The 144,179-nt window shown below is 40.6% G+C and overlaps 1 protein-coding gene and 1 pseudogene across 1 annotated transcript; both read left to right on the plus strand.

Moving 5' to 3' along the window:
• Positions 1-15,701: 15,701 nt before the first annotated feature.
• LOC142845108 (cystatin-D-like) lies at positions 15,702-66,719 on the plus strand (annotated as a pseudogene).
• LOC142845109 (cystatin-D-like) lies at positions 15,731-21,017 on the plus strand. Its single transcript, XM_075963863.1, has 4 exons — positions 15,731-15,766; positions 15,897-16,162; positions 19,611-19,727; positions 20,694-21,017. The coding sequence occupies exons 2-4, from the start codon at positions 15,914-15,916 to the stop codon at positions 20,775-20,777; spliced, it is 450 nt and encodes a 149-aa protein (XP_075819978.1). The 5' UTR covers positions 15,731-15,766; positions 15,897-15,913; the 3' UTR covers positions 20,778-21,017.
• Positions 66,720-144,179: the final 77,460 nt, after the last annotated feature.

Below are 144,179 nucleotides of genomic sequence, written 5' to 3' on the forward strand. Positions count from 1 at the left end.
CATAAGAAGGGATGGACATTGACCCATGATGCCTTGACCTCTCAGTCATGATGCTATTGACCTTCCAGTATCCCTACAAGAAAGAGTTGTGAAAACAGTAAGAGTTCAGTTTGGAGGTTATAGGAGTTTGACTTCCAAAGCTCTTCAACCTGGGAGATCTCAGACATAGTCGAATGGGGTCTATGTAACAAACTACAATGAAAGAATAGCCTGAATATGTAAGAGAGTGAAAATTAGAGACACAGAAGTGATGAAGAACTAAGAGGAAGATGCTCCTGGTATGGTAGAGTAAGGGACAGAGGATGACTCAGTTCTGGCCACAAGGAAGAGCAGAGTGAGGAGACAGGAACCATATATCGGTAAAAGACTAAGAAGAGACAAGGAAGTAGTAAGTGGGAGGCTATAAATCACCTTAGACAAGCTAAGAGAGAAAGATAAAAACACCATAATTTCCGGTTGTTCTCATAGCCTAACCCAGGGTCACTTTTGCTCCATATCCAGCCTTGGATCCAAGTCTGTCTAAGAAGGCCATGGCTTGCATGCTTCAGGCCCAACTGCTGTTGCTGAAAACCCTCATTCTGTCTCTGAACCTGAACCTAAGACTGGTGCTCAGTGACACTGAGATGAAAGAGGCGGGACTTGCTGCTATAGTAAAAGTCAGTATTCAAGAGGAGGAGTGTCAGGAAATGGTGAACTCTGTTGTGACTGAGTACACCGAAATGAGGAATGACATGTCCCAAAGCATTGTTGTGTGCAAACTGTGGTTCCAAAATAAAAAGAGGTATATGGCCTGAGAATTGAATAACTTACTTTGTCACCAGGAGGAACTTACACATGTACTTATTCTTGCCTTCACATGTCCTTGCTGCTAGGCTCCAGGCTGTAACTCATGGTGATTTGCTAACAATACAAAAGCTAAAGAGTTTCTATAATCATTGGGTCCACTCTAGATGAGCCTTGTATTTAGAGATATCTGTTCGCTGGCAGCCCTTCAAGTTGGGATCTTACCCCCATCATAGCACAATATTGGCAGTTTGATACCGGGGACAAGGACCAACTACAGGTAGGTTCATATCTGTTCCTCGGTAAAATTCCCAGCCAATCCCTGACAGAGAATCCACATTGCAGTCTTCTAACAAGGGCTCTGCATTATCTTCCTCCTGGAGCTTGCCATCAGTGTAAAGTGCCCACTAAGAGATAATTTATTAGCACAACCCTACTCCAAGGAGCATTTAGCATAAAGTCTTAGAGACATATTTCTCAGAACAGATCTGAGAACAGCAGAACAAAGTAGAATAGTGTTTGGCTGATCGCCATGATGTTCATTCAGTACTGGATCCTCTTTTCCAGCTATGTTTGACATATATCCTCTTTCATTGGCATTACAAAGCTGTCTGAGAAGCCTTGATTCTGTTTGCATGCTGATTTTGGAGTGTCTCTGGAAGTAGCTTTAAGGAGATGGTAGCTCTTCCTCCCAAACGTTAGCTCTGGTATTTGTCTAGGAACTCTTTGATGAAACTGAGAAAGCTGAACTCTAAAGTGTGGTGATCACTCTCAGCAGCTATAAGTATTAGCAGCAAGGAGAAGAAGTGGCAAAGAGAAACCACCAATGGCTACTGCTCCCAGCGTCAATCCTAGAAGAAGGATTTAGACTACTGGGCCTTCATCCAACATCAGAGACTCCTTTCTAGTCATCTCTGAAAAAGTCATCACACATAAGAGTGGTGGGTACTAAGACTGACATAGATACAAATGTGCCCATTTGTGTCTTGAGTGCAGAGATCTTTACTACTTTTAACACAAGGTACAATTATTTAAGACCAGCCCAGTTCCTCCTGCTGCATCAGTTTTTCATTGGCTTAACCTGCTTCCAAGGTTCCATTATCCTTGCTGCCCCATGGTACTGTTCAAACTTGCTAATAACTCAAAGGAAAAACACTGGGGTTCATCTAGATATTCACCAATGTTTGACTAAGGAATAAATGGTGTGTTTTTAAATCAAAACCTATATGTATCCCTCTGTGGTGTATTTTCCAAAGCTAATTGAATGGTGGTTATCATTAGAGTACTTTGAGAAAATTAAGAGAACACTTATATAGGTTATGCCATTGATGTAATTTAGAGGTGGGTGGTGGAGATTGTTGAATAACTATGTCACTTGGCACCTCTGTTTTTTTCTGCAATATAGTACCCTGGATGTTCTTTCTATGTCTGGTCTCTTCTTCCTGACCACAATGCTGAGATTTCTGTGCTCTCCCACACCTTCCTGCCAATGATGACTCTCACTCATGAAATCCATACCAATATATAAAACAAATCCTTCCTAAATTTCATCATTCTGGCAGTAATGTGAAATATATGACAGAATTTTCAAGCATTATTCACCTCTGATTAGGGGTGTTTCATCTTCAGATGTGAAGCCAGACCTGATAGGATTCATTGACTCCTGAATCCACAGGGAAAACACAGACTCCATCAATCCTGGTTATTCATCTAATGCTTCACCATAATTATAACAGATTGTGGTTGGGTTTTTTTTTTCTTATTTGAAATGTGACATATTTGTATAAGTGACACATCGAACAGGTAATCTCCTGAACATTCAGACTTAGTGGGCAGTCCTTGCAGGGTTTTCTTCTTTGTTGTTTGAAAAATCTCTATGTTTTAAGTACCTAACATCTCTTCATATTATGTGGGAAGAATTCTGAACATATTGAAGCAATGGATTCTCTGTGGTTGTGGACTGTATCTGGGATTCATCTAAATGTCAATGATGACCCTGGATACTTCACAGAGTGGACATGTATCCTGTCCTCCTGAGCTGCTGGCAGCAGGCTTCAGTTAGTCCACTGCTGCGGCTCAGATTCTTCACCTCTGCTCAGAAAAGCTTTTTAATTTTGGGCACAAAACTGATCTTTGCCAACAACCTGGTTGGTTCTACAGAGCTGCCTGCTCTTCCTGGGACTTAGGAGAATTCTGCCTACTTTACTCTAGCTCACATAGTCACAAGATGAGATTTATTGCAAGAATTGTGCAGAAGAAAGCATGTTTTCACTGAATTTGCAACACCCCACTCTAAGAACTTGTTTGTGTGTGTGTGTGTGTGTGTTTATTTGTTCATTATGTTTGATCTGGAAGAATGCTAAATTCTTTCCAAAGACATTGAGTCTGTATTATAAAGTAGATGTGTGCATGTGAACTTTACTGAAGAAGTTAAGTGAAACTGTTTTCTCCACAGGTTATTGTAGAAAATAAATACTCCATTGATGTAGACATAGATGTTATTCAAGAAACATAGTTGAAAATCCTATCAAACCTGAACAACAATTTCTTAAATGAGCATCAATATAAGAATGAAGTATGCACATGATCACATAAATCATGGAATTTCCATAAGTAAAGATGCCTGTCCAAGATTTTGCTTTTGTCAAGGAACACATGGAATAAAATCCAGGAATATGAGACAATTTATGAATAAATATATTGTATATATCTAAAAGCGTGTATGGGAGAGTGAGCAGGGCTCTATTGGAGTAAATGTTTTAATGATTATATGTGAATCATGAGTATAGGAGGAGGTGAACATGTGTATATGTTAAGAAGTGTGTACTTTTCAGGAATACATATACCTTGATTTGGTCTGTTTGTGGATAAACACAGTCACTTGGAGAAGAGTTTATATACACACACATACATAGTTTAACTTGCTGAGTAGGTTGAAGTGAGTAACAGCGCGGGCAAGGATCATGCATTAGTGAACTTGTGCATGTTGCCAGCTAGACAAGAGGAAAAAACTATAGGGTTATTTGCCAGGAAGAAGTTTAGAAGCTCTTTTTAATTGTAATCTGAGTGTCTGACTGATAATGCGGATTGCTATTGAGTCCAACAATGCTTCTCCATAACCCCAGTGTCAGTTTTCCCAAGATGGACCTAGCTTCACATACAAGGGCTCTTGACATAGCTGCAACAGCTTATCAATCCTTTCTGATTCATGCCACATTTGAGGGATATGTCTCAGCACTGTTTCATCTGTCTAGGCCCAGATGACTGCTTGGATGGGATGGAGGATAGTGAATTTGTTTCCCTGCCATTATTCTGGTACCCTTCCATGGTGTGTTGTCTCCTCCTTAGAGGGCCATGTTTTGGCCAGGAGATGAGAAACACCGTGTGCCAAAGAGAAAAACAGATGCCATCTCGTGTGTTGACAACAATGTGTAGGAGACATGCTGAAACTGCGAAGTTAAGCTGAGTTTTAGAATAATTGTCAGCAGCTTTGCATGTGTGTCTTACCCGTGAGATTCTGACCCTGACTCTGAGATATCTTGGAAACTTCATTTTAAAACTATAACCAGCACAGAGTAACCATCTCTCTTTATTTTTCAGATGTATGTATAATGCTTTGAGGTCTAGACTGTGATCTGAATGAACCTCATATCTCTGAGGAACTTCAGCTTTCCAGAGTCTAGGTTTCTAGCAAGTTGTGTTCTGGGCACTTGCACCTGTTCCTACAGCGCCTCATGACACAGAGTGAATGCCCCTACCCTGAGGATTCATGCCAGTTTACTAACAAAGGAAGCCTAATAGAGTCGGCTGCTAATAGTGGACTTTCACACGTTAGAGGCTGTTGTTTTGTCAGGTTCTGATTTTCAACTCTCACGTGTATTTCTCACATAAACTGCTCATTCTTGCTTAACAAAAACATCACCAGGTCATTCGTTGATTAGTTCTTTCTCAGGATGTGTGAAGCAAAGTGTTAATACTGAGGCACTGGTGTAGTGGGGCTTCCATTGATATGTGAGCTCCATGGAAAGCTTTGCTGCATATTTGATGTCCAGGAGTCATCTTTGAGGAAGAGCAGCAGTGGGTTTGGAAGTTTCTCCTGGTACTAACTTCGGATGACTGTAGGTTGTCAACTTGAGAGAGCTAATTAGTACAGTCATTTTCACAATATTAAATTCAACAATCACTTATCACAAGAGTTCCTTCTATCTGTCGGACCTTCTTTGAATTCATCCTAAAATGTTTTGGTGTTTTTAATTCAGAAATCCTTTCCTCCTTGTTGAGGTTCATTTTGAGAGCTATTTCCTAATGAGAACTTGTGCCATGTTTCTCTGATTTCCTTCTCATTTGCTGTATAGTAAGTCTGTGAATTTTCTATTTTAATTTTGTGCTTTAACATTTGTTGAAAGTGTCTTTTAGGTCTAGGATTTTTTTATTTTTTATTTTTTAATCTTTTTTTAATTTTATTTTTTATTTAAAAAAATTTCTGCCTCCTCCCAGTGGGAGGGGGAGGGAAATAGGATTTTTTTATTTCAAATCATTATGGGCTTTTATGGGGTGCAACATGACATTCGAATAGATACAACCAATGGTACAACTTTGAATTACTCACTTCTATTTCTTTTGTAGTATTCTGTAATCTCCATTTTGTTATAGCTAAGAGGCTGAGTATTACATTGGACTACATTATACTACTTCATGGCTTTATTGTGATTGCTTGCAATTTTTCACTTTTGTTTTAGGTTCCCTATGACTTTTTTATTCACAGTCTGTATTATAGTGATATGTGGGCCCTCCTGTGCTACTTTCTTGAGAACCATTATTGGAAAGGGTTCTTGTATATGGATCTGCAGAACACTATTTTTGAAATTAGAAATTTGAGGATCTAAGAAACATTTACAAGGCTGAACAACAACAGCAACCAGGAAAATGAAATTTAAACTAATATTGAGATGAGAGTTCACTTCAGTCAGAATCACTATCATTAATCAAACAGTCCACAGAAAATGAGAAGAAAGAAGAACACTTATCATTGTTTATGCAAATGTAACTGGTGCAGTATAGAGACTACTCAGAAATGTCAAAAGAAATTGCTTCATAACCTAAATATTCCACTTAAGATTACCCACCAAAAGCCGAGCGGTGGTGGCACACGCCTTTAATCCCAGCACTCAGGAGGCAGAGACAGACGGATCTCTGTGAGTTCGAGGCCAGCCTGGTCTACAAGAGCTAGTTCCAGGACAGGAACCAAAAAGCTACGGAAAAACCCTGTCTCAAAAAAAAAAAAAAAGATTACCCACCAAAGACCTCTATATCTGATCACAGGGGCTTATTATATTTATAGCTACTCATTTCTGCTCTATTCATGAAAGGTAGGAAGAGTGAGCTTATTAGAATGTACAACCCTTGAGTAGTTGATGATAATGGTGTGGCATAAAACTTAATGGAATTGTATTATGATTTAAGAAACATGAGATTATATAATTTAAAGGAAATGGATGAAACTTCAGTGTAATATAATATAAAGGTACTCAAGCCTGAGAATATAAAATACTGCATATTATCCCTTATATTGGATCTCTATGTTTCTATTTTCCATATGAACTATAAGAAAAAAGCCATAATAGTAGAAAGCACAATTTGAGGGGTCATCAGTAAAGGGTTGGAAGAGAGTACAGTAGAACTAATATGAAGATATGGAGGGGAGTTAAGGGACTAGAAAGTGTTAAGTGGGGGCTGGAGAGATGGCTCAGAGGTTAAGAGCACTGACTGCTCTTCCAGAGGTCCTGAGTTCAATTCCCAGCAACCACATGGTGGCTCACAACCATCTGTAATGATATCTGGTGCCCTCTTCTGGCATGCGAGCATACATAGAAGGAATGTTGTATACATAATAAATAAATAAATCTTTTTTAAAAAAAAGAAAGTGTTAAGTGGGGAGTTCAGCCTAGGGATTAGGGATATGAAAAACATGAAAATCACGTAACTTACAATTATGTGTGTATATGTATTTATGTATGCATGCATGCATGTAGGAATTAATAAAGAGTGTAAAATGAGAAAAAGTTCACGAATAAAAAATTTTGTTAATTGGAGCACTGCATAATTAAACAAATATCATAATGCATGGTATTGAAGCCTTCTAATAATATGTTGGCCGTTGAGGCCATAGAAACTCGCAAAACACAATATAGTCACTGGCTATTCTGAATAATAGGCAATGGTTTGCTTACATATACAGAGAAACAATTATGTAAACTATATGAAAGTCCCCTTTTATCCATCCAGTATTCACTAATTAAAAAATGTCCTGTTTGTGCTTCAAGTTAGCATTTACATGGATCACCTGAAATACCATTCTTCTGTGGGGAAATCATCGCCTTGATCCTGGATTATTCTGAAGTGTCAGGACCTCAATGAAAAAACTGTTGTGGCAACAAGAGTTGATTTTGGACGTTATAGGTATTTGAAGGCCAGAAAACAGTGACATCGTGTGTATATGTGTTGATCAACCAAGGAGAGGTCAGAACTGGAAGGAGGTGATCTGTGGAGAAATCTGGGATCAGGGGATAGCATGGAGTTGTGAGACAGTGAGAAAGAGGAGAGACACAGAATAGATGCCAAGAGTAGGGGGGAAGAGCTCCAGGTGTGGAGCAGAAAGGGACCAAAGAGGAATCAGGTCTGGGAACTCGTAAGAGAAGTGTGCAAAGAGAGAAACTCTAGAGGGGAGGAACAGGAAAAGGAGTTCCAAGGGCAAGAGCATGGGACCCTGGCGAGGAGCGCAGGAGTAAAGGGAGGCTGATTTCAAGTCTATAATCATTTCCTCATCCATGCTCACTGCAGCTCTACATCCAGCCAGAGATCCAATCCAAGCCAAAGAAGTCCAGGGCTTGCTTGCTTCATGCTCCGCTACATCTGCTATCCACACAAATGGTGGCTCTGAACCATATGCTGGCCCCAAACCTTGTATTGGGCCACTTACTGCTGAGCAACACAGAGAATTCAGTATCCAGAAGGAGTCCCAGAATCACTGAACATGTTATAAACAAGAATGATGAAGACAGCATTAACTTCCCCTGAGCAGTGCAGAGGAAATGCAAAATGTCCAAAACTAGGTATATCACCCTTGAAGGGAGGAAGCCTAAATTTGACACTTAGAGGGAAAAAACATGTTTCCTTAGTCCAGCAGTCACTTCTCCCTGCTGCTTAGCTCTAAACTGTAGTTCAGTGTGCTTCGTAACCAGTGAACTCAGGTGGACATAAAAACATAATCAGCATGCCCTTGCCTCTAATTAAGCCTTGACCTCAAAGATTTGCTGTAATCTGGAAGCCTGTGTAGATTGGATTCTCCAACCACAAACAGCTTTATTAGGCTATATTGAAAATTAAATGCCACTCTGTAGGTGGGTGCAAGTCTATTGTTTGCTAAACTTTCCAGCAACACACTGAGTTTCAACTCAGAGTCTTTCAAATGAACGTAGGATCCTCTGCCTTCTGGAGTCTGGGGTATTGTCAGCAAATAATTATGTGACCATGAAAATGAACAAATCACCATCAAAGTTGCCTTAAATGCATGATCGTTGAAATTTTTTTCATTTAATTATTATCCTGGCTATGGTCAAAAGTTATGAGCAACCACAACTATAGTACAGAAGTTCCCTGATAAACCTTTTTGTATCCAATCACTATTACAATGTACTGAGTTCACACCAGCATCCTCCATTTCCAGGGCCATGTGTATATATATGGATAAGTAGTTTCCTAAATGTTTGGATATCATACTGTTTAGTGTATATTTCTTACTGGACTTTATACAGAAGTAAGGTTTTATAAGGTAAGTCAGAAATCAAAAATAACACTTACTTTGTTGAGGTTCAATAATAACTTCTTTCAGAATGTCTTTCTTTTATATTGGCCAACTGTTTCCTGATCTGTTTCTGCTAAGATTTACAAACCTTATTTCTGTCAAAGTTCTAGCAAGATATAGCTATGAGCCTGTGTTTTTCAGTGCCATGAACATAATGGTCCCCCTTAATTGGTACAACCTAGTTATTCTCTAGCTACTTGATACATGAATAACATGTAATGATGCTCCCAGTGAAATTCCGTAGATACATTTTTCAAAACGTGATCTCATCAATCATAACAAAGGACTATGTAAACTAAATATTATTCTGTTTGAGCCTGTGCTTACTCAAGTTTAAATAGAAATGACTGTTTATGTTCCCATCAGAGTCTTCCTAAAAAAGGTTACCAACTATCGTGAGAAGCTTAGCTTCTTTTACATGGTGATTCTATAGTTTCTCTGGAATGAACTTTAAGAAACTGCTGCTACTTCTTCTAAATGTAATCCTTGGGTGATAGTCTGGGTGATCCTTCTAAACTTAATAGAGAGGACTACCCTCACCTCCACCTGGACACAGCAGCATGGAGTTTGCCCTCAAAAGATAAGGGAGCCTGCTTAAAGAAGAATGAGAAGCCAACAGCTGGGCTGATAGGCCACAAGGTCAAACTTTATGTAATTTGGAAGTTAGATTAATAGTGCTTCATGCTATTGAAAAATATTCCAAACCAGGCAGTGTTCATATATGCCTTGAATCATATGCACTTAGGAGGCAGAGGCAAGCCAATCTCTACTAGTTCAAAGGCAGCCTGGTCTACAGAGTGAGATCCAGGAATTTCTTCATAGCTACTTCAAAACCCTGTCTGGGAAAAAAAATGCCTTCCAACTCTAATGATATCCACAGAAAACGTCTCATAATCCCACATGTGGGTGTTACTAAGCACATAAGGGACACATCAGTGCTTCATGATGACCCAGTGTACAGAGATCGTTCCTGGATTTCCTGAATATCAAAGGAGTCAAAAAAAAAGAAAAAAGCCTAGTTCCTCCTGCTACAAGATTTTCTCTTGGACACACTGAAAGCCTCCCAGGTTTCATGGACCTTGTTGGCCAATGGACTTCCCATGTATCATACTTGAGATAATGAAAGGTAAACTTTAATGTGTCCTGTGTATTTTCAACATCTTTGACTGAGAAATGGATAAATGATTATTTTAAAAAGCTTCCTATAGGTTTGTGTGATGGCTTTTCCAGAGTTGATTGGATCATAAGGATCAGGAATGTAACATGACTTAAACAATGGATTGTTGTTACACATGATGTCATAAAAGAATGGTAAGGAAGTGTAAATAGAGTGCCTACTTAAAGAAAAAAAGGCTGGCTGTGAGGTTCTTGGCCAAGCAAGAGGCCCTGCTCCGGTACTGAGGAGATCCAATCAGAGGGGTAAGTGGGTGCACACCAGGCTGGATCGTCCCCAGAACGGAGTACAGGCTACCTCCAATTACTAAATGATTTCTGGCCATTCGGGGGGGGCATCTCCTCAACTACTGGCTTTTTCTATTTACCCAATTCCATCTTGCCCCCAAGCACTCCTTTCCATCTGCGGGGTCCTAGGGTCCCCCAACTCAGCCTTCTTCGGGGCTGATGGTCCGGGGAGCCAGTGGTAAGTGCTCCAGCCACAGCCAAGAGAGAGAATTACAGACCAATCTCACTCATGGACATCGATGCAAAAATTCTCAATGAAATACTGGTAAACCGAATACAAGAACACATCAAAAAAATTATCCATTATGATCAAGAAGGCTTTATCCCAGAGATGCAGGGCTGGTTCAACATACAAAAATCTATCAATGTAATTCATCATATAAATAAACTGAAAAGAAAAAAACAACATATGATCACTTCATTAGATGCTGAAAAAGCATTTGACAAAATTCAACACCCCTTTATGAGGAAGGTCTTGGAGAGATGAGGGATACAAGGATCATACCTAAATATAATAAGAGCAATCTATAGCAAGCTGACAGCTAACACAAAATTAAACAGAGAGAAACTCAATGCCATTCCACTAAAATCAGGAACAAGACAAGGCTGTCCACTTTCTCCATATCTCTTCAATATAGTGCTTGAAGTTCTAGCAATAGCAATAAGACAACATAAGGAGATCAAGGGGATTCAAATTGGAAAGGAAGAAGTCAAACTTTCATTATTTGCAGATGATGTGATAGTGTACATAAGTGGCCCCAAAAACTCTACCAAAGAACTTCTACAGCTGATAAATACCTTCTGTAATGTGTCAGTATAAAAGATCAACTCAAAAAAAAATCAGTAGCGCTTCTATACACAAAGAATAAAGAAGCAGAGAGGGAAATGAGAGAAACATCACCTTTCACGATAGCCGCAAATAGCATAAAGTATCGTGGGGTAACACTAACTAAGGAAGTGAAAGATCTACTTGACAAGAACTTTAAGGCTTTGAGAAAGAAATCCAAAAGGACTGTCTGAATGTGGCTGACAATGGGGGCTGACTGAGAAGCCAATAAAAATGGCAATGGGATTTGATTCTACTGCATGTATTGGCTTTTTGGGTTCCTAGTCTGTATGGATGCACACCTTCCTAGCCTTTATGGAGGTGGGAGGGACATGAACTTCTCACAGGGCAGTGGGAGGGGGTAAAGGGAGGAGGGGAGAAAAAGGAAATTTTGAATGGTATTATTTATAAAGCAATAAAAAAGACAAATCTAGGTTAGAAAAATTAAGAAAAATCTGTGTGGGGAGATGGTGTTTGATAACATTTTATAAGCTGCTATCTTATTATTAATATAATGTATCTACAGCACCTGTAATAGTCAAGAAACCAAATTTGAGGAATGAAGAACATAAAGTCTTACTAGTCCATCAGAGCAAAATTCATATTCCTGCAGCTGAAACCTATCTTGCTATTTTGATCACTTCTGATGAACCTCAGGTATCAATATCAGAGAGTCAATGTTGATCATGGTTACTGCCTTACAAATAGATTAATTAAATAGTAAGGTTTGGATGTCTAAAAGACACTCTGATGCATGGGCTGTAGAACAGATGTTGCCAGTGGCTTAGTAATTGCAATACTTTAATCCACTTCTGTCAGAGCCCTTTGATGACAAAGTACAATGCCCATGACCACTGATATTTTGAAAGGAATGTTTTGGAACAGTAGGACTCAATATGGGCTTCAAATACTCACTGAACCATGTTGTAAATGGGTATCCTGCCATCCTGGAAGGATGATACTTTAGTGTAATCTTAACGAATATAGGACTTTTCAACACAACAAACAACAGTGACCTCCACTGTTTAGTCATTTTAGTCACTAACTACATTGACTCTTAATAAAAAAAAAATCAATTCGTTCTTTGAAGCTTTTTTTTTCTTATTGAGTTGTTTTCTCACTTTCAGATGATTCTGAAAGTTGATACAAAACCAGTCAGCACACCAGGCACACACTCTGCCAATGCCCTGAGCTACATCTCAGGACTGTCAAACTCTTTAAAATACAAATAAAGAAAAAATATTATATGAGCTCATTAAAACAAAACAAAATACAACTACATGAAAGCCAAAAGTACATCTTTATGTGCATGTGTGCACGCCAATATAAATGCATAGAGAAGACCTTAAGAATGCCCAAGGCAGCACAGTAGCCACACTTGAAAAAGAAACCAGGATTTGATTAGGATTAATTAAATTAAGCTATATGCAATATTCATATTCTTTGTGAATAAGAAGATATCCACATATTGTTCTGTGATTTAAAATAAATTAAGGGTATAATTTTTCTAAACCTGAAATTCTTGTATGAAATTCTTTTTTTAATTAATTAATTTATTTATTAAAGATTCCTGCCTCCTCCCCGCCACCGCCTCCCATTTCCCTCCCCTTCCCCCGATCAAGTACCCCTCCCTCATCAGCCCAAAAAGCAATCACGGTTCCCTGCCCTGTGGGAAGTCCAAGGACCACCCACCTCCATCCAGGTCTAGTAAGGTGAGCATCCAAACTGCCTAGGCTCCCCCAAAGCCAGTAAGTGCAGTAGGATCAAAAACCCACTGCGATTGTTCTTGAGTTCTCAGTATTCCTCATTGTCCACTATGTTCAGCTAGTCCGGATTTATCCATGCTTTTTCAGACCCAGGTCAGCTGGCCTTAGTGGGTTCCCGATAGAACATCCCCATTGTCTCAGTGTGTGTGTGCACCCCTCGCGGTCCTGAGTTCCTTGCTTGTGCTCTCTTTCCTTCTGCTCCTGATTTGGACCTTGAGATTTCAGTCCGGTGCTCCAATGTGGGTCTCTGTCTCTGTCTCCTTTCATCACCTGATGAAGGTTAATATTCAGGAGGATGCGTATATGATTGTCTTTGGATTCACCTTCTTATTTAGTAAAGCTTTGAAATTAGACCTTGAGTACTCCATACATGTTGCACAAGTCCTAGGCATCTTCCTCTAATCTAAAGCAGTCTAACCCACATTGACTGTACTACACTAAAACAACATTTTCTGATTGTTATAGCTTCTACTTTAGCATCTGCTGATTCATCTGTATCTAAATACACAGGGCTGTTAGAATCTTCCTCTTGCATTGCTGCTGGCCTGCTCTGTCTTAATACCAGCCCAAGGACAGAGCAGGGCTGAACAGATGCCAGTTGACCACCACTCCTCCACTTCAAAGACTTTTCCTGGTGCCATTTGATCAACTAAGCACGTCCTAGTGTTTCTAGCAACACGGGATGTCTTCTTTCTAAGGTCATTTGTAACAGCATCATTTTTCTAACAAAGGACAAGATCAAAAGAATAATTGAACCACCTCTGTATTCAGAATATCCTATACCAATTTCAGTCTCAGGGGCACATGTCAGACCAGGCCATCTCTGTTATAACCTGAGTTTGGATCAGCCCACAGAGTAGCAAGCTTAAAATGTTTATACACATGGAGAGACCAAGTGTAGAGAACAGTTGAAACTCCGAGTGAATGAAGTCTGAGTTAATGTGTGTTTTGACATGAACACAACTATTTTCTGGTTTCCCAGGCTTTGGACCTATAGGATAATACAGAAAGTTTTACCCATAGGGGACAACTCATGAAAATGGCAAAGTTTATTTGGGAGTCCATTTAAGTGTGCTAGTTAGCAATTTATAAGTGTGCAAAGACTCGCAACGACAGCTTGCATCTCTCTGATGTTTACAGCCTGAGATTGCTCTCCCACAGAAACTTCCTTCCCATTCTATTTGACCCCAAACCTTCTGCTGTACCCAACAAACACACTGAAGGGTAGTGGTTAGAAGCTGCACCTGATCCCAGGTTCACTCTACATGTGTTTATGTATTTGTCTTTTCCTCATTCCCTTGTTGCCCATAGCCAGGGTCCCAGCACCAAGACCTGTGGATCATGGCAAGAGAGAACTGACAATTTGGGTTAAGGAAAAAGAGCCCCGAGGTATTGTCACCTAAACATACTTGTGAAAATCTGTCTCCTAGAAGTCAAGAGGTAGAAGTAATGGCAAGTCTTCAGGCACAGACACCTTCAGGCCCACCACTGGGTGTGATCAGGTAGCAGAGAGCTTTCTGAGCATATTACCTAGCTTTGTTGGAGGGGTGTCATAGATGTAAGCACTCACTAAAATTCCTCCATGCAAAATGGAACATTCATCCTATGTTAACCTTGTCTTCCTCCTAGTGAGTTCAGGAACACCAGGTAAGTGCTCCTAACAGAGGGAAGAATGCAGTGATCACACTGAGACTCTCTGAGTGAAGAAGCAAGAACAGACCATACACTAGCATCCATGTATCTGCCCTCTCCTCAGCCTGATCCCACATCCCACATACATTGTGCTTACACCTGCCAGGCTGAAAGCCCCTATAGTACCCCTTTATTACTCAGACGTCCTCCAGTGCTGCTTGTTTCTAGAAGAGGCAAGGGCTCTTATGTCTCAGGGTTGTAATCTCTGTCTGCAGTTCTGGTTCAGTGCCTTAGACAGAAGCTCCTATCCTTTTAAGATCTCAAAAGCCACTCCCTCACAAGTGTCCAGTGGCACCTCTTTCCCTCTGGCTTCCCTTCTCTCTCATTTACTGCAAGTAGTGCATTTATAATTTCCTGAACTCAATTGATTCTCCCTAGAACACAGCCTACTATTTGATTGTATTATTATGTACACACAGTCATGAGCTGATAGAAATAAGTCCAGGTTGAAATACTATCTGCCATAATAGTACAAACACAGAATCCAGAGATTTAATGCACATGTGCACCAAGGAATGTAAGCTACTTGATGCTTGTATATCATGTTTTTTTACACATTGTCATGAATTTCTAGATGTAGGTCCAGTCTGAAGGACTATATGCTGTAGCAAACAAACACATAATCCAAAGATTTAATGCATATGTGCACCAAGAATCATAAGATATCTGTGAAAAATTATTTCTACATGGTGAAATAACATTTGATATGTTAAGTCATAAAAATATATTGAAAATTACACCCACTTCTTCATGCATTTCTAGTGTATACTAGAAAATTTAAAACTATATATAGGTTCATGTCCTTTCTGTATCAATCTGCCCTCTGTAATGTCATATGTAAGGCTTAGTCACCAGAATCTTTTTCTAAGTTCTAGAGATCCAGGCCCAGGGATAAGTTCTAGAAAGTTCATTTACTGAGTGCTCACTGATACCTGTTAGTTGTGTAGAGGAAATAATTTATTCTTTTCCAAATAAAGGTTAATTCCATGCATTTGGCAAAGAAGTTACCCAGGAAAGGGCACTAGTTGTCTCTGGAACCTTCGAAATAACATTCTTGAACTGGGGTTTTCCAGGTATTGGTATTATGTCTGCTCATCACCTGCAAAGACCTCAGGGAGCATAGATGACATTTTAATCACTTTAGAAGAACTTAAACTCAAAACCACATGCTTTTCAAAGCCGGAAGGGTAAGGACTTATTTGTGGAGACAAAGGTGACATGGATATAGGAGATCTTAGCTGGAAGACTCATAGGGAGGAAGATTAGGGATAAGATATAAATGGCAGTGGAAAGAGAAAAGACACAAGACAAGGTGTCGAGACTAGGGGGAAAAGATCCCAAAGGTGGAAGAAGAGGAGAAACAAAGAGGGGTTGGTAAGTCTGGGGAAAGGAGGATCTGGGGTGGGGCCAGTCAGGGTTGACTGAGGAGGACCTGAGCATTTGACTCTGAAGGTTAAAAAGCCAGCACACCAAGAGCATTTATTATTCCTCTTTTCCACTGCAGCTCCACTCCAATCAAGCATGGCCAACAACCAGAGCCTCTCATTGTCCCAGTGGGCTGCTCTAGCCCTGACACTGGTCACAGCTGCTTGTTCTGTAATCAGGACTAATCCTGAGGCCAACGAGAAGGCAGTGGGAGGTGTGGAGCCTGCTGACCCGAAAGATGAGGAGGTGCAGAAAGCGGTGGACTTTGCTGTTGAAACCTACAATGATTTGACCAATGACGCGTACGTTAGCAAGCCAATACAAGTGATTAGCGCCAGACAGCAGGTGGGTCCCTGGGCAAGGGTAGTGGGATGAGTCTGTCCATTACAGTGTTTGCTGGTATCCCCTCTCACTCCCTTATTCTTCTAAATTGCCTTAACTTCTTCTGTGTCTCTCCAAGAGACAATAATCATCATTGTAGGTGGTACAAAATGAACCATAGCATGAATATATTTTTGCTTGCTGCTCAAACCATATTCTAAGCAAGTATCTGCAGTCCCATAACCTTCCATGATTGAGTTTAGAATTGTCCCTCTTCATTAGCTAGAAATCCATCTAGAGATTTGTGCTTAATTACCTATTATGCTTCCAAGTTCCACCTAGCCAGAAGCACAATGGCTATCAGAGGCAGGATCAGAATCTGCCATACTATTACCACCTATTCTTTGTGGTCAGTGTAAAATACTATCTAAATGACTACAGGAAAAGAAAAATAGATCTCAGTGAAAGCTCTCAATGAATGATTTTTAAATACTTTGTCTCTCCTTAAATAATATTAAAAGAAAGTTTAAAATTTTAAATTATTTGTGTATATGTATGTGTATGACCTGTGTGTGCCAAAGAGACAGAGAGAAAGAGAGTGAAAGAGAGGAGAGAAGGAGTAAAAGAGAGAGAGAAACAGAGAGTGTGAAAGAGAGAGTACCTATGATGCAGAAAAGAACAGAATTACAAACAGTTAGGAGCTGCTTTATTGGTACCAATAATCGTACTTAGGTCCTCTATATGTTCTCCTGAATTCTCTCCAGCCTTGTTCCCTTTCTTCTTCATTACTGCACAACACACACACACACACACACACACACACACACACACACACACTTTGTTTTGATACAGGGGTAAATTTTCAGAGAAGCCAAAGTGTAGCACACAGTTTTAATGCAGTTCCTTCACCTCTATGTTACATTCAGCCCTATTTGGTCCGTTCTTCACATTGTCTCATGGTTGTGTGTACTGGAGTGTGGGATTATAAGGATTTAGCTTTTGAATGCATTGATAGTAAATACTCCCTTCAGTGAACAGTTGTTGAAAGTAAGGGCATCCTGTACAAGTGCAAGATTCCATTTACAAAATCAGGAATCAACAAACACATTCAGTTACCTCACTTACAGATTCATTCTGTTACTGGTGTGATGATTGACACCCCCAGTTTAGGCTGATATCCTCATTCAATTTTCTAAGTATCTTTCTTTCCTGTGACAGCCTCTACTCAGCTTCCCTGACCTTGAAATATGGAAAAATGCATTCAGCTATAGCAAACATTCATGTTTTACTCAAGGAGAGCTTGCTCATTCTTGTGCTCTGTATACAATGCTATGGCCCAGGAGCACTCTAGCCATTTTAGCTTGTGTACATCTTTAGGATGCTCCACGGTATAATCCTATGAGGACACACATCTCAAGAGTTCCTGTCTCTAAGGAATACATGATGCTGTTGACTGGTGCTCAGTCTGGATGCTCTAATGTTTCCTCAAAGTTAATATCAGTCACCAGGCGGGAACCCTCCTAAGTCTACTAGGCAAATACCTTCAAACTGTCATAATAAGTCTTGTTGCTGTGTACATGATAGTCCTAAGTATCTTGGGGAGGAACACTGGAGTTAGTGCCATTATCTCAATATGGGAATATTACCAATACCCCAGACATTGTCTTTCTCTATATAAACACTACCTTCGTAGATTCTGCCTCTACAGCCTGGAATGATCCCTCATCAAGTAAAGCAGTTACCAACATAAGAAGGGATTAGAGCCAGCAATAAAGCCTATTTTTAAGGTCAACTTCAAAGGATGGCTGGGGATTATGGGGGATATATTGTATCTAATCTCAGTGAGCCCATAGCAATGTAGCCATAACACGATCCACACACATATGTGTAAATCTCATTTTTCTTCCTGATGTGGGAGTGTCATATATCAATCTGTTGATTTTATTGGTTGAAGCAATAAAGAAACTGCTTGGCCCTCATAGGTTAAAACATAGGTGGGAGGAGTAAACAGAACAGAATGCTGGGAGAAAGAAGCTGAGTCAAGGAGTCGCCATGATTCTCCCACTCCAGGCAGACGCAGGTTAAGATCATTCCTGGTAAGCCAGCTCGTGGGCTACACAGATTATTAGAAATGGGCTAGTCCAGGTGCGAGAGTTAGCCAAGAAAAGGCTAGATATAATGGGCCAAGCAATGTTTAAAAGAATACAGTTTCCGTGTAATTATTTCAGCGCATAAGCTAGAGCTAGCCATGTGGGCTGCCGGGTGCCGGGGACGCAGCCCCGCCGCTCATATTACAACATCTTCCTTTTTGAACATACAGGTGAACAAAATCAGCCCTACTTCACTTCCATCAACCAGTTAGTGTCAGAAACTGAACATATTATATCCTTCCCATGTTTTACAGTCCCTGTTGGATCATTCCATTGTATAATGCCATTGGGGGAAATGTAGGAGAGGAATAGACCATAGACTCTGTGGATCTAGCTTCACAAGAGAGGAATACAGTAAGAGAAACATTGAGAACCTTGCTCTTGGTTCTTCAAGGCAAGAACTAGAGCTCTGTTTCCAGGTACCTAACCTCTTGGTTCTGGTATGCCTACTGTAAGGAATGGGTAAAACACATCTCTAGGGGGCTGGAGAGATGGCTCAGAGGTTAAGAGCATTGCCTGCTCTTCCAAAGGTCCTGAGTTCAATTCCCAGCAACCACATGGTGGCTCACAACCATCTGTAATGGGGCCTGGTGCCCTCTTCTCGTCTGCTAGCATACACACAAACAGAATATTGTATTCATAATAAATAAATAAATATTTTAAAAAAAACACATCTCTAATTACACACAAATGGAAGATTCTCCAAGATGTCATTTGAGCACATCATCATAGACAATCTTTGGCTTAAACCATCTTCATGTGCAAACATCCCACATTTCCCTACCCTGTAAAGGAACAAGTCTTGATAACTACTTGTAAATGGAGGGAATAGGCATCTTATGGGATGTGCGCTGTGGTGAGGATGCAATTGAAGGTGAGTCATGAACTTGAAGTCTTCCTAGAGTTTAACACTCTCATTGCCTTCATAGTCACGGTCAGCAGGGTTGAGTTGGTCTTGTGTGCAACCCAGAGCTTTTGCATGTTCTAAGAGCAACCTTGGGATGTGGTTATCACCCCTCACTGTCTGCCCTAGAACTTGTCTTCACTCCTTGTGCCCACTGAAGCAATGCTCATTCCCTGGCCTCTGCTTTCCGTGTTCTGATACTGCTTTCTCAGAAGCACAAGGTAACCTCTAACACTTGATCAGAAGAACAAGAGATGCAATTCAGGCCTGTGCTGCTCTATTGAAAGGTAGCTAGTGTGTGATAGTTCTGGGAGTTCATGGATGAAGCGATGCACACATTTACTCTGTAATCTAAGCTGAATGCATGCCTATGAACTTGACTAGTGAAACGTATGTAATCCTGCTCTTTTCACTATAGGTCGTATATGGAAAGGACTTCTACTTGAAAATAAAGTTAGGACGAACCACATGTCCCAAAGGCCAGTCTGTTGATTTGGATGATTGCCCCTTCAATGAACTGCCAGATCAGCAGGAGGTATGTACATGGACTAAAACCTGCAGGAGTTATTCTGCAGGCAGGGGTGTGTGCAAATCTGTAGGTTTATGAGTGCACATGCATCTGGGATGGCTTTTGTGCAGTCCTGAAGTATATGAGGAAATAATTGTGTGTGTGTGTGTGTGTGTGTGTGTGTGTGTTTCTGTAAGCATGCATTTGCGATGGGGTATGATGGTTCATGAATAGGTTTGTTTGGATGATATGATGTCAGTTTATGATGATACAAATACGTGCTGATGTCCATTGGTAGAGGAGTGGGTATATTTGGCCATAATGTTAATTCCATTGCTCAGTGAATTTTCCCTGGGAATTGGAGTGTTACCTCTTTTAGGAATGATGCCTGCCAAAATGGAGGAGTCAGATTCAGGGATAGTTTCCAGACAGGAAGAACTTTGCTCAGTCCAAGCCTAAGCTCCCTTGCCCAGATGATACCACAGGGACTATGGCCCTCTAGGTGAAATGCTCCAATGCTGCCCCTTATGTTCCTTGTCTCCCTAGGGATGAAGCTCATTTTTAAAGTATTATGGTTCTGGAGATAGCTACATGCCTCTTGTCACCCCTCCCTTCACTCTTTCATTTTCAGAAGTGTTCTTCATACCCCTCATTCTTCTATTCATGATCCTCTTAGTGCTGGTCCAGTTTCAGGAGCTGAAGAAACCCAGAGACCCTGAGTCTTATTCTCTGGCCTGACTCTGAGGATTCTGTGACTCATCTTCAAGCTCTTACTTCCCAAGTTATGCTAAGGAAGGAGAATCCCATGAGCCACTAGAGTGAAGGACATATGTATCTGAAGGACTGGAGGCAATGAGAGAAAGAATGAATGGACTCTGCAGATTCAGTTTGAGTACAATGGGACTTAAGAGGATTCCCACTCCACCCTGACATTACACCCTTCCCTTTTCACTGTAACCTAAACTGATTGTTCCTCACTCTCCCCTTTTGTAGAAAACTATCTGCAATTTCAAGATCAACACTGTGCCCTGGGAGAAAAAGATATCCATGACAAACTTCAGCTGTCAGAGTCCCTGAGGATCTATGCTGGTCTGCACTGTGCTGATTTCCCCCTACTCTAGCTTCTCCTTTAGTTCCCCTTTCCTCAGACAGGGATTTGAGCCCTGAGTGATGTCTCTTCAGAATGCAAAGATAAATAGAGAAGGATGCTGCAGACAGACCCTGCACACCTAAGTGGTTAATTCCTTGTTGATTTCTCCTTCTGCTTTCCAAATGCACCACTGTGCAGCATTGCTTACACTTTTCTCAATAAAAGACTACCCCAGCTTCTTCTGAGTTGTTGCTGTCCCAAGGCATGTGAGCAAGGAGAATGGAGCACTGAGGATATGGAGTTTCACACTCACATGTGCATATCACAAGTAACATGACCTTAGGGGACACACAGTTCTTGGAGTGCATACAGCAGAGCTGAGCTTGCATTCTACTGTCCACCTGTTTATGGTTCCCAAGAGATGCAGATGGGGCTGGGAGAGGGGCAATGAGCTGCTGTCATGCAACTTAGGAACCAGTCTTGGAAAGGAATCAGGGAGGCAAATGGTGGTGCCACGGCTACAGCCACCCTCATATATGTGTGGATGACCCAATGGCAAAGATCATGGTCACATCTAAAATCTCCAGAGACTCTAAACACAATGATTCCCATCCATTGTTGTCTATGATAGACTTGAGAATTTACATCAAGGAGAACTGGGAAGTGTGTGTGTGTGTGTGTGTGTGTGTGTGTGTGTGTGTGTGTGTGCCTGATTTTAAAAAAATCAGCTTGTTAATTGGACTGACATAATCCCAAAGGCAGAACCCCACACACTTTATATTACATGCTGCTGTGACCTGTGAGGGTGTTAGGATGCTCTCAGGCCCTTTTCTTTCCTGGTTTATAAAAAAGGAAGAAACCCAAGCATAAACCAGAGAATGAAAAGAAAATTGAAGTCAAAAAGTAATGAAATATATAAATCAGGTTATTTCTTCAAAAAGATAAACAAGATTTGCAAATTCTTAGCCAAATTTTAAAAAAAGAGATAGAATATAGAAACAGATGAACACAGAAACAAACACACACACACACACACACACACACACACACGGACACACACACAAATGAGGCATTACAACAGCTACCAACAGAATTTAGAAGATCATAAGGACATACCTTTAACATATATGGTCCAGTGAGTTGGATAATCCAAATGGAAAGATATATGCATATATACATAAGAACTGTCAAAATTAAAGGCAGAGTATATAGACAACTTAAAAACATTTCCAACAATCAGACAAATTTAAAAAGCAATTCAAAAACATCCCTAACAAACAAGCAGACAAACCCAGGCCTACATGGATTTTACTACTAAATTCTCCCAGAACGTTAAATAAGAACTAACATGATTTTTCTCAAATTATTTAATGAAATATAAAGGGATGGATTTGACAAATTTGCTTTATGAATCTAGTATTTTACAAAATAAAACTAGACAAACATTTGCCACCATCCAAAGAATATAGGCTAATCTTTCTGATGAACACTGAAGGAAAATTTTTCATAAAACACAGGTAATACAAATTTAAAAAACACATCAAAAATTATTCATTACCTGCCACTCATTCCAGGGTCCCCCTTTGCTGCATTCACTCTCTTTGCTCATCTATATTTCCCACATCCTTCTCCAGGTTCTAGAATTTAGAGTCTTCCTGACATTTATATTCACACTTTCTCACAATCAACCATATCTAACCTGGGTTCCACACCAAGTATCCCTGCCTAGACTAACTTCTCCTGACTGTGCCACAAATGATCGCTCAGCTCCTGTCAGGATGCTATCTACCAACTCACATACTTCTCCCATGCTATATCCATCCTTTCCCCATATCCAGGTTTGGATGAACATCTACTTTGGACCAGGAAGCACATGTGTACACCAGGCAAGCTTTTTCTGCCTACCTAAGTTTATTACACTAAAATCATTTCCAATCTCCATGGGCAGTGATAGTTTCAAAAATGCTTTTAAATAGTAAGAGTATTAGCCTAAACTTCAAAAAGAGAACTAAGACAATCTTTTATCCTAAACTGTGTGGAATATACACGTAGACATTATAGGACTGAGAGCGACAGATAAAGGGAACACCAGTAAGGATGCAGGCTCCGGAGATGTCAGTAAATGGCAGAAAGTACTTCAAGGATGAACATGAACAATAAAGCAACTGTGAATATCAAGTATCTTCTAGCATCTTAGTAGGTTCTCAGCCTATCACCAAAGATAACACTGAGTAGTACTTGATATTTGCACGGATGTCTCAAAATGCTACCAATCATTGATTTTGCTAAGAAAATTTTAAAACAATAAGGATATTATGTATTTTAAATTTTTTAAAAGTTAATACAGCAAATATCCTTCTCAATGGTAAGGATGAATTCCAGAGCATTGTACAAGTTAGACAAGTGCTTCTTTCCTTCTAAGATGAAAGCCCAGCTCTTGTCATTTTGAGGCATGATCTCTGCTTTTGTAGCCCACTGGTTTGAACTGTTGATCTTCCTGCCTCTACTCCCTGAATTTTGGGATTACAAGTGTGACCACACCTGGTGTTACATACAGTTGTGATGTTAAAAATACATTTGTATCATCTAGAGAATGTACTCGTGTGCAGATATTTAATGAGATTTGTAGCAAGGCATGAGGTAAGCCCATGGTGCCTGATCTCCAAACCAGTCACTGTAACTGTGTGGGCTCTGTGGAAATGACATGGAAAAGCCAGATCAGATTGGGAATAGGGATGCTCTGGCAGCAACAGTGATATAGCCAAGTCTCAGTTTATATAGCAAGTGATTAAATGTGCCAAGTCCCACTGTGTCTTTTGGCACAGCTCTACCCTGCATGTCTCTATCTTGCTTTGCTCTGACAGCTTCTCTCAGTTCCCTGCAAGGTTTGCCATCAGGCCGCTGAATCCCAGAGGCTCAGAGCCCACATCAGCAGGAGTGGCCGGTAGCCCTGCCTGAGGGTACAGAAGTAGGAAGGCACTCCTCTGACGGGCATTGCCTGAGGCCTGAGGATGCAGCCAAACTCCTTAACAACCAGGCTGTGGCTACAAGGCTGCCCAATGTCATCAGACATTGTTCATTGTTCATTCTTCTGCTCATACATCCTGCTTTCTCATCACCTCTTCCCAAATTCTCATGGGACTTTTCTGAAGTCAATGGCTTGAGAGTAGAGGCAGTATCCACTATAGATCCTCCCAAGGAACCTGATCTCAAACTGGAAGGATAGACAGGATTAACAGCCAGAGAATAATTCACATTTCTACTCAAAAGTCTCCACTATACGTTCTGCTCTATTTTAGCTAATCCAAACTCTCTAGGGATAAGTCTGAAGCCCAGTGTCTTATTCTTTTCTTGGAATCAAACAAGAGGGTGGGGAAGACCTCTGATGGAGATGACTTGGGCACATAGCCTAGTGGGACACTGTGTCTTAAGCTCAGCTGAACAGAGGCAGACTCCCATATAGGCACAGGAAGGACAGCCATACAGGGCCTGACCACAGAATCTACACTTCTAATCTGCAACGTGAGAGTTCTAGTATTTCTGACCTTTGTGATCATTAGTCCTGAAGATAAAAGTTATAAATATATTCATACATGATTATATGTCTTGTGAACATGCACATCTTTAGTAGTAGCTTATCTGTATCTTAACAGATCCAGGGTTAGGCAAAGAAGACTGTATGAGGACATTACAAACATTTGATTTGCAAACACTATAAAACCTTTCAGCATTGATAACATTTTCATGGTAGAAATAACAAACAAATGATCTTTAAAAATTTGAAATCTGTTTTTTTAATATTTTGCAATATTAAAATTGAGAGTATATTTTACATTGATATTGTTGGAGTTTCAAGGGCTTGCATGAGACACAAGACACATATTTTATTGCAAATGTTATTTGCAAAACTGTACCGATGATCAATATTAATCTTTTTTTTGTGGTTTTTCGAGACAGGGTTTCTCTGTGGTTTTGGAGCCTGTCCTGTAACTAGCTCTTGTAGACCATGCTGGTCTCGAACTCACAGAGATCTGCCTGCCTCTGCCTCCCGAGTGCTGGGACTAAAGGCGTGCTCCACCACCGCCCGGCTATTAATCTTACAATATTTATACCAAATTGCCAGCTATATAAAGATCATTATTACTTGATAAATTTAACCTTTCACTTTATAAAAAGATGTGATTAATTTGAGAGGAAATAAAAAGAGGCACGGGAAGAGTTTGTGGGAAAAAAAAGTGGGATGAAACTTTTTAAAGTATGTTATCCATATATGAACTTTTACAAAATGTTAAATAACAAAAATTAGCAAAATAAAGTGTGCCAGTCTGTGTATATAGATTATATTCAGATGCTCCACTCTCAACACAGTGGCTTGAGCATGGGGTCTGTGGCCAGTGGAGGCAAGGATGGGAGCAGGGTTGGTCTTGTGCCTACCCTTTGTGCAAGTCAAGTAATATCTGTATTCTGTTCACAGTAGTGAGCATTGTGTTTCTCTTCCACATCTGGGGGGCGGAGAGCTTAATCTTTCTGCCACCGTTGTCCTTTATCACAATACTATCATGGTTTTGATGAATTCAGTTTGAACACTAAATTCTAACAGCTGCGGTTCTGGGTAGTCAGGGATATTCTTAGTCCTGTGGAAGATTCTAGCTATGGCTCATATTATATGATCACACACCCTATCTTATCATATCATCATATTAGTCTGCTGACAGAGACTACAGCTGCCTTTTGCCCTTTGCTTCATTGGCACCAAAACTCCTAAGACCCTTCTTCCCTTGAGTTCACCTGGCACCTTATATTCAAGTTCTTAAAAATTCGCCTATATGGAATACATTGTGCAAACAAGTCCATGACCTGCTTAAGTCCTTCCATTTACATGCAAAATTAAAAATGTCATTTTTTTACCACCAAGTAATAATCTAATAATCTAATGTGTAAATGTGCCACATTATCCAGTCTTCAGATGAGAAGCAACTAGGTTGTTTCCAGGTTCTGGCTAATACAAATAACGCTGCTATGAACATAGTTGAACAAATGCCTTTGTAGTATGATTGAGCATCCTCTTTGTAGATGCCTAAGAGTGGTATTGCTGGATCCTGAGGTAGGTGTATTCCCAATTCTCTGAGAAACCGCCATATGCATTTCCAAAGCAGCAATGGATGAGTGTTCTCCTTACTCCACATCATCTCCAGCATAGGCTATCATTGGTGTTTTTGAACTTGGCCATTCTGGCAGGTATAAGATGCTATCTCAGAGTTGTTTTGATTTGTATTTCCCTGATGACTAAGGTTGTTGAACATTTTCTGAAGTGTTTTTGGCCATTTCAGATTCTTCACTTGAGAATTATGTATATTTCTGTACCCCATTTTGTAATTGTGTTATTTAAAATTTTGATATCTAATTTAAATATTTTGGAAATCTGTCTTCTGTCTGATTGGGTTTGGTGAAGATCTTTTCCCATTCACTAGGCTGCCTTTTTTTCTTATTGACTGTGTCCTTTGCTATACAGAAGCTTCTCAGTTTTAGGAAGTCCTATTTATTTATTGTTGTTCTCAGTGTCTGTGCTAATTGGATTATATTTAGGAAGTGGTCTCCTGTGTCCATTCATTGAAGACTACTTTCCACTTTCTCTTCTATCAGGTTCAGTGTGGTTGCATTTACTTTGAGGTCTTTAGTCCATTTGGACTTGAGTTTTGTGCATGGTGATAGATAAGGATCTATTTTCATTCTTCTACACGTTGACATCCAGTTATGCCAGCACCATTTGTTGAAGATACATTCATTTCCATGTTGTATAATTTTAGCTTCTTTATCAAAATCAGGTGTTCATAGGTGTGTGGATTAATATCTGGGGCTTCTATTCGATTCCATTGGTCAACCTCTCTTTTTATGCCAGTACCAGACTGTTTTCATTATTGTAGCTCTGCAATAGAGCTTGATGTCAGGGATGGTGATGCCTCCAGAAGTTCATTCATTGTACAGGGCTGTTTTGGCTATCCTGGGAGGTTTTTTAAATATGAAGTTGATTATTGTTCTTTCAAGGTCTATGAAGAATTGTGTTTGTATTTTAATGGGGATTGCATTAAATTTATAAATAGCTTTTGGTAGGGTTTCATTTTTTATATGTTGATCCAACCTTTCCAAGATCATGAGTGGTCTTTGCATTTTCTGGCATCTTCTTCAATTTCTTTCTTCAAAGACTTAAAATTTTTGTCTAATAAGTCTTTCACAATTTTGGTTAGTGTCACTGCGAGATATTGTATGTTATTTGTGGTTATTGTGAAAGGTGATGCTTCTATAATTTCCCTCTCAGTTTCTTTATCATCTGTATATAAGATTGCTATTGATTTTTTTTAATTGATCTTGTACCCTGCCACATCACTGAAGGTATTTATCAGCTGTAGGAGTTCTCTGGTAGAGTTTTTTGGGTCACTTATATATACTATTATATCATCAGAAAATAATGAAAGTTTGACTTCTTCCCTTCCAATTGGAATGCCCTTGATCTCCTTTTGTTGTCTTATTGGTATAGCCAAAACTTCAAGAACTATATTGAAGAGATATGGAGAGAGTGGGCAGCCTTGTCTTGTTCTTGATTTTCGTGCAATTGCTTTGAGTTTCTAGCCATTTAATTTGATGTTGGCTATAGGCTTGTTGTATATTTCTTTTATTATATTTAAGTATGTTACTTAAATCCCTGATCTCTCCAAGACCTCTATCATGAAGGTGTGTTGGATTTTGTTGAATTTTTTTCATCATCTAATTATCATATGGTTTTTTCTTTAAGTTTATTTATATGATAGATTATATTGATAGGTTTTCATATTTTGAACCAGCCCTGCATCTCTGGGATGAAGCTGATTGATCATGGTGGGTGATTTTGTTGATGTGTTCTTGGATTTAGTTTGCCAGTATTTTATTGAGTACTTTTGCATCCATGTTCATGAATGAGATTGGTCTATAATTTTTGCTTGGGTCTTTGTGTGGTTTTAGTATCAGCGTAACTGTAGCCTCATAAAAAGTTTTTGTTAATGTTTCTTCTGTTTCTATTATGTGAAACATTTTGAAGGTTATACATATTAGTTTTTCTAGGATGTTCTGAACGCATTCTGCACTAAAACCATCTTGCCCTGGGCTTTTTTTGTTTGTTTGTTTGTTTGTCTTTTGCAAGGTTTTTGATTACAACTTCTATATCATTGCAGTTTATAGATTTATTTAAATTGCTCACCTGGTCTTGATGTAATTTAGTGTATAGTATCTGTCTAGAAAATTGTCCATTTCCTTTAAGTTTTCCAATTATGTAGAGTAGAGTGTTCGGTAATATGACCTAATGATTCTCTATTTCCTCAGTGTCTGTTGTTATATGCCCTTTTCATTTCTGATTTTGTTAATTTGCCTGTTCTCTCTCTGTCTTTTGTTTAGTTTGGATAAGTGTTTTTCTGTCTTGTTAATTTTCTCCAAGAACCAGATCTCTGTTTCATTGATTCTTTGTATTGTTTTCTTTGTTTCTATTTTGTTGATTTCAGCCCTCAATTTGATTATTTCCTGACTTCTCCTCCTGGGTGAGTCTGCTTCTTTTTCTTCTAGAGCTTTCAGGTGTGTTGTTAAGTCATTAATGTAAGCTTTCTAAGTTTTCTTTTGTGGACACCTGGTGCTATGACCTTTCCTGATAGCACTGCTTTCATAATGTTCCATAGGTCTGGAAACATTTCTTCATTTTTGTTGAATTCTAGGAAGTCTTTATTTTTTTTCTATATTTCTTCCTTGACCCAAGGGTGGTTCAGTAGTTCACTGCTCAATATCCATGTGTTTGTATGCTTTCTGAGAGTACTGTTATTGTTAAATTCTAAATTTAATCCATGATGATCTGATAAGACACAGGGGATTACTCCAAATATTTGTATCTGTGGATTATTCTTTTTTACTGAATATGTGATCAAGATTAGAGAAGGTTCCATGAGGTGTGGAGAAGAAGGTATAATTTTTGTGTTTGGGTGGAATGTTCTATAGATGTGTGATGATTCCATTTGATTCATGACATCGATTAGTTCTCTTAGCTCTTGGTTAAGTTTCTGTCTGTTTGACCTCTTAAAGCCCCTCAGTATTGGAGCAAGGTGTGTTTTAGAGTTCCACTGAAGTTTCAGGAGATTAGGTGAGTTAGGGCAGAAGCTGCTATCTATGAGGGCAGGATCCATAGTTGGCTCTCTTGTTGGGCTAGCTTCCTTGGTTATATGATTTCTCTCCTCCATGGTGAAGAGCACCTGGAGTAACTGCCTGCAGTCATCCCAGGAGAAGCGTAGGTAAAAAGAACAGTTTCCAAAAAGTTAATCAAGTCTCACGGGTGTTTTGCGTATGCCAGTTGTATAGGGCACTGTTGGCAAAAGGCCAGTAGTGCTGTGGTTGATTCCCTTCCCCACCTGGTGGCCCAACAGGCCTCAGGGGCAAGATCACCTCTGACTGGGGAGTGTTCCCTCACCTGCTGTTGGTTGTATGGGCAGGGCACATTTCCCCCTCCTGGGATGGGTCTTCTACAAGCAGCCCTGGTTGTAACCCTAAGCTCAGGAGAAGTATAGTGTGGAGAAAAATATCTTCCTCTTGTGAAACCCATTACAGTATTAGAGCTCAGGGGATTCTCCAAGGGGGCTCATTTGGGCCACTAACACCTTAAACTGTCAAGGCAAGACATGTTTAAGCCAAGATGGGAGGCTTTCTATCAGCCCCCACCAGGTGACAAAGTATGGGATCTGGTCTGGATGTCCCTTCCTAGGACTAAACACAGTGTTTTCCACAGCACTTATGAGGCTAGCATCAAAGGATCCTTCTAAAGGCCATCCCACATTAAAGGATGGCCATTCGGAGCTTCAAAACATGTTAGACATCCCTTCTTTAACCTCAGCACTGCTTTTGTGAGCTGTTGCCTTAACATCTTCCCAGGGTCCTAGACAGAAGAACTCCAAGGGGTAAAAGGCATCTGTCCCATTTTCCCAGGCCTCATCAGTCCAGTCTCAAAAACGAGAAACAAAGAGACAACAATCAGACAACCAATTAAAGCTACAGAAAGAAAACAGCGAGGCCTCAAAAACTCAATTAAAGGTTTAAAACTGTCGTTACATCCCCTGGCTTCAGGTACATCCACGATTCCAAAAACTATGTGAAACCCTGGCTTCCATTGGGAGCTCTGGGTTACTGAGGACTTAATATTCTCCAGATGGGACTCCAAGTCCTGTAAAATTGAAAGCTGATCAGAACCTGCTTCCATCTCTGTATACACTCCAGGCTCCTTGTGAAGACTCTGAACAATGAGGAGGACCCAAATTTCTCCACACTGGTGCCTGCTCCCCTTCTAGGCTCCAGAAACTGTTCTTGGATGTCCACGACCTGGGTCCTACAAACATGACTGCCAGCTCTCTCAAACATTTACCATTATGGGCCACCTGACAGGCTCAGTCAAAGCATGCCAAGACAACTTCATCTACAAACAAGGGCATGAGCTGCTTTGAAAAGCAAAAAGAATTTTCCTCCCACAAGGCAAGGGGAACCCCTGCTGGACAAAAAGAGGAACTGCCACCTTGTAGGCTGTCATTCCCACGGAGCAGAGATTAAACAAAAATCACAACTACAAATATCTGACAGACAACATCACTCACTGGTGGTCCAGAAAATTCCAGGGTGGGGGTCCGGGGTTTTGAGCACACTAGATGAGCACCCAAATGTTGCCTGAAACCCCTCCAAGAAGTTCACCACGGAGCCACACTTCCGAATGCAAAAGCAAAATTTCATTTATTAAATTTGGGCTAGCACAGAAACTCTGCCTCACAGTCTTACACAGCAGATGGAGGGAGGGGACCCTGTCTATTTCTTAAGAGGCTTATAAAGGCAAAAGAAACAAAGCAGTCACAAGGTTATAGATTCAAAGGACAAAATTACTTAGCTGATATCATAATTGGCTAAAGGTTAGGTAAAGCTTAGCTGTTGTTCTCTGATAAGCTGTTGCGGCTTGGGGGAGGTTTCCTTGCCCCTGGTCTAGTACTCAGGACATCGGCTAACTCCTTGCAGACATAGCGTCATCCTGGAGACTTATCTGATTAGGCCATAATTACTCAAGCTGCAGGGGAAATTAGATGATCAACCTTCTAGGTATAACTATGGGTGTGGGTATGGGCTGCATTCAGCAACTTTGTGTAACTTAGGTTTTCCTTTAGCTAATACTACCCCTAAAGGAGGGGCCCATGGCCTTCCACTCATCCCGGGGGATAGGATGCAGTTTCAAATCCCCAAAGGATTCAGCACAGAGATGGAATCTTTCCCGGCCTTTCTAGCCATTCAATGCCAGGCCACTTAGGCTTGGTCTCTTATACTATTTGGCTGACGTAAAGCTATCACTTCTGGCTACTGGATTCAGTTCCTGTTCCTCATCCATGCAGAGGACGGTGATCTGTGAGTCTATCCCTAAATAAATAACCCTTTATTATATGCAACGCGTGAATGTTTTTACAGGGGGAAACTGTTTTCACACGAAATTAGGGTAATGCAATTAGAAAGGCTGAGAAGACATAGCAGACAGTTGTGAAGTGTGGGAATTAATTCTCAAATATTTAAAAGAAGGGGGTTAGCTACAAATAAAATCTACAGCAAAAGCTGTCTCACTATTCACACAGCAGTAACACTAAAATTTCCTTGAATTGTGGTTTAACCTTTACAGGGACTTCTGGCTCTGATGTGTCGCTTGTAAAAGAAGGCTGAGAAATTACTGTATAATGGTGCTTAATTGGGGTATCTTTGATTGAACCCTGAGAGGATTTCTTAGAATCTGGACACTTATGTACCCCTTTACTTGTGACTGTACAAAATATGGAAGGAAATGTACATTAAACAGTCTGTTCTCAAAACATTTAAAAATGCAGTGTGCCTTTAATGTTCAATCGAGCATAATAGGTCTTAGAGTCGGGAGAATGGAATCTTCAAGGGCTTCCAGGTGACAGCAAATCTCTGCGGACTAGCAAATCTCCATGAGAGATGGGAGTATGTAGATACTATCATTCTGTCTGCCTCAGTACACAGGTTACAAACACACTGAACCACAGCGAAAAGCAGAACAGCAAGAAGAGTGAATGCTAGAAGAAATAGACATGTTTGCACTCCTTTAAGTGAGAAATCCAGGCTCCCTTACTTCAGGGGTCATATAACTACCTTTGAACATGTTGAATATCCTCCACACAGATCAAGTGCAATTCATTGTTGTTTTCATTATATTTGTTCACAGTAAAGCCCAGGGCTTCTGGGGGTCTCCATATAGAGGCTGGAATTCTCTGTGCTGCCCAGAAGTACGTGGCCCAGAACAGGGTTCTGGATCAAGTTCAGAGCAACAATGAGAGTTGTCAACAGATATAGTGACGTATGGAGCACTCAAGCCATGGATATGTGTGACTCGGGAAAGATTGCTGGCTGGAGGTGGGGCTGCAGTGAACTTGGATGAGGAAATGTGTACAGACTGGAAATCAGCTTCCCTTTTTTCCTGAACTCCTTCCAGGACCCCAGGCTCTTTTGCCCTTGAAACTCCTCTTCCTGTTCTTCACCTCTATAGTTCCTGTCTTTTCACATCACTTCTACAAGTCCCCAGATCTGAATCTTCTTTTGTCCCTTTCTGGTCCACACTAGGGGCTTTCTACTCCTATGATTCACCCCTGTAACTTCATATTACATATATTGCACTTTTCCCCATCCTTTTATTGATGCCCCTTTAAACTGCTCTTTCTACTTTCATAGTTTCTACTCACAGTTCCTGTGGAAAACAGAAACTTAGAGATCTGACCATAAGGAATAATATGCGGCATTTTGTGTTCTCGGGCCGGCGTGACTTTACCATAATATTACATTACAGTTGGATCTATTTACCTTAAAGTTTATAATTTTATCATTCTTTAAATAATAATAAAATTCCATTGAATGTTTTGGCCACATCATTATCATCAATTAACCAAAGGTAGGTATTCTAATTCCTAGCTTTCACGGATAAAGCAAAAATGAATACTTATGAATGCAAACATCTCTGGTCAGATATAGAGTTCTTTGGTGTTTGAACTCAAGTGGATAATTTTGGTCATGAAGTAACTATATTTCAAAATTTCTGAGCAATCTCCATACTACACCAGTTATGCTTTAACAAACATTGAATGTGCTCATATTTTTCCTCATTATCTACTCAGAATTTGATTAATGATAGTGATTCTGACTTAGGTGAACTCTCAGAAATAATATGGCTTCAACTGTTATTGCCCTGAGTATGGAAATTGTGCTTTTTAATTTTTCTTACATACTCATATCTCTGAAGAAAATCTGAAATGTGATAAAAAATGCCTGAGCAGGAAATAATCCTCAAAATGAATCTGGTCAAGGAGGAAAAGGCTTCAAAAATGAAAACATCAAGTACTTCAGAATGAATTTTAGGAAGGTACTACAGATGGGAGGATCACCTGTGATAAAGGGTTGGTGGAATTAATATTGTGAAAATGGCTTTACTAATTAGCTTTCTCAACTTGACAACTTAGGCTCATATTTAAGGAAGCTGTAAAAGATAAAAATGAGTAGAAAAATGGCCTGTGTGGACACTGGGGACGACAGTCTCATTTTTAAATGATGTAGGAATGTCCAGCATACTTCTAAGTTAGATAGTCCTGGGCTGTATTTTAGAACACTATACAAGTCAGAGAATAAGCCACAAAAAGCACTCAGGATGGTTCCTTTAATTTTTGTAACGATTGGAGCTAATGAGTCGTGAAACAAAAACAGCTTGACATTTGCACTATTAAAGGTTATTTTGGTAGGTTTTACAGGACGTTCTTCCAGAAAGGTCTGGGTTAAATCTTCTTGGATCCCTTGAAATACCCTCCATCCACAAGAAATGACGGACACTGACCCATGATGCCTTGACCTCTCAGTCATGACACTACTGACCTTTCAATATCCCTATGAGAAAGAGTTGTAGGAACAGTAAGAGTTCAGTTTGAAGGTTATAGGAGTTTGACTGCCAAAGCTATTCAACCTGGGTGATCTCAGATATAGTCTAATGGGATCTATGTAGCAAACTACAATGAAAGAATAGCCTGAATATGTAAGAGAGTGAAAATTAGAGACACAGAAGTGATGAAGAACTAAGAGGAAGATGCTCCTGGTATGGTAGAGTAAGGGACAGAGGATGACTCAGTTCTGACTGCAAGGAAGAGCAGTGTGAGGAGACGGGAAGCATACATCAGTAAAAGACGAAGAGGAGAGCCAAGGAATTACTGGGTGAGAGGATATCAAACACTCTAGACAAGCTAAGAGAGAAAGATAAAGGCACCATAATTTCAAGTTGTTCTCATAGCCTAACCCAGGGTCACTTTTGCTCCATATCCAGCCTTGGATCCAAGTCTGTCTAAGAAGGCCGTGGCTTGCATGCTTCAGGCCCAACTGCTGTTGCTGAAAACCCTCATTCTGTCTCTGAACCTGAACCTAAGACTGGTGCTCAGTGACACTGAGATGAAACAGGCAGGGCTTGCTGCTATAGTAAAAGTCAGTATTCAAGAGGAGGAGTGTCAGGAAATGGTGAACTCTGTTGTGAGTGAATACACTGAGATGACGAATGACATGTCCCAAAATGTTGTTGTGTGCATACTGTGAATAAAAAAAAAACCAACAACAACAAACTGGTATATGACCTGAGAATTGAATAGCTTATTTTGTCACTAGAAGGAACATACATATGTACTTATTCTAGCCTTCACATGTCTTTGCTGCTAGGCTCCAGGCTGTAACTCACTGTAACTTGCTAACAATAGCTCAAGTAATTGTGTAGGCCCTGGACCCACCTAATTTTGTCTCTAGATGAGCCTTGTATTTAGAGATATCTTGTTCGCTGGCAGCCCTTCAAGATGGAATTTTACCCCCATCATAGCACAATATTGGCAGTTTTGATACTGGGGACATTACAAGTGACCAACTACAGGTAGGTTCATGTCTGTTCCTCGATAAACTTCCCAGCCAATTCCTGACAGAGAACCCGCATTGCAGTCTTTTAACAAGGGCTCTGTATTATCTCCCACCTGGTGCTTGCAATCAGTGTGCATTGCCCACGAAGAGATACTTTGACAGCACAATCCTACTCCAAGGAGCATTGAGTGTATGATCTTTTAAGTGGGCTTCGCTTAGTTCTACTATGGACTGTAGGTTTACTACAGAAGAAGCTGGAGCAGTAGCACAGAGCCTCCCTCTCGGGTTCACTCCTTCTTTCAGTAGAACCTGTGGCCATTATGGTTCAACATCCTCTTCCTGAAGGACTATATATTTCATCTTTCTCCTAAAAATTTTGATAGTAAACATATTAGCGTACATTTCCAGAATCCTAACAAAAATATTTTAAAACTCCTTTTCTACATACCCAGGATTCTGTTTGAAAATCAATTATCAATTGTCAAAACAGATTATTTCATGTACAGATTCATTCAAGTTGCTGAAATTTCCCAGTCACCACTCAGAACTGACTTTTGTCCCAATTATCTCTTTTTCTCTGGTCAGCCTTTGGTTAACTTTGTAGAACTTTGTTTTGAATAAGGATCCAGCAAACTGTGGCCATAAGCCAGGGTTTCACTATGTTATTGACCTGGAGTATTAATTGTTTTCCTGGGATAATAAGATCCCTTGATGTTCCATGCATCTTGTGTGTAAATATTTTTGTCAAAGTTCAGCAGTAAAATCTCTTAGGGACATATTTCTTAGAACAAAGCCAAAAATGGCAGAACAAATTAGCATAGTGTTTGGCTGATTGCCATGATGTTCATTCAATGATGGATCCTCTTTTCCAGCTATGTTTGACATATATCCACTTTCATTGACATTACAAAGCAGCCTGAAACACCTTGATTCTGTTTGCATGTTGATTCTGGAGTGTCTCTGGAAGTAGCTTTAAGGAGATGGTAGCTCTTCTCCCCAAAAGTGAGCTCTGGCATTTGTCTAGGTACTCTTTGATGAAACTGAGAAAGCTGAACTCTAAAGTGTGGTGATCAGTCTTGGCAGCTAAAAGCACTATGTTGAGCAGCCTCTGTTGAAGACCAGCTTCAACAAAACTCATACATTCCAGGGTAGAAGCATGAGGATTATAATTATTAAGCAAAAGAACAGAAGTATAAAAGAAATAAAAGACAGAAACACAGGACAGAATCAGGAAGAACATTCAGTGAATATTGACTTCCCCTCATTTATTTTCCACATGCTTATACACTTCACTCCAAAACGAGAAGGGGGAATGCAACAGACTTAATTAATATAATATAAAGAATAGGCTTGAGTTCTCCAACCTTTGACTCAGGTGTAGTAGAACCACCTCTATACCCAAAATACTAGTTAATCACACCTTATGTCAGAATCTCTTATTTGTAGCCACACCTGTTGTCAACAACTTTGAGAGAACAAAAATAAGCTCAAGCTCTCTGACTTCTGTCAAGATAGAAGAGACTCATATCTGTTGGTCCTCACATAATCCTTCCTTTTGATATTTTTAATAAAGCCTGTGCTTCTGATACAGGACAGATGACTGTGCCTGTCTTGGGAATCATTTTCACATTTTCTAGAATTACCCATCATTGATACATGTTGGGCCTCATGAGGACTGCCTAACTTGAGTTTGGTGAGGCCAAATGTAACTACCTGAGCCTAGCTCAAGTTTGGAGACCTGTCTCTAGCTATAACTTCCACACAGAAAGTGATTCTGCACAACCCAACCTAGGTCCACCTCTGCCCAGCCACTGCTAATATGTTAGAATATTACTGACCTTTGTTCCTTGTTCTGCCTTGGCCCATCCCAGGCTTTCCACATCCTATCTAAGCCTATATAAGTTCCTGCCTGATGCAATTAAACAAGATTCTGCTTTGACAGACTCCTGACTCAGTGGGTGTATTTCTCTATTTCTCAGGTGGCCAGGGTAGAGGTCTGGGTCATTGGCATTCACCATCCTGCTCAGCCCCAGGGAAAGTCCAGCAGGTCTGGCTTTACCCTCGCCCTTTCTGCCAGAGAACCTGGCAGGTACATACATTCTGTCATGTATGTCCTATCTTTAAAAGCCTGGGAGGGAGATCTTACCCATCTCGACTACAAGCCTCTGTTAAGGAAGAATGCATCTCAAGGTGCTGTGTACCTTTGAGCAAATTTTCTGTCTGGAGAGTTAATTATATGCAAACAGATAATGCTTTGTGATACATATACTCCCATGGCTCCGGGATCTTCTAATAAAGGAATGGAGAATGACCAGGGATGGAATTGTCTTTTAAAATTGGTCTAGAATATCTTTAATAGTTTTAAGCAATAATCAAAATCCAAATATATCCTTTGGATATAGCAAACATAGCAAATCATGTCAAATTTTTCTTAGATCAGCTCTAATCTTCATCTAATCAGAAGCACCTTCATAATGAACTAAAAACATGAATAGGTCAATACCATAATTCTAGCATAAACATACAGTTTTATAAAATCATAATTCTCTTAAATGCATTCTAATCAAAAGATAAGAAAAGGTTTCTGTGGTGGGTGAGCTGAGTCTTTTTTTCTCTGCTGCAATCCAACTGCATTGCTGCTTCTAAGTTTCAAAGATAAGTGTGAACTGTCCCAGTCTGTGAACAGCAGCAAAAACCTTTAGGATATTCCTCCTTATTTTCTGAAGAGGAGTTTCAGTACTCATTGCCTCCATAATAGCGTTCCATTGCTTTTACAAGTCTGTTTCTCCCAGAGGGAAAAATTTCTGAGGTCTCAGTTCTCAAGTCCTTTATTTCAACAGCAGATTGAACACCATACTGGCAAAAATGAACTCTGTGTCCCAAGGTATAGTATGGACACACTGTCAATCAATCAGTCAGTGTTCTTGGACTAGCTCCAAGGTAAATAGGACTCAATAGGTCTGGAAGTTTGCGCAGTAGGGCCCACCAAGAAGCCAGGAACCACCAATCATCACTATAGTCTTACCTCCTCAGACTGCAGCACGATGGCATTAAGGAAAACAGGAACACAGATTCAGGAACCTCACTCTGATTCCTCTGTGGGGGCATCAGCAGCTATAATCTATCTCATCATGGCTGGCACTCCTGTGTTTAACATGCACCCATCTCATCAAGCTTTCTTTTCTTCCTGTGAACAAAGCACAAACATGCCCTCAGCCCCGTATTAACACCAGGATCGGGTCATTTCAAACATAAAATGAGGGTATAAGTCCCCCATTTTAAAATTCTATGTGCACATTAATTGTATACTTTTTAAGAGCCAGTAATTTGTTTAGCAACTTCCACGAGCTGCTTGGGGAATTACTATCATTACTCCCCTTTAAGAATTTCACTGAGGGGCTCCTGATCCCCTGTGAAATGCAAGCTAACTCTAGCTGACAAGTTTCCACAGACACCTGGCTTAAGGGGCATTTGCGTTTCAGTAGACATATGACACACAGATAAAGACGTCTTCACCCCATTAGGACACAAATGACTTAAAAAGACACTTCAACCCAAAAGGGGATTTGCCATCCATAATGTCATCTGAGTTCTATTAGGACATCTTTAACCAAGGATGTCTTCCTCTCATGAGAACTCACTTGTTCCCAAAGGAAATTTTCATCCTATAATGTGATATCCTAGTTTTATATTATGTGTCCATCTTTCACTGTGATGGGCTTATGCACACATTATAGAGAATGAGAGAAGCACAGGATGGTCCTCAAGGGGCTTAGTAACAAGTTATGCCTTATAGAGAAAGAAGCATCAGGGGCTATCAATGTGTGATGGGGAGACACCTGAGCTAATCACTGAGTAAAAAGTAGAAAACAGCTATGATAACCCAAGGAGGGGATATTTGAAGCAAATATCAGCTAAGTAAAAACCCTCAGGAGGAAATATACTTTACATGTTGGAATTCCTGAATGGGGTGTCAGGGGTGGATTGGTTGGAGTTGTCAGGAAGACTGAGCTGGGATAATGAAAAATTCTTAGTTCACTCAAAATAATGCATGTTCTGATAAGGATTTTGTATCATTTGCAATGCAACATTAGGCCTTTGGAAGGCTTTACAAGAAGTAAGTATGTTGGTATGCATATTACTAAAAATTAAAAATGTCTGTGGTGGAAAGAACATTCACTAAGCATGAAGAGAACCATGGAAAACAGTGGAAGCTGCCGCAGCTTTCCAGGTGAGAGTGCCCAGTGACCTGAACCCAGTAAGACAGTGGGACAGGGCAGAGGGAAAATCCCCGGATATGTGATGAAGAAATCTCAGGCTTTCCCAAGAGTTCAGGTGTGGTTGTAGAAAGGAGTAAAGAACAAAAACGTCCCACCTGGTGCCATTTAAGATGATAACTACTAAGCAAGAGCCCATTTAAGAAGGAGCACAGGGTTACAGCTGGGGTGTAGGGAATGACTGAAGGATCTGCTAAGAATTCCAAGCTGTCATGGATAAAGGATTTGGAACTCCAGTCTAGGGGTCAATTTTACATGTCAGGAAGAACCAGACTGTACTTCCACTATGAAATGAGACCATAGATGTTATCTCTGACATTAAAAAGAAAGAGAGAGAAATGCAAACAGCACTAACATTTTAATGCTCCAGGTACAGGAAATTGATTTGCAGTTCTTAGCCTGAAAGGAGTTTCAGTGGATCTCAGGACTGTGCTCAAGTTAGCAGGAGTGCCTTAGGATCAGAAGAGATAACTTTGAAGGGGCAAGAAAGCCCATCACTTCTTTCTGCAGCAAAGGATATACTCATACTTCAAATATGAAGCACAGAGTGCTCCTGACAGCAAATCACTGAAATTTTTTAAAATAATTGTTAGTGATATTTTACAGTTTTGCATATGTAGAAGATAGGTACTGACCACTTCACTCTCTACCTCTCTGCCACTCCTGTCTTCTCCCGCTTCTCCCCCAAACCCCCTCTCCTATGCTCACGTCTGCTCCTTTTGTTTGGGGCCAACAGGTTCTGCTCATTCAGTAGTGGGTGCGCAACGAAGAACACTGATTCTCCCTCACTAAAAATCTGCCAGGAGCTAGTTGTTCAGAGGTAATACAGGGGGTCTCCTACTGCCCTCTCCTTACTTGACTGGTTGTTTTAAGGGTTTTAAGGGGCAGGTCTCATGTGGGGGCTCTGGGTAAATAACTACAGTTGTCCTTTCTTAAGGAATGCAATTTGCAGCCCTTCAGTGCATTTTCCTGCTCTCTCACACATCCAGCTACCTATTTCTCCATGTCCAATGAGCCTTAGAAGGGTGGTAACTCACCATTCTGAAGGGCACGTTCTGCATCCACAGCCACCTGATCAGTAAGTGCCTCAAGTTCAGCTGATTCTGCGTTCCTGGGGAGGGGCAGGAGGAAGGGAGATGAGGGGAGGGAGTGAAAACTGGGCTAGGTATGGAAAATGAGAAAAGACTGTTTAGAAAAGATTTTTTTTTTTAAAAAAAGAATGTTCTTAAACTGAGCTGCCCCCGGAATTTTACTGTTGTGACCACCAGATGGCAGCCCTGGCCCTCTGATGATCCTGCAGTCTCAGTGAGCTTCCATCTCACCCTGAGCACAAGTGCTGCTGACTTTTGAGAACAGTACAGGGTTTATGGAATGTTGATTATTATTATTTTTTTACAGAACAGTAATTATTTATTTATTTTTAGTTTCTTGAGTTTATTTATTTATTAAAGATTTCTGCCTCCTCCCCGCCACTGCCTCCCATTTCCCTCCCCCTCCCCCAACCAAGTCCCCCTCCCTCGGCAGCCCAAAGAGCAATCAGGGTTCCCTGCCCTGTGGGAATGTTGATACCTCTTACTCTGAGTGACTTCTCAGGGCCACAGGACATCTAAGTATCTGTCCTTGCTTCTCTGGGGTAACTGGTGATACAAGGCTTCAATAAACAGAGCATGTGGTTGCAGATGACAAGGCCCACACTTAACACAACCCGTATCCCTTCTTTTGCCATATCCATCAGGAAGTCCTGAATGAAACACCCAGTAAAGCAAAGGAGTGTAGAATTAATCACAGTGAAAAACAGGAACTCTTCAGTGGAGAACACAAAGGGAATAATAGTCCACATTTGTCCAAGCTCCCCTCTTCCCTTGATGGAGAAGCTGCTTATGGAAAGTGTTTTGTGTGCTTAGAGACCTTTCTGAAGGAGGTGTGTAACAAACCTGTTTTCTAGTGCTTTTCCAGAGCACTGGGTGATTCTGCTAATGAATTTCAAGTGTTCCCAGTTGTCCTCAGTATGTTTACGTGTGCCCTTTTGCGGGACCAGAGTGCAGACTTTTCTGTTTGCTATGATATTTATTTTCTCTCTTGGGCCATGAGTTACTTTTATGTACATTGCGATCATTGTTCATTTTCAGATGATCTAAACATGACAGGTATGGTGTTTGCAGTTATTACAGGAAGCCAACTGTTATTTCAAAGTTAGCATTCTGGGCACATGGTGCTTCTATGTAACCATAAAGAGGAAGAGTCAGAATAAGAAAGAAGAGACATTGTTCCAAAGATAGACAAAGTGAAAAGGCAACAGAAATCCATAAACATGTGACCAGGATGACTACACATCATAAAGAAAGGAGAGTAAAGCAGTAAAATAACCAAGCCACAGTTCTCGTGAAAGGTATCAGGAGCAGCCTCATAAAGCATCTGGTCTCTCTGTTACATGTGCAGAACTGAGTTCACTGAGATTTGCAGGTTATTATGCCTGGAAATTTGGACTGTGGCACATGGATAATAACAGAAAAGGAGGATGTTTTTTTAAGAAGAGAAACAATTCCCACTTTGTACTTCACCAGGACTGGAAGAATGCCAGTGCACATAAATGATTAATAAAAACAGAATTTCTGACTTCCTTTTTCTTAGTTTGCTCATGTTCCATGTAGGGATAAGATTCCACACTCTTATTCTCTTCATCTTGACTAACTGTAGGGCTCTGCATTGATTGCCATCCACTGAATAAAGAATCTTCTCTGATGAGGACTGAGAAATGCACTAACCTTTATGTTTAATAAGTCATTAGAAGTCAGAATAATACTATACTAATTTAATAGAAAATAGTAGTAGCTTCTCCTCTAGGAACTATGAGCTGTGTGTCTATGGATTCTTAGTATCGATAATGGCACCAGGTAAGGTATTAATCCAAGCACTTCCATGGGGTCTAGGAATTGGACTCATGTCTTCATAAATTTAAAGCAAGAATTTCATTAACTAAGTCATCTTTCCAGACTTTTACGTTTTCATTTTAAAAGCAAAGTAAATGCCTGGGAGCTTAAGATAGAATGGTGTCTATCATTTGTTAGCTGAAACTAACTGGTCTATCCTGTTTTGGTTTTTTTGTTTTGTTTTGTTTTTTGTAGATCTCTGAAATTACTGTCTCTAACATTGTATTTTCAGTATTTCCACTTAATTGCCCAGCTTCTCAGAGAAGAGTCTTCTAGAATATTACCTCTAGGGGACTATTAGGTGATAGATGGGAAGAAAAAGTTAGGAGTCCACAATAATTCTGTGCTCATTCTAATTCTTCATATTCCAGTGACCAAATCCATACCCCTTGACCTTATTGCCCCCACACCACAGTTCTAGGCTGCAATCTGATGTGGGAATCCCCTCTGTGTGCTGTCATTACCACTAATGAATAAAGAAACTGCCTTGGCCTGTTGATAGGGCAGAACTTAGGTAGGCAGGGAAGGCAGAACTGAATGCTGGGACAAAGAAGGGCAGAGCCAGAGAGAGATGCCACAGAGCCACCAGAAACAGACACTGAGAATTTTACCTGGTAAGCCACTGTCACATGGCGATATACAGATTAATAGAAATGAATTAAATTAATATAAGAATTAGTCAAAGGCTGGGCGGTGGTGGCGCACGCCTTTAATCCCGGCACTCACGAGGCAGAGGCAGGCAGATCTCTGTGAGTTCAAGGCCAGACTGGTCTACAAGAGGTAGTTCCAGGACAGGAACCAAAAAAAGCTACAGAGAAATCCTGTCTCAAAAAATCCAAAAAAAAAAAAAAAAAAAGAATTAGTCAATAAGAAGCTAGAACTAATGGGCCAAGCAGTAGTTTAATGAATACAGTTTCTGTGTGGTTATTTCGGGGCTAAGCTAGTTAGGTGGCAGGGAAGAATAAGTGGGCCCTCTACCTACAGCAAACTACTAATTTCTTTCCTCTCCAAGTTTCAACCATGTTTTACTTTTCTTTGATAATTTACTTTCTTCAGAAGTTTAAAGTACACTTGAAGAAACTTTTTGATGTTCTATGTTCTCCCACTTTGACCAAGATGCAGTTCTATAGACAGAGTGGACTATTTTCACCCACCTTCCTCCAAGTTTACAAAATCTCCTCCTGCCCATTGTGGATTTATTTCTGAGAATTTGGAAAATAAAATTAAAGTGAAAGATATTTATTCACTCTCAGTCAATAGATTAAGGAAGAAATATGATTAGGTCTATGTTTTTGAGTATCATTTATATCCCCCCAATTAGTTCAACTTTATGTACTCACTGGAGATCAGTGCCTTAAAGGTATAACAATTAATTATCTGTTGCATGAAAAGTTAAGAGTGGATGTTATAGTGGTTTAAATGAGAAATGTCTCCATTAAGATGTCACATCTGAATACTTGGACCCCAATTTTTGGCACTGTTTGGGAGGTGGTATAGCATTGATGGAAGAAGTGTGTTCCATTTAGAGTGGAGATTGAAAACTCATAGCTTGTCTGTTTTTAGTTCCCTCTTTCTGCTTCACTTTGCAGTAGAAGGTGTGATCTCTGTTTCTAACTCTTGTTGTCCTGCCTGCTGTTTGCAGCCATTTGTTCCTTCCACAGTAGACTTAACCTCTCTGGGGCTCTAAGCCAGTGGGGGCCCTCTTTCCCTCTTTACCTGTTGGTCACTAGGGCAAGAGGATAACGAGGCAGAAGGGATGACAGAAAACATTTTAAGCTTTTAAGAAGTCCATGAACATGAATGCAGACATCCCTGTGGGAGAGAGATTTCAGTGAATCAGTTCAATTTTACTTTAGAGTATAAAGAATATAGAGGATTGCAGAGACTGGGGACAAACCCTAATTTGCATTTAGTGGCACACTCCTATGACAAGGTTTCGTATGTGGCAGAAGGTTCCTATAGGAGAACTCCCAGCATAGGTCTTCTTATCAGGTATCTGTGCCGAGGGGACAAGCTAAAGATGAATCGGTACCTGGTTTAGAGATAGCTTTTAGATAAGGCTAGTCCTCCAGGCCCAGACACATTTTCAAGATAAGGCAGGTAGAGAGCAGAAAGCTTTTCTGGTGAAGGAGAAAACTTCTAGGCTTATGGCAGACTGAAACCTCTAAGCAGCCAGCAATGTAGTCCAACATAAGCCCAAACAAAAAATTTCTTCTATGAGTCAATTTATGTCACAGTGTTTTATCACAGCAACAGAAAAGTTACCAGTAGAGAATTTAGTACCAGGGCTAATGTATTGCTGTAAGGGCCTGACCCTATTAAAACTTTATACTAGAAAAGTGATTGGATATTTTAAGGAGAGCTTACCAGGCCATACATGTTAAACCTCTTGATCCAAAATAATATCACTATCATAATTTGAGAGCCAAATTTGAAGCAAACTTTAGTTAAATACTGGCTACAATAATAGACTCTGACAAAGTCCATTCTAGAGTTTCCAGACAATGAAAACTCACATATTAAGGAAGCTTATAAAGGCAAACCTGTAAGACTTCTTTGTTTCCTGTCAAGTCCAATCAGGAGCAAGTATATATCATGACACACTTCTTGCTTGCCTATGTACCTCGTGCCTACATCCAGTCAGTGGCAAACATCTGTTCTGATATATTTTCTGCCTACATACCTTCTACCTACATGTGATCAAGTGCATTCAGTACAGTTGGATCAAGCAAACTTGTTTAGGCCACTGATAACACATGGCTTGTTATCTCAAGAATCACAGCCTCCAGCATTCCAGGAAGTGGGGTTTACAGGTTATTTTTAGACATTACAAAAATGGGAGCATTGTAGTGTTTAGGGCAATGTCAACTGAAGAGTCCCAGCTCAAGAGGTTTTAGAGTTTAGTAATATTAACAGTAGGACTAGCAGTCATTCCTGTGGTGTTTTGACAAAAATCTGACTGCCTTCTGACCTTGTCCTAAAAATTTGGCTGAGGCTAAATTAAGAGGTAGTAGACTAAATTTTTTTTGGCAGAGAAAAAAATATGACAGCAAACTGTTGAGTCTGTGGCATGGTTATTACTAATCAGTCTATGCAGGTTTATACTAAAATAAGAACAAACCATGCAAAAGTAAATACAAAATTACAGTTTGAAGTTAAGAACAAAATGAAAGAACACTAGAAAGCTAAATGGTATAGTCAAGGCCTCTGCTGAAGGGAGACTTTAATTATTGAGGAGATTAACGGCATTAAGGAGATGCTGTTTGCTTGGCATTGGAACAGTGGGAAAAGTGCCCCGATGGAAAGACTCCCACTCGGCTAAGCTTCCAATTTGCAAAAGGAGAAGATCTAGTGAGTTTTCTACTCCTAGAAAGCAACTGAATACAAAAAGGTTACTGCTAAAGTGATTCAAGAGAAGCGGGAGTCAGCTCAAGCTGCCAGATGAGCTTGGCAGTGTCATCCACGTGGCATTGGCTTTGGAGGCACAAAAAAGTAAAAATGCCCGGGTCATTAATTCTTATGCTGAAGTTTTAGAGAGCTGCTGAGACCAGGCAAAGTACTGCAGTGCTGGAATTGATAGGAGCAGAAGGCCCCGTGAGACCAGGGATCCATGAGAAGCCAAAACATGATCTGTGAAACTGAAATCAAAGTTTCAGTGGAGATAACAACATGTTCTAGATACCAGAGGGAAGAGACATCTGCCAACAAGAGTTGCATATATAGGAACCAACCCAAGAGAGAAATGTATGGAATAGGAAACAAAACTGAAGGGGCTGAGCCTTCTAAGGCCTTTGGAATTTATGTGTCAAATGTGGGAAATGGATCTACAGGATTTGGTATTTGCTTAATTGAGTTTTGGCCTTGCTTTGCTTTGGTATTTCTTCATTATGCCTTCCATTCATCCTAAGAATGTAATGTAAATTCTGCATCATTTAATATTGGAAGTATGTTATTTGTTTTTTAACTTTATATGAAGATATAGCTAAAAGTTTGTTTTAAGTCTCAAAATAGAGATGTGTTCTCAAAGTCTTAGAGAGATTGCATCTCCTCTTCTCCACATGGAAGGTATATATCACCTCACTTGACCTTTACCAATATGTTCCCATTTTTTCAAGTGCTTTACTCTCTGTAGACATTGAACTTAATCAGGAAGCTTCTGCACCCAAGATCATGTTCCAAGCCTGGTACTGCCTTTGTTCATGAGATAATCTATATTTGGTACATAGAACTTCACATATGGCAATTCTGAAGTGCCATCACAATTCCAGAGCTCAGCACAGATTCCACTGAGCTATAGCCCAGCTAGGCTTTCCCTCTTGATTACCAAAGATCCTATCATGAGCCTCTTCCACAAAAATATGTCCATATCAGAGTCCATTTACACAAAATAAACATAACAATGGTAGAATCAAGTTATAAACCTCAGAATAGGTTACCATTTTGTCTACTGAGATTTTTGTCTGTGAATTATTTTTTATATTGGCAGTCATTGGGTAGGAAATTTAGTCCACTTACTTCTTGCCCTGGTAAGTGTACAAAAAGTGATTTAACACCTGTAAAGGTACCTGTTTTCAGAAACCCTTGACTAAGCTCCAAGTATTGTTTATTGCCTTCAATGGTCAGTGAAATAATAACCAAGGTTTCTTCTGTATTGAAGAAATAATAATATTATAAGTGAACAATAGTATTCACTTATTGGATTTCCTTTCAAATGAACATAAATCCTTGGTGGGTGGGTGATAGAATACTTTTTTCCTTATGAGAACATTATAAAGGGGGAGTTTCGAATCAAGAAGGTAGGTATTGGAGAGGGAGGGGGAAAGGAGTGGGGTAGGCCTAGAAGGGTGGGAGGAGGGGGCGAAGGGTGGGAGGAGGGGGCGAAGGGTGGGAGGAGGGGGAGGGAAATGGGAGGCTGGGAGGAGGTGGAAAATTGTTTTTTTTTCTTTCTCCTTTTCTCAATAAAAAAATAAAATAAAAGAGTTAAAAAAGCTAAAAAAAAAAGAAGGTAGGTATTGAAAGTTTGGCACAATTTTTTTCTTCCACATGTAATAAGCTTTATTTGAGACCCAGACATTGAGGCAGAAAATTAGAGTATGCCACCTTTATCCCCTTATGTAAGTCCTGAATGGTTATACAGGAACCCTGGCTTCATCTTTTGTAAATATAGCAACCAGGGGAGGAGGTATTTATAACACTAAGAGGGTGGCATGAAGAATTTCAGGTGCTTCTCCTTATCATCTTCATAACATCCCCTAAATGTTTTTCTCTTGGACATAACACAATGCTTGGAATTAAAAGTTGGAATCACAGCTCTAGACACCACATCCCACATGAGAGCTTCTACAAACTGAAGATAGGGAGGAGAAAGTAAATGAAAAGGTGGGTGGAGATAAAAATTGGAAAAGAGATGGAAAGGGAGAAGGAGTATGTAAGAAAGACAGACAGAGACACACACAGAGACAGAGAAACAGCTGAAAACAGATATTGAAACTGAGAGCTAAAAAAATGACAAAGATTAAAACAGGGCTATATAGGTAAAGGTATAGATATAAAAAGACAAAGAAAGGCAGAGACTATGAGGTAGAAACAAAGAAAGATTTAGAGACAGACCCAAAGAAAAGAAGCAGAAATATATGTAGAAAAACAGAAAGAAAGACTTTCCCTGGTACCACTTTTTCACCCAGGATAGACACTTTCCTAAAAATTCCCCAAGATAAAACATAAATGTGTATTACCAGGAAATGGATTGTCAGGTGTTTTTAACCTTTAGCTTGAAGGCAGGTGGAAGCAGTTTTGGAATTACTAGTCAGGTTTCTGCTCTACACTGAGATTTGTCTTACATTAGTCAACAGAAACCTCTCATTCCCTCGTTGGCTATCTGAAGCTTATAGGTTGATTATTTGTCCCACTTTCTCTGGGTCTAAATGGCATTAGTGACTATGGACTATCTTAGTTTTTAAATATAGTGCTGAGGTATAAATACTATATTACAAGCAAGCTGGCACTGAAATCAAATGAAGGCCAACATATTAAGTTGTATTCATTTTTTGCATACAATGCAATCCTCAACAAACTAGTTCCTCTTTATATGACACAGGAGAGAAGCAAGGAGGATGCAGAATAACAAGGTGAAATATCTGCATCTAGAAGGAGTTCCCATCAGTTAGTTCAAGTCGGTTAGTAGCACTGAGCTCTTAAGTGGTTTTTAAACATAAAGCAAAGAAAACCAGCCCACAAATCACAATCCCAGAGAACCTAGACAACAATTTAAAAAAGACAAGATCTCCTGAATAAATTGGAAGCATGGGGACCTTAGGAGAGGATCCAAAGGGAGCGGAGAGGTAGGGAGGAGAGCAGAGGAAAATGTAGAGCTCGATAAAAATAAGAAGAAGAAAAAGAAGCATTTAAGCAAAAATGAATACAATTCCTTTGGAGAGTGGGAGCTCTCTAGAGACCTGCAGTTGTTGGTAGAATTTGGCATGTACCAGGCTGGACGTTCACAGGCACTCGTGCATACACCATCACAGTATTAGTGTTGGCACAGCCCATCGCAGCTTCACTAATTAAAGGTGGGCTGTCAAGACAACTAGAACCATGCCCACAGGCACTTAAAATTTCTAAGACTCTGAAAGGGTAGCATTAAACTATCATTTTCAGAATCCCCTGTACTATTTTATTTATTTCTTTATTTACATATTTTTATTGTTATGTTTTTACCAAAAAGAAATTGATTTCAAAAGCATAACGGAACCTTCAAATAAAGGGAAAACAGGTGACTAGCAGAAATAAAATCAGATTCACAGCATGAAGCTTTTCATTTAGATTTCTGAAGCAAAAAGAACCCTAAGTTATACGCGATTGCCTTGGCAAAGACGGGGAGCAATGGGGCCAGGCAAGAAGGGCAGTAGCTTCAGATTCAACAGGAAGTCAAGTCACCTCTGCTCAGCTTTGAGCTTACAAATACAGACAGACAAGAGAGAGGAAAAATTACGCTTAATGTACTTGGTGCTCAGACATATATGAAGACAAAACACCTAAACTTGTAAAAGTAAATAAACATTTAGAGAAAAAAAATTCATGTAGTTTAGGAAGGAGGCAGTAGTTAGCGATGAAACAATTACAACAGTCAGTGTCACACCTTTAAAATGTGATGGCAATGGCACTGGACCCTCAGGCTAACCTGTTTGGAGTAGTTGCAGATCGTTTAGGATATGTAGCATAACCAGCCAAAATGGGTGCTTAGAGGCAGACCTTGAAGTCTATATCTGGCTCTGGTTCCTGTCTGAGCAATGTTTCCTGGTCCGCCAAAATATGAACATGTAGTTCTGCTCCATGGCATTGCCATGGCCTTAGCTATCCTGACACCATATTGTCACCACCATGCTGGGCTGCACCTTTCAAACTGTGAGTCAAAATATGCCCTTTCTCTCCTAAATTCCTCCTGTCAGATTTGTTAAAATTTGACAAAAAAATTATCCAGCACAGGCTATAATATTTTCCAAAGTTAGAACAAATAGCCTCCTTCCATCTTACAGAAGTATAATCAGCAAAACTACTGCTAGCAAAGGAAAGGCAATTACATAGAGGTATTTTGACCTCATTTCTTCCCAGATGCCATGTGGTTTTCTGTATTCGAAGATTTCTATTCTAGAAGCCTAGTTCTTTATGTGAGGAAAGTGAACAACATAGTCAGACATTACTCTCTTTATGTGCCGGGGGAATATTGAAGCAAATCCTGGATTGGGTTCCTTAGATCTCTAAATTGCCTTGTTTTCTCTAAACTCCTTTCCCACGTTTAGGCTTTTCTTGTTTACACACAGCTAGATGTCTGCTATTTCTAAGTCATATTCTACTGAAATGGACTTCCTTTCTCATAGCAGACTAAAGTTATTCCACAATGCCAGTGGCTCCTGCAGAGAGAACAGCAGAATTCCCCAACCACCGCTTTGGTGACTCTGCGCTAATGATTCCGATTGAAGCTCAAGGGTGGACGGTTCAAGCCTTTAGTTTGAGTGAGCGTGCTATGCACTGACGTCAGCGAGTCCAGCTCCAGATGACTTGCTAGTTTGGAAGTGAGAGAGAGAACATATTTACAATGGCGATAGCTTGGCGTCACTCACACTAGTCCGGAGAGCAAGCAGGACGCTATGGATAATATTAGCAACCTCGCGGTGTGCAGGAAATGTACAGCGTCACCGGGGATGCCTTTTACGCAGAATGTTTAATCTGAATCTAATCAAGCCTCAAGACTCAGCAATTAATTTGCAAGAAATAGAGCGTGAAAAAGAGCTCCTTATGGAAAAAATCTATATTATGTTTTTTTTTAAAGCAGAAGTGTATTTGTCTATTTAAAAAAGCTCTAGAAGAACATAAAAAACAAATCCAGTGTTTAAACCATGAGTGTTGTAACATCACCAAGAACTGTTAAAAGGTGTCAGGTTCAAATGAAGATATTCAAATGTGGTTGGATATTATATAAGATTATGATTATGTAGTGAAACATCTTTATCCTTTTGTGGAAGAAAGCTGAGGTGTTTGGGATGAAGTGGCATATTTACTCCGACTTAGTTTTATATAATAAATGGAAAAATGGCTGGGTAGATGAATGGAGGCAGGGATTGATGGAGAGTATCAGAAAATATTTCAGTTGTTAGAAAGGCTATAGATGTCTGTTGGCTATTCTTTCAACTTAATGTTTGAAGATTTTTGTATGAAATTGTGGGAACCATACCTTCCCTTTTACGGAAATGACAGAATTATAGTTGAGTGAGGATCCTCAGCTATGCAAAAAGTCTTTTCCTGCCAAGACATTTGTCTCTTTCTGTGATGGGTGGTGCTTGTCCACCACCAGTTTTTGCCCTTTTTTCCGGGTATGAGTTCGAGTTCCAGCCACAGCGCTCTACTCCAGCACTTTGCACGTCTGTTAACACCCAGCAAATGTTTGATTATTCAATTGAAACGTATGCCCCAACATGTAATCATACAGACTGGCATTTAAATTAGAAGATGTTGTTTCTTGTTGTCTGTTTTTGTTTTTTTTTATGTTTTTTTACATATAAGGATGGAGGCTACATTAAAAATATAGTGTTGAGGAGAGACAGTGATCAATAATAGAGAAAAAATAAATAAATTTTTTTTAACCATCTAGCATTAGAATTCTACCAGAAGGAGTTAATGAGTCTTCGTTGACAGACATTGTCTCTTAAATAGTTACATATAGAAAGGAAAAACAGCCAACAGGCTACAGAATAATGCCCTATTTTCCAAGGATCCCTTCCAAGTTCCCTAGAGCCCTTAGTCAAATTTTTTTCTGGAAAATTCTCTAGTTTATCAGAGTAACAATGGTTAATAATTCTACACAGCATGAAAACAGCTTAAATATAAGATAACACTTATATCCTCTTCCTTTCAAATCATTTGCTCAAGACAGGAATGTACCATATCAACCAAGTCCCCAGTTCCAATATCCTGACAACTGTAAGTTAATAACAAGACTTTCAAAACAAATTGAAATATGTAGAGAAAGAATCTTTTCAGAAAATTGAGCGAACATTGAAATGTTCACCAATCACTCAGAAGCCAAACAACCAGCATTGGCCTAGCATGCAGTTATTTTGTCTTTCCAGTCTCAAATCTTTGTATTCTGGCAAAGACAAAGACTCTGGGCTAACTTTAGCTAGTACCAGCGACAATTCCTTTCCATCACAAAACTCAGCTGTATGATGCCATGAACACAGTACCCACCAGATCATCTAGGGTTGTGGCATTACACTTGGAAATGTAACTTACGATAGTTTACAACACAGACCCTGAGAACTTTCCTCCTAAGCATTCTTTACTGACTGCTCTGCCTTGTGGCCTTTCAGCCCCTCCAATTAAAGGTTGCATTTGCTTTCCCATATGATGACTTTGGGTTCGACCCTAAGATTTGTTTTGCTCAGTGTTAGCATATCAAAAATAATACAAATAACAGTCAAATACATGCTTGTGTTGTGTTGCTCTTGTGTGCTCCTGCTATCACAGAAGAGAGCTCATCCTAGCTGCCAGGTGCTCCTCATTCTGTGGTGCCAGGAAAACATAATGAGAATCAAACCTGCATGAACTCACCCTGTAAGGTTAAGCCCTGCTGGTCATAATTTAAGGCAGAACTATGGCTATAAGTCCAGCCCAGAATAGTCAACCTAGCTACAGTTGTAAGAATGAAGAATTGGGGTCCTAACCCATTTGGCCTATGACAGGGCAGAACAGAGTTAGATGGGAAAAACTAAACTGAATGCTAGGAGAAAAGAGGCAGAGTCAAGAAGATGCCACATAGCCCCTGGAGAAGACAGATGCCCCAAAACTTTACCCAGTAAGCCACTGCCACGTAGTGATACATAGATTTAAAAAAATGTATTAATTCAAGTTGTAAGAACTAGCTAGAAATATGCTAAAACTATTGGTCAAACAGTATTACAAATAATATAGTTTCTGTGTGGTTATTTAGAGTCTGGGTGTCTGGGAAACAAACAAGTAGCCTCCATCAACACAGATCCGCCAGCTGGCAACAGCAATGTCTGTTAACACGTGGACTGATGAGCAATAGTAAGCACTTACTCTGTTAAACTGTTAAAAGCCTTGTTTGCTACATCTCAGAAACTTTGGGGGCCTGGGAAACCTGGAAAGCAAACAGAAGCTGGCCAGGAGGCCTCCACTCAGAGCCAAATAATTACCAGCCTCTTTTCTCCAACTCTCCTGGTACTGCTTCCCATGTAGATTGTCAAGGGATCATTCTCTTGGGGCTCACGGAAGAATTCAAAGTGGGAGAGACTGGCTCTTCCTCCTCACTATCACTTTCAGGTAGTTCTTCCAGGCAGTTCTTAGAGACTTCTCCAAGGTCAAAAAATAAACTAAAAATTTAAATTTAAAAAATGCTCATCATGTGATATTTATGTCCACTTGCTTCAGCCTCTAAGACTATATATGCGCCCAAGACTGCCATTAATCATATGTAGAAACTTTTAATACATGGACTCAGAAATGTATATTTTAATACTTTCAGATAATACCTCCACATCACAGCATTTTTTAAATTTAAATATCTAGGAAATGTTAGATTGACTAATTAGAAACCTAAACAGCATACATCACAGTAAACCAAACTTGTACTGGTGGAAATTCTTAGTTTAGAGCAAATCAAGAATTCTTCTATAGCTTCTCCAAGGAAATACTGTTTAAAAGTAACATGACCATTGTCCAGTGAGATTCTAAGGACTCACTTATCCCCAAGAATGTTGGAAGTGAAGGCTTGATCCCTACCTGACAACTGGGTACCACATGAACTGATTAGAATTATCCTAGATGAGAGAGGTTTCAGGAGAAAATGCTGGTCCTAAAAGAATTTTCTTGTAGTGTTCAAAAAATGTAGTCTCAGATTCAATTGATTTCTCACTATAAATTTAAATGTCTGGCATGTTTTCAGGTAAATTTGCTGATTTGGCTTGTTTTCCATTGCCACCTGGCGGCTTCTTTGGTCAAGGAAAGCCTCTCCAAGCACTTCATCCTAACGTGTTCCCCTCTTACCATAATTCAGCCAAGAATTCAGATTCTTCATTCAGCCAAACTACTATTTTCAGAATTTCCATTTATAGCAGCCCCAATGCACAGTGCAAGGACCAGTTCCCACGTTCACCTTACTTGAGCATCCTGCCAATTGTTTTCTGTAATGGCGCCAATTGTCAATTACTTTACACAAATGCTGCCTGGGATGAAGACGTAAATGGCAGAGAGGTTTCCAAGGAAACTAAATATCAGTTGTTTCTTACTAAACATGTATTTATTTCATTTAACGAGTTAATTAAGCAACTAACAGATAAAGCAATCAAACTTAATTAAGCAGCCAGCCTTCTTGTGAGCTCACTAGGCAGAGAGGATGAAGCTGCCATGTCCTGGATCTGGTCAGTTGGTCTGATCCTCCAATACCTCTTTCTGAATGGGTACCACAGACAATATTTCTATATGGCTTCTTCCTCAAAGGAACATGGTGGGAGAGGTAGCAGTGTAGACATCTCTGGTCTCCAATGAAAAGTTGAGACTAAAGTTTATCATAATGTTTTGGTGACAGACTGAGTTTTATTGTGCTTATTTTTCTCTACTTCTCTCTCCTAAAAGAGGCATTTGTTGTAATGAATGCACCTACATCTACACACCATTATGCCTCAAATCAATTAGGAAAGACTGTGCAATCTGTGGCTGTGGGCAAACATATAATACCACAGCTCCATTAGTGTAGCATCATGCAGAATGATTTTACTGCTCTAAAAAGTCCTCTGTGCTCCACATACTCAGACTCCCCCAACTACGGTCCCTTGTCTTTGAGCTGTCACCCATGACTTGCCTATTCCAGGATGCCTTTGAATTGAAATTCAGTAGTATGTAGCCTTTGCATATTGATTGCTTTACTTTGAAATGTGCACTTGGCTTTCTGCTATGTCTTTCATGAGTTGAAACTTCATTTCTTTCCCTGTGCCCATAAGTCAAGGTTGCCCTTGTTTGTCTGTTCACCTAATAAAGGGCATACTAGTTGTTCTCAAGTTTGACAGTTATAAACAAAGCTAATGAAACATCCATTGCTGGTTTAGCTTTGTCAAATCACTAAAATGTGTGACTGCTGGATTACATTGTGAACATATATTTAGTTTTGCAGTTATAAATAACTCCACTGCCTCCCAGAGATATCATTTTGTTTTGCAACCCCACCATAAATAAAAGAGGATTTCAGAGGTGCTTCATGTTTGTCAGCATTTGGTGCTACATTGCGTTCTTGATTCTGGCCATTCTAACAGGAGTGTGATAGCATCTCATTGTCTTATTTTACAATTCCCCAAAGACATATGCCGTGAGTCACATTTTAATTTAATTATTTGCCATATGTTTACCTTTTTGGTAAGGTGTCTTTTATAGATTCTTTTCACTCACATTTTAAATTGGTTGCTCCTTTCATTAATTATGAGTTTTAAAAGCTCTTTGTTTAGGAAATGGGTTGACTGATAATGTCCATTAACTCATGAAGGGATAATGAAAATGTGGTACATGTACACAATAATATTTTACACAAATGTAAAGAAAAATGAAGTTTGCTGGTACATGAAGAGAACTAGGAAATAACATACTAATTAGTTACCCAGGCACCCAAGCACAAACACCACATGATCTCTCTCATATAGTTCTCGGTGGCAAATATTAAGGTATGGGTAGTGAACAAAGGAAGCCTATAGAAACAAGAAATCTAGAAAGAGGTCACTGAGGGGCTGAAGCAAGATATTAAAATGTGAGAGGACAGCAGAAAACAGGTGATACAGAAGGACAAATGGAATGACAAGACAACTTAAATGATGAGAGGTGGGGAGAGCAATGAAAGGAAAGCTGAAGAGCTCAACCATGCTAAGGATGCTTGAGATGCCATGTGTGCTCCTGATATTTTAGAAGTTCCCATACATGTATAATCTTCAAAGGAGTTACTCTATACTGGAAGTTAATTCTTTATGATGTCAAGGGTTATCCAACAAGTGCAGTACCAGTGGAAACTGTAGGATATGACTCTGTAAGTTGTTGGTTAAATTGTGACCCTCAGAGGTCACAGCAGCATGTAATATTAGGTGGTGTTGCCTTCTGGATTATGTTACTTCTTTTCAGATGCTGATTGGTGTTATCCTTATCAGTTACACACACACACACACACACACACACACACACACACCCCTCAAGGCACATTGCAGAAGAGAGAACTGTATAATCATAAGAGTCAGGACAATACTACTGTGAAAGTGTACCTTCCCAATATGACAGGAATGTTACATTCATGAACTCAGAGAGCTTATGGTTGCTTGCATAAAAAGGCTTGCAAGAAATCAAGCCATTTATGATTACAACATAGATGGGAACATGCCAGAAAACCCTAATGCTAGTTGAGAATATTTGGCAATTAAAAGCCATTGGAGGAAGAATCAATTTTCTTCAGAGATATGGCCATTAATAGGTTGTTCACATTCCAGTGGATGGTACCACATCTAGGCACATAGGGGCAACATGGATTAGATCCAGTAGATTACAAAAAGATGACATGAAATTTGAAGATAAATGTGGTGGGGATACCCAGGAGAAGTTGGAGGAAAGTAGGGATGGATACCATTAAATGCATTGTATACATCTATGAAATTCTCAAAGTATGAGTTCTTTAGATTTCTTAAAAAGATGTGGGTCTCTGTTAATTTTCTTCTACTGAAATAAGAAGCTTCTCTGTGAGAGTTGAAGCAGGTACTGATTTATTATTATAACAATATGTCGTAGTGGGGGTACAAGCTTATAGCTGGGACTGCAAACTTATGCAGACTTATACAGCACTTTGGAAATCATCATGGCAGTTTTTCAGAAAATTGGGAATCAATCTACCTCAAGACCCAACTCTACCACTCTTGTACCTATACCCAAAGGATGCTCAATCATACCACAAGGACACTTGCTCAACTATGTTCATTGTAGCATTATTCATAATAGCCAGAACCCGGTAACAACCTAGATACCCCTCAATGGGAGAATGGAAAAAGAAAATGTGGCACATTTACACAATGGAGAACTACTCAGCTAAAAAATAATCTCAGATAAAAAAATACTCAGATAAAAAAATAATCTCATGAAATTTGCAGGGTTATAGGTGGAACTAGAAAAATATCATCCTGAGTGAGGTAACCCAGACCCAGAATGACAAACATGGTATGTGCTCTCTAGTAAGTGGATACTAGAAGTAAATGAAAGGCTAACCAGACTAAATCCACAGCTTCAGAGGAGTTAGATGACAAGGACGACTCAAAGAGGGACACAGCCATTGTTCTGAGAAGGGAAAACAGATGAGCTCTTCCGGGTAAACTGGGATGGGGTGGAGTAGTAAAGGGGAGGGTTTGGGGATGAGAATATGAGGGAATGGAATAGTTGAGTTGGGGGAGGGACAGAGTAGGAAAAAAATGAAAGAGATATCTCAATAGAGGGAGTCATTACAGGGCTAAGGAAAAATCTGATCCGAGGGAAATGCCCCAGAATCCACAAGGATGGCCCCAGCTAAAACTCCTAGCAATAGTGGAGAGGGTGCCTGAACTAGCTTTCCCTTGTAATCAGATTTGTAATTACCCTGTCATCATAGAACCTTCAACAAGTAACTGATGGAAGCAGATGCAGAGATCCACATCCACGCACCATGCCGAGCTTCGGGAGTCCAGTTAGAGAGAGAAGAGAATTTATATGGTCAAGAGGGAAACCCACAGAGACAATTGACCCAAACTTGTGGGAGCTCACAGACTCTAGATCAATAGCTGGGGAGTCTACGTGGAACTAGACTAGGCCCTTTACATGTGGGTGACAGTTTTGTAGCCTGGCCTGTTTGTGGGACTCCTCACAGTGGGACCAGGATCTATTCCTGTTACATGATCTGATTTGTTGAATCCCATTCCATATGGTGGGATGCCTCACTCTGCCTTGATGCATGGGAGATGGGCTTGGTCCTGCCTTAACTGAATATACCAGGCCTTGTTGACTCTCCAAGGGAGGTCTTACCCTTTCTGAGGAGTTATTGGGGGTGGGTTGGGGGAGATGCAGGGGAGCAGGAATTGGGGAGGAAGGAGAAACTGTGATTGGAATATAAAATAAATAAGAATAAATATATACAAATAAAAACAAAAACTATGTCATTAGGAGTTGTTTTATTGCTATGTTTCTTTAGCAGAGCAATAGCAATAGGTTTTCTAGTAGGGCCTGCAGCCTATCTAGTCTCCTATTATTGGCCACTTAGCTGTGTCAAGTATGGGTTTCATTTAGTGAAGTGGGTCTTATATCCAATCAAAAAGTGGTTGGTTACTCCCATAACATTTGTGCCTCCATTGCACCAGTATATCTTGCACATAGGTCACACTGTAGATCATAGTGTTTGTAACTGGGTGACATTGATGATTGCCTTTTTCCTCTGAGAGCAGCAAGAGTGACTTCCAGTTCCTCAGGATAATCTGGGAAGAGTTTCTGAAGCAGGAAATCACGATTAAAATACATTATACAAAAAGAAATTTTAATGAAAATTTAAGATAATTTTTGTTTATTTTAGGCAACATTTCTTCATAAGATTTAGTTTGCAAATAAAGACTATGTGTTGATATAGCCATAATAATTTTACAGACAGGTTACTTATTCATTTATAAGTGTCTATAATTCTAGGCAAGCTTACTAGTATTAACAAAAAGAAAACATAACAATACACCAAATAACAAAAACTTTTAGTTTCTTAGTGCAAATAAAGTTATGTTTACAGTGAACTGGAGTCTGGTTTTTTTTGTGAAATAGCCTAGAAATGATGTATACCCCTTAATTAAAAAGCCTTTTATTGCTAAAGATATTACAATCAATCATCAGAACCCACAGGGTAGTACCCTTTTAGTTGTGCACATTATTCCAGGATGTTGCAACTTCTGATTGATCACAATGGTAGCTGTTAAATGATAGAAATCACTGTGGCATTTTCTCAAAATAACACATTCATGAATATTGTCCAATTGATTGACTTTTTATTTTTAAAAAATCCATGTAGTGAGAGACAATGTTTGATAACATTTTATAAGCTGCTATATTATTATTAATATAATGTATCAACAGCATCTTTTATAGTCAAGAAACCAAATTTAAGGAATGAAGAATATAAACTGTTGCTAGCCCCTCAGAGAAAACTTATATACCTTCAGTTAAAATCTATGTTGCTATTTTGCTCGCTTTTCATGAACCTAAGGTATCCACATCAGAGAGTCAATATTGATCAGGGCTACAGCCTTACAAATGGATTAATTAAATAATAAGATTTGGATGACCAAAAGACACTCTGATGCATGGGCTGTAGAACAGATGTTACCAGTGCCTTAGAGACTATACTACTGTAATCCACCTCTGTCAGAACTCTTAGATGACAAAGTGCAATGCCCATGACCACTGATATTTTGAAAGGAATGTTTTGAAACAGTAGGACTCAATATGGGCGTCAAATACTCACTGAACCATGTTGTAAATGGGTGTCCTGCCATCCAGGAATGATGATACTTTAGTGTAATCTTAAGGAATCTAGGATTTTCAAGACAACAAAGACCTCCACTGTCTAGTCACTTTAGCCAATAACTGCATTGACTCTTAATAAGAGAATCAATCTGTCCTTTGAAGTTTGAAATTAGACCTTAACTTCTCCATACAAGTTGTGCAAGTCCTAGGCAGCTTCATCTAATCTTAGGCAATCTCACTCACATTGAGAAGCTATTATTCACTCAAACAATATTCTTTGACGTCTCAGCTGTATATTCTGTATCATGTGTTATAGCTTCTACTTTAGCACCTGCTGATTCCTCTGTATCTCTATACACAGGGCCGTTAGACTCTTCCTATTGCATTCCTTCTGGCCAGCTCTCACTTACTACCAGCCCCAAGGCCAAAGCAGGGCTGAACAGATGCCAGCTGACCACCACTCCACCACTCCAACGACCGGCCTTGGTGCAATTTAATCAACTAAGCACCACCTGATGTTTCTAGCAACATGGGATGTCTTCATTCTAAGGTCATTTGTCATAGCAACAATTTTCTATACAAAGGACAAGATCAAAAGAATAAAAGAACCAACTGTCTATTCAGAATATCCTATACCAATTTCAGTCTTCAGGGACACATGTCAGACCAGGCCTTCTCTGTCCTAAACTGAATTTGGTTCAGCCCACAGAGTGCCAAGCTTAAAATGTTTATACACATGGAGAGAACAAGTATAGAGAGCAGATAAAGTCCCAAATGAATGAAGTCCTGAGTTAATGTGTATTTTGACATTAACACACCTATTTTGTGGATTTCCCCAGGCCTTGGACCTATGGAATAATCCAGAAAGTATTACACATATGGGCCAACTCAAGAAAATGGCAAAGTGTTTCTTGGGAGTCCATTTAAGAGTGTTTATTAGCAATTGATAAGTATGCAAATACTGGCAACGACAGCTTGCATAACTCTGATGTTTACAGCCTGAGATTGCTCTACCACAGAAACTTCCTTCCTATATTATTTGACTCCAAACCTTCTGCTGTCCCTAATAAACACACTGAAGGGTAGTGGTTAGAAGCTGCACTGATCCTAGGTTCACTCTACATGTGTTTATGTATTTGTCTTTTTCTTCATTCACTTTTTGCCCATAGGCAGGGTCCCAGCACCAAGACCTGTGGGTTATAGCAATAGAGAACTGACAATTTGGGTTAAGAATAAAGAGCCTTGAGGTATTGGCACCTAAAAATACTGCTGAAAATCTGTTACCTAGAAGACCAGAGGTAGAAGTAATGGCAAGTTGTCAGGCACAGACACCTTCAGGCACACCACTGGGTGTGATCAGGCAGCAGAGAGCTTTCTGAGTATATTACATAGGTTTGTTGGAGGGGTGTCACAGATGTATGGACTCACTAAAATTCCTCCATGAAAAATGGAGCATTCATCCTAAGTTAACCTTGTCTTCCTCCTAGTGAGTTCAGGAACGCCAGGTAAGTGTTCCAAACAGAGGGAAGAATGCTGAGACTCACCGAGTGAAGAAGCAAGAACAGACCATACACTAGCATTCATATATCTGCCCTCTCCTCAGCCTGATCCCACATCCCACATACATTGTGCTTACACCTGCCAGAGTGAAAGACCCTATAGTACCCCTTTATTACTCAGACGTCCTCCAGTGCTCCTTGTTTCTAGAAGAGGCAAGGGCTCTTATGTCTCAGGGTCATAATCTCTGTCTGTAGTTCTGGTTCAGTGCCTTAGACAGAAGCTCTTATCCTTTTAAGATCTCAAAAGCCACTCCCTCACAAGTATCCAGTGGCACCTCTTTCCCTCTGGCTTCCCTTCTCTCTCATTTACTGCAAGTAGTGCATTTATAATTTCCTGAACTTGATTGATTCTCCCTAGAACACAGCCTACTATGTGATTGTACTTTATTATGGTTTATGTACACATAGCCATGAGTTGCTAGAAATAAGTTCAGTTTGAAATACTATCTGCCATAATAGTACAAACACAGAATCCAAAGATTTAATACATATGTGCACCAAGGAATGTAAGCTACTTGATGGTTGTATATCATGTTTTTAGTACACATTGTCATGAATTTCTAGAAGTAGGTCCTATCTTAAGGACTATATGGTCTAATAGTACAAACACAGAATCCAAAGAATTAATGCATATGTGCACCAAGGATCATAAGGTATCTGTGAAGAATTTTTCCTACATGGTGAAATAAAATTTGACATGCTAAGTCATAAAAATATATTGAAAATTTCACCTACTTCTTATACATTTTTAATGTTTACTAGAAAATTTAAAGCTATATATAGGTTCACGTCCTTTCTGTATCGAGCTGCTAACTGTAATGTCATATATAAGACTTAGTCACTAGAATCTTTTTCTAAGTTCTAGAGAACCAGGCCCGAGGAAAAGTTCTAGAAAGTTCATTTACAGAGTGCTCTGACTGATACCTGTTAGTTGTATAAAGGAAATCATTTGTTCTTTTCCAAATAAAGGTTAATTCCATGCGTTTGGCAAAGAAGTTACCCAGGAAAGGGCACTGGTTATCTCTGGAACCTCTGAAATAACATCTTTGAACTGGGGATTTCCATGTATTGGTATTATGTCTGCCCCTGACCTGCAAAGACCTCAGGAAGCAAAGCTGACATTTCAAAACTATATATATATATATATATATATATATATATATATATATATATATATATGCGCCTTTTAAAGCCGGAAGGGTAAGAACTTATTTGTGGAGACAAAGGTGACATGGATTTATGAGATCTTAGCTGGAAGACTCATAAGGAGGAAGATTAGGGAGAAGATATAAATGGCAGTGGAAAAAGAAAAGACACAAGACAAGGTGTCGAGACTGGGGGGAAAAGATCCCAGAGGAGGAAGAAGAGGTGAAACAAAGAGGTGTTGGTAAGACTGAGTAAAGGAAGATCTAGGGATGGGGCCAGTCTGGGTGGAGTGAGGAGGACCTGGGCAATTGACTCTGCAGGTTAAAAAGCCAGGCAGCACACCAAGAACACTCTGGATTCCTCTGTTCCTCTGCAGCTCCACTCTAATCAACCATGGCCAGCAACCAGAGCCTCTCATTGTCCCTGTGGGCTGCTCTAGCCCTGACACTGGTCATAGCTGCATGTCCTGTAACAAGTACTAATGTTGAGAACAAGAAGATCATAGTGGGACATGTGGAGCCTGCTGTCCCGAATGATGAGGAGGTGCAGAAAGCGGTGGATTTTGCTGTTGAAACCTACAATGATTTGACCAATGACATGTAAGTTAGCAAGCCAATACAAGTGATGAGCTCCAGTCAGCAGGTGGTTCCGTGGCAAAGGGTAATGGAATGAGTCTGTCCTTTACAGTGTTTGCTGGTATCCCCTATCACTCCCTTATTCTCCTACATAGCCTCAACTTCTGTGTCTCTTCACTGTAGGGGGTACAAATTGAACCATAACATGAATCTATTCTTTCTTGCTACTCAAACCATAGTCTAAGCAAGTATCTTCAGTTCTATAACCTTCCATGATTATGTTTAGAATTGTCCCACTACATTAGCTAGAAATCCATCTAGAGATTTGTGGTTGATTATCTATTGCCTCATTCTGTTTCCCAGTTCCAACTGGCCGGAAGCACAAAGGCTATCAGAATCTTCCATAACTAACTGTTACCACCAATTCTATGTGGTCAGTGGATAATATTATCTAAATGAGTACAGGAAAAGAAAATAGATCCCGCTGAAAGCTCACTATGACTGAGTTTTAAATTTTTAAGTGTCTTTTCTTAAATAATATTAAAAGAAAATTTAAAATTTTTAAATGATTTGTGTGTATGTATGTGTATGACCTGTGTGTTTTAGAGAGAGAGAGAGAGAGAGAGAGAGAGAGAGAGAGAGAGAGAGAGAGAGAGACCACCTGTGAGAACCAGAAAAGAGTAGGAGTTACAAATGGTTAGAAGATTTATTGGTACCAAGGATCATACTTAAGCCCTCCTGAATTCTCTCCAGCCATGTTCTCTTCCTTCTTCATTAGTGCACAATTTTAACACATACACAGACAGACAGACAGACAGACAGACACACACACACATACACACTTTGTGTTGCTGCAAGGGCAAATTTTCAGAGTAGCACAGTTTCCATGCAGTTTCTTCACCCCGATGTTACATTCAGCCATACTTGGTCCATACTTCACATTGTCTCAAGTGTGTGTGTACTGGAGTGTGTGATTATGAGCATTTAGTTTTTAATGCATTGAAAGTAAATACTCCCTTCAGTGAACAGTTCTTGCAAGTAATGGCATCCTGTACAAGGGCAAGATTCCATTTACAAAATCAGGAATGAACAGACAAATTCAGTTACCTCACTTACAGATTCATTCTGTTACTGGTGTGATGATTGACATCCCCAGTTTGGGCTGATATCCTCATCCAATTTCCTAAGGATCTTCCTTCTCTCTGACAGTCTCTACTCAGCTTCCCTGACCTTGAAATATGGAAGGATCCATTCAGCTGTAGCAAACAGCCGTGTTCTACTCAATGAGATCTTGCTCAGTCATATGCTCTGTATACAATGCTATGGCCCAGGAGCACTCTAGCCATTTTAGCTTGTGTACATCTTTAGGATGCTCCACGGTATAATCCTATGAGGACACATATCTCAGGAGTTCCTATCTCTAAGGAATACATGATACTGTTGACTGGTGCTCAGTCTGGATGCTCTAATGTTTTCTCAAAGTTAATATCAGTCACCAGGCAGGAACCCTCCTAAATCTACTAGGCAAATACCTTCAAACTGTCATAATAAGTCTTGTTGCTGTGTACATGGTAGTCCTGAGTATCTTGGGGAGGAACACTGGAGTTGGTGCCATTATCTTAATATGGGAATATTACCAATACCCCAGACATTGTCTCTCTCTACATAAAGAGTACCTTCTTGGATTCAGCCTCTATAGCTTGGAATTATCCCTCATCATGTAGAGCAGTTACCAAGATTAGACAGGATCAGAGACAGCATTAAAACCTACTTTTTTGGGGGGGGGGTTGAGACAAGGTTTCTCTGTAGCTTTGGAGCCTACCTGGAACTAGAACTTGTAGACCAGGCTGGTCTCGAACTCACAGAGATCTGGGTCAGCTTAAAAGGATGGCTGGTGATTAAGTGGGATATATTTTGTCTAATTTCAGTGAGCCCATAGCAACGTAGCCATAACATGATCCACACACATATGTGTAAATCTCATTTTTCTTCCATCTTGAACATTCAGGTGACTCAAGATCAGCCCTACTTCTCTTCCTTCCACCATTTAGTATCACAAACTTGGACATATTATGTCCTTCCGAGGTTTCACCGTCCCTGTTGGACCATTCCATTGTATAATGCCATTGAGGAAATGTAGGAGAGGTATAGACCATAGACTCTGTGGATCCAGCTTCACGGGAGAGGAATACAGGAAGAGAAACATTGAGAACCTTGTTCCTGGTTGTTCAAGGCAAGAACTAGAGTTCTGTTTCCAGGTACCTAACCTCCTGATTAATTCCCTCCCTGACAAGTTTCATCTGAAATGCCTAGTACAAGGAATGGGTTAAACTCATCTCTAATTACACACACATGGAAGATTGTTCAAGATGTCACTACAACAACATCATCATAAACAATCACACTAAAAGATAGGGCAGTTTGGGCCACTTTCCTTTTGACTTAAACCATCATCATGTGCACACATTCCACATTTCCCTACCCTGTAAAGGGACAAGTCTTGATAACTACTTGTAAATGGAGGGAATAATCATCCTATGGGATGTGCGCTGTGGTGAGGATACAATTGAAGGTAAGTCATCAACCTGAAGTCTTCCTAGAGTTTACCACTACCATTGCCTCCATAGTAACGGTCAGCAGGGTTGAGTTTGTCTTGTGTGCAAACCAGATCTTTTGTTTGTTCTTAGAGCAACCTTAGGATTGGTTATCACCCCTGGCTGTCTCCCTAGAACTTGTCTTCACTTTTTGAGCCCACTGAAGCAATGGTCATTCTTTGGCCTCTGCGTTCCATTTTCTGATACTGCTTTCTCAGAAGCACAATGTACCCTCTAACAGTTGATCAGAAGAAAACAAGGTGCAATTCAGGCATGTGCTCCTCTATTGAAAGGAACCTAGTGTGTGATAGTTCTAGGAGTTCATGGATGGAGCTATGAACACATTAACTCTGTAATCTAAGCTGAATGCATGCCTATGAACTTGGCTAGTGAAACGTATGTAATCCTGCTCTTTTCACTGTAGGTCGTGGGTGGGATGAACTTCTACTTGAAAATAAAGTTTGGACGAACCACATGTGTCAAAGCTCAGTTTGTTGATTTGGCTGATTGCCCCTTCAATGAACTGCCAGATCAGCAGGAGGTATGTACATGGACTAAAACCTGCAGGAGTTATCCTGCAGGTTGGGGTGTGTGCAAACTTGTAGGTTTATGAGTGCACATGCATCTGGGATGGTTTTTGTGCAGTCATGTAAGTATATGGCAAAAGAAAGGTGTATATGTGTATTTTCTGTAAGCATGCATTTGTTATGGGGCATGATGGTTCATGAATAGGTGTGTTTGGATGATGTGATGTCAGTTTATGATGATACAAATACGTGCTGATGTCCAGTGATAGAGGAATGGGTAAATTTTCCATAATATTAATTCCATTGCTCAGTGAATTTTCCCTGGGAATTGGAGTGTTACCTCTTTTAGGAATGCTGGCTGCCGAAGTGATGGAGTCAGCTTCAGGGATAGTTTCTGAAGAGCAGGAACTTTACTCAGTCCCAGCCCGAACCCCCTGCCCAGATAATACCACAGGGACTATAGCCCTCTAGGTGAAATGCTCCAATGTTGTCCCTGATTCTCCTAGTCTCCCTAGGGATGAAGCTAGTTTTTGAAGTTTTATGGTTCTGGAGATAGCTACATGCCTCTTGTCACCCCTCCCTTCACTCTGTCATTTTCAGAAGTGTTTTTTATATCCCTCATTCTTCCATTCATGACCCTCTTAGTGCTGGTCCAGGTTCTGGAGGTGAAGAAACCCAGAGACCCTGAGTCTTATTTTCTGAACTGACTCCGAGGATTCTGTGCCTCATCTTCAAGTTCTTCCTTAGGGAAGGAGGATGCAGAATCCCATGAGCCACTAGAGTGAGGGACATGTGTATCTGAAGGACTGGAGGCAATGAGAGAAAGAATGAATGGACGCTGCAGAGTCAGTCTGAGTACACTGGGACTTAAGAGGATTCCCACTTCACCCTGACATCTCAACCTTTCCTTTTCACTGTACCCTAAACTGATTGTTCCTCACTCTCCTCTTTTGTAGAAAACTATCTGCAATTTCGAGATCAACACTATGCCCTGGGAGAATGAGATCTCCATGACAAACTTCAGCTGTCTCAGTGCCTGAGGATCTACACTTGGCTGCAGTGTGCTGATTTCCCCCTACTCTAGCTTCTGCTTTAGTTCCCCTTTCCTCAGACAAGGATCTGAGCCCTGAGTGATGTCTCTTCAGAATGCAAAGATCAGTAGAACAGGATGCTGCAGGCAGACCCTGCACACCTAAGTGATTAATTCCTTGTTGATTTCTCCTTCTGCTCTCCAAATGCACCACTGTGTAGCATTGCTTACACTTTTCTCAATAAAAGACTGCCCCAGCTTCTTCTGAGTTGTTTCTGTCCCAAGGCATGTGAGCAAGGAGAATGGAGCACTGAGGATATGGAGCTTCACACTCACACGTGCATATCACAAGAAACATGACCTTAGGGGACACACAGTTCTTGGAGTGCATACAGCAGAGATGAGCTTGCATTCTACTGTCCACCTGTTTATGGTTCCGGAGAGATGTAGATGGGGCTGGGAGAGGGGCAATGAGCTGCTGTCATGCAACTTAGGAACCAGTCTTGAAAAGGAATCAAAAAGGAATCAGTAAGGCAAATGGTGATTCCACGCTAGAGCCACCCTCATTTATGTGTGAATGACGCAATGAAAAAGATCATTGTCACACCTAAAATCTCCAGAGACTCTATACACAACGATTCCCATCCATTGCTGTCTATGATAGACCTAGGAATTTAAAAGAAGGAGAACCTGTGTGTATGTACCCAATAAATAAAACACATATCAGCTTGTGAAGTGGAGTGACATAATCCCAAAGCAAAACCCTGCCCCCGTCTTTATATTACGTGCTGCTGTGAACTGTGAGTGTGACAGGATGCTCTCAGGCCTTATTCTCTCCTGGATTATGAAAAAGGAAGAAACCCAAACTGCAAACCAGATGATAGAAAAAAAAATTGAAGTCAGAAAGTAATGGAATGTATAAATCAGGTTAGTTTCTCAAAAGATAAACAAAATTTGCAAATCCTTAGCCAAATAACCAAAAAAGAGAGAATGTACAAACTAAGGAAGGCAGGTACACACACACACACACACACACACACACACACACACGAGACATTACAACAGCTCCCAACAAAATTTAGAAGATCATTAGGGCATACCTTTAATACATATGGTTCAGTGAATTGGAAAATCCAAAGAGAAAGATAAATGCATATATACATAAGAACTATCAATATTAAATGCAGAGAATATAAACAACACAAACACATTTGTAACAAGCAGTGAAATGTAAAAGGCAATTTAAAAAACCGCCCAAACAAACAAGCAGACAAACCCAGGCCTTGATGGATTTTACTGCTAAATTCTACCAGAACGTTAAAGAAGAACTAACATGACTTTCCTCAAATTATTTCATAAACTATAAAGGGGTGGATTTGACCAGTTTGCCTTATGAAACCAGTATTGTACAAAATAAAACTAGACAAAGATTAACCAACAAGAAAAGAAGAGTGTAGGCTAATCTTTCTGATGAACACTGAAGCGAAAATTCTCATAAAAAACCTGCAATATAAATTCAAAAAACACAACAGAAATCATTCATGACCTACCACCCCTTCCAGGCCCCTCCTGTGCTGCATTCACCCTCCTTACTCATCCATATTTCCCACCTCCTTCTCCAGCTTCTAGATTTTAGAGTCTCCTTGACCTCCCCATCCGCACTTTATCCCAATCAACCATATTTAACCTGGGTCACACACCAAGTATTCCTGCCTAGACTAACTTCTCCTGCCTGTGCCACAAATGATCTCTCAGCTTCTGTCAGGATGCTACCTACCTACCATCCAACTCACAGACTTCTCCCACGCTATATCTAACCTTTCCCCACATCCAGGTTTGGACCAACAATTCACTTTGGACCAGGAAGCACATGCTGTACACGGCAAGCTCCTTCTATCTATTTTACTTCATTACACTCAAAGCATTTCCTACATCCATGGGCAGTGATATTTTGAAAAAAAAAATGCCTTTAAATAGTAAAAAGAGTATTAGCCTCAACTTCAAGCACAGAACTAAGATAATCTTTTATCCTATACTGTGTGGAATATACACGTAGACATTATAGGACTGCAAATTACAGATAAAGGGGACACCAGTGAGGATGCAGGCTACAGAGATGTTAGGAAATGGCAGAAAAAACTTCAGGAATGAATATGAACAGTAGAAGGATTGTGAATATCAAGTATCTTCTAGCATCTTAATAGGTTCTCAGTGTATCACCAAAGATAACACTGAGTATCACTTGATATTTCCATGGAAGTCTCAAAATGCTACCAATCATTGATTTTTCCTAAGAAATCTTTGAACCAATAAGGATATTATGCATTTTAGATTTTTTTAAATTTAAAACAGTAAATATCTTTTTCAATGCTAAGGATGGATTCCAGAGCATTGTACAAGTTAGACAAGTGTTTCTTTCCTTCTAAACTCAAATCCCAGCTCTTGTCTTTAAAGGGGCATGATCTCTGCTTTTGTAGCCCACTAGTTTGAACGGTTGATCTTCCTGCCTCTACTCCCTGAATACTGGGATTACAAGTTGGAAACACCACACCTGGTGTTACATACAGTTTTGATGTTAAAAATACATTTGCATCATCTAGAGAATCTACTCATGTGCAGGTATTAAACAAGCTTTGTGGCAAGGCATGAGGTGGGCTGACGGTGCCTGGTCTTTAAACCACTCACTGTAAATTGTGTGGGCTCTGTGGGAATGACATGGAAAAGCCAGATCAGCTCTGCACTAGGGATGCTCTGGCAGCAGCAGTGATACAGCAGAGTCTCAGTTTATATAGCAAGTGATTAAATGTGCCAAGTTCCACTGTGTCTCCTGGCACATCTCTAGCCTGTGTGCCTCTGCTCTGCTTTGCTCTGACAGCTTACCTGCAGCTCCCTGCAAGGTTTGCCATCAGGCTGCTGAATCCCAGAGGCTCAGAGCCCACACCAGCAGGAGTGGCCAGTAGCTCTGCCTGAGGGTACAGAAGTAGGAAGGCACTCCTCTGACGGGCATTGCCTGAGGCCTGAGGATGCAGCCAAACTCCTGAACTATCAGGCTGTTTCTGCAAGGCTGCCCAATGTCACCAGACTCTGTTCTTCTGCTCATACATCCTGCTTTCTCATCACTCTTCCCAGATTCTCATGGGACTTTCCTGAAGTCAATGGCTTGTGGGCAGAGGCTGTATCCACTTTAGCTCCTCCCAAGGAACCTGACCTCAAACTAGAGGGAAACACGAGATTAACAGCCAGAGAATAATTCACATTTGTAATCAAAAGTTACCACTATAGATAGCTTCTGCTCTGTTTTAGCTAATCCAAACTCTCTTGGGATAAGTCCAGTGTCTTATCCTTTTCTGGGAATCAAACAAGAAGTTGGGGAAAGACGTCTGATGGAGATGTCTTGGGCATGTAGCATTGTGGGCCACTGTGTCTTGAGCTCAGATGAACAGAGGCAAACTCCCAAGAAGTCCTGACCACAGAGTCTGCACTTCTGATCTGCCGCTTGAGAGTTCTAGTATTTTTACCTTTGTGGACATTAGTCCTGAAGATAAAAGTTATAAATATGCTCATACATGTTTATATGTCTTATGAGCATGCACAACTTTAGTAGTAGCTCTTCTGTATCTTAGCAAATCCAGGTTTAGGAAAGAAGACTGTATGAGAACATTTGATTCGCCAACACTACAAAACCTTTCAGCAATAATAACATTTTAGTGATAGAAATAAAGAGCAAATGATCTTTAAAAATTTGAAAGCTATCTTTTTAACATTTTGCAATATGTAAATTTGATAGTACATTTTACATTGATGTTTTCTTCATTTCAGGGGCTTGCATGAGAAACAAGGCTCATAGGTACAGAATGCTATTTGTAAAACAGCACTGAGGATGATTATTAATTTTAAAGTTTTTACACCAACTTTCCAGCTATACAAAGATCATTATTATTTGATAAATTTAGCCTTCCACTTAATATACTGATTTATTTTTTTATTTGTATCTGTGATTTTGTCTGTATGTGTATTTGTAAACCACTTGTGTGCAGTGCCTGCAGAGGCCAGAAGAGGGTATTGGATCTCCCAGAACTGGAGTTACAGGGGCTTGTGAGCCTCCATGTAGGTGCTGGAGATCAATACTAGGCCTCTGGAGAGCAGCCAGTTCTCTGAAGCACTGAGCAATCACTCTAGTCCCTCCTAAGTTGTTTCTAGTGAATGATTTTTAGAGCTCACAGACTCTTTTGAAATTTTTTTTTCTAATTTGAAATGTGCACACATGACAGCAACATTTATATGGCAAATATCCATCATTCTCACAATGGAGTTGCATGATAAAAATTCAAATATTCCTTTTCATACTGTTTTCTAAATTACCTTTTTTCTCTATCACTGTCTCAGCACCAAATCAACCTAGAGCAAAGCTCTAGAGAACGTGCCGTTGAAAGATGACTTTTTTGTAAGTGTGCCTCCTCCATCGCACTTTCTGTTTGTTGGCAATCTCGGTTTAATTCACTTTTAGCAGTCGTGCGAATTGAATGTAAGTCCCCTATATATTCTAAACACTGAGTTACATCCTCAGCTATTTTTCAATTATTATTTAGTTTTCATTATTGAAAAAGGGCATTGCTAAGCTAGCTAGATTGACTGTGGATTTCTTCCATAGCCTAGGTGAACCGTGAACTTAAATTCTTCCTTCCTCAACCTCTGTAGTAGCTGGACTTTCAGTCCTGCACCCCCAGGCCTCAAAGTATTTTTCTTTTTCTTGATAATCAAAGTCAGTCAGTGCTAAAGAACTTACAGGAAAGCAGATCCAATGTCCTTCTGGGTACCTACGAGTCACTGATGCCCTGTTCCTGTCTACATTTCAATAGAAATGCCATAGAGTGCCCTGGACCAGGAACGCCATAGAGCACCAAGGGCCATTTGCTGGGCACGCTTCACTCCATACTACATCCTTTCCTTCTCTCTGTTTCTCAAGGCAGAAAGATGGAAAAGCTTGAAGTACATAAGAGACTAAAATTTAGCTAAAACTGGGTAAATTTTATTAAATTGGATTTTTAAATGACCTTTTGATTCTGGAATAATATCAGAAAGTAACAAGAAAACTCAACAATTTTTGAAATTTAATCAAGAAAGAAGAAATAGGACCTTGTGCTGGAACTAAGTGTGCCTGAAGTATATTAGACAGAAATAAAGCAGTCACCTCTTAGGAACATCTAGCAACCACTTGTTAAATACTGTTTTCCATCTCAGTCATCATATCTTTAAATAAAAATATTTTCAAAAACAGTACATCTGAATTAAATACCTACAGTTTTGTTTGCTTTGTTTTACTGTTTTTTGAAGTTTATTTTTCCTTTTCCTTTTTATTTATTCTTCTCCTATACAATACATATTGACCACAGCCTCCCTTCCCACCACTCCTCCCAATCCTACCCCACCCCTCTCCCAGATCCACTGTTCCTCTATTTCCCTTCAGAAAAAGCAGATTTCCCAGGGGTATTGATGAAACATGGCATAACAAGATGCAATTAGACTAGGCACAAACCCTCATATCAAGTTTGGACAGGGCAACCCAGCAAGAGGAAAAGCGTTCCAAGAGCAGGCAAAGGAGTTAGAGACTTTCTGTTGTTGCTGTTTCCTAAGAATATGCTATACTATATGTTATACTAGATACTATGAGTAATTTGGGATGGCATAAAATATGTAGACAATGGGTTAAGTCCCTTATAACCTCCCCAGGGTTAGTCCTAAACACATACACACACTAACAACACTAAGTGGACTCAGTAGGTTGTATACAGCACACACACACACACACACACACACACACACATATATATATATATATATATATATATATACACAAACACACACACATAACAATAATGATTAAAGAAGTGATTAATTTGAAAGGAAATAAAAAGAGACATGAGAAGAGTTGTTGGGAAAAAAGGAGATGAAAAATTTTAAGTATGTTACTCATATATAAACTTCTCAAAAAAGTTAAATAACAAAAAATAACAAAATAAAGTGCGCCAGCGTGTGTATATAGATTATGTTCAGATGCTCCACTCTCAACACAGTGGCTTAAGCATGGGGTCTGTGGCCAGTGGAGCAAGGGTGGGAGCAGTGTTGGTCTTGTGTCTATGCTTTGTGAAAGTCAAGTGATATCTGTATTCTGTTCACAATAGCAAGCATTGTTGTGTTTCTCTTCCACACCTGGGGGCTGAGAGCTTAATCTTTCCCCCACAGCTGTCCTTTATTGCAATACTAACATGGTTCTAAACACTGAATTCTGACAGCTGTGGTTCTGTGTAGTCAGGGATATCCTTAGTCCTGTGGCAGATTCTAGCTATGGCTCATAGTATATCATCATATACCATATCTTATCATATCATCATATTTTTGCCCTTTGCTTCACAGGCTATTCACTGGTATCCAAACTCCTAAGGCCCTCCTTCCCTTGAGTACACCTGGCATCTTATATTCAAGTTCTTAAAACCTTGCCTATAAGGAATAAAGTAGAGAGAGCAGTCTTGCAATTAAGTCCACGATCTGTTTTAGTCCAGTGCTGGACTCCAGATCCGTGCCCCTCTACAGATGAACAAATTGCATGAAGTGCTCATGGCTTTTCTCCCAGTTATTAACTTCACATTGCAACTGGTATTTGAATTATTCTATTTCTAACTTGGCCTAAAGATTTTAGGTTTTATTTGTGGAGAAATTTCCAAGCAGTAAACACATTTATGCACAAACACATCTCTCTCTGAGGTAAAATGGATACAGGAGTGGATTGAGAAATAGAACACAATACCTAACAACAATTACTGCAGGTGGGTAACAGAGGCCTCATCCTAGGACTTTGGAACACCTGGAGAGAGAACACATTGATGTCCTACAGCAATGCAGAGTTTATTCTGAGGGGAAGTGTCAAATCCATCAGTTCTTCTACTCCTAACTTCAATCATGCTCTAAAGTCAGTTTAACTTTGCATGCTTGAACCCATGGTAGCTCATCAGTCAACTTGCCTCTTGCCTCCATTCTCTCCTCTAATGGACACATGTCATTCTTCTTTTCTCTTTCTTTCTTTCTTTCTTGCTTGCTTGCTTGCTTGCTTGCTTGCTTGCTTGCTTGCTTGCTTTTTTTTGAGAAGGTTTCTCTATGTAACAACACGAGCTATCCTGGAACTTGTTTTGTAGACCAGGCTGTCCTCAAACTTACAGAAATTCATTTGCTTCCACAGGTGCTAGGATTGCAGGTGTGGCCACTGCTACCCAGCTCATCACGTGTTGTATTGCAAATGAGATCAGGAGGTTGACCCTAAGGAGCCAGAAACAGGCATATAGTGCAAGCTAGTTGAGAAAGTGGGGCAAGAGGAGGATTTAAGACCTTGTGTTCAAGGACAAACTGGGCGGTGTAATAGGACCACATCCAAGAGGAGGGAGAGAGGAGGAAAGAAAGATTAGAGGAAGGAATTCTCTCCTATGTGTGACTATTTACTAACAATAGCAGATCTTTCTCCCCTTCTGAAGATCCTTGAAATTTATTTTCTTCACCTTCAATGGCATTTAATGTATCATTGTCACAGTTTCTTTAACACCATCAACCAGCTATCCGAGTAAATCATTGCTGCAACCACATCACAAACTCTTTTAAGTCAAAAGGTGAATCTTATCCTTGTGCCTTCTTGAATGACTTTTTAGCCTGGGTCAGTGTGTAGAGCACTTCAGGAGCTCAATAACACTGTCAAGGAAAATATTTAACCTCCCCTGGGAGAATAGAAAAACAATTCTGTTGATAAACATCTTACATATTGTCAAAGATATCTCTGGCACCAACCTCTCCTGGTGTACAAAGAGCAGTAGACAGGTACCTCCTTGATTTAGCAATCTGTGTCGAAGATTGCTAGACTAGGCTGAGTAGGTGTAGGCTTGAATTTATTCCTTCTTCACAGTGTCTTTGATGACTTTTACATGAGACTGTGAAGACTTAATCTTGCTCACTGTCATATACCTAACAAAAATAAGTGGCCAAACTATAGCTCCAAGACACCAATGTCTTTGCCTTCGATTCTCTTTATAGTGTATGGCAATTTTAAATGATCTGGCATCTTTGCTTGCCATTCTTTTATTCTGTGCCTGGAAATGGGTAGATGATGCCTCACTTAAACACACATATTATCTGAGTGAAGATATAACCACGCAAACACCATGTTCATCACCTGTTAATGTATGGCTCATGGGTGTCCTGTGGAGTCATGTCAAGCCTAAGAAACATTGTGCTAAGGACTAGAAAGAGTATCTTATGCTGCACAAACTGGGCATCATTCCTTGTTGAAGATTTTCTTGGTGTGCCACTCACTCCTAAGCCTCTGGTACTTGCTGATCTCATCCACATAAACCAAATGGCATCCAGTTACCCTCACATGTAACTCTCTACATAATGGCAGGCAATAAGCATGGCCAGTAGAGCCAGGAAGGGGCAGAATTTCAAGGATCCATCATTCAACAACCAAGAGGGATACTAACTGAAGATGCTGCTTGCTTGTTTGTTGGTTTGCTTGTTTTCCCCCATCTCTTGGGATAAGTGTTGATTGCCTTTGGCGGGTTACTTAGTCTAGGGTTTGTAACCCGCCTGGCAGTCAGTTATTCCAGGGTCCCGGAGAGGCACTACCTGTAAGATATGGGCTGAGAGAGAGGAAGGAGGCCATGCTAGGTTTGTCAGAGCCTCCGTTTATTAGAGCCGGGATACAGCTTATATAAGGTACAGAGTTGGGGGATGGGCACAGGGGCCTGGGCTCTTGCCGCGTGGTTCACGTTGGTCACATGGTCCGTGTTGGTCACGTAGCCAGGAGGTTACCTTCGGTCAGGTCACCTAGGCCAGGAAGTCACGAGTTGACACACCTAGATCTTTAGATAGTTTGGAATGTGAGGTGGGTTCCGCTAACAGATAGCTCTCCATAAACAGCCAATTTGGGTGTGGGGTAGGCTCTGTCAATAGAACGATTCCTAACACAATTAGGGGTGTGGGGTTCTCTGCAGACTCCCCAGGGTGATGCTTCTTGCAATAATCCTAGGAGGAAATTGGCTCCTGACAGATAAGAATGATGTTTATTCACTCTTTGAATGAAATGTGCTGTGGTCACTTGGTAGCAAATCCAAGGAGAAAAGAAGTGAAGCATCTCAGGTCAGACTGAAGGGTATTGCCTGCACTTCCTGTGGCTTTGCCTCACACTCCATAAGAACAGGAGCCCAGTTGTTTGGAGGCCAGACTGGGTCACCTCAACTACAATTCCAGGGGAATTGGAGCCTTCCTCTGACTTCCAAAGGCACTATGTATGCATGTGATACACAGACATACATGGAGACAAAACACTCATACACATAAAAAAATTTAAAGATTTTTAAAGATATTTTTAAAAACCCTGAGGCAGTTACCAGGGTGCCAGTGCTAGGTGCTCTCTGACTCGGAGATTAAGGTGAGTTTGTGGCCATGAAGTTCAATGTGCCTCTGAAGAAGGGACCACTCTAAGTGAAAAGAAATTGGGCAAATGACTGTGTATAAAGTCTTTGGCAACAAGGAAGCAAGGTTTGGTTATGTTAGCATCTCGTCATCACTCTGTAAAGAGAGATGCTACATGAAGAGGGCAGGTGACCCAGTAGTAGCCATTTCTGAAGAACTGAAATCAGGAGTAAGATCTGGAGGGGGAATGTGGTCAGGATGTATTGTATGAGAGAAGAATCCATTTACAATAATATTTTTTTTTTAAAGATCAAGTCCATAGACTTGACCCTTTCTAGTCTGTCTTAAAACGTTTTGCCCCAAGCTCAGAAGGGAACAACAGTATTTTCTCTACCCTTGCAGAAGTATGTTGATGCCACTAAGCAAGTCTGAAGGAAAATATACTGAAGGTCCACTTGGTAACTTATATGGATGTTTTATAGATTTTAAAGTATTCACCTAAAATCTCAGGTTATGGGAATCTAGATTTCTGGCCTTGGAAGAAGATGCTTGTATTTCACAGGTCCACTGGGTGGCAGTCTCCTCACGCTTATTGAAAAACTCAAGCTGAGGTCCAGGAAGGTTCTTAATGTACTGCTTGTTGGATGATGTCCTTGTTCAGGGAGGAGCTGATGGTGACAACTGCTTCCATTTTATAAGTTTTTCTTTAGTCACATGGCAAAGCTTTACTTTATCGAACTCATTCATTTCTCCAAAAGTCCAGTGCAAAGCAGTGTTGACCTAACACATCTTTGCTTTTGTGCCCTGTTTCTAGGGATCTGAGGTGAAGTGGGTTTCAACAGTATATTCATGTTGATATAATAAAAAATAAGTTATCAGGCTGGCAGATTACAAATGAAAATTAAGATAAATCAAACCTCGAGGTTAACATACAAAATATAAGTTAAGTTCAGTTATCTATCTAACTGTGGAGAATTGGAAGAATTAAAAGGCATACATGCTCAGGTGGATAATCTTGAGATCTTACACTCTCTTAAGTCATAGAGAACAAGACTATTAAGCATGATGATTCATAACGTCACTAAAAAATAGTCGAAGGAATCAAGAATGAGATCTTAACCCTAGGGTGTGACCTAAGTAAATCAGGGGACGTTGAGATGACCTCCTAGCTGCTCAATCCTGTGAGCATTTGACTCTTCACACATTCAACAGGGCTTCTTTAAAAGAAAGACAACAAAAACTTAAAGTTCTTCTTTCCTTTTAAATTCCAAAGAAATAACACACTACTAACCCTGACTAAAGATTGTCACATGTACCCAAGGTTTAGGACTTCCAGAAGGCCACTACTTTCTTGGTATCTTCATACTCACACCCAAACAGGTAGATACAGACACAGCAAAATCCAGGGACTCTCTCTTGTTTCTTAACAACATCAGCCCACATATGCCTGTTCTGTTGCCATGACTTCACATGGATGTACTGAAGGCTGCGCATGTGAGGGAGTTTCAATCTAACGTGTTCCTCTAAGGCTTTGCACTTTGTTTGGATCTTCAGGCTTTTTGAAACCCATCATAGCTGCACCTCTCTTCGTTTTGTGGAAAGCAGACCCTAAGCTCCTGAGCAGAATTACACACACAGGTAGAGCCTAGAACTCCATTAATCAAGCTGGAAATTATTACCTTTAAGATCTGGCATCTTCTTCAAAAATAAGAACAAACACAGATATTAATCAAAGACCTTGAACGTGTCTGAAGTAGTTTTCACCTTGGGATAGTTTGAAGCATGTGTTCTAGCCCTCCTATAGACCTTCCCCCAAATCAATACTGAAAAACACTACTAACAGTCTTGTTTTAAGTGGGGTTATTTCTGGCGAGATGTCAGTAGGAGATTGTTATAAAATACATTCAAAAGTAACTAAAGAAATTGTTTTTCTCTAGCATTATTGATTATACAGTAAATTTTAAATGCAACATTTCAAAATCATCGATTTTAGTTTTAACATGATTGATCTGAACTCATTCTCTCTGGCAATATTAGACAGAGAGATGAAAATCTGGTTAATATCACTCTTTATGACAATAAATCTTAAGACTTCAGGAAAGATACTTATTTGTCTGGTTTCCACCGAAGAAAATACACAATTATGGAATTTACTAGGAGTCTCAGTTTTGAAAGATCAGATAGCTTATATCATAAGTGCATATGATATATATGATGCATGTTTTATCCACATATACAATATTACATACACACACATATGATAAGACCTCTCTTTTATGCCACTAAAATTTTTAGTCAAATAAAGTTAGGGAGAGCTCCCACTGACTATGACCACAAAGACTGCTCTTTGCTAAAGATTTTTCTGGAAACATCATGCCTGGGCACTTATACTTCTCAGGCTTATTCACAATCGGTGCCTGACCACCATGACTTGGAAAGGGACCCAACCTGGCACAGTCGCCCATTAGATGAGGTCATTTCCTCTGCAGGATAGTTATCAAGTGCAGCACTGGTCAACATTTTAAATCTATGTCCAAACATGTTTCCTCCCTGAGGAAATCATCTGCTTTAACCTGATGTCTAAGGGAGTGGCATGAGGCTCCGTAGGCTAGTATGTAAAGTACTGAGTCCTGGGAGCCTAGCATATGAAGTAAGAAGGTTGTGGGAATGTAAAAATCATATATGGAGTTCTTCCAGATAAAAGAATGTATGCGAGGTAAATAAATACAGATAGCATGCTAAACATGAGACCCTACCTGTCATGCTCAAAATGAGGTAGAGCAGGAATATGCTGGCTACCCTGGCATTTTACATAATTTTTCTTTAACTTTTCAAATTTAAGTAGTACTATAAAAGACAACTCATTTGCATCTTAGCAAGATGATCTTGGACTGCATAACGCCTCAGCCAGTTGCTCTGGGAACATGGAAACATGAAAAGGAAGCCTGCTGGTACAATTTGAATATAAACACTGTGTCTCCTGGCCTCTCCATAGAGTCGTGCAAAGTCCCATGTCCTGTGTCCCCAGCTCTATCCAAATTATGACCTCAAATTTAGTCACTTTTTATGGCATCCGGAACAAACTCCTACTACTTTGACTACTTTAACCCCCAAGACTACTTAACTCCATTCTAGACCGTCACAGGTGCCCTGTGACACTCCACTAGGAACATCAAGATTCTGCATGTGGAAGGAGACAGTCTTGATTTTGAGTTCAAGTATGTCCCTGTTGTAGCTGTCTGAGGACTGTGACAACGGCAAGCTTACACCGACACTCTGGGGCCTTGGATAGAATGTGGCTCTCAGGGAAAATGGCCCACAGTATTGGTCCAGTATAGAGAGTGTGAAAGCATCCTCAGGCTGTACGGGTCAGTGAGAAGGTGGCCAGTATATTGTAACATCTGCCATAAAATAAGAAAGTCTACCCTATAATCTCTTCCTCATGTTCTCCAACTTATAAATGTACCTATTCTCCTGGGACTTAAAAAAGTTATTTACCAAGTGAATGCGCCAGCAAACAAACAGAGTGTGTTCTGGGAACTGTGCTTGCTGCAGTTAATAGAACGAAAGTGTAACCTCCAGCCATACACCTCCTTCCTCCAGAGGGGTAGCCTTTGATTGGTCTGCACTAGTAGCTGGATGGGTGTTTAAAGTTTCAAGTAACCCTTCTTCAAGGCCAATACTATATCACAATGTGTAATTTCCCCAAAGGCAGTGCTAGGCAATAAAACCAAATCATGTGTCTATGGAGAAATACAGAGGAATACATCACTTTCTGCAAGGTGATAGCACTAACATGAAAGTGTTAAAATATGCCCCTCTCTGTTACTAAGGAAAAACTGTCATGGAACTAAGTTTCCATGGAGTTTCTTAATATTTTTCTAGAACATTACAGCACCATTTCTGTTAATGTATTTGTCTATGTAGTACTTGCTGGGAGAATGGGAGTGAGAGGAACACTCATCGACTCTACAGTTGGTAGAAATGTGATGAATTTATTCCCCACTAAGCCAGGTATGGCCCAGTGGGGGTTTATGACTGGCAGGGGTTGCTTACTATTCCTCTGGTGCCAGACCAGCAGGAATTTCTGCCACAGGAGAGGTCATGTTTTTGTTTCCACAGGAGAAGAAAAACTATGGATACTCTCAAGATTGAAAACAGATTAGATTTGAACAGGAGAGACCTCCTGAATGAGGGAAACTAATAGTTCATCAAATATCTTTGTCATCCAACCCAAACTAACTTATCAAATGCCTTTTATTTGATCATATATGGAAATAAAAGGAAATCCCCAAAGTTAGGGTTAGGATAGGGTTTCATTTTTATCTTTTCTGGAGAATAAAAGCATTCAACTAAAGGAATCCAGAGACTACTCTACAAATGAGTCATCTAAAGAAGAAGTGCAAATCATCAAGAAAATAAAAGTGCCAAGAAAAAGAGTAAATTAGCCTAACACACCTCCAAAAAAAGTAAAATTTCATAAATCTTCCTAAATGTTTGTTTTTGCTTCAGCAAATGTCACTCTGGTGCCATCATGCCATAATCTGTCTGCAGCACGTTGCTTACGGGTACCCACATTCAATCAGTTTAGAGTAAAAATGGCATGATTTAAGGCACTATGTGGTGACTGAGGGAGTAATTCCTCCATTTTTTTATCTTTTTAAGTTGTGCTTTCAAGGAGCCATAGACAAGCTTCACAATTCCCTGTCCTTGAGGATTATAAAGACTACCTGGTTTATATTCAATATTCCATTAAAAACAAAATTGCTGAAATACTTTACTAACATATCTGGACCTATCAGCCATCTTTATAATTTTTGAGATTCCCATATAAAAAAAAACACTTTAAGCACTGAGCTATCATATGCTTAGTGGCTTCTCCAGTCTGTGCAGAGGCCATTAAGAAACCTGAATATGGATCCAATATCACATACACATATCTTAATTTGCCAAATTCTTCAGTATGAGTAACATCCATTTGCCATGAATGATTAAGAAGCAAATCTCAAGGATTTATTCTCTTATGAGGTACAGGTAAATATTGTGGGCATATATCACATTGCATAACAATTTCATGAGCAATTTGTCTTGTTAATCTAATTGTCAATCCAAACTGATTTCTTAAACTTTTAATATTTTGATGATATAAAGCATGTGATCAATGAGAAAGCTCAATGTGAGATAAAGTGATCAATTGAGTAAATTTATCAGCAAAAGCATTACCTTCAGCCAATGAACGAGAATGACACTTTATACTCATAACAAGAACAATTCATCATGATGAAGTTTCAATCCTGAATATCTATGCCCCAATATAAAAGCACCCACAAATGTAAAAGAAACATTACTAGAATTCAAAGCACACATCAAACTCCACACACTAATAGTAGGAGACTTCAACACTCCTCTCTTACCAATGGACAGGTTAACCAGACAGAAACCTAACAGAGAAATAAGATAACTAATGGAGGTAATTAATCAAATGGACTTAACAGACATCTATAGAACATTCCACCCAAATAAGAAATAATATACCTTCTTCTCAGCATCTCATGGGACCTTCTCTAAAATTGAACTTCCAAGAAGAGCTGATACATATACTTCTTAAGGTGTTTCACATAATAGAATCAGAAGAGTCATTGACAAACTCTTTTTATGAAGCTACAGTTACTCTGATACCAAAAAAAAGACTCAACCAAGATAGAGAATTACAGACCAATCTTGCTCATGAACATCGATACAAAAATTCTGAATAAAATACTGGCAAACCAACTCCAAGAACACATCAAAAATAATCCATTATGATCAAGTAGGCTTCATCCCAGAGATACAGGGCTGGTTCAACATACGAAAATCTATCAATGTAATCCACCATAAAAATAAACTGAAAGAAAAAATCATATGATCATTTCATTAGATGCTGAAAAAGCATTTGACAAAATTCAACATTCCTTTATGATAAAATTCTTGGAGAGGTTAGGGATACAAGGATCATATCTAAATATAATAAAAAGCAATATACAGCAAACTAACAGCTAATATCAAATTAAATGGAGAGAAACTCAAAGACATTCCGCTAAAATCAGGAACAAGACAAGGCTGTCCACTCTCACCGTATCTCTTCAACATAGTGTTTGAAATTCTAGCAATAGCTATAAGACAACAGAAGGAGATCAAGGGGATCCGAATTCAGAAAGGAAGAAGTCAGACTTTCATTATTTGCAGATGATATGATTATGTACATCAGTGACCCCAAAAATTCTTCCAAAGAACTCCTACAGCTGATAAATACCTTCAGTGATATGGCAGGATACAAGATCAACTAAAAAAAAATCAGTAGCCCTCCTATACATAAGGATAGAGAAGTAGAAAGGGAAATCAGAGAAACTTTACCTTTCACAATAGCCACAAATAGCATAAAGTATCTTGGGGTTACACTAACCAAGGAAGTGAAAGATCTATATGGGGGTGGCTTCACTGTGGTTAGGCAGAGGCAAGCCAAGATCATACTCCTTAGCAGCTAACTATATGTGGAGGATTTATGACATTTTATAAGTAGGATAAAATTTCTCACACCCTTGGAGAAATCAACAAGAGCCATGTGGGACTGAGAAATGAAAACAGGAAATATGAGGGAATCTAGACTAAACAGTAGAAAGAAAGAGTCTCCTAAAGGCTGTGTTTTAATAAAGCTAGCATTTGTGGCATAATCGGTTTCTATAGATTCACTTGTATGTAGATATAATCATTACCACAGCCACTTAGGAAAACTTTAAATTTGTTCTTCTTTATGAAGGTTTGATCATTATAATCCATAAGATAACATGACAATGTACAGATAACGGGAAAAAAACATACAGATTTTATGATGTGTGTTAGCTTGGGGACTGGGACTCTCATAGAGCATGAGGCCTGAACAGATGAAAAGCTGATCATTATACATGGTTTAACATAGGGTGAACAAAGGCTTGGGTGCCTAGAGAAGGGATATGTCCTATGCTGTGAAGAGGTAAGAAAGTTACACAGCAAGCATAGGCTGATATGTATACAGATGATGTCGCCTTAGTAATAGTCATTGTTATTCCCAAATCTGCAAAGTCCCCGCCAAAGCCAACAAGGAGACTGAGTCCCATATGTAAAAGCAAAGAGCCTTTATTTTAATCAAGTTTGCAAACTCCGTTTCTCCACATGTCCAACGTATTGGAATAAATGGAGAGCCCCGAGCTCAGTTAGAATTGGGTTTTTATCGTAGTAAAGGTGGGGGTGAGGGGTTTCTTAGATTTCGGACCCTTGATCGGCTGACATTTGTCTAGAGGTATCCTGAGAGTGTGTGCTGGTAGGACATCCTATCTACAGCAGTTGGAATGCTAGGCATTTCCTTTGGATGGTCTGTTTCTGGGTGGTGCTAAGTAATCTCAGTTTGTGGTTCTTTCTGCATCCAGGTATTGCCTAATGTAGGATTTACTGTAGGCTTTATAATTTCTGAGATATTTTATTTCTATTTTCCCAACAGCTTAAAATTGTTTCTCTGCTTTACAGTTTTTCTCATTTTTATTCAAACTTTCAAAAATATTACAACAATAAGAGGAAGTTCTATTGTCTGTTTCACCAAGGCTCACCAGCTGTTTACATTGTTCCATTCACTTCATCCAACAATGTGATACCCACTCTAACAAGGCCACACCTCCCAATAGTGCCACTCCCTATGATATTATGAGGTCCACTTAAATTCAAACTACCACACCCAACAAAGGGGTTTCTTCAATAAGTTGTTTTTCTGTACTTTAGTGCAGTTTTCAAGAACAGTGTATATCAAAGGAGTATAAGCTTCTTCTCAGAACAGATGCTCCAGCAAAGACAGATCTGATCACAATCACCGGCTTTGCTTTATATTTTTAAGTTCTACATCCAGATCACAGGCAGTAGGAAAAAGAGAGAGAGGCACTGGGCCTGACTTGAGTATTTGAAACCCCAAAGCCTACCCCTAGTGACACACTTTCACCAACAAGGCCACACCTACTCCAACAAGGCCACACCTCCAAATTCCTATAGCATCATTCCCTAATGATTAATCATTCAAATACATAAGTCCATGGGGGCCATTCCTATTCAAACCTCCGCAGCCTGGCCATAGCTGTGGGAGTCGGGAGCAGAGAATGGAGCTCCATTCAGTGTATCACATGGACTTGTATAGACATCGTCAGAAAGAAAATCACTTAAATGACAGCAGAAAAGTAGACTTATACAGTGTGCTCCTGGTAAAGGGCCAGAAAAGAATGAGATTACATATTGGAGAATTGGAGAACAGGGCTGTACTCTTGTGTAAGATGAATTTGCTTTTATGTATGAGATGTAAATATTTACATATTCATGCATATGCACATAGGAGACATGAATTTATATATCTCTGGAAGATGCAGATAAACATGACAAATACATGCTCTCTTGTATATCTGTACCTATCACATTTTATCATATATATATATATTCACATTTATGTTATATGCATATAAAAATACATCTGTACTTATGTGTTTTCCCCAGGAACCATTTGGACCATGAGGTAGAGACTTAGTGCCGACTTCTGAGTGTAGCTTCTACAAATGAAGGTTTTCCCTTTAAATACAGTACAGTCATCAAAACTGTAAAATCTAATATTGGTGCAACGCTCTCATCCAGAGCTCTTGTGTATGTCTTGCCAGCTGCCATTAGCAGCTGCAATAGTTTCCTGGTGTCAGCTGTACTGTTTAAAGCAGCATAAACTTAGCTTGTAATGGGGGTGCCTAATCCCAGGTTCCTCTGGCTGTCAGAACTGGATTCTTCATACAGGCTCAGGAGAATCTTGTTGGCTCCAGGCATTTCCATGTATCCTAGTTTCTGACCTAGTCCTCAGAACACAGAAGCCTCTGTCTCCTGATCCCATCCCCTTTCTCTCACCTTCAGCCCCAGTCCTCCTTTTGACAAGGATTCCCACCATTACAGCTATAGTTCTCCTAAACAGCCACACAGAATATCCCATCTCACGAGCATTCCCTTAATCACATCTGCCAAACCCCATGCCTTTTAACATGGCATATCCACATATCCTTGGAAGAGGATGCAATGTTTATAAGGCCATTACTCAGATAGTCACAATATCCTCGTTGACAACACCTCCCCCCCCCATTTTGCAGTGTTTATGGTCACACCCAGGACCTCTAGATGTGAGACAAGTTAAAGGAATTTTGCCTTTTCAGTCCAGGTCACAGCCTAGGATCTTGCACTACGTGAAGTTAGCATTTCTCTTTGGTCTGTGTTAATCTTGAACTGTATCTTCTGTTAGTTTTTCTGTCTTCCAATTTTAAAATTTATTGCAGGAAATTTCACTTTTAGTATACATGGACCAGATCAAAGTGTCCTGATACTGCAGAGTGAAAAAAAATGTCCCAGGATAACAGAATGTGATTTGGTAGGCAACTCTTGACAGAAGCATACCTAGGTGGCAGCAAGATCAGCTGAATTGACACAATCTGGATCATAAAGAATGATCTTATGGTTTAAATATGCAATGTCCTCCATAGACTAGTGTGTGTGTGTTAATATTTAGTCACTATTTTGGGAAGCTGTGAAAGTTTAAGAGGTCCTTGAACCTAGTTAGAAGGAGATCACAAGATGAGCCTTGGGGATTATGACCCGAGCCCACTTCTGACTGCTCCCTGGTCTCCAAAGATGGGAGAAGAAGCAATTGCAAGTTCCTAATGTTATGAGCAAACCCACCGCACACATCATACTCTTTTTATCATGATGAGCTGTACCCTCTGAACTACAAGTGAGAATGAATGTTTGCTCCCTTCAGTTGTTTCTCTCGGATATTCCATCATAGCAACAAGTGAGGTAACTAACAAAGAGAGCATATCTATGTTGTAGAAGAAAAGTATTTTCACCTTGGTTGGAATTAACGTGGGTTTGCATTAATAGCAGACCCTGGCTCATCCCAGGATTCTAGATCTAGCTATGTAAAGCTCTTCTTGGGGTTTTTGTTTTCATGGTTCACTGTAAGATCATTCTGGGGCCATCAAGGCTATTAGGATGAAAAGTGGCTGCCATTGTATCAAGGTAAAGTGTATGTGTTTGAAGAGTTCAGAGCAGCAATTTTACACATTTCCCATTTTATACATCTTAATTTGAGAAATAGGAGAAAGTCTGCTAATATATATGTTCATCTTAAGGTTGCTTAACCTCTAAATATGAAGCCCATTAGGATAGAGAATAGATAGATATATTTACTCTTGTGCAATGATTATTTTATTTATGTAAATAAATGAAAGTGTCTCACTGGTATGTATGGCAGATTGTAAATGGCTGCAGAATCTCCTTGGAGTTTAGCAGTTCCTCTCACTGAGAGACAGAGTCGTCTATGATTCTGGAGGCTTGACTCGGTGGCTAAGAACATTTCTCATTCTTCCAAAGTATTCAAGTACAGTTCTTAGCGCCCAAGTCAGGTGGCTCACAATGGCTTGTGACTCCAGTTCTATAGGATTAATGTCCTTTTCTCCTCTGGGAGGGGGCAGATACACACATGTGGGACACAGACACACGCGCACACACACACACAAAATTAACTTTTCTTGAAAAATAAAAAAGTTATTTAATTCTCTTCTCAGTTTATATTGGCCATAATACAAATGTTACAGCTCTGGAAGGAAGGGTATCCTAACTGTCAGAAGTCAGGCTATACCTACCAATGTGAGGGGAAGGTATCCAGGAGGCCTACCCCTGTGAGGAGAAAGGTATCCTGACTGCCAGGAAGTCAGGCTATCCCTGAAGCCCTGTTTTAGCCTGGATGGTCTCCCTGCAGGATGTGGCAATCCTGCTCCTCTCTGAGCCGTTATGGTTTAGCTCTGCGCCATTCAGCTAAGAGAGCTTCCCAGCAGGTATGGCTGTTTCTTCTCAGCTTCAGCCCAAGTTGTTACTTCTCTGCTACACTCTGCTAAAAGGGAAAGCCCTGCAGAAATGTAGCAGTCTGTGCCAGTTCCAGCAACAGTTGTTACTTCTGCTCAGCTCCCCTTAGGGAGTTTCCCAGCAGAGGTGTTCCTTGCTACTCTGCGGTACTCCGCTAGGACATTTCCCAGCAGAGATTCTGCTCCACTCTGGCAAAAGAAGGTCTTCACCCAAAACTATTTCAGGAGATTTATTGGAGAGAAAGGAATCCAGGAGAGTGACCCTCTGCCAGAGTGGAAAACAGCAGCTGCCAACTGAACAGGTACAGGTTTTACATAAGGGGTGGAGCTTTTTCCAGGGAAAAGATTTTCAGGGTAGGAAATTAGTCAGATTTCAGTCCTGAGCTTGAACAAGCTCAGAAATTGGCTGGATTTCGTTGGTTTGGTTGCTTGGAGGTTGGTTTGTTTTCCTGCTCTGCGATTAGTTGGTTTCGTGCTGAATTGATCAAGAGTGGAGTGTGTTTCATTGGCTCTGGTTTCGGGGCCAAAGTGTGTTTCTTTCACTGGCCCTTCTTTAACCATTTGCCCCTAATTTCAGGGTAAGGGTGTGTTTTTTGTTCCTCCACTGGCTCTTGTTCCAAGGCCAAAGTGTGTTTCTTTGGATCTGGTTTCAGGGTCAGAGTATATTAATTTGTTCCTGGTTTCAGAGCCAAGCTAGGTTTCTTTCATTGGCTCTACTTTCAGGGACAGGGTGTCTTTCGTTCACTGACTCTGGCGCTGGAGCCAAAGTGTGTTTCTTTGTCTGTGGTTTCAGGATCAAGGTTTGTTTCTCTGACCAACCCTTTTACCCTATCATGTGACTTTTTGGATAATGAGATCTTAGCAAATGTGATACCTGCAGCTTATTGTCTTGTTTTTAAATAATCAATGCTGTTAATTGTTGCAAATCTAGAGTTTGTGTAGTTTTATTGCACTGTATTTGTTTTGATACTTAAAAATAAAAATCTCAAAATTAAATATCAACCCATCATTTCTCTTTCCATCTATGAACTCACACATCGTCTCCTACCTCAGTTCTGTCACCTGTCCACTCACCTGTAATTCCTTCCTTCCTGCTTAACTTCCTATTCCTGTCCCTTATCTGTTGGGGGAGGGGGCTTGTTGGTTCCCCACTGCTCAGCTAGCTCAGCCCCAAAATAACCACACAGAAACTGTATAAATTAAATCACTGCTTTACCCATTCGTGCTAGCTTCTTATTGGCTAACTCTTATATATTAATTTAACCCATTTCTATTAACCTGTGTATCACCACGTGGCTGTGGCTTATAGGCAAGATTCCAGCGGGGCTACGTGGTGTCTCTCTCTCCACCTTCTTTCTCCCAGCATTCAGTCCAGTTTTCCAAGCCTACTTAAGTTCTGCCCTATCAACAGGCCAAGACAGTTTCTTTATCCATTAACCAATAAAAGCAACACAAAGACAGAAGGACCTCCCACACCACATTTCTTGATCGTCCCTCCTTCCTTATGTACACCCTGTCTTCTCTCTTCTTATTTGTTTCTGCCTTATCTTCTTGAATTCATCTATACACACTCATCAGTTCATTTATTAATCTTCTCCCGTTCACACTTCTCGCTCTTCCTCCATCCATTCCTGCTTCCCTCCTTCCTTTTGTTAACCTGCCCACCCATCACTTCTGCTTGCTTCTTCATTCAGTTCTATGTCCATTCACTCATCTACCATCCAGCCCACCTTTCTTTCTATAGATCTTGGTTATTGCTATATTGATTCTCCATATGCCAATATAAGCATGAGACATTTTAAGATAAACATAAAGAAGCTCATAGAAACAGGCTGATGATGCTAAACCAGAGTATTGAAATTTGAGCATTGCTTTTTATCAGCTCTGTGACTTAGGAAAAGCCACATACCCAAATTGCTTCAGTGCTCACAATTTTCATTAAGGAATAATTATAATGCATTCTCCATAAATATTGTTTTCAATATACTAAAGCCTAATAACTGTGAATACACAAGGTATCATGCACATAAAAATAGGATGATGTTTGCTAGAACACTAATTGAAAACCCCGTTGAGAGCTGTTGAGATGGTTCAGTAGAATAAAAATTTTTGCTCTACAAGCCCAGTGATATGAATACCAGCTGGCGTCCCACATAACGGTAAAAGAGAATTGACTCCACAAAGCTGTTCTCCGACCTACACATATATGCTGAGACACACATGCACCTACATACACAGTTTTCAAATATCCACATACGCAACACTGATAAATAATTTTCAGTCCTCTCTTTAGACATACACAGTTATGGCACAGCGACAACCTGCCCACCTTGAGATCACCTGCCTTTCTTCAGCTACTCACACGCTGCTGATTCATACTTCCCTGTCCATGGATGCACTGATGGACTTGTGACTTGTCAGAGGAAGAACACAGTCTAGACTGACTCATCTTCTCCAGCATCTGCAGGCAGAACTCTCTGGGGACTCCAAAGCATCTGAAAATCTGATGTCTCTCGTCAGGATCTAACTTCTGAGTCACGTGTGATAAGGACCCAGCAGCCTTTTCCCTGGTGTTCTGGCTCTGCTAGCTCTATGAACTGTTCACTGGGGCTCAGCTTAAGCAAAATGGAGCTTTCTGTGTGACTTTCTAGTCTTACCAGGCATCAATATGACACTTCTCACTCAAGAATTTGACTATTAATGCACTCCTCTTTAGAGTCCTTTCTTCTCTTAAAGGGCAAAGTAACCAGAAGGCATGGTTTCTAAAGGGATTTTTTTCAAATTCTCTAGGAAAATAAGAATCAGATTACAGATTTTAATGCCAAAACCCTGGCATATGGTAATAAGTGTTTGTGTGCAGATAAGAGGAGATGTTCTACAGTGTTTTGAGGGAGACATTTACATGGTGGTGGGGACTAGGCTTTGTAAAACTTAATTGTGATAGCCAACCTGGGTTATGAATATGGCTCCATCTCTAAACCACAGGTGACCCTAGGATACCACCAATCCAACTGACTCTCCTTTTAAAAAAATTTTTTACTGATATAGCAGTTTTACCTGAATGGTTCAGAAGAGGGTATCAAATCCAGTGAGATCAGAATTACAGAAAGTTGTGTTACACCATTTGGGTGTTGGGTATTAAACCTAGGTCCTCTGGAAGGGTAGCCTCTGTTTTTAATTGCTGAGCAGCCTCTCCAGCTGCCCCCATCAACTGACTTTCAATATCATGCTCTTGAGATGTAATTTCTACACAGTAACAATTTCCCTTTCTGGCTTGAAGTTCTGAGTCCTGATGAATGTACATTATCTTCTGTCTACCACACCTAGATGTAGAGCACTTCATCTCCCCGACAGCCAGCTATCTTGAACCCCATGTATGCAGCTTGTCTTCCCACACCCACCCAAGCTGGTGATCATGGATTTGAGCTCATACCTGAGGTTTTACCTTTTCCAGGATTCCATATGTGTAGATCTTAGGTTCTATAAACAAAATGGCCTAATAAATGGTATATGGTGAAATGTATTAATTAAGATGTCTGATGAAGCAGCATTATAGGACTCCTTAGCAGCTGCTTTCTTAAGCTGATCCTTCAAAAAACTATCCTGTGCTTCTTCTGAGCAGACTTAACAAGTCCAAATAGTGTACACAGTTATCTTTGGGCATTTACTTCTGTTCCTAAGAACTTAATTCCTAATCTGTAAAATGGAGTGAGACCATGTATTTTTGGAAATGAGGAAGGAAACAGAAAACTAAAGCAGATGGCAATAACAGCATGCATTATCCTATGAGTTAGAGCGCATAAATGCTGTAGAGTTTATGTTTAAACTTCTCTGGTTGACAGCTGAGGACTGGCCTTCAGTCACCTCAAGCAGACGACTTAAATCTTTGTGCCTCAAATTTTATTGTATGAATTTGGGAGAAAGTGTATATATGTCTCCTACAGGATTATGATCATTAGATCCAATGAAACATACTGAATATGATATCCTCTGAACAACCCAAAGTTCTTGTAAATCAGAACAATGGAATGTGTCAAATTTAAACTTTGTATTTTACCTGTGATCTTTATTTAGGAATGGTCCATAGTCATATTGTTGAATTATGCCAGTCCACTTTTGTAATTTTCTAAATTAATTTTTATTCACTTATTATTGTTTAAATGATCTTTATTTCACATTTTTAAAATTAATCTTTTAAAGTATATGTCAATAGATTTCAATATACTCTAAAACTTGCATTCACAAGTGACATGAAGAAGAAAATGGCAACAATGAGGAGGGAGGTTTAAGTTGGGAGATGAAAGGGTGGAGCAGTGGAGGTGATGAGGGAGAGATAATTAATGCTTAAGGACATTTGAAAACTTCTTATGAAACCAGCTACGTTATGAACTTCCTAGATATATTTCCATATAAAGAACTTTAATTGGAGTTACCCTATGTGAAGGATCATTCACTTCCCAGAAGCCAGTGGCTCTAATACAATATCCCACCCAGAGGCTCTAATGTATTATCTGGCAGTAGCTTTGAATTGTATGTACCAGTGATGGATAATGTTGCCCATCTTTCCCCAGGTGCTTATTGGTTGTTTGTATATATTCTCCGGGGAAACATTCATATAAATTCTTTGTTACCTTCTAACTTGGATTATGCGTTGTTTTTGATTGGTACATTCTTTCATTAGTTTGCATACAAGCCTCTTAAGGGATAGGGTTTGCATATTTCTGTAGGCTACATTTTTCACTTTCCTCATGGAATACCAAGAAGTACATACATTTTGAAAAGGCACAACTCACCTAACTATCCTTTCCCTGCTTGTGGTTCTGTGTCATAGATCAGGACATGCAGACTCAGCCCAGTTTATGGGAACCAAGAGTTCCTTCTATTTTCTTTTAATATCTTTGGAGCTTTGAGGCATATGTCTAACTTTTTAACCATTTGGAATTGCATTAGAAACAGGATTTCTTGAATGCGGTCTCCCAGTCATCAAACTAAAAATGCAATTTATTTTCCCAGTTAGATAGTTTCAGCACCTTAGTAAAGAATTAAATAATTGTAAAGGGTTCACTTCCTGCTGTAAATTTCTTTTGATTGATCTTATATATCTGGGTTATGCCAACACCATACTTTGTTGGTTCCTTTGCAGTGAGTCTAGAAATTAGGAAGTCAGTAGCACACCTTTCTTCTCCAGCCATTGCTATTATATTCATTATAGCACATGTGTGTTAAAGTATTTTAGGTGGTGTGTTTAAATTGACCATTTTCCTTCACATTGGCACTGTTTTGTTTTCAGATGGGGTCTGCACTGCTTGTCTGTGTATTATTATGCTTGCTATTATCTTTGGGACGGATTGGAATTTCCATCTTTATAACGTATCCAGCTTTATCTCTGGTGACAGTTTCTGGCTTAAAGTGGATTTTATATTTAGCGTAAGTTTCCCAGAATTCCTTTAGTTGCTGCTGAGCTGATGAATCTGCTTGCCCCTTTCTTTCCACACAATGTGTTCATTTGAAGTTAAAGTGCATCTCCTACAGACAACTGGCAGTTGAATCATTTAATATTTTCATTTCTATTTTTCGTCTCAGCTTTTGCATTAAAATGTTTAATCATTCCTATTTAACTTAAAGTGACTGTTGATACGGTGAGATTTGCACTTGCTATTTTGCGATCTGTCCTCTACATGCCTCCTGTCCTTTTGTTCTTTCACAAATATATTGCTGACATATTTTTGAATTAAATAAATATTGGTGTGTACAATTTTAATTGTCTTGTCAGGTTACTGTGAATTGATTCCTTAATGGTTCTCTCAAGGACTACCATTAACATCTAATTTTATAACAATGTAGCTAAATTAATACCGCTTTATTGTCATTATCATCATCATTATTATTAAACTAAGGCCTCAGGCATGCTAGGCATGTTCTCTATCACTCAAGCATAATATTAACTGGATTTTAAATATATTAAGACTTTACTCATTTATTTTTTTGTAGGGCTGCAGATTGAACCAGTACATCATACAAACTAGGCAAGCTCTCTACCACTCGGCTGCATTTCCAGCCACAACTTTGCCCAAACATAGCCCCATTGTTTTGTATTTTGTGTTCTCTCTCCTATGTTGTTCTATTACTGAGAAGTAAATTACATCACTATATTCTATAAGCTTTTTACCACAGTTCTGTGATAACTATCATATATATTTGTATTTTTAATCCAGTATGAAAATGTTCCATAAGCAAAATTACTTTTATAATGTCATATTAAGCCTATTTAATCAGGAGCTGTGTGTTGCTTTTCTTCATATGGATCTTAGTCACTGAATTTAACTTCAACATGAGGATTTTTGTTTGTTTGTTTGTTTACATTTTTATAAAATATATCTGCTGGTGATACTTCTGTTTTTAAAATATATCTGGGAATATCAGCTTCTCACTCATTTTTAAGGACAGTTTTTATATGAGTAGAATTTACGGTAGACACGTTGTATTTTCTGTATTCTAAGCACCTTGAAAATGTCATTTAACTGGTGTGCAGCCTCCACGATTTCTGTTCTGAATTCAGTTCTGAATCTTACCCAGGGTACCTGTACATGATGAATCATTTTTATCTTTTGCTTTCAAGTTTCTCTGTTTTTGAACAACTTGAGGTATTTTTCTGCCATGCTCTCCTAGGACAAGAGTTTGGCATTTCCTATCGTTTTTCTAGAAATGTAGTTTGTGTGTTCTATTTACATACACTGCATAGTGGCCTCAAGTTCCTAAGTTTCTTGTGTTTTGGACAAGAGTAGAGAGATGGTTATGGCACTGTTTAAATTAAAATGAAATCAAGGAATAATGGTATAATTTGCCTCTATTTGTTTATATCATCCAAGCAGTAAGCCAGGAAAATCTATCTGTTGCCTTGCTTTCAGAACAGGACGCATATCACTTTAGTGGTGAAAACCAATCCTTGAGTTATTAAAGGGCAAAGTTGGTAAAGTACTAGTCATGGCAGCACAAGAACCTGATTTCACCTCCCAGAATGCATGTTAGAAAAGAAAAAACACAAGCCTGAAACACTTCGCCAGGTATCTTGGCATATATTTGTAATCCCAGAGCCGATGGCATGGAGACAGATAGATCCTTGCATCTCCCTAACCAGGAAGCAAAATTCATTTGCTGAGTTCTAGGAAAAATAAAGAGATCTTATCTGGAAAAATAAAGACAGAGAGCATCTGAGGAAAGACATAAGGATATCCTTGTCCTCCAATCCTCGAAAAGTATGTGTACATGTGTATATCTGTGCTTATACACAGATTTATACACACACACACACACACACACACACAGAGAGAGAGAGAGAGAGAGAGAGAGAGAGAGAGAGAGAGAGAGAGAGAGAGAGAACAAAACAAAAGCAATTGGGATGATTTGGTAAGTAAGGGTACTTGCTGCCAAGCCTGACCAACTGGTTGAGATCCCTAGAACCCATTTTGTAAAAGGATAGAATTCACTTCTGCAAGATGTCCTCTAAGTTCATGCCATGTACACACAGACAAACAAACACACACCTACACACACCTACACAAATGTAAAAACAACCTAAATGAAGAGATAAAGAGAAATATTTTTGTCATTAAGGTATTATAATTATGTATTGGTCAAGACACATACCTGCAAACTTCCTGGCACAGCTGAATCTTAGGAGAAGGGACCGTGAGAAACAAATGTGTCTACATGTGATCTGCATCTCCAAGAGCTGTAGAGTAACTGGTTTACGTTGACAAAAAATAATTATCCACCAGACTCTTGCTAAGAATGACCGTGTTGTTTATTTTTCTTCATGAGGGCTCTTTCATTTTTCTCAGGTTCTTTAACAAGCATTCTCTAATGACAAATGGATCCTTTAGTTCAGAGCATATTTCTATTTGTACCTAAATTCATACCTGTTGCACTTAAAAGAATTGCATAGACACACATCAGTTGGTAGAAGGAAACATGGTTTGGTATCATGCAGAATGCACCAATGGAGGCTTCTCCCCATATGGGGCCTAATTTGCTGTATAGCTTTCAGTGATCATTGGTAATTTGGGGCTCTAAGTATCCATCCCATTTACTTCTGTCGGCATGAGGCAGCCAATAACCTGACATTTCCCTAAGGATGCCTTTAGGTTTAAGGGAGTCTCTTAGTTACTGTGGCTTTGTGACTTACAGCCAGGACATATCGTGCAAAGAAACTGTGTCAAAGCCGTAGTGTTTACACAGAGGTAAAATTATGGAGCCAGTAACACAGCAGTACTGTTCCACACGAACACATGTCCAAGCTCCCCAGATTTTTGTGGCCATCAGAATCCCTCGGAGGCTTCTCAGATTGACGCCTTCGCCAGAGTATGGAAGGGCCCTAAATGTGCACTTTCCATCAATTCTGGGAGATGCTGCTTGCCCAGCCACGCATTTCGACAGTTAGCACACCACATGCTTTTTCTTCACTGAACAACTTTGGAAGCCCCTTCTGCCATTGACTCATTTCTCAGTCAGAATTTACATGGGAACACAGCTCAGCTCCAAAACCCTGTCTTACTCATGGATTTCCTCTGCAAATTGTCCTTCTGTCAGGACAGAGTCATGAAGCTCCAGCTGGAGGAATCATATTCTTGGATGTGCCTATAAGCAGCCCATCAGATGTGAGGCAGGCTGATGGGGTTATATTCACCCATTGTGAATTGTTCCTGGACTTGTTCTGCCAGAAGACACTTTTGTTTATGTCAAAGGAGCCAGTAGCTAATCAGTCCCTCACCTTGAATTTGCCTATCTCTAAGATTACAACATGTAAAGGGAGTCATTGAGGTGTGAGAGTGATTTCCATGGACTACCAAACTGATACATAGATGAATAAAAAATGTGTGTTTCATGGGATCTGCATCTCCAAGAGCTACAGAGCAACTGGTTTAAGCTAATAAAAAAGTTATTCACCAGACACTTGTGAAGAATGACAGAAAGTGTGTTGCTGTCTATTTTTTTCAGAGAATAATGCAATAGGAGAAAGTGATTGAACTCAACACTGGATAGAACAGAGACGCATGGAAATTTATATCAAGGAACAGAATGGATCAAGGTGGAAATTGCTCAGGTGCTAATGTTGGCGGATTCTTGCTCCTGGCTTTGCAAGTCAAAAGAATTAAATATTAGTGGTGGACAGTGAGGAACTTGATCAGATATCAAAGGGTTAGAGATTCTGAATTAAATAACAATAACATAAGAGGCTTCTTTGCCAAAGCAGAATTGACACTTAGGCTTTATTCAGAATCCAAGAGGCATAAGGATTTTTCACAAGGATTTAAAAAAAACTAAGCATTTACATATTTTGACAAATGAGGAACCTTACCAATAACTTTCAGTCCCAAGTTAGGAAACTATGGAAAATGCGAAATTATCAAAAAGAATATTATAAAAAAATTTAGATCAAGATTAAATCTAATTTGCCTGCAATAAAAAACATGAAAACTATATTTGTCTAGATAAATCTTTTGAGATTGATGACAGAGATAGTTAAATCAGCTCAGTGACAGCTTATTAAAATTCCGAGAAAAGTTTGAAATTAGCAGGCAACAACGTGACTGAAATTGTACTGAGTACTCCCAAGTGGAGATTAACCCTTTGAGCCACTAGAGCACATTAGGTTGGCTCCAGGGCATTTTCTGTGCAGCTATAACTGTTTATATGAATGGTCTGAACACTAAAGTAGAAATTGCCTTATGAAATTTTAGAAAGAAGCAATTTGGTCATGAAGACTGGCCCTTTGGAGAATGGAGCTGGCTTTTACAAGCCCCCAGAGAGGGAGTCGTGCAGGGTATAGATGAAAAGAAGTGACTTGTAATGTGCTAGCATGAAGCATTCCCCATGGGAGGCAACAAGAAAACTACAAATAGTATTTTGTAAACAATGAGTCATTTGTACCTAAAAGAAAAGATCTGTGGATCAAAGCAGCTCGCAAACGTTTCTGAAATCTGGAGTTGTTGGAACTCCCCCATATAATCATACGGATGGGTTTGACTTGGGGTACAGTGGAGAGGAGAAGTGAAGAGGAATCATATCAACTCACACTGAAATTACCCTCAGTCTGTTTTGGAAGTCCCTTCAGCACCAACACATACCTGGTTCAACACCAGGTCTATATTCTGCCTGCCCTTGTCCTGCACAGGGATGTCAACATTGTCTCTGTCTCTATTGCAGCACTGAAGGAATGCCAAGACTGATTGACATGGAGAGATGAGAAGGAAATTGGACTGGCAAGAGTAGAAATGGGATCTGAAGCCACAGATCCTTCAGAGGCCCACCAGACAGGGTTAAACAGCTTGTGCTTATACACTCCTGAATCACTGAGTCCTTGCACTGGCAAGGTCTTCATACCTGCCCACCACCAAGCCTTTGGGTATAAGCTGTGAGCAAGCTTGGCTTTCTCTACAGAGTTTGGCTCCCTACAGAGGGCAGTAGCCTCCATTGATGTCTATCTGGCAATACATATCAGTGCCAACACCAGCATTCCAATTCTTCAACTTCCAAAGTAAAATTGAGCTCCCAGTACTTGTAACTGCTAAACTTAGTCATATTCCTACCTAACTCTTACATCTTAAATTGATCCATTTCTATTCATCTTTGCATCACCATGAGGCTGTGGGCTACCAGTAAAGTTCTAGCATCCTTCTCCTTCAGCAGCTACATGGTGTCTCCTTTATCTGACTACTCTCTCTCTCTCTCTCTCTCTCTCTCTCTCTCTCTCTCTCTCTCTCTCTCTCTCCTATATATATATATATACACATACATATATATACATACATATATATATATATTCCAGTCTAGCTATATTCTGCCCTGCCATAGGTGGTCAAAGCAGCTTTATTCATTAACCAATAAGAGCAACATATATACAGAATGACATCCCTCCTCACTGCTATGCCCTGGGAAGCTCAGTTTGATACCAGTTATCTCTGATTTACTCATTTACTCATTCTTTTTTTCTTAATTTCTCTTTGCTAGACTATCTGCCTTGTGTGTGTGTGTGTGTGTGTGTGTGTGTGTGTGTGTGTGTGTAGGCCAGAGGTCAATCTCAGGTATCAGAGCTCAGGTACTGCAAACCTAGTTAATTTTTTTTAAGACAAAATCTCTCACTTGGCCTGTAATTCACCAATCAGGCTTACTGGAGAGTGGGTCCCAAGAAGCTTCCTATTTCCACCTTCCCCGCACTGAGATTACAATGTGTGTTTCCACATCTGTTTTTCATGGGTGGTAGGGATAGAAGACTGATATCAAGTTCTCACTCTTGCAAGGCAAGCCATTGATCAGCTGAGCTATGTCCCTATCCCTCTCATAGACTATCCACCTTCTAAGAACTGAGCTGTGTTTTCAACCGTGCTTCTATCCACCAATGCAGTTCTATATGGCATGGTGTTTACTCCATTAAAAATTTACCCTGGCATCTACTTCTCCATCCCCATTCCCCACCCCAGTGTTAGTGAAGGTGAAACATCGTTAGAGCTGACCAGATGGTCAGGTAATGGATGTGACAGATGTCCCTATGAAACAGGTGGCTCGGCTCAGCTGAGAACTAGATGGCTGCTGAAATAATGCTGGTTTCTCCTGAGATTTCTCGCTCTGGAGAGCATTTTATCAGCATCTATGAGAGGCCTGTGTAACAGGGAGGAAGATGTGATTAATAAGTCACACGAAGCCGAAACAATGAACACTGATTGCAGGCCTGTCTTGTCTCCAGGTTTGAGGAAGACGAAGCTCTCCAAGTTGTCCCTGTCAGTGTGCTCTTCAGCACATGCCTTGATGGAGTCATGTTAGGACAGGTGCTGATGGGCTACCCAGCTGGGCTCTTCAGAGAGGTTCTCAGACAAGTAATTTCTCTTTCCAGGGCCAAGAAAATAATTCTCTGCAGATGCCTTTGTGTTACACTAAAAGGAGTCTAGGTGCCTATTTTTCATTTTTATTTTCATATAGTTTTGAGGTTTGGAAATATTTGAATTCTCGGTAACTTATGGATTCATATAAATCAGGATGAGAATGGAAGGTTACTGCATTTCCTCTCTGAGATGTGCTCTGCCCAAGGACTACTTCGTGCTTTTCGTGATACTTGTCCCTGTGGGGTTCAAGGATCTCAATGTTCTGTGGCTACTATCTTTTGTACTGGCTGAGGGCTATCGTTGTACATACTAATGTTCCACAGTTCTGTCATTGTTGTCCTTTTCCTATTTTTAACTACATTAGACAAGTCCAGAGTACTTAGTGTTTGCAGCTGCAGTGTGACCTCGAGTACCCATTCTGGAACAGTCCCTTTTTTCCCAATGGATATAGCAAACCTGGTTTCAATGAGTAGCCCCTGTCTTGCCTCTACCTCCTCTCTACTACCGAGTGCATACATCTGCACACATAAAGCTTCTCACTTGCACACAACAAAAGATGATATTCATGACATGGAGAATTCATAAATTCCTCTGCTTATGGGTTTCTGGTCCATGCTGATGGGGCTCAGGGGAGACCCAGGGGATTTTTTTTTCATGGTCTATTACTGGTGATGGGCAGGTTTCTCATGAGCGATACTGTCCTGTATGGTTGCAAGAACCAGTACCTACCTGTCATCAATTCTCATCAGCCTTCCTATTTCCTGACTGAAAGGGACAAGTTAAATATCCATGAGGCACTCATGATTCAAAAGTTGCTAGCTTGTGGCCCATTCAATTAAAGAAAACTCATTGCCATTTGGCATCTATTAAACAAAACTTTCTGTTAATGAACTCTTCTGCTTAGCAACCAAGGAAGGATAATTGATATTTAAATGATAACCCAGAGGGCTAGGGAACTCTGAAGAGCCTTCTAAATTATCAAAGAGAGATTAATATTCCTATAGTGTCTCTCAATGCATTTTTGTAGAGCAGCACAAAGAACAGAGAATAAAAATAGGTGTAAAGAAATGCTTAGGAAACAAAGATGATGTTAATTATTAGATTTAGAGCTCTAGAGATGGAGTAAGGACTTATAAAGCAATCTATAGAATTTCAGAGAAGAAAAAGTAACTCATCATTTGCACAAAAAAATAAAACCAAGTTATGAGCTCCTGGTTTTCATTCCTTCTTGACTAGTGACCAGTAGTGTTATTGAGTTCACTCTTCAGGGGAAACATAAAGATAGGATAATTGGCCTATGGCATAGCTTGAGTTCTCTTCTTTGTTACAGTGACGTTTCCTGTCAGCTGTCGTGCTACTATGATTAAAACTGTAACTATAGATCTATGATACCATGGTGTCTGTAACACAGAAGATAGTAGTGGAGGGCACAGGTCCTGGACCCGGGTTCTCAGCTCTCCATCTGTGGGAAGTGGAGTATGTTTATGGACTTCATTGGATTTTACGGGTTCTTGGAAACAGGAGCTAACTGGATCTTTGTAAACTGACTAAGACAGAACTTGGCCTAGGGAATATTTGGTAAGTATGCCACAATGCTAAGTGTTGACTTGTGAATAAATCTTCATTGGAGTTCTCTGTTCAGCTGGTGTAAAAGTGATGGGGAGGTTTTGTCAGGCAGAAGTCCCTTTCCTGCAGCCCTTAATCGATCTGAGGAGATTGCATAGATGTCCTCTCCTGGGCCCGTGCTTCACTTCTCATCCCGTCTCAAGTCCTAAGGCACGTGACTCGGTCCCCAGTTCTGTAAACAAACTCCATCTTTCCTAAGAGGATAACCTTAAATTATTCTTTGGAGATAGACATAGGAGACTTTAGTCAAAAGGAGAAAAAAATTAGAAGAGAACCTTCAAGGATTGTGCAACCAGACAGTTCTTAGAGCTTAAGTCAGGCTCCCTTTTACCTTTGACAATTTCTTAAGCTGTGATGCCATATCAGCACACCACGCATCCTTCCAGGACCCAGTGTGCTGGGCTCCTCCTCTGTGTAAGGGAAACGGTGTCTCCAGCATGCAGATGGATGTCAGCCACAGTTCTCCCTCCTCTGCAAATCAAGACTCTGAAACTTATCAAATATTTAGGGTTTTGTGTCATAACACCATTGATTTTATTTTTTATATTATTGCACATTTTATAACAAGTTATCTCAAAGTCTTGTAACTTGGTGAACCACTTAATCATCTACTCAGTGAAAAACAGAACAAGTAAATTTCAGGAAAGGACAGAGAAATGTCCACTCTTGAGACACCTTTAAGAACAGCAATTCCGTAGTGCCGTCTCTTTGTCTGACAGAAATTTTTACTCTGGCTCTGCTAGAAATAACTGTGCCTTCAAGGTATGCCTTCATTTAAATATTTTCCCCATTTTTCTTCTAATTAGTCTTATTAATTAGTAATAATAAATTTGTTTGATAGTGCATTGTTGGTGCTTTTTTGTACAGTAAGCATGGGTAGAAAAATCCAATAAGCAATAAGCAATCAAAATGGGTTTTCTGAGTGTTCAGTGAACTTTCAAATCACACTAGCTCTGGATTCTCGCCAGTGGAAAGATTGTTCTATTTTTTTTTATAAATATAACCTAGTCCACAAGCCTGCAAATATCATGTTGATTCCACTGAAATTCTCCGTTCTCTTGTTCCACTCTTTCCCATCTCTGTTTACTAATGAAATGTACTCTCTATGATTCAGACTGAAAATGTAACACCCAAGGGCCTAGATTTATAGAATTTGTCCTGAAAAGTCACCACAATTCTGCACTGGTGTTGACAATTTCAATTATCAACCAATGGTATTTAAGGGAAGGCTTAATTGGGATAAAGTTCATGTTGTCAAGGTTCTGGTGAAGACTGAGTTTGGTTCGCAGTGGGAACTGGCTGACTGGAAACTCTTTAGGTGAGGGTGCTGGAGCAGCAGACTAAGTGGATGCTGAGAATCAGTGAGCCAGTCAGGGCAGGGCTTCCTGTCTTCAGTCTCCACTTGCTGGGCACTCACTCCTGTAGTCACTAGGAGCCCTGTTTCTGCTCCAGTTACAGAAAACTGATGGTATGGTTTTGTATCTTATATGGTGTTCTTCCTGCAGTAACTTAGGTAGTAATTTTCTTCCTAGTCAGAGCTATCAAGTGTCTAACAAAAGAAATGAAGCATTCTAACTCTTGTGTTGCAAAGCTCAGTATGAAGTAAGACAGGGAGCAGACAGTCTGACCTGCAGATCCATGCTGCTTGAGAAGCATCATACCTTAGCCCCACCTGGCTCCCAGAACATACTAGACTCATAGCTGGTTCTACCAGTCCACTGCTCGGTAGAGCACGTGTGAGCAATGCAGATATCATTGCTGCACTTCCCTGAATGAAGTGCTTTAGGGCTCTTCACTATTCCAAGAGAACAGCTATTCAGAGCTTCACAGGTACAGTTAGACTTGTTTCCCCCATTTTCACCAGGTACAATTTTGTACCAACATTGTGGCTCCAACCACCCCTCCCAGGATATCAAAATCCAAAGTATTCTACTTCTCTACTGGAACGTGTTGAAGGCTCTCTGCATATTTCTAGAGTCTGGTATTTTGTTTTGATTTTTACAATTCATGTTATCAAATTTATTCATTGCCCTTATCTTTTTGTTCTGCAGAGTAATTTCCACTCCTCCTCTTCCCCTTGCTTCCTGTCTTTGTACTGAGGATGCACGTTCAGTGCTCAGGAGTGTTTCACACAGTCTGCTTGTTAGGTAGTGAGCATGAGAGGCTGCGTGTACTTACCTACTACCTGCTAGTTGTTGGTCCTAAATCACACTTAATAGCCTTTTTTTCCCTTAGTGCTGAACTTGAATATTTGTCCATTTTGTACATTCATCAGTCACAGTGCCCCATGCTGAAGTCAGCAGCACAATTTCCAGAGCTTGGATTTCTGATGTATTTATTTCACTTGGGTCTGAAGCTGCTATGTTCTGTGAGTCACAATTCCTTTCTCATACATGGGGAAAATAATGTCACCTTACAGTATAAAAGTACAGTGATTATCTAGGATGATTTTCAAAAGACTTAAGTGTTATTTATGTGTCCATGAGAATATGTGTGGGTTCATGTGGGGTACAGACAGGAGGCCAGAAGAAGGTGTTGATTCTTCTGAGGCTTAAGTTACAGATACCCTGTTGAGAGCTACCCTGTGTGGGTACTGGAGATCAAATTATGATCAGTATAAGATCTGCAAGCTCTCTTGGCCACTTATGCTAATTTTCTAGTCCCTACAGTAATTTCTGACTGTTAGTTTCACATCTCCATCAAGTCTATTCTTTCTCACATTTTCCAGCATTAATCTGTTTTCATCTTTAAAATATTCATCCCATCCTTTACCACCCATACATCACCAACTTCCTGTCACTCATGTAACAAAGCATCCCTCCACTCATCCATCTGTCATCTATACAAGCTGTTCATGCACCCCTCTATCCACTTACTCATCCAAGTTAGATCCTTGCAAGTGCACGAGGCACTAAAAGACAGATGAACAACCGAGGATAAGTAAAGTGAAGTCTGACTCTCTGGAGTAAACAGAAAGGAAAATATGGAAGAGAAACTGGTGAGCAGGCCTATTGTCTATGCTAAGGAGAGCGGGCATCATCTTTAAGACAAGTAGAAGACCCTGATATTACATTGACTTCACTGTTGATGCTCATAGACAAGGTATTTGTGAAATGGCAACCGTCTAATTATCAGGCAGGCAATGGAGAACCCATTTGACAGATTGTATCAGAACAGACACCTACGTCAAAGAAAATGCAATCAGGAAGAGAGGCATCTTGAATCATACTTGATAGAGACTTGTACTACTGGAAGAAAGGAACCTGAGTGGGAATAGTGAGGGAAAGTCACGGTATTTGACACAAGAACAGAGAGATGGAAATGTCCATACAGGAGCTGTACAAGAGATCAGGTGTGAGTGGGTTGGCTGCATGCCTGTCAACCAGTGGCTTCCTGGAAGACATTTGGGCAGTCACTCAAACTCACTGTGTACTGACCACCCATCTTGTAGTAAGCTGTCTCTCTGTGTGTGCCTGGTACCTTTTCTGCCTTCTGTAGAGCTGACCAATGAATGACAGCCATCACTTAATGACAGTGATACATTCTGGACAATGCATTATTTACTGAGTCTGCAGTTTTGTAAACAACATGCAATGCATTTAAGAGAAGATGCTACAATGATTCTAGGCTATACTATGGGAACATCGTTGCATATGTGTCCATCACCAAGTTGCCTTTGTTCAATCTATAAATTTCCCTAACTAATTCTCTATCTATAAATGATAAAGAAGCCTATAGGATATAATGAATAAAATAGCAAGGGAGCCTGCAGGATAAAGGTTTTTTAAGGATGTGAGATGTGAGTACAGAGATGAGCATGGTGACACACAGGTGCAATGCCAGCACTTGAAATTCTAAAGCAAGAGGATTGTTAGTCTAAGGTAAACACTGTCACTAAGAAAAAAAAATAAATTGAGGCATCATATTTGCCTGATTGTGACTACCATACCAGACTGACCAGTCATAAAATTGATTTACCCAGAATCGGAACTGTCACCTGCAAGTTCCAGTGAGGAGTGTGAAGAGGCACTTTGTAAACACTCTCATTGATTAGCAGATAATGTTGCCCACATATTGCTCATTTCTCTTCATAATTGAGCTTTCCTTCCTGAAGTGAATTTCCCATTATTCTGCACTGTTTAGCTTTAACTCCTGTTGTAGGTCTTTATTTATTTGTCTGGCTAGTTTTTAGGCTCTGAGGATGAAACTCATGACCTAGCACATACTAGAAAAACACCCTACTCACTTCTAAAACCTGAATTCTGACTGACTTTTAGAATCTTCTTTATGAAATGTAAACATTGAAGAACGATAGATTTTAAAATGCCCTGTCTGACTTAGTTTTGTAATCTGTTCTATAATTTTAGGAGGGAGTCACCTTTAGAGATGTCAGATAATTCTGGGGCATTCTAGACCTTCCACAGATTTGCATAAATGTGGAAATTTGCTGGAGCAGATGAAATGGTGGTGATGAGAATAACTAAAAATAGTAATAACATTGCAGGTGAATCATGAATCTAAAGGTCTGGGGAATTGGATAAAGCAGTTTTATATTCCTAAGTATTGAACTATTTGGTACAAAGAAATAAATAAAACTCCAGAGAATTCACGTGCAGGAGCAGAAATGTCATGAGAAATAAAGAATGAGGGAAGGAAGTGTGCATAGTAGGTCAGCATTGCTCTGACTTCCATGATTTTGTTTTGTTTTCAAAGACAGGGTTTCTCTGTGGCAACAGCCCAGCTGTCCTGGAACTCATTTTTAAACCAGGCTGGCCTTGAAATCACAGAGATCCACCTGCCTCTGCCTCATGAGTGCTAGGATTAAAAGTGTGCACCACCACCAACCACCCAACTTGACTTCCATGTTTTTTTTTTAATTAACCTATGTTATTACTTTGTTATAAGCCCTCCCAAAGAGATGGAAGAGTGGATAAATTAAGAGATTAATGAATAAATGGACAGAAAACAGAGGGACTAAAGGAAAGACAGAAGGAAGTAAACAAGGAAGGAAAGAGGAAAGGAAAGAGGTAGGTAGGGAAGAAGAGGGAAAGGGAAAGAGAGAGAGAGAAGAAAGAATAAAAGAGAGAGGAAACCAATGGGGGGGATGTTAGCCAGTTTTAAGCAGCAAAGGTTTATTGCTTCAGTGATAGTGGATAAAACAAGAACTCTGGAATAATCAAGAACCATTCTTTGTATGACTGATGAGCTAGCTATAAATAAAACTAGGAGTTTAGAGATCACCTGTATATTATGCCCTGGTTTAGGTATATAACTGAATTCTAAACCAAATCTGATCTGGTATTAGATAAAAACAAGAGAGGGGGGCTTAGACACTAAAATTAAAATTAAGCGATGGATGGATGGATGGATTAATGGGCAGGTAAGTGGATGGACAGGTAGGGCAAGGGAGTGATAGATGGGGTAGATTGAGAGAAGGATGGGGAGATAGGTCATTTCACCTACTAAGTATGTGTTGTGCCATAACTGGTACTTGTGCTCATTCTATTATTTATTATACAGTCTATTAGGTAAAGCCACTCTAAAGTTTGTATTTTCTTATCACCCTATGGAGAAACAGGCACAAGAAGGTGATGTTAGTAAGTTGGCACTGGGGCAATCAACAAAACTAATCTGAATTTCACCAGTATTTCACATGTCTATTTGTGATATGCAGGTTAGATTATACTTCTTTGCAAAATAACAACATATGTAAATATCACAGCAATCAAGTCACTTAGCTTTGTCATTAGTAGACAGCTTCTTATGGCTACTCTAGATAGTCCATCTTTTCCCAGCCCGTTCCTATCCTAATCTCTGTGAACCTCGTATTTATTATTTAAGCTCCAGAGTAATATTATTTCTCAAATATTACATAAATGGAACCATCTTTCATTGTAATTTCCAAGTTAACATTTTTTCCCTCAAGTATCATTTCTGCAACACTCATTCCAAGTTTACATGCATAAACTGCCTATGATTTTATTAATTTTCCCTAGTATGACACATTGACTTTTTAAGACCTTTATTGCCCCTTATAGCAGCATTTACAATTTTCTATAGCCCCAAATACACTTGACTTGAGCTAAAACTCCAAAGTACCTAAGATGTGGAAGTGACCAATCAGAATTGTGCACATGGTTTCTTTTCATTTTTACAGTGATTGTTTCTCACTTAGGTACCCAGACCGGATGAGAAGGACATACTCACTGACACTGACAAATAAGTCTATGAGTTTCACAGTTCTTATTACACATGTAGCAGAACGGGGAGTCTGTCCCAATCTTTTAGAGTGCATGAGGAAAGTCACCTGCGTGTCTGGGAACAGCGTCATCCATGCCAGTCACGAATAGAAGCCTTTATGTTTGGTTTCCAGATCTTTTGGATATCAGGGTACCCATGCAAACTATCTGCACAAACAACAAATATCAAAGCTGAAATCAAATAGGACATCAGCTGAAAGGGAAAGGACAGTCTATGAAATTAGAGGGCACAGTTTTGACTCAAAAGATGGATGACAAATGTTAACAGGGCTACTCTGTGTAGTCATGCTTGTTATGGGCACTATGACTCCAAGGGACTGAATGGAGACCCCAGTGTGGATTATATAGTCAACAGTTGTTCTGAGTAAGGCAGAAGCCTGGTATCAGAGTCCCTTTAAGAGAGGATTGATTTTACAAAATTTCTTTTAGTTAAAAGGAAGGCAAAGCTAAAAAGCCAATGGAGGCTGTCAGCTGGCATCAAACATGTTGTAATAGGAGCGGTGGGGCTCCGTCCCCAGCACCCCGGCTGCCTGGCTAGCTTATGCCCCGAAATAACAACACACAAACTGTATTCATTTAAACACTGCTTGGCCCATTTCTATCTAGCCTCTTCTAGGCTAATTCTCACATATTAATTTAGCCCATTTCTAATCATCTGCATAGCACCACTAGGTGTGTTTACCGGGAAGATTCTAGCCTATGTCCATCCTGGATTGGAGATGAATCACGTGTGTCTGCCCGGGAGAGGGGAGGATGGCGTCTCTGAGCTCACTTCCTCTTCCTTCCAGCATTCTGTTCTGTTTACTCCTCCCACCTATATTTTAACCTATCAGGGCCAAGCAGTTTCTTTATTGCTTAACCAATGAAATCAACAGATTGATATATGACACTCCCACATCACAAACAGAAAAGAACTGTTGAGTAAAGGGAACTCTGGGCTAATCAGGGTGGACCAGTTTAAGGTGGTTTGGGGTTTGGCAGTTCCTTGGTTATCCCCTGATTTAGGATGTGATGGATTCTTATTTAATATTGTGCAGGAGACTTAAAAGGAGAGATATTGAGGCCTGTTAATGAAAACCCTGCCTGAATGGGACATGTTGTAGAACATGACATGGCCCTTGCTTGTTTTAGAGAAAGCTGGGATAAGAGAAGGGATATCTGTCTGGTCTTGTAACTAATCCTCAAAGGCATCTGAAAGGTCTGGAATCTCAACATCACATCATTAATTGTCCTTGTGGCATCAAACGATTGGTCATATACACACAGACACACTACAAACAAACATGTCAGTGGTAAAGCACAGTTTAAGTTTCCTTAAAGGACCAAGATATGTCGCCTTTAGGAAATTAGCAAAGAAATCTTCATAACTATGAGTACATTTGGATATTACAAAACATTTGGAAATTTCAAAGCAGTTTTATCAGGAACTAAAACAAACAAACAAATGCTAAATACTTCCTTTCTGATAATTACACCCCCAAGTTTATAACCATCCATGTTTGTCTAGGTGTGTCTTCATTTTGCAGTGCCTGTGTGTGCACAAGTTATGAGGGACATTATAGAAATGGTGCTGTTTTTGACCAGCTCTCTGTACTGGGTCCCCATGAAGCAGGCTAAAAACTATAATGAAGCCATCGACAGAAAAGTTCACATCAACAAGCTTAAACTGGGCAATCTATTGGCCATTAGAGAGAACAGAAGAAAATGTCAACGTTCCTCAACAGACCGCTCTCAAAAGCTTGATGCTGAAGTTCCTGTTTCATCCTGTTCACATAAAGGAACCTGAAGGAGGCTGGGAAGCCACTGTTATATGCCCACTGCTCTTTCTATTATGACCTTAAGAGGAAACTTCCTTGAAAGGGGTGAGCCTCTGTGCCTGTTTCCACCCAAGACTTCCCGTCTGTAAAGCCAACATCCTGGCTCTGCCAGGGGAAAAGTGTTCTGCATTGTGAAACAGAGTGATTCCAGATACGATAAGTATAAAAGTAGCTAATTAAGGTTTTGAGCTAATGTAGTGGCATTTCATTTTTATTTTAATAAATAAAGCTTGAGTGAAAATCAGAAAAGTAAAATGGCAGCATTGGCCAGCCTTACAGACCAGGTAGCAATGACACACACCTTTAATCCCAGCAGCCACACTAGCCTGCCATAAATACCAGGAGGTAGTGGAGCACACCATTAATCCCAGAGCTAGAGAGGATTATAAAATGGAAGGAGACAGCTCTCAGTCTCATTCAGAGGTTTTCTGGAGGCAGGATCGCCATTTCAGAGTGAGGTTGAGGGAAGAGCCAGTGGCTGATTATTTTACTTTTCTGGTCTTCCGATTGAACCCCAATACCTGTCTCTGAGTTTTTATTAATCTTGCTTCAAACTAAATTTGTTGTAATTTTGTCTTTTTTCTGAAAGAAGAAATACATTGTGAAATGACAGTAAAGTAAGGTTTGTCTATTTTAAATTTCTTTGTGGATCTGGGACTCAAACCCAGATCCTCACATGCGCGAGGTGAGTTGAATTAATCTCTTGTCTTTTGTCAAGCCAACAAAGAAAGCAAAGACATTGGTAGTGTTGCAGTTGTTAGGTAAAATGTGATACTCAACAAAGTTCAGTAGCCATTTCACAGCGAGGGTATTGTAAGCCAGGCCTGGAAACTGAGGCCCTTGACCCCTCTTTTTCAATCACCATGTTCTAAACAGTGTTGGTGCTCAACGTGTCCTAAACCAGACTCATCCATATCCCCACAGTTCTGCGCAGCTCCTGGGCTTCATCATCTGGACTCCAGCACGGACACTGTCGCCAGCCCAGCCCACCCTCTGACACTCACATGGCTTTCAGGAGACACCACTCACAGACACCTTGGTCTCGGCCCTTTATCAGATCAGTCTTTCAGTACTGTGTTATTCTGGGCGCATTTTAGGCTTGTGAGCAAAGGAATGGAAGCACCTGTTTCTACCCCTTCTCTACTTGTGACTGTTCTCTTCCTTACCAGCATCGCCAAACTCCAACCGCCCTAAACAGAGAGCTGCCGTAATTCTCCCCTTCGGTCCACTTCTCCTCTTCCTCCCAGAGTTCTTCCCAATGATCATTATGCTAACCTTCATTAACTTTACTCCAGAATATTCTTTCAGGTCTAGAAGATCGAATTTATCCCTGGTCTCTTTCTAGCCTTCCCAGCATAGCCTTTACTATAAAGCATCCTCCCAACACAGCCAGACTCAAATCAGGGAAGTAAGTCTGCTTCCCCAGCTAGAAGAAATACCTGAGGACATAAGGCAGGACCCACATACAACTGCCTCTGAGAGCCCAACCCTCACCTGGAAATACGTGCCCTGAATACACATGTGTCTGTGAAGCTAATTAAGACATGGATCCTCTGAAGGAAAAGGTTTCAATGATAGGTTCAGTGTCAGGTCAGAGAGAGGTTTTCTGCCAAGCCTGAGTTTCTTCAGAAAACCTGAAGCAGCACAGTCAAGGGCCAAGCTCAGAGTGAGGAGTCATTAAAGCAGACAGAAGCCTCTGTCATTCCACTTTCCCAGGTGAATTAATTGAGAAACAAAATACCAATGAAGGAAAACAAAGAAATAAAGCAAAAATTATCTTACTCTCCTGCTTTCAAGCAAATACTCTAAATTCTCCATTTTACATGACTCACGCTCACCTGCTTCCAGATGAGGAGAATCTGAGGGGTTTGCTGTATTTAGTCATAGATGAAGTGACAGCAATGGTTGAACTATTACAAAGCATCCAAAATGTCCCCATGGCAACACCTCTGGTGCATGGGATACCGCTCCCAGCCTGGGGTTCTTTTGAAGTGGATTAGAATACCACAGTCAGAAAGTTGTTCTTCCTGAAACCACTATATGTAGTAAAAGAAAGTTAAACTCTTAGTACTTGGGGCCTGATATTCAGTTATCCACTGTTTATTGCTGCTTGAAAATGTCCCTTGTCTTTTCCCCTACCTCCAGCAGCTTTTTTGTTGGTCTTTCCCAGAATCACACAAGTTCTTCAATCATTGGCCTAAAGTGTCCAAAGTGGGTGAACTGTAAGCTGTGAACTGGGGGGCATGTAGGCTTGACTTCCTTGAGGTCCTTGAACTGTTCCATCATTCTACAGAACACCAGCCCAAAATGCTTCTCAATATGATGGTGTCAGAGGTGGGAGACAGCGAGAGTGGGAGCTGCCCAAATACTCCAGAGCCTCCACCTTATTATTTTCATTATGCTGTATAAAACCCAGGAAGCTCAAGGCTCAAAGATAGGGAAAGATGGCTCACCTCTTGCAGAAGAAAGGTCAATATGAGGTTTCAGAGTGGGAGAGATCCTCGGGGGCCTGTAGTGGATAATCTATCGTAGCACATCTGCTGGAGTCTGAGACAGAATTAGAGATATCCACGAAGCCACACTTACAGGAGTGGTAGCTTCCATGGTTTCAATATGCTTTGTTCTGCTGCACACATGACAAAGTTTAATTTCCAAGGCTATATATTAATTTTATTGAAAGTATAGTGCAAATTCTTTTTTTTTTGATTTTTCGAGACAGGGTTTCTCCGCAGCTTTTGGTTCCTGGAACTAGCTCTTGTAGACTAGGCTGGCCTCGAACTCACAGAGATCCACCTGTCTCTGCCTCCCGGGTGAATATAGTGCAAATTCTAATTAGTCTTATTATTATAAACTCAGAGTTAGATATCAAAGGGGAAAGCTGAAAGATCAGAGAAGCAGAGCAACAGCCACTAGTTTTTACCTCTACAAAATCCACAGATTGAAAAGGGGTATCCTAACTTTACAAGTTCTCAGACTGAATACCGTGGTTTCCTGTCTCCTCCCACCTTATGTTCTTCTCTCTGCCCAACTATATCACTTCCCATCTTCACCTGCCTATTGCTGGGATTAAAGGTGTGAGCCACCACCACTTGGCTCTGTTTCTCTTTTAGATTGATTCACTCTCCTGTAGCCCAGGGCGGCACTGAACCCACAGAGATCTGTCTGCTTCTGTCTCCCAAGTTCTGGAATTAAAAGTGTGTGCCACCACTGCCTGGCCTCTATGTCTAAATAGTGTGACTAGTTCTACACTCCGATCTTCAGGCCGGCTTTATTTGTTAAAGCATAAACAAAATATCACCACAAGAGAATCAAAACTTAGTTCCATTGTGGTACTCTGGTATTGAGGAGTCTTGAAAAGTGATTAGGATTATGTCTTCAAGTGGAAACCCATGATTGAATCCTGGCAGGTCTGTGAGAAGCACGGTGAAAATACACACACACACACACACACACACACACACACACACACACACAATATCCCACTTGCAAATGACTATGGTGGTTTCATACAACATGCATGAATCTCAAGAAAATGTTATCTACTTTACATAAAGTGCTAACATACAAACCTGGATTATAGGACTGAAGAAGATACAATGACCTAGGGCTGGAGATATGAACATCATCTACAAATAAAAGCAGGTGTGTGTGTGTGTGTGTGTGTGTGTGTGTGTGTGTGTGAGAGAGAGAGAGAGAGAGAGAGAGAGAGACAGACAGACAGACAGACAGACAGACAGTCAGACAGACAGAGATGTTGGAAACTTGGAACTCCGTCCACATGTGTGTTAAACCCATGAAATTTGAAATTCTGCCCTTAAAATGGACTTGTGTGGTTGTATGTATATCTTGCCACAGTAAAGTTGATTTTTAAAGCTCCCTAAAAATGCGTTTGAAAATTAACTCTTGTTAAGCAAAATCTGTGAAGCCACTGGTATCGCTGTGCTGCAAAGCTCCCATCGATCGGTGAGAGCACGGGTGTTGCTCTGCAGCCCCGCCTCCACTTTTCTTAATTGGGCATGGAGGTTCTCTCTGCCTCTACTTCACCTTGGCTTCCCGCTCCTCTCAGGCAGAAAGCACTTTACTAATGGGATTAGGTCTTCTCTGTTAGATGTCAGGGCGATCAAATCATCCCCCTGTGATTAAATCAACCTAGTCTCATCCTGAGTTGAAATATTGATTGTTGCCCAGTTCATTTCTGCTCAGTCCCCAGAAGGCACTGTTCCTAACTAGAAAATACCACTGGCATTTCTTTTCTCTCTGTCAACCCAAAGACAGGGACATTTTCCCCCAAAGCTACTAGAAACAGTGTCATTTATAGGGCAGTTTTAGAGATTAGTCACAGATACAGTCATTCTGGGGTCTAGCAGTCTGTCAGCCATACCAGTGGGGCTGAACGTGGTACTTGCTAAGCAGTGATTTTGAGAACAGTAAGTGGTTCTCCAGTGCTCTCTCAGTCATGAATAATAGTGTTCTTTATTGGTTCATCTAGGAAAATCTAAGGAAGAAGGGTTGGGAAGATGAAATGGACACTTTGGGTCATGATGAAATGACATTACACAGTATCATGGGGAAAATAATTCCCCCCAAGAAAGTTTGTATTCTGCACCTTAAAAGGGACTTCCAGGGGCAGCCCCTATAATGAAGTCATTTCATCCTATAAATAGCAGCCTATTAACTTCCTCTCCAGTAGACCCGTTCTCAACCACGGAGAGTCACATCTCTGGAGAGGCAAAGCAGCCTGCCTCTTGCACTCATACCACTTCTTCCCAGGCAGCCCATTTTTATTCCTTCAGGATGAAAGAAAGGCCAGGCTCATATCACAGGGAGGACTTTTTCAAAACAGATGGTGTGTTTTGTCCCCATTTGATTCTGGTGGCAAGTGGCACTGAGATGTCAATTTCCAGGTGCAGAAATCGAATTGCCCCAGCAGGCATTTCTTGTGAAAGCACCAATCAATAAGACGGAGAGAAGTCCCTGTGGCTAGCAGGTGGGGGCTGCAAACTCTCATTGCCCTGGACCTCGGTCCCCCTCTTGGGCTGTGTCAGACAAAGGACAGAGGAGCGACAAAGGCAAGTGGCAGCAGTCTGCATTTCCATTAGAAGAAGTCCTGAGGTTCAGGAGTTTTGATTATTCCTCCCCAAGCTGGAAACCAAAAATACCAGCCAGCCAGTATCCTGCTTGAATACTTTCTCCTTAGACATAGACTAGCAATTTGTGTGCTGACAGGTGAGGAGTGTGCCTCACTTGCAGGCATGGAGACTCCGCGCCATATCTGCCTTATTCTCTGACACTTCAGCTTCTCGTAGAAGACAAAGTGTAGAAAGTGGAACTTGAGCTCATTTGTCCCAAATTTCTATAGTGTTTAAAGTGCAGACATCAAACTACATGCATAGCTGCCCCCCTCTCCCCACTGACCTGATTGACTGGTCCTGGCCAAGGCACCTCCAAGTCTGTGATAGGCTAAGGAATTTATTTGTGCCTGGTTTATGTTTTATGACAGAAAACACAATCTTTCTAAGTAGTTAGCTCTGGTAAGATCACAATTTAGACTGGCGCAGGAGGAAGGTTGATGAGCATCCAATAAGATAGCTTGTTACGAAGGTGTCCACAGGAATGGTGGCCCAGGAAGCCAACCAGAGGCATGCTTTCAGAGTGGATGGGTGCAGCACAGAGAGATGAAAAAGGAAGCAGGAGTAGAGAAGGGGGAATTAGGAGGAAAGCAAGGGAGTGCAGGTAGGGATTGTTCTGAATCAGCCCATGCCACCCACTATTGAAAACCTCGTTTTAAAGAAATCCTTATAGGCTCTCAAAAGGGAGGGAACCAAACTGCCACTATATGATGATACTGTTGTTTATGGAAAAAAATTCAAGAATTTTATACAGGCAAATTACAAGAAACATGACCTAACACTACTCAACACAAGGTCTTTTGAGTGAAATTTATGGCCTCCCTCCCGTACTTAAACAGCAATTAGGAAAAGTTCACAAATTGTCTTATTTAAAATAACTCACAAACACAAGAAACATAGGAATAAAGCTTTAACTATGAAATCTTAATGTAGAAGTGTATGATATTTTATTGACAATTACTATAAATATAGATAAGTAGAGAGACACACTATATTTGTGAACAGAAACATCCAATGTCTAGAAGTTTGACAGTCTCCAAATTGATTACTCACTTTAGGAGAAATTTAACAAAAAGTTAACCAGGGTTTTTCATGGTCTTGCTATTTGTGGGGGTTTAGGAGATGGGAAGAGCAGTCTCTCTCTGGTTCTCCTCAGTAAAGGCAAACCTCAACCACCAGAAGGCCTTTTGTAGGTGTCCTGATGGAAAACACCCCGTGTCTCACATTATCACCCCCAGTTACATTGGGCGTGTATCAGATACTGATACTCCTCCAGACCACTCCCTGGGCCACAGGGCTTTGCTTCCAGGGCTGATGCTGCTTTGACCTAGCAGATTGACCGCCTCTGTGCTCAGCTTTAGCCAGAACATTCTCTAAGACCTGAGAGGTCAAGAGATTTCTTATGCTCGCCTTGCTTCGGCTGTACCACTGTGAGTATGGGCCACAGCTGGGCTCTTGGGGCTCATTGCTTCGCTCCTCCTGCTCGGTGCCACATTGGTTTGCCGTGAGATGAACCAAAGTATGAAAACCCAGTGGGAGCTAGGGTCCCATCTGCGGGGGAAAGCTGGGGTCACAGTATGGTTTCCCTTGACCTTCCCACAGGCCTTTCCTCACCATATGGCCTATTCACCTGGTGCCCACCAAAGAGAAGTCTGTGGAGTCCACCTTACAGACATGTGCTGAGACATCTAGGAAGTTATTGGGCCTGCCCAAACTAGAGCTAACCCATCTGTTTGGAAAGATTCTATCCTTCATTGGCCCTTGTCTGACTTCCTGATGCTAACTGAAGCTGCCCACTTGTTGAGAGTCCACCTGCTTTGCTTGGACATATGGAGAAACTGACACTCAGACAGCCAGTGGGTCGGGTGGAGGTATTTCTGTGACACAGATCATTAGTTCTCCTTGAGTATGTACCTTGGAGACCACCTGATTCTACAATAGAGGTATCTGAATCTGCTGTCAGGACACCAGCTTCCAGCTTTCACCTGTGGTGACCAAGCCTAAGAATACATCCTGGGTTGACATTTAGGTAGCCCCAGAGATAAGGCAGCAAGTCTGGGCATTGTTTCTTCGAGGGTGTACTTTCCTTCTGTTTATTCTTCAGGGTTTCAGTAGAATCTCCTGCTCTCAGACATCCTTTCTAGGGTCCAGTTGCCATTTAGAAGTGTTCAGTAGGAACCCGAAATCCCTGTTCACAGAGAGGCTCCATGGCTGCCTCTTGCTAATCAGAGTAACAGGTTTTCAGTCCACGAGGCCAACAGATTTGGTGGTAGAAGTAACTGCCAGGAAATTGCCACACATGCTCACACAAGACCCTGAAGGTCAGCCTAATTAAAGTGTGAACGAAGATGGATGGAGGAAAGGGAAAGGGCTGTCACAGAGAAGGATGATGGGGAGTGAGTCAAACAGCTTGGAGACAGCCTTGCAGGAACATATGACTCATACATGACTCGATATTCCACCCTGGCCCAGCAGGAACTCAAGAGGAGTGCAGAAGGGATGCTGAGGGAGCTAGGGCACAAAACTAAGCCGCTGGCGCAAAGAAAGGGGAGAAAAAAGAGTAGAGAAACAGAAAAGGGGGAAGGGGAAAAGAGGAGAGAGACAGAGAGAAAGAGAATATGCTACCTCCTCACCCTCAGAGTCACCAAAGTCTGCACATCTGCCTAGATCCCTCTGCTCTATAAGAAGAGTATATTTTTTTATGCCAAGTTGACACAAGCTAGAGTTATCTGAAAGGAGGGAATCTCAGTTGAGAAAATGCCTCCATAAAATCTGCTAGGAGGCTTTTTCTTAATTAGTGATTAATGGGGAGGCCCCAGCCAATTGTGGGTGGTGCCATCCCCAACCTGGTAGTCCTGGGTTCTATACAAAAGCAATCTGACCAAACAAAGACTAGTCTAATTTGAGGTTTACACCGTGAGAGTGAGTCAATGCCCAGCATTGCCTGGATGACCAGGAACTGGAGTTTGGATAGCACACAGACCTAGGACAGGGAAAAAAATCAATGAAATGAAATATATAATCTGAAAGAGCGATGCTTAGCCCAATTGTCATCAGAGAGGGCAGCTGATGGGAGCAGATACAGAAATCCACAGCCAAACATTAGATGGAGTAAGAGCTTAAATTGGAGATCTCCATCAGGTCCATTCAGTTGAAGCTCAGGGAACCCCATGGAAAAGGAGCAGGAAGGAAGAATTGCAGGAGCCAAATGATTGAGGACACAACCCACAAACTCAACTAAGCAGGGCTCATGAGAGCTCCTGGAGATAGAAGCAACAAGCAGGGAATCTGAATGGGTCTGAGCCAGGTCCTTTGTGTATGTATATATCATGTTTGTTAGCTTGGTGTTTTTGTGGGCTCCTAAAGGTGGGAATGGGGGAGTCTCTTACTCTTTTGTCTCCTCTTCAAAATATTTTCCTCCTACTGGGTTGACTTGCCCAGCCTTGATATGAGAGTTTGTGTCCAGTCTGATTGTATCTTCTTGTACCTTGCTCTGTTGGCAGGCCTAAGCCCCCGCTGTTTTCTGAAAGGAAAGGGGAGGGGGTGGGCCTGGGGGAGAGGGAAGGTGGGGACAAAGACTGGGGAGGAGTGGAGAGAGGGGAAACTGTACTTGGAATGTAAAATATGAGAGAATACAATTTTAAAAAAGAAAAATACATAATAGTTTAGAATTTTTTAAAAGAACCCTTTAAAAAGAAGAAAAATAGAGTACGCCGAGAAAGCCATGTGAAGCAGGGCAGTAAGCAGTCCCCCCAAAGCTTATGAATCAGCTCCTACCTCCAGGTTTCTGCCATGTTCACCCTGACTTATTTTTATGATGAACAATGATATGGAAGTGTAAATTTTCTCTTCAAATTGTTTTTTGGCCATGGTGTTTCATTGCAGTCATAGAAACCCTAACTAAGACAAGGAGGAAGTACATGCTGGTCTGCCTGTCAGAATTTAAACCCTGGCCATCTGCGCGAAGAAAGATCCTTTTTTCTGCCTTCAATCAATCATTCTGGTACCAGGGTCTCATTTGGAGAGACCAGGACCCTGGCATCATGACACAGTACCAGGAAGTCACAACTAGGAGGACAGAGTCCTAGTTCAGTCTCAGTGATAACTTGCTGTCTAGTTTTATACAAGTACTCACTTTATTACTAAAATTCTATTAAGTGGTCTGAAAAGCAATTGCATGAAACAAACCAATTGAAAAACCAATGGCTGAAGTTCCATTTTCACTGTGGAATAAAGACAGTGACTCAGAGCTGAGTAAGCCTAGAAAGAAGACAGCCCTTCTCTCCCAGGATAGAGACAGGTCTCCAAGGGTGTTATAGACACCATCCATTAAGGATTTTCTTCCTTTAGACTCTAGGCTGGAATATTACAGACTGAACTTGTTTATTGAAGTCTTTGGGTTGATACTGTACAGGTTGATTATCCCTAATCCAAATGTTCTAAAATCTGAAACTTTCTGAGTACCAATATGATGCCACAAGTGGAAAATTCCATGTCATGAAGCTGTTTTCTTCATAAAATTATCTAAAATATTGTGTAAAATTACATTCAGACTGTGAGTATCAGTCAAATATGAATCTCAAATGATTTTCATGTTGAAAACTGGCTCTACCATGACATCTCATTATATATATATATATATATATATATATATATATATATATATATATATTCCTAAATCTTTAAAAAAAACCACTTCTATTTCCAAGCTTTTCAATAAGTTACTTCAAGATTTCCTATTTAAGCCTCAGAATATAGCAGTAATTCCCAGACTAGCAACAGGACTGTTATCTCTTTGGAAGGGACATTTTTCATGCTGCTCCCTTGGAGGATCTGGTGGTTCTTATATTACTCAAGCTGAAGAGATATATGAGCCAGTAGTGTGACTCAGGCGATGAAAGCTTTGCTGTCTGATACTTCATTTGTTCAGAAGCCTCAAGCCCACATGACAGGGAAGAAGGGAATAGTCCAAGGATACTACTACTAGTTTAGGTTTGAAGTGTTCCCCCAAAGCTGAGTATTGAATGCTTGGTCTCCTGGAATGAAACTCTTCTACAGACTCTAGCAAAGATCAGAATGGCATGGTTGGTTGTTTTTACTTTTTACTCTTTTTTGGGGGGAGCCACCCAGCTTCCTATTAAATATACATAGTGACTTACTATTATTTATAAATGTCTGGCCTTAGCTTGGCTTATTTCTTGCCAGCTTTCCTTAAATTATCTCATCTATGTTTTGCCTCTGGAATTTTACCTATCTTCTTTTCTGTATATCTTTCTTTCCTTCCTATTCCATGCCTGGCTGTGTGACTGGGTAGCTGGTCCTGTCTTTTCTCATTCTTGTTATTCTCCACCAAGATCTCTCCTCCTATTTATTCTCTCTGCTTGTTAGCCCTGCCTATCCTTTCTTCTGCCTTGCTCTTGACCATTCAACTCTTTATTAGACCAATCAGGTGTTTTAGAAAGGCAAAGCAGCACGGCTTCAGAGTTAAACAAATGCAACCTAAAAGAATGCAACACACCTTTGCAGCATTAAACAAATGTTCCACAGCATAAACAAATGTAAAAAATCTTAGAAAAATATTCTACAGCACTTTGGAATCACTTTCACAATCGTCAGTTCTAGAGCTCAGAGAAACGTCTGCAACTTTCTCAAATGCATTGTGTTAAGTGAAAATCTGACTGAAGGGAACCATGTTTGGCTTCCAGTCTGTGCAACTGTTTCCTCTATGCAGTTGGTTTTCCAAAGGGTTTGGAACCAACTGGGTCTTCTGCCAGCCTCAATATTTTTATCCTAATGTGAATAAGCTGTATGACTGATGATCATGTGTTGAACTACTGCAAATCCTAGACTTGGAGTGCGATCAAGCCTCTAGAGGCTTACCATCTCTGCCGTCAATAAAGGATAAACACTGAATACTTCATTTGTGTCAAATTCAAGGTAAAAAGCATGAATTTCTTGAAAACTTTAACTTATTTTCCTGGAACAAGACAGGGGACATTATAGTGCTCCAAAAGCATGATTGATTTTTTTGATGTCAGAGGGCGCTCAGATGAAAGGCGGAAACTGAGCTGTCACAGCTGTCTACGTTTAGCAAACTCAATTTGCTGCTGCAGTTTCAGGTTGATTCAGGTAGGGCTGGGGAAAAGCAGAAAGGTGTAAGCCCTCTGTCTTCAACCTCAGCCCTCCCCCACCACTGTAATATGACCAGACGTGTCCCCCAAAGACCCCTGTGTTGAGGGTTTGGCTTCCAGCCTGTGGAACAATTGGGAAGTACTGGAACCTTTAGGGGGTGAAGTTTCATGGGAGAAAGTTAGGTCAGTGAGGGAAGGTCCTTGAAAGAGTACCAAGAGTCTGGCCCATTCTTGGTCTGTTTTTTGCTTCCTGGCTGCCATGAAGTAAGCAGATTTTACCCCATCGTATGCTCCCTGCCATGATGTTCAGTCTCCACACAGGCCCAGACACAATGATGCTACAGAACCAGGGTTAGAAACCATGAACTAAAATAAGGTTTTTATCCTTAGTTGTCTCAGCAAGTGTCTTACACTGATGCAAAGCTAACTAAAGCATACCCACTGCCAATAATCAAGTTGACTTCCTCGGCAACTCTCATCAGCAGCTCCTCGGGTCTCATCAGCAGCTCCTCGGAGAATTAAGGGGGTTGTGAGACCCTCCCTTCCCCATGCTGGAGTATGTACTCACTTGATCTTGTTCAGGCTTGTGCTGGCTACCTCAGCAGCTACGAGTTTCATGAGTGCAGCCCTCATGTCTGGAAGACGTTGGTTTGCTCTGATTCTTCTAAACCTGGCTTCTAAAGACCTCCCCACACAGTCATCTATCATGTCGCCCTAAGCCTTGGGGGCTGTAATACAGAAGGGCCATTCATGGATGAGCACGCCATAGACGCTTAATCTTTGCAGTTTAACAAGTTGTGAGCTCCTGTGTTAATCTCTCACCACTGTACAAAACAACTTGTCTAATGAGGAGTGAGAACTGTACTAATGTCTGGGTGCAGAAATACAAACTTCAAGGTTAGTTTGATATTATATCAAGTTAAAAAGATAATAGTAGTGGCTTTTTCCCCTGGACCTATAATATTCCAAACATTGAGTTTTGACAGATTTACTGTACCAAGTATGCATTCTCTTCTGTGTATCAGTTCTTATATCAAAGAAATTATTAGAAAGCATTTGGTTACCACATAGCACTCATATTATTATTGCACCAATGTGTAAATCTTGTTAACTGGTCATTATTTTAGCTCAAAGGGTTTACAGCTGGGCAAGACTGTTAATGACTGTTCTTCCCAAGTTGCCTGTATAATACTTTCTAGTACTATGAAAGTTAGTCAGCAAGGAGAAAGCTTCCTGCTTGATTTCTCCATATTCTGTAACCAAAGTGTGTAGTGTCTTCAGCAATAAGGTCTTATCATCAGATTCCGGTAGAAATCTAAGAGCCTTTATTTAGGAAGGTATCTTCAGGACATCCCTGAAGAGAGGTATCCAACAGCTAGCACTGTGCTTTGTTGTTTTGCTGTTGTTGTTGACCTGTGGTTCGTGGGAGGAACATTATCTTCTATATAAGGTAAAAGCAATTAAACTTGTGTGTGTGTGTGTGTGTGTGTGTGTGTGTGTGTGTGTGTGTGTTTAGCAAGCTTATAAAACAGTGCTTTTCCATACTGCTTTTCAAATAGCCTTAGTTAGCTATCCGTCCTCCCTTGTCACTATTTTTTAATTTCATGACGTGGAACTTGCTGGAAGTATGCTTCTTTCAACCCTTTCAACCATGGTTCCCAGTCAGGGTTCTGCCTCAGTTGACATTTTATGCCCTTGATCTCTATTGTGTGGTTTTCGTGATGCTTTCAGCTATGAAAGCACAGGATTGAATTTATTTCTAGCAGCATCAAAATCCTATGGTTGTTTAAAAAAAGAGGATGAGGAGTGAGCACCCTCTGCTGGGGACCCCTATGTGTGGGGCCATTAGCAGATGAACAGCCGCTTCTGGTCTCTTTCCACAGCTTCTACCAGGGGGTCCTCACTACAAAACCAGACAAAAGAATAGAGATTAGTTTGGGGTCCCAGGTCTGCTCATACTTTTGCCATTCACTACTTAGTGCTGTTGCCTTGGGGACAGAATTTAATTCTTCTAATTTGCTTTCTCATGAAAGAAAGAGAGGGCAGAAGGGAGGGAAGGTACAGAGAGATTTTGCCTTTAAGAATCCCTTTCAGGGTTCAATTAAAGATGCCACAAATAGCTAAAGGGGGGCTAGATATCTGAGGGCTGAGAAATCTAGTCACAACAAAAATCATCCATCCATATTTCTTTATTCTTCTTCCTTCTCTTCGTTCTCATTTCTATCAATTCTCCCTTGCTTGCTCTTGCTTTTCCTTCTACATCATTCTATACTGTCCCTCATTCTACCCATTACAAATGTTACCAGCTATAAACCCGCAATTCCCCAGTCCTAGCAGGTTCCAGGGCCAAAATCCTTTTGCCCCATAGAAAATCAAATAAGGGTTTTTACAAGAACACACAGACCCGTGGGAGTGACTAGTACACATCCAGTGAACCCCTTGATGGAGGAAGTTCATTAAGAAAGGGAATTAAATCATCAGGGAATTCTAGAGAGGAAGGTTGGTGTGCTGTGCTTCATTTTTAGGTGGTTAGTAAAGAGCTAAGAAGTTTATTTTCAGTAAAATTATGAATAGGGCACAGAATGTTAAAATCAGCACACCAAATCTTTTCTCCCAGTATGCATAGAGGCTACCAGGTAACCAGGCAACCTAAGAGAAGCTGATGGTTCTTGACCAGATGATAGCACATACACCAGACACTGTGGTTTCTTCTATGAGCCTAGGTCTGGAGTTAGACTTACCACTCTAAGCGAAGAAGAGACCCAGGCCTCTAAATTATCAGTTCTGGGCTATGCTGTTATCAGCCATTCTGGTTGTGGGGTAAAACCAGAGCAGCATCTTGGACTGGAACAACTCTATATCCTCAGAGATCTGTGAATATCTTAGAAGAGATGCTCTTTGCCTGGACCCTAAACTCTGACCAATTACCTACTGATAAAGATAATTGCAGGAAGGCATATCTCTGCACTTACCTAGGGGAGAGAAACAAGGCCTGGTCAGTGGGAAACTGTTTTCACTAAACAGTTTCGAACGGTGGGAATTAATTCCCAAATATGTAATAGAAAGGGAGTTAGATACAGCGAAAAACCTACAGCAAAGCTACTTTACTCACAAAGCAATAAAGCCAAAATGCCTAGCCTTTCAGTTTAGCCTTTATCAGATCCCTTGGTTCTGATAAGTCGCTTGTGAAAAGATTGCTGAGCAATTGTTGCATAATGTTGTGGCTTGTAGCAGGAGGGAGGAAGGGAGAGAGAGAAACAGACTGTGATTTTTTTTTCCATTTCTGACACTCCAGAAAGGTAAAATAGAACCCAGACCACTCACTGAAGCCTTTATATTGTCAGAAGAAGCTCATCCCAACCCAACACAAGTGCCTTTGAGGAAATAGGTGCTAAAGAAAACTCTTTGTGGTTTCATGGTCTCTTCCTGTCCCACAGTGTTGCCAGCCCAGTTCAGATGGTTGGTTTTGGAGTTCTTGAATCTTTGAATTCCCAGTCATTTGGCTCCTTAACCTTTACAGCAATAAAGTTGGTGAAATCACTGGATGAAGACACAGTGTGTTTTCTCCTGCCTCTTCACTTCCAAGCAGTGCTGGACTGTTAAAAATAAGTTGGGGACTGGGAGTTTCAGGAAAATGACCACAAAACCCAAAGCACTTCAGCAAATCAAATTCACTTCTGTAGAATGGTCCCTTAACTGCAATTCAAGAAGACAGGCATACCTAATAAGAGTCCCCCTGGGCTTTTCTCCCTAATAAAAAGGGGTCTTGTCTGTACTCTGGGAGATCAGAGCTCACTCTCACATTCAATATGATCTTAAAAAACAAAACAAAAACAAACAAAACAAATTTTTTTTTAAAAAAAGCCAAGAGTACTTAAAAGTAGAACAATTGATGGGCAAAGTATAATTTTAAGGACAGGATATAACTTTAAACACATGCTTCGATCTTAGACAAATATTAGGTTTGGAGCATATGGTCCCCTGCTGAGAAGAATAAATCTGAGACAAAGGAGATGCTGGTTGCTGCTAATCCTGGAAACCTCTGCTTAACACTAGCTTCCTTTCTCAGCCCAACACTAACCTTGGGGAAAACTCAAGTGGAAACCAGTGGGACCATTTGTTTATTGGGTGAAACCCAGTTGTCTCAAACTGGCTCCTCCAGTTGGTACTTACAATGCACGGGTGTCCTCTTATCACCGTGGTTGCTCAGCGTATCATCCATTTCTGTAGCAGCACAGAAGCCTCTAAGTTAAACAAACAGAAGAAATCACCAACCACAGAATTTTTATTTCATGGACTGTTGGCTAAGATAATTGCAGGCAGATGTGTAGAGTATGGACTTTATTTATCTGTAAGTCTTCTGTTTATTTCCAGAACTTCGATTTTTAATAGATTGTGCCTAACAGGCATCTGTCTCTTTGTGCGTTTTGAATTCTCATTAAAATCACAGAATTAGACAAGACAATTAGAGTTGCTATGTTTCCTCTCTTATTTACATTTTACCTAGACGATGTTTAGCTTTGGCATTGAGGTGACCTTGAGAACTGAATGAAATAATCATTAAATAACATACTTTACTTCTCCAGTGTCCTGGGTACTGAGATAAGTGATACAGGGTCAGAAATATAATAAGTATGATATTTGCTGGTGAAGACCCCCCCCCATGGGCAGAGAAGTAAAGGTAGGCAGGCAGAGACTGAGTGTTATCTGTGGAGGGCCAAGTGCTGTGGTACAAAAAGTACAGAAGAAGTGTGGGTCCCAAATGCCTCAAGTGAGGTCCCTGGACTAGCTGCATCAATCTTTCTTGGGGACTTATTAAAAATGCAAAGGTCTGTGTTGTTGGTTCCCTGATGCTCAGCCCTAAAATAACCACACAGAAATATTAATTAAATTACTGCATGGCCCATTATCTCTAGCTTCTTATTTTCTTAATTTAACCCATTTCTATTTGTCTGTGTATTGCCACATGGCTGAGGCTTAATGTGTACATTTCTGACGTCTGTCGCCAGTGGGACTACATGACTTCTACTGACTCTGCCTTCTTTCTCCCAGCATTCAGTTTAGTTTTCCACACCTACCTATATTCTGCCCTGCGTAGGCCTAACACAGTTTTTTTTTTTATTAACCTATGGTATTCACAGCATACAGAGGGGAATCCCACATCAACTCCCCTTTTCTGTTTAAATGAAAAGGAAAGTTTTAACTTTAATATAGTAAAACTACATATAACAAAAGAGTTATCAAGCAAAATTACAGTTACAATATTTATATATACTTTATATTCCATCATAACTAAGGAAAACTATAACTAAATATCCTTCAACTCCATCAAAGACTACAGAAGGGTATAATATTACCTAAGTAAACAGGAAGTTCATTGTAAGCAACTTCCAAACTCTAGAATTGACAGAGACATCTTGCTGCCTGAACAGTCACCCAAACTTTTTCTGTACCATTGCGGCATCCATCTTCAGCCTGTAGTCCCATAGTATCTGACAGACTTTTCCATGAAGCAGAAGATTTGAAGATTTGTTCTGCCTTACAATGGCAAAGTCCTTCAGTTGCTTTCTTCTGTGTCCTTCAGAATGTCTGGTAAACTCTTTCATGAAGTAAGAACCCAGAAGGACACCTTATTTAGACAACTCCAGCAGTCATTTTTCTGTGGGTCCTTTATGTCCAGTTTATACAGCATACCATCAAGCAGTCCAAGCAAGAGCAGTTTCTTGGCCAAATGGCTAACAAATACCATAAGGAGTCTCTTTGATGCCCATCTTCCTCTTGAAATAATTGGTGCTGCCAGGAGCAGATGTGTCTCATTGTCATAAAAGTCCTAAGTTCTTAGACATCTTAAATGCCATATTCTGTAGGTCTTTGACAGATCTGAAGAATTCCTATCCATCTGAAATATATCTCTGTATATCTAGAAAACCTAACTAACATGACAACAAGCTTATTATACATGATTATCTATTAACCTATATTTCTTAATTATACATTATATTTTAAAATGAACTACACAACCACAATATCTTAATCAAGAACAGAAATATACATATAACAAGATTGACTTAATATTTGTATCAATAGACCGAGATCCATATCAATGCAAATATCTGTATCATATCCCCCTTTAAATTTAAAGAAATATTTATAAACAATATTTGGGAATATGAGCGTAGTTCTTTCCAAACTGCTTCCTAATTTTTTATTGGGTGAAATATTTTCTTTTGAGGGGTTTTCACAGCAACCTTTCATGGGTCTTATTCCATCAAATTACATTAGTCTGGAATAGATCCACAGGTTATCATCTTCTATGGAAACAAAAGAAGGACTTCTTTTCTAAAGCAACATATTATTAGACTCAAATTTTGAAGTCAAGAAACCTTTAAAACACATATGATGGTTTAACTTAGCAGTTCCCAGAATCAAATGTCTCTCTGCAGTCAAAAAATTCAAAGAAAGCACAATAATATACATCATCCAGACTCTCTGTATATATTCCATCTTTATATGGCTCATTTTTCTTTATTCCTATTACTTTTTCTACAAGTAGTCTGAACCTGTAGATCCATGGATCAGAATCTACACCTTACATACTGTCTAGGTAACCCATGTGCCAATTAGATGTTGAGAAGCCCTGGTCTTGACAGAAGTGAACCAAAGTCAACATTCATAAGATGATTGCAGGTGATTTCCCTAGAAAGTGAGGTTAGACCTGAACCAGTGAATGGGAAAAGTAGCCATTCATCAAGCCCAGAAGGAAGAGAATATCAAATCAACAAAGGAAAAATGATGCTGAAGATCCTTGCATTTCCTGGGGGAAATTAAAGGCATTTGAGGGAATAGAATCAAGATGGTTTTATGGCAGTGATAGCCTAAGAAAGGAAAACAGGTGTTAATTGTCGCTGGTCTTCACTGTAGCCTGTGCTGATGTGAGGAGCTACATTAGAGCTGGGCAGAAGCTCTGCAGCCAGATTGCCTGTTGCCCTGTCCTGAGGTTACAACACTGGTCTAGTAAAATGTGAACTATGTGAAGCCTTAATTTACTCAGATGTAAAAGCAATGGTAACAGCCACCTACCCAGAGAGATTGTTTGGAATTCACTGATTAACATAGAAGCCTTGCACATGGTAAGTGCTAACCACATGACTATTAGGGATAACTGGAGATTACTGTGCCATGAGCATATGGGGATCTTTGACTGGGTTCTTCTTTGTGTTCTAGTAGTAATGAAGATAAAGAAGAAAAAAGTAAAAGTTATAAATATGGTTGAGTAAGAAATTAAGGAGAGAGTAACCAGAGATATGCCTCTCCTAATCTTTAATTTATGAAAGAAACACCAGCCTTCAAATCCTGAGATATGTCTGGAGTAAACAATGGGTGACAATATTCCTAGTAATGGCCTTTCCTAAACTCCACCCAAATGTCAGCAGATATTGGACCAGAAATGATGTCTGGGAGTTGTTCATTGGAAAAGGGAATATTAAAAGGGAACAGCAGGTCTTAGAGCAGCAGGGCAGAGCTGAGAGCTGTGTCACTGGAAAGGATAGCAAAGTTCCTGGAACTAGTTCATTTCATTCTTGCCTGGGGTCATCAGAACAGGATGCTGAAAGGACAAGTGCTGAATAATTATATATAACAGCTACAAATGCCTGGTTAAGAGATGGTGCCAGCTTGGATTAGCATGGTAGAGTTAAAAGTTTGAAAAAACAGAATGTGTGGAGGAGACGCATGAAAGTACAATCACAAAATCTAGTAAGTGTGAAGGCAGTTGGCACAGGAGAGGACAAAGAAGGATTTGGGTGAATATTTGTACCATTTGGTTAAAGAAAACTATTTAGGTTGGGGATAATATCTATCATTCAGGATGAACTTGAACTATGGGGTGGGATAATTCATCAGGAAAACTCAGGGCTTAGTAATTATAATCATTAGCTTCAATTGCTGTCATAACCTAGAATCATCTGAAAAAAGATTCTCAACAAACAGTTACCTACATTGTGTTGGTCTGTAGACTTGTCTTGGGGGATTAAGTTAATTGATTTGTAAAGACCAGTGCACTGTGGGCAGTATTATTCTCTAGTCAGAGGAGCCTTGAATTATCTACGAATGGAGAAAATGACCTGAGTGCAAACAGGAAAGTAATATGAATTCATTCCTCTCTTCCCTTAATTATGAATAAGATGTGATGAGCTGTTTGAAGTTCCTTCCTTAAATTCTCCCACACAGATGCACTATAACCTAGAATTGTATAATAAAAGAAGCCACTTTTCCCCCTACATTTTCCCCTATTATCACAGAAATGACCCTAGAACAGTAAGTTGACTGTGTTGGCAATGTTGACTAGCTGATGATACGTGGGGTTGTTTGTTTTGTTTGTTTTTGGGGGGTGGGGCAAGCACCTATGCATGCTCTGTTTGTTTCAGTTTGGGGGATCAAGCATGAGACATTCTAGGTAAACACTTGACCACTGACATACTCTTTTAGACCGGCTCTCACTATGTTCCTCAGGCTGATCTTTAAATATCTCAAGATGATAAACATATACTTTCACATCATTTTCTATGTAATAAATTTTACTTCTTTGAATTGTTTATTAATCTCTATTTTCCTCTGTCCTCATTTTTGACCTTCCTGTATGCTCTGTTATTCATCTTGCATGAAATATAGAAGTACTGTTCATCTATTTTATAAAATATTGCTTATTACATCATGACATGGTGGTAAAATTCCTAGTATAACTTCTCACCATATTTCCTCTGTGTACTGTCATCACACAAACATTAGCAAGCAAGAATGTAATAATCCCACAGGCTCCACTTTTATTCTAGACACTGCGGTAGGAACCACAGATGCATTGTTTTAAGTGCATTCAAAGCCTTGCAATCAGGACAACACACTAAAGAGTAGCTGAGATCAATGTGAGATTTGGTCTCTCTGACACATCTCTCGGGAGATGCTAACTTCCAAATTTAGCATGACCACATTGGAAACTGAGCCTATACACTTCCCTGAGCCCATGGGTTGTTTAGCACTAGGCAAGTCCTCAGTCATAATCTGTGAATGAGTAAGTGATAGGTAATCTACTGATTGTAGTAACCGTAGCTGCTCTCATATTTGATGTGTATTTTCGCATCATATTGCTGCATATAGCATTGTTTGTGGCACCCTGTGATCCTGTGTCAGGAATTCAGTAGAACCCTGTTGTTACAGGCGTTCGCAGGCACAGGTAAGCTCTTAAATAGTTTATTACAGTGTTGAACAGAAATTAAGTCTTGGCCTTGATGCTGGTTCCGTGGTCAAAGAATCACCTTCTATCTCAGGAATGGGGCTATAGACTATGGGAGAGAAAACAATGGAAGGAAAGAGAAGGGAAATATTGAAAAGTCAATGAGAACTGAGAATGTGCTGCTTGAGTTTCTATTGAAAGAAGATGTAATGTAATATTTGTATTGGTATTTGATATACTCTTAACTTTCTAATGTGTGTATATATATGCATACATCTGATTACTTTAATTGTGCATGTACACATGTGTGCATTTACTAGCTATGTGTATGCATGCTTGTATTTGTGTGGGCATGCTTGCTTGGGTTGATATGCAGGCATGTACTCATATGTTGACATGTGTTTGCATGGACAGATTTTTGTGTACTGTGTGTACATACTAGTGTGCATGTTCCCCTCAAATTCACACTACGTTAGATCTTCGTGTGCCCGCTTTGACCACAGGATACATCAAAAAAAGGCTGAGCTGCCTTCCAGGTTGGTCTCTAAAACACTAGCAGCTTCCTCTCTGGTTCCACAGAACACTAACTTTTGAAACCCTGAGTGTCATGTGGGAAGCAGATTACTTTGCTAGAGCAACACCCAGATGCCTAAGACATACACAGACCTTGTTGGGACCTTTTAGGCTTCCCTTTTATTGTCCCCACTAAGGTGCTAGGAAGAAGAGAGAAGCTATTGAACTCTCTGGCCTGTTCAACCATCAACTTAATGCTGAAGCCAGTCAGTAAATATCATGGGTAATAGAATTGCCCAGCTGTGCCCTGCTCCCCCCTTGATTATGATTTTTAATAGCATGTTGATTGTATGGCATTTGCTTGGTTGGATTGTGTATTGTGACACATAGATAACTAGAATCCATAGGGATCCTGGAGCCCACAAAATGTCTAAGAGTTGTCCCACCTGAGGCAGGAGATTATGTTCTCTTGCCATCGCAGTAAACTATAATAGAAAACTAACGGTAAAGGTACGGCTCCCTGTTACTACTCCAATCAGCCTGGGGCAGTTCTACATCCACCTAAAGCAACTAAAGGTGGGGAGGATCAAGAAAATACAAGAAGTCAACAGACTAATGGCAACAACCAATTACCTATGCCTTGTTATGTGAAGAGAAACAGCATAGGACATCATGTATTGCCTTAGGGCCCTGCCTCAACATTCTCCCACTTATAGACAGATCCATTTCAAACTCATCCTTACAGGAAGATAAGGCAACAAATCAAAAAGCAAGAAATAGGGAAGCTACCTTCCTAAAAGACTAATGACTCTTCAAAAAGACAGATTAGTTTCCTGTAGTTCTCTATTGCTGTCCAAGACAGGTATCTTTGCAGGATGACATTTGAGATACAATTTGCAATGCTGGCTTTATTCAGGGTCACATTTTCCCCTTGAGTCTATGTTTCAAGTTGGTAAGACACAATGGAGAAATCAGCCATTCCACTTTCCTTTGTCACTGGAGGACTTCCCCTCTCCCTTTGAGATTATTCATTGTCATTTTCATAGATGGAACCAAATCAGGCTGTCATTCCAAAGTATGCAAGAACTAATAAAGTTTCATTCCAATATTATTTATCATTCTCCATATGCTTCTTCTCCTTATTCCTCTGAATAAAGAGATTTTTAAAAAGACACAGAGTCAATGTTAAAAGTTTTAAGTTTTATCACATAGCCTGGTACAGACACTTTACTCTACGGCATCAAGTTTCTGGGCAGAGGGACATCAAGCTGAGGTCCAGAAATAACAAAATTTTTGTCATATGATATCTTCACACTTTTGTTGATTTGTTTGAGTTCTAATGCACTATGACAGTTAATCTTCACTGTCTACTTGAAAAGACTTAGAATTGCCTAGAAGACACACCGCTGGGCAAGTATGTGAGAGTATTTCCAGAAATGTTTGACTTAGAAGAAAAGACCAATACTGAATCTGAGGCACATCATCTGGGGAATAAAGTCTCCTAAGAAATACAAAGTGGATGAAGAAAGTATGGAATATATACATATTAGAGTATTACTCAGCAGTAAAAAACAAGGACTTCTTGAATTTTGCATACAAATGGATGGAAATAGAAAACACTATCCTGAGTGAGGTAAGCCAGACCCAAAAAGAGGAACATGGGATGTACTCACTCATATTTGGTTTCTAGCCATAAATAAAGGACATTGAGCTTATAATGCATGTTCCTAGAGAAGCTAAATAAGAAGGTGAACCCAAAGACAAACACATAGGCATCCTCATGAATATTAACCTTCATCAGGCGATAAAAGGAGACAGAGACAGAAGAGCATGGGACAGAAATCTCAAGGTCCAAATCAGGAGCAGAAGGAGACGGAGCACGAGCAAGGAACTCAGGACCGCGAGGGGTGCACCCACACACTGAGACAATGGGGATGTTCTATCGGGAACTCACCAAGGCCAGCTGGCCTGGGTCTGAAAAAGCATGGGATAAATCCGGACTAGCTGAACATAGAGGACAAAGAGGAATACTGAGAACTCAAGAACAATCGCAGTGGGTTTTTGATCCTACTGCATGTACTGGCTTTGGGGGAGCCTAGGCAGTTTGGATGCTCACCTTAGGAGACCTGGATAGAGGTGGGCGGTCCTTGGGCTTCCCACAGGTCAGGGAACCCTGATTGCTCTTGGAGCAGATGAGGGAGGGTGACTTGATCGGGGGAGGGGGAGGGAAATGGGAGGCGGTTGCGGGGAGGAGGCAGAAATCCTTAATAAATAAATAAATTAAAAAAAAAGAAATACAAAGTAGAGTAGAGCATATGTGTTCATCTCTGTTCCTTCCTGTTAGATACAATGTGAGCAGCCCACTCTCTCTCCAGCAGGAGCCACAGCTCCCACACCCACTCACTCTAATGGCCGCCACAGCCACCCACCACAGTGCACTGCATCCTCTCCAATGTTAAGCCAAAATAAATCCTCTCCCTTAAGTTGATTTGTCGGGTGTTTTGTCACATCAATAAGAAAAATCCCTGACACATGCAGTCTCAGGATATAGCCCAGGCTGACTTCAGACTTCCTGAACCTGTGTGCTGAGAACACAAGTATGCAACCCCATTTCGAGCTTCTTGCCTGTGTTTTTTTGAGCAGGTCAACCATGAAGGCAGCTGGAGCACCTTTTGGTTGGTCTTACCTCTGGAAAATTCTATGGAATGTGACTCTGAACTGTCCACAGGAGAAAAGAAAACATGTCCCCTACCACTAGTCACCCAAGCAATCCAAGTCATCCAGGGTACCCCTGACATACCACGTCTCTACATTTTGAGGTAGCATATGTACCCCAAGAGAGGCTGATGCAGGAAGCAAAGGATATAGGGCTCCTGGTTGTCAGTAGTTCTAACACGGTCTCTTTGCTAAGTTACCCCATGTAGCCAAGGCTGGAGGAAGCTCAAGTAGAAGACATGAGACCATCTTAGGGACAGGTCAAGAAGAAAGGCATGGACAATGTTTCCTGCAGAATAAAACCTCACAGAGAGCAGAAGCTACAAATAAGCCCAGCTGGAGAGAGCCAGGAAGAGCTTGTGATGAGAACTGAGAAAAATCAGAGTGATCCCCAGGGGAGACAGGAAGGGAAGCAGCTGAATAGAACCTGACGTCAGGGTGGCTTTCTCTCCACACTGTTGGAGGATAGGGGGAAAAAGTGAAATGACGCCTTCTCTCTCAGGAAGAAACAGTTTCTAACTAATAATGCTAGTATCAGGCAAACTAGCAATGAACACAAGAGTAAATACTTCACAAGATGCTGTTCTTAAAAGGTGCCTGCCTATCTGCCAGATCTGAAAGAAACGCACATGGCTAGCTGTGGGGCTTATTAGCATACCAAAGGCCATGCTGGCCTCCAAGCCCTCTCAGAATCTCAACTGCCTGTTACAACATCTATGCTGGCATCCTGGCACTTCTCATCCTGTCCCCTTCCACACTCTAAATTTCTCCAACTCATCGCTTCTCATTCCTATATATAACCCTGTCATTTTGGTCATGAGCCCTTTTGGTTCTCTTGCATCTCTCTTGACCTCTATTGGTACCCATCTCTTTTGTCTTCCTCTCTCACTCCCCTGACTCCCTTCTCACGGCCCAGTTTAGTCTACTGCTTGTGTTTAGTCTATTACTTTCTCTCCTTGCTCTGGACTCTTCAAGAAGACTCTGGCTGTGCTCTCCTTCAAATCTATGCTTAAAACTCATCTCCTCAAACATACCTTGGAGTGGTCATGTTCTTCTCACTTCATACGCTGTTCTTTCAGAGAAAGCTGCCAGCAGACGTGTTCCACTGAAACAAAGGACTAAACCAAGAGATAGAAAGGGAAGCCACGGTATGAGAAAGGCAGTGTGCCTCTAGACGGCAACTGTGCCTCCACCCCAGAAAACAAGCAGGCAGAAAGAACAGATGAAAAAGGCTCTAGATTTGATCAATGATTTATGCATGTGCAGACACAGAGCTGACATCATTAATATGTATAAATTAATATATTTTAAAGCACAAAAGTGCAGTAATCATCACTTTTGCATGATTTAAGGAAACATTTTTTCTTCAAAAGGTCAAAAAGCAAATGATTTTTGTTTGTTTGTTTGGTTGGTTTGGTTTTATAGACCATATAGCCTCCCAGCCTCCCAACACTGACATTCTAGGGCAAAAATAGTTTTTAATGTTACATAGTCGGTAGCTTTGCTCTCATAAAGCTCTTTACTAAGAGGGAATCAGGAAGCTCTGACCTACAGGTCATTGCTTGCTAAGTCCTGTTTTAGATAATTAGGTCAAGGTATGATTTATTTGTAATTTTCAAGGTATGATTTATTTGTAATTTTTAAGGTATGATTTATTTGTGATTTTGTAGGATCCCGACCAAACAAAAAGCCAGGAAATTTTCAACTCCATGGAGACACACTTGTCAAACTGCACAAATATAGACAGATAGGTAGATAGAAAGACAGACAGGCAGATAGATAATTGTGCACATTACATGGATCACTGGCAAATGAACTTAATGCAATCACATTGATATAAATATTGAGTATTCGTAATATAAGGGGCTTGGCAGGCAGAATTCATGCAGGGAGGGTGGAGAGAGCTTTAAAAATTTAGCCACATCCTGAGACAGGAAGCTGAAAGGTGAAACTCCAGGATGAAACTAAAGAAGCCATGATTAAAACAAATGCATGTCACGACTTTTCACTAACAAGGTGTTCAGGGACAAAAGAGGAGGCTCAGGGGAGAAAGGAATGGAGGAATGGCATGTAGTTTAAACAGTGGCTTCCTGAGTTCTTCTAGGTTTGTGCCAGGGATTCTCAGAGCATACCCTCCAGGCTGAATGTGGAACACTTAAGCCTTTATGCCACATGCATCCCCAAAATGGAGGGTAGTCAAAAGGTGTGGGCAGAGCTAGAACATGTGTAGAACATAAATTACACATACATTACACATACATAGGCAGAGTACAGGTAGAACTTGGAGTGACCCTCTACAATATCAGACTTATTTGTTTCTTTATGTAACTCTCTATATATTTTTTTCTTCTCTCTCCCAAGACTACATACATTTTTAAAAACATACTGTGTCTCGTTTAAAGATCTTTTATGTGTAAATGTGTCCTGTCATGTATCTGAAATCCTTTTCTGTCCAGAAGCACATCTTAAAATGCTAAGAGGCATGGCTAGGACTAAGGCTGCTTTGCCTTCTGGCTCCACTCAGTCCAACATGGTGGAGGGCCATTCACTGCCAGCCCTGTCTTACGTGGATCCATGCCTGATGGTGGGTACCATTTGTCTGTTTTCATTTCTGGGAACCCAGGCTGCAGTTGTATCAGAAGAAGGAAGGAGAAACTAAAAAGAACCTCGAGAAAACTGTAGAAAGAAATTTATAAGATGCACCCCAGTATCTATACGGCCTTGACTTTGCTGTTTAGTTCATGGCTGTGACATTATCTCTCCCCATAGAGAGCAATGTGAGCCTAATAAGATTGTGCAAATAAAACCCCCAGCTGAAGCCATGAAACATTTCTGGGTCTGAGGATGGTGTCAAGCATCTGATCTAAGTAAAATACATTTAAGGAAGTCTTGCATAAATTCCAATGACATAACAAAGCCTCAGAAGGGTCTGTGTAAGCAGAGCTAGCTGCTTTCTTTTCATGTCTCTCCCCCTCCCTGGCTACACTTCAGGAGCTAGACCTGTGCCTCTCTTGGTGAGCTGGTGATTTGGGGAAAAGCCAACTTCTCCTAGGGTGCTGCAGATTCAGGTAGATGCTCCAGGCTCCGCTTTCACTTGTGGAAGGATTCTATCCTCAGAGCTGGCACTGTGCCTATTTCCACTTTCTCTTTGACTTCCTGCAGCCCCTTTAGCCAGTCGCTCTGATTTCAGTAGGATCTTGGGTAATCTCCATGATTAACTGCTGTACCCAGAACCTCAAAGAACTCATTTACACATCTGGATCTTCTATTAAGGGACTCAGGAAATGGATGTTCACTATCACTGGGGAAATTAAACTGGAGGAATACAAAGTATCACTTGAGTTCAAACAGCCAGCCAGGGAGTTGATGGAAGTGAGGAAGGTGGGCCCTGTGAACTCTTTGTAGTACCTGGCTGGACGCCAACACTCCTGAGCAGCCAGCGGCATTTGTCCCTGTCCTATCTCTGGAAGAGTGTTGACCTGGTTTCCTGTGTGAGTGCTGGGGACAGAAGTGGTAATAAGGAGTCACAGTTTTATTTACTCAAGTGTTTCACATGGCCCAGGAGGCAGAGGTAGGGCTGGAGCTTCAAACCAAGTCACCCCACCTGTGACATTCAGCAGCATCTCTTTTCAAAGCAATAAAAGGGACCGTGGCATCGTGTTTTAAGGACACAGGGATTCACAGGTGGAGCTGCTAAACTGCCTCCCACTATTTGGAACACAGACCTAGCAAGCTGGCTTCTGGCTGCTTTGCCCATTTGCAAGCAAAGCCAGAAAGGGATTATACAACACTAGACACTCCTGGGTGTGGACTTCTTTACCTAACCCTGGGGTCTAACAGAGAACTGTTTGTGAGTGAAGAGGAGGCCTCAGTCCAGTCCTATATACAGCCATGATACACAACTAGGAACCATGGAGTACTCAGACATAGCCAGTGTCACTGAGGGGGCTAAGCTCTTAAAAGCTTGTACTCACAGTTTATGAAGCCACCCTTGAGCAGTGGCTTGCCCACTGCCCACTGTGCACTGCCATGCCTGGGCAGTGGGCCTAAACAAAGGTGCATCTAGTTGACTCTGGCTTTGTCAGTCTCTAAATTTTTAGTCCCATTCCTGAAAACCCAGATTCTGTTCCCTTCAAGAGACAGAAGAACTAATCAGGTCCCAGCCATCTGCTCTAGAGCAGGTGTGCCGACTGATGAGTTAGAGAGCGTGTGGAACCACAGAGGGCGTGGGCGTGCATGTGTGTATGTGTGGTGTTGTTTTTACGGAGCACCTTGTTCAAAGGAGGGAAAGTGTGAAACATTCATAGACAGCACGAAGTGTTGGGAAATATTCATTACCAGGGTGAATGGGGATTGTCATGGTGACCTATTTTCGTCTCTTTCCCCATTCGTACCCCATGTCATTCTCACATCCCTTTGGGGAAGCTGCCTTCAGTTTAAAGAACTACAACTAAACTGGGAAAGGAGGGTTCAAGTGAGAACATTTGACAGCTGTTACAAAGCTTCAAGGAGATAAATTTCAGTCCCCAGAGCTCACATGACTGTGGATTGCCGGATACGGGTCCTAAAGTCTCCATCCTCCTCCTTTAGTTTTATTAGCCTCAAAGCAGCCATTCTTTCTCAGGGCAACTGGCAGCAAGCTAGTTTTTATTTTGCTTTCCTTTTAATCCTTATCTCTCTGTGGGTTTGTCTGTCTGTCTGTCTCTGTCTGTTAGTCTCTGTGTCTGTGTGTGAGTATGTGGGTTGGTCTGTCTGCCTCTGTGTGTCTGTGTCTGTGTCTGTTTATGTCTCTGTGTGTCTGTCTGTCTGTGTGTCTGTGTCTGTTTATGTCTGTGTTTTCGTATCTGTCTGTCTGTCTGTCTGTGCCTGTCTGTGTGTGTGCGTGAACATGTATGTGTATATACGTGTACGTGTGTATGTGTGTTTGCTGGGGATTGAACGCAGGGACTCATGGAGTTGACACAATCACTCTACCTCTGGACTTTGCTCACAGGTCCCTTGATCTTTGAAGACACTATTTAAAAGAAGTTCTTTTAATTCTTTAAGTTCAAAAATATATTAAGCCCTTTAAGAAAAAAATAAAAGCAGGGCTATGTAGGTGACCCAGAATCCTCATATTTTAAGTACTTAATGACACGATGTGAGTTTAAAAGCACGAATTAGGTAAGAGGTCCTTGACCCGAGACTTTAGAAAATTTAAGGTGAAAGATTCAGGTTTGACATTTTTCCTTGTACTAGTTAGGTTTCTCTGCAAACTCCACTCTTTTAAGTTCCAGTGTCCAGTCCAAAGCTTAGCATGTGTGTGAGCGACTTCTATGTTGCTGGGGCACCGACAGTGGCATCCCTGCTGGGATAAGGTGAAGGAGAAAGCACTCACACCGACTCTGGGTGTTCCGTCCACGCTTGCTTGGTGCTGTTTACAGGGGTGGAACATCAGGGTGGTAGGAGCCCATGGCAGGGGCTGCTCTTCATGTCTTGGCAGATGCGTAGCTTCATGCAGCAGGAGGAGGCCAAGGATAAAATGCCCCAAAGGCCAAGGATAAAATGCCCCCAAGGACCATGGCTTAATTCTCCAGTTAGGTTCCATATCCTAAAGTTTAACAACCTCACAAAATATACTACATCTGGAGATTAAGATATCAAAACATGAATTAGTTGGCTCATTTTGTATTCAAACCACCATAGCAGGCATAATTCTAACATAGATGAGAAGTGTGTGCTTCACATGCAGGACGCATGCTGCCTTCTTCTTGGCACCCCAGGAACAAGAAGTGGAGCCTGTGATCCATTTCTATTGTTGTTTATTTGTTCTTGTTTTGTTTTCCACGAATAACTTGTTCTTTTGGTGGCTTTAGACCACACTTCTAACAAAGTTATCCCCTTCTGTACTTGGCTAGATGTGCTATTTGAGTAATGAGTTTCTCACTAGCAGCACTACAAGGCTCCTAGCCTACTATGCTTCCTGAGGAGTGAGCTGTCATCATAGCCTCAGAAGACTTCTATGAGTAGATGCACTGCCATCCTCAGGATAGCAACAAAATGTGTAACTTCTGTCATGTTCTAGCTCCCAGCTCAGAGCCAGCTGACTGCCTGCTGATTTCAGCATCCCTCGTCCAATGGAGTTGGAGCTCTTGGCTATGGACTGAATTTATGTTTCCTTTTGCTTATGTTCAGGAATGTCTTCAAAATCCAGCAGTTGCCTAATACAGAGCATAGTGCCCTCTGCAGTGAGCTGCTTCTCCAGAATAGAGGACAATTCAGTACCTGGAGGAAAAGGCTCTGAGTGAAGTTAGTGGTAATAGAAATGCAATCAGGGAAATCCAGGTCCTTTATTACATTCAAGACAGCCTGAACCCGCACATAGTCCTCACGCCTGGAACTAGAGGGGTGCCACCACACTAAGTAAGCTGGCAGTGGAATCATGAATCTGCATCTCTGTCCCTGCCCCTTGTGATGCTCATGCTGTGGGAATGAAAGCCACAACTGGAGACCAGTGGGTAGTTTTACTGCTTTGGGGTAACCCATGTACATAACTCAGAAAGGGTACTGTGTGATTGCTTAAAGGTTTAAGACTGGGAAACAAAGAGTTGCAGGCTTTATGTTTCCAACTAACTTTTATAATATGCCATTATACTAGCTATGGCTTCATTATCATAGTCTTGTTATCTAATTAGGAGTACCAGTGTCATTCTCTAAGCTCTGCCCACAGGGAATCCCACCCTGTGAACTCAACCACAGAGCCCCTTCTTAAACCCAGCAGTCTTTGCTGTTCCCAAACTAGCCCATGGCCTCATTTTGAATACAGATCCTTTGCTTCTGGACAGTCAAGTGTCTCCCATTTTTGGACTCAACCAGTCCCTCATCTCTTTCTGCCTGACTGCCCTGAGGTGATGTCTTTCAGAGACATAGACTTCCTGTCTTGTTCTTTCAGGCTTTAAGAGCTTGATAACTTCATAGCACTTGACACCTTTGTGCACTGTGATGGTTTGGGTTCTGGAACTGAACCACAAGCTAACCCCCATTCTAGGCATGGTGTTTACTTGCTATCTGCCTGACCTATTACACATATAGCAGTCTTTAACCTTGGAGTTACAGTCATATCTCCTCCCATGGATGACCCTTCATTCTGTAGAATCTGACCCAGAGATAAAGGTATGGCCAAAGATGATGTGGGAGTGTCATATCAATCTGTTGATTTCATTGGCTAAGCAATAAAGAAACTGCTAGGCCCATTGGATAGGCCCACCCTTAGGTGGGTGGAGAAAACAGAACAGAACGCTGGGAGGAAGAGGAAGTGAGGTCAGACTCCGCAGCTCTCCTCTCCAGAGCAGACACAGGAGAGACGCCATGCTACCTGCTCCAGGGAAGACGCACGCTATGAAGCTCCGACCCAGGATGGACTTAGGCTAGAATCTTCCCGGTAAGACCGGTGCTATACAGATGATAGGAAATGGGCTAGTCCAGGTGGGAGAGTTAGCCTAGAAGAGGCTAGATAGGAATGGGCCAGAGCAGTGTTTAAATGAATACAGTGTCTGTGTAATTATTTCGGGGCAAAAGCTAGCCGAGCAGGCGGCTGGGGTGTTGGGGGACGCAGCCCCGCCGCCGCTCCTTATTACTACAAATGGCGCCCAACGTGGAGCTAACTGAGTCCACAGAAAGCCTGAGAAAGCTTGGGAAAGAGTAAAGCATGTTTTCTTGATTGTGACAATTTCTCTGGTCTACTCTGCTTGCTAGAGGCAAGCAAGCGCCTCATCTAAGAGAGGCTTCCTGACTCAGCTTTAGCTGCAAAGCCTGCAGCTCATTAAGAGGTCCTGCCACAAAACACTTAAACGGTGTTGACGAAAAGCTGAACACATGCTTTTCGGTTTTCAGCCGTAGCAGGAAAAAAGCTGCGCTGTTTAAAAATGCCAGCTTTCTGGGCCATCCTGCCAGGGCAAACTCTGACTGTTTGAGGCAGGAGGGCCGGCTTCCGGAGAGAGGATTTGAGTGTTGTCTGTTGTAGCTCGCTGGCTGGCAGGGACCTTGAAACGCCATAGAGGTGTGGCTATAAACATGGCTACAGCCAGTACTTCAGCCAAGAGGCTGGAAAGCTAAGGAATGGGCTACATCTAGCCGGCAAAGCCACGCCTTTAGTCCTACTGATATTGCTTGGTAAATTAAAGACTCATGTGGTCAGAAAAACAAAGAGAGATATACAGTAAAGAGAGATTCAGAGACAAAGAAAATTTCTAAATGGTTTACTGTGTGTTAAAAATATATGCAAGCTAAAAGTTGAAGTTCTTAAAAAAAAAGGAAGAGAGTTGTTGTGTGTCATAGTACACACCTTTAATCCCAACACTTGGGAGGCAGAGGGAGATAGACCTCTGTGACTTCAAGGTGTGGTAGCACACGCCTTTAATCCCAGTGCCTAAAAGGCAGGGACAAACAGATCTCTGTGAGTTCAAGGTGTAGTAGCAAACACCTTTAATCCCAATGCCTGGGAGGCAGAGACAGGCCCATCTCTGAGAGTTCAAAGACAGCCTGGTCTTCAGGGTTATTCCAGGTCAAAGATATATGCTCAACAAGCAAAAAGTTAACCTAGGAATGTCACAGCTTAGATTCTTAAGCGTCTAGTGATTTAAAGGCGTAAATCAAAAGTGCTCCTGGATAGTAAAAAATTGCAGATTCACAATAGGACAGATTCAGACCACTAAATGAGTCACACTGTTGGATGAATGTACGTAGGCTTGGGAGAGAGAAGAAAAAGAATATAGAGAATAAAGTTAATGGTTTTAAAAAAAAGGTAAAGTCTTTAAAGAGACAGAGTACAGATAGTTAAGAGATTAAAAGAAATAAAGTAAAATAAGCCACGTAAAAAATGGAAAATTCACAGAAAGTCTGGATTATGTACATTGTGTTTTCTTTAAAATTTTTGACTGTGAAGGAGCTAAGTACAGAGAGACATTTCATTATATGGGCTGCCAAGTGGAACCAGAATGGATATAAGGGTATTACGATTTCAGAATTTGGGTCTAAGGATATGATGCTTTGGAGAGAGTCTTCTTTTGTTTTCACAGAGGATGAGACTCTATGGATTTCTTCTATTCCGATTTGGTATGATGGACCACATCCTCCTGAAGGGTTGCTGTGAACATCTTCAGAAAATTGCTTTGCTCAACTGCCAACTGAGATGAAACTAGCACACAGGTTATACCATGAAAGACCTAATTAACGACGACCCATTCAGCAGGAAGAAGTTTGGAGAGAAAAAACTGCGCCCATGTTCCCAAATATGGTTTATAAAACGTTCTTTTACATTTAAAGGGGGATATGATATAGACATAAATAATTTGCATTAGTATAGATTTTGCTTTATTGATAGAGATTTACGGTCAATTTTGTTATATGTATAAATGTTTCTGATGTAACTTTTACTTGATAACTGTTATATGTAATTTTGCTATGTTAAGGTTAAAGCCTTCGTTTTTTTGTTTAAACAGAAAAAGGGGAAGTGATGTGGGAGTGTCATATCAATCTGTTGATTTCATTGGCTAAGCAATAAAGAAACTGCTAGGCCCATTGGATAGGCCCACCCTTAGGTGGGTGGAGAAAACAGAACAGAACGCTGGGAGGAAGAGGAAGTGAGGTCAGACTCCGCAGCTCTCCTCTCCAGAGCAGACACAGGAGAGACGCCATGCTACCTGCTCCAGGGAAGACGCACGCTATGAAGCTCCGACCCAGGATGGACTTAGGCTAGAATCTTCCCGGTAAGACCGGTGCTATACAGATGATAGGAAATGGGCTAGTCCAGGTGGGAGAGTTAGCCTAGAAGAGGCTAGATAGGAATGGGCCAGAGCAGTGTTTAAATGAATACAGTGTCTGTGTAATTATTTCGGGGCAAAAGCTAGCCGAGCAGGCGGCTGGGGTGTTGGGGGACGCAGCCCCGCCGCCGCTCCTTATTACTACACAAAGACACTAACATTGCACCATCTGATGAAAAAATGGTCATCCCCCTCTAGACTCAAATACAGAGTGGAGCCTCGGGTACCTTCTCTAAACATCCACAATAACAGACTCTAAGGGTTCTAAGAATCCCTGTCGGAAGGGAGGGGTGAGGATGCATTTTGTCTCCTACATGGGTCCCTTCCCGACAAAATCTAGGCGGTTATGTAAGTGCCCATAAACAGGACTGAGAACACTAGTTTCTTTGCCTTCCAGATACAGCTTTTGTGATGAATTTTTCCCCTGTTCTATAAGATATGATGGGCTGTCCCTTGCCTGCTGACCAAACCCTGTCTTCATGTCTCTGATTCTCTATCCACAGGACTGCGTCTGGCCCAGGGCCCAAAGCCCTCAGATATTATGCCCTCAAAGTTACTTTCAGCTAACGAGGGACAAACATGGTTGAATAAACGGATGCTGTGTGATTCTAAGGTGCTGTTGGTGTGGGTCTTCAGGGGTCTCAGTGGACTGGGCACAGCTGGTCACTTCAGCAGTGGTATCTAGAACTCTGCTGCCCTTTCAAGCTCCGTCCACATTACTCACTTGTGCTTTCTAGGGTTCCCTCTAGAAGAACTTCCTGCGTGAAAGTGCGTACACCACACACACACACACACACACACACACACACACACACACACACAATTGTGATAGCTCTGGGGAAATCGAAGTGAAGAAATGTTGCAGTTTGTGTATGATTTGCCTCATCAGAACTCACACTGGACTTTGATTCCCATGTTGAGAGGTGAGTGTGTTTTACCAGTCAGTTCAACTGTGAGGTGACTGGATCTACTACCATGAAAGTCGTACTATGTCTTTCAAGAGACTGGGTAGAGAAAGTGGGCCTCTCCGGTTAGCTTCGTCCTCAAGAGTGAATGGCTATAAGACGTGGGCACTTTGGATTAAGCAAACCTCTTTCCCTTATACCATCCCCAGTCTCCGTGATTCTGTTACAACAACAGAAAACAGACTAACGCATTTTCCCATATAAATTTTAAACTGTTCACATTAGATTTGGTGTGTGTGAATACTTTACTCCTTGTAAATATCAATATCCAATTATGGGTCTGAGTGAAAAAGGACAGTAAAGGACCCCATTTCTATGGTCTTCCAGTAAATTTTGTATCTGTGAATTCCAGTGCGGCTTAGATATGTGGAGTTTAATCTCTTTTTGTGCCTCATATCTCTCTGGAATCTAAGGAAATTGACAAGCTGGCAATGAAAACTGTACATGCAAATTATAAATATTACTTATAATGTGAAAGCATTCTTAGAACACCTAGCTCATGGCAGTTCCCCTGACTCTGGCCCCATGCTCGTCACACAGATGAGTCAATCGAGGCCCAGATGAGAAAAGACTGCTTCATATCCGCCCTGCAGCATGCTGCCAAGACCCAGTCATTCACAGCACCTTGTCACTATCCTAATTTTTCCTTCCTCCAAGTTCTTAAAATAAATGAGGAGGTATTATGCTTGGTATAAATTTATTACATTTTATTGATCAGGAGGAATGAACGTGCTCTGAGCCCAGCGCCTCCATTCAGCGTGGATTTGCAGCCCCTGAGCAGCGCACATCTCAGCTGCTCTGTCAGAAGGGCTCCATTATCTTGTTATTATGATGCCACCCACATCCTTGCCTCCTCCCCAGTTAATCTCACAGGCATGCTCTATACCAAACCTTGCCTCATTACCCAGCTCTTAGCTCTGTTCAAATGCATTTCAGGGCGCCTTTCTCTCCACCTTCCATCCATCCTCCACATTTTCTGCTCTTCTGGGGCTGTACTTTTTAATTTCAAACTAAGTTGCTCTCTGCTATTTACAAACCCTACTCCCTGGCTTCTGGCCAAAATGTCTAGAATGAGTTTTTCTTGCTGCAGTGAAGGCCAGACTATGCTCTGAGGAACCTGTTTTTTTTTTATTTAGTTTTTAACTGTCTCCAAAACAATTTTTCTGTAAATACCTCTTCCCTCCAAGCGTATAAGCAATGGCCTTGATATCTCGTAGCTTATTTTACAAAATAAATATAATTTTAACAAATAAATCACTATC

Source organism: Microtus pennsylvanicus, chromosome 2 (genome assembly GCF_037038515.1).
Source record: "Microtus pennsylvanicus isolate mMicPen1 chromosome 2, mMicPen1.hap1, whole genome shotgun sequence".
Classification (NCBI taxonomy): Eukaryota; Metazoa; Chordata; class Mammalia; order Rodentia; family Cricetidae; genus Microtus; species Microtus pennsylvanicus.

What these genes read in the sequence shown, in the direction of transcription:
- LOC142845109 (XM_075963863.1), top strand. Translation starts at nt 15,914, where the DNA reads ATGGCCAACAACCAGAGCCTCTCATTGTCCCAGTGGGCTGCTCTAGCC. An exon ending in TGATTAGCGCCAGACAGCAG is followed by an intron (nt 16,163 to 19,610) that starts GTGGGTCCCTGG and finishes TTTTCACTATAG; the next exon opens with GTCGTATATGGAAAGGACTT. An exon ending in AACTGCCAGATCAGCAGGAG is followed by an intron (nt 19,728 to 20,693) that starts GTATGTACATGG and finishes CCCCTTTTGTAG; the next exon opens with AAAACTATCTGCAATTTCAA.